This window comes from Macaca nemestrina, chromosome 20 (assembly GCF_043159975.1).
Source record: "Macaca nemestrina isolate mMacNem1 chromosome 20, mMacNem.hap1, whole genome shotgun sequence".
Classification (NCBI taxonomy): Eukaryota; Metazoa; Chordata; class Mammalia; order Primates; family Cercopithecidae; genus Macaca; species Macaca nemestrina.
Genome location: NC_092144.1, coordinates 5,266,999 through 5,398,668, shown reverse-complemented (window position 1 = coordinate 5,398,668; position 131,670 = coordinate 5,266,999). Strand labels below are relative to the sequence as shown.

General features: G+C 54.0%; 7 protein-coding genes across 32 annotated transcripts; 4 read left to right on the top strand and 3 right to left on the bottom strand.

Moving 5' to 3' along the window:
* Positions 1–13,186: 13,186 nt before the first annotated feature.
* On the top strand, positions 13,187–20,633 carry LOC105487110 (dihydrouridine synthase 3 like). Of its 4 annotated transcripts, none has more exons than XM_071088216.1 (13): positions 13,187–13,474; positions 14,186–14,261; positions 14,784–15,308; positions 16,124–16,165; positions 17,070–17,222; positions 17,548–17,664; positions 17,893–17,958; positions 18,590–18,700; positions 18,916–19,012; positions 19,209–19,284; positions 19,979–20,167; positions 20,263–20,391; positions 20,498–20,633. In XM_071088216.1, exons 1-13 carry the CDS (start codon positions 13,377–13,379, stop codon positions 20,568–20,570), a joined length of 1,752 nt encoding a protein of 583 aa, XP_070944317.1. In that variant the 5' UTR covers positions 13,187–13,376; the 3' UTR covers positions 20,571–20,633. The 4 variants fall into 4 exon arrangements, with proteins under 4 accessions (XP_070944317.1, XP_070944315.1, XP_070944318.1 ...); XM_071088214.1 differs by having other exon boundaries at positions 13,189–13,474; positions 14,186–14,474; XM_071088217.1 differs by lacking the exon at positions 13,187–13,474 and adding an exon at positions 13,502–13,811.
* Positions 20,634–20,755: 122 nt separating this feature from the next.
* On the top strand, positions 20,756–22,812 carry LOC105484903 (proline rich 22). The gene is made up of 3 exons (XM_011747000.2): positions 20,756–21,243; positions 21,335–21,397; positions 21,718–22,812. The coding sequence occupies exons 1-3, from the start codon at positions 20,910–20,912 to the stop codon at positions 22,794–22,796; spliced, it is 1,476 nt and encodes a 491-aa protein (XP_011745302.2). The 5' UTR covers positions 20,756–20,909; the 3' UTR covers positions 22,797–22,812.
* A 3,109-nt stretch (positions 22,813–25,921) lies between these two features.
* Positions 25,922–85,575, bottom strand: LOC105487112 (cation channel sperm associated auxiliary subunit delta). Of its 9 annotated transcripts, none has more exons than XM_071086740.1 (22): positions 85,402–85,575; positions 82,975–83,029; positions 79,759–79,835; positions 78,455–78,527; positions 74,790–74,904; positions 72,209–72,276; positions 69,222–69,335; positions 64,264–64,347; positions 62,359–62,509; positions 60,709–60,804; positions 59,442–59,524; positions 56,502–56,678; positions 54,294–54,407; positions 50,704–50,793; positions 49,495–49,553; positions 45,701–45,779; positions 41,739–41,791; positions 39,700–39,774; positions 36,774–36,902; positions 33,579–33,756; positions 28,309–28,466; positions 25,922–26,279 (listed from the first exon to the last, which is right to left on the bottom strand). In XM_071086740.1, the coding sequence occupies exons 1-22, from the start codon at positions 85,563–85,565 to the stop codon at positions 26,000–26,002; spliced, it is 2,472 nt and encodes an 823-aa protein (XP_070942841.1). In that variant the 5' UTR covers positions 85,566–85,575; the 3' UTR covers positions 25,922–25,999. The 9 variants fall into 9 exon arrangements, with proteins under 9 accessions (XP_070942841.1, XP_070942842.1, XP_070942844.1 ...); XM_071086741.1 differs by having other exon boundaries at positions 49,495–49,586; positions 85,402–85,555; XM_071086746.1 differs by lacking the exon at positions 25,922–26,279 and adding an exon at positions 27,906–28,132 and having other exon boundaries at positions 49,495–49,586; positions 85,402–85,555.
* Positions 85,576–86,062: 487 nt separating this feature from the next.
* On the top strand, positions 86,063–108,443 carry LOC105484910 (lon peptidase 1, mitochondrial). Its single transcript, XM_011747015.2, has 18 exons — positions 86,063–86,506; positions 90,326–90,414; positions 91,347–91,466; positions 92,672–92,903; positions 94,853–94,914; positions 95,438–95,567; positions 96,120–96,203; positions 97,269–97,489; positions 99,016–99,154; positions 100,741–100,919; positions 103,200–103,287; positions 103,609–103,731; positions 103,810–103,926; positions 105,122–105,262; positions 105,826–105,991; positions 106,621–106,838; positions 106,918–107,082; positions 108,067–108,443. Exons 1-18 carry the CDS (start codon positions 86,078–86,080, stop codon positions 108,247–108,249), a joined length of 2,886 nt encoding a protein of 961 aa, XP_011745317.1. The 5' UTR covers positions 86,063–86,077; the 3' UTR covers positions 108,250–108,443.
* A 157-nt stretch (positions 108,444–108,600) lies between these two features.
* LOC105484913 (ribosomal protein L36) lies at positions 108,601–109,867 on the bottom strand. The gene is made up of 4 exons (XM_011747025.3): positions 109,730–109,867; positions 109,457–109,551; positions 108,816–108,950; positions 108,601–108,737 (listed from the first exon to the last, which is right to left on the bottom strand). The coding sequence occupies exons 2-4, from the start codon at positions 109,547–109,549 to the stop codon at positions 108,648–108,650; spliced, it is 318 nt and encodes a 105-aa protein (XP_011745327.1). The 5' UTR covers positions 109,550–109,551; positions 109,730–109,867; the 3' UTR covers positions 108,601–108,647.
* A 164-nt stretch (positions 109,868–110,031) lies between these two features.
* Positions 110,032–119,256, bottom strand: LOC105484933 (hydroxysteroid 11-beta dehydrogenase 1 like). Of its 13 annotated transcripts, none has more exons than XM_071086749.1 (8): positions 116,669–119,256; positions 115,209–116,367; positions 114,995–115,125; positions 113,568–113,679; positions 113,104–113,195; positions 112,666–112,813; positions 112,427–112,556; positions 110,032–110,224 (listed from the first exon to the last, which is right to left on the bottom strand). In XM_071086749.1, the coding sequence occupies exons 2-8, from the start codon at positions 115,489–115,491 to the stop codon at positions 110,203–110,205; spliced, it is 918 nt and encodes a 305-aa protein (XP_070942850.1). In that variant the 5' UTR covers positions 115,492–116,367; positions 116,669–119,256; the 3' UTR covers positions 110,032–110,202. The 13 variants fall into 13 exon arrangements, with proteins under 13 accessions (XP_070942850.1, XP_024649486.1, XP_011745370.1 ...); XM_024793718.2 differs by lacking the exon at positions 110,032–110,224 and adding an exon at positions 111,562–112,335 and having other exon boundaries at positions 115,209–115,333; positions 118,838–119,256; XM_011747068.3 differs by lacking the exon at positions 110,032–110,224 and adding an exon at positions 111,562–112,335 and having other exon boundaries at positions 115,209–115,295; positions 118,838–119,256.
* Positions 119,257–119,325: 69 nt separating this feature from the next.
* MICOS13 (mitochondrial contact site and cristae organizing system subunit 13) lies at positions 119,326–122,729 on the top strand. 3 transcript variants are annotated; one of them, XM_011747045.3, is made up of 4 exons: positions 119,326–119,746; positions 120,435–120,612; positions 120,802–120,853; positions 122,503–122,729. In XM_011747045.3, exons 1-4 carry the CDS (start codon positions 119,718–119,720, stop codon positions 122,598–122,600), a joined length of 357 nt encoding a protein of 118 aa, XP_011745347.1. In that variant the 5' UTR covers positions 119,326–119,717; the 3' UTR covers positions 122,601–122,729. The 3 variants fall into 3 exon arrangements, with proteins under 3 accessions (XP_011745347.1, XP_024649501.1, XP_011745342.1); XM_024793733.2 differs by lacking the exon at positions 119,326–119,746 and adding an exon at positions 119,908–120,061; XM_011747040.3 differs by lacking the exon at positions 119,326–119,746 and adding an exon at positions 120,178–120,333.
* The last annotated feature ends 8,941 nt before the right edge of the window (positions 122,730–131,670 follow it).

Genomic DNA, 131,670 nt, shown 5'->3' with positions numbered 1-131,670 from the left:
AAGACGGCCCCCCGATCCCTTCTGGCGAACTAAGACCCATGGCCCCCACCCCAACAGCTGTGGCCCCCGCATACAGCTCTCCCCACCCCACTGAGGATCGGGGTGTCCCCCTCCAATCTTGTCCCACGTCCTCCTTCCCCAGAAGCTGAAGAAGCCCCCTCCCAATAAAGCTCTTCCAGGGAACTGAGACGCAGTCTTCCCCTCAGACGGATGACAACACGCGCTGTCCTCAGCGCCCCCCATCAAGCAGCAAGTCCCCCCAGTGTGGCCTCAGAGCCCTGCAGGGGATTTCTCGCTCCTAGCTCCCGCCGGCGCCCCCTCCTGGCACTAAAGCTCGCGGGCCGGGGAACCCAAACCCACCCGGGCTCCTCCCCGACGGCTCCGCGCTCCCACAGCGCCCCCTGGCGGCACCGGGCTAACTCGGGGGGTGGGACTGGGATGGATGGGCGGGGCTGGGACTGCTGCGGCCGGGTTCCCGCCCCGCAGGGTGACCGAGAAACTCCCGCCCTGCAGACTCCTCCCCGCGCCGCCTGCGTTCTTGGGGCCCCGGTGCTCTGGTTTCTCGCTCCCGCCGCCTGGGTTCTTGGGGTCTCCTTCTCACTCCCGCCCTGGCTGCCTGCATTTTTCTGATTCCAGCAGCCTGGGGGTTCGCATGCAGATTAGGCCTTCCTAGAAGATCCCTAACGCCAACACATGCGCGTCCCCCCAAAGGGCCTGTACAACTTGCGGGGCTGCGCAGTGCGCGCGGTGATGGGGACACTCACGCAGCCTCGCCTCCTGCTGCACGCGGGCTGATGCACGCGGTGCTGCGCACGTGCGCGGGATGCGTGCTGGAATGTGAGTTTGTGGGTGGGGGGACGAGAGAACGGGCCTGTGTCAGAGAAGTGGCAGCCTGTTCCCAGATCTAGGACGGAAGATAACAGGGATCTGTGTTCTGTGTGGCCTTGGGCCTGCCCCCCTGTGCCTCAGTTTCCCCACTTGTAACAGGGTATTACTAGTAGCTCTTCGCTGCGTTCTAGTAAGGATTGAATGAGTGTGAATAAGCTTGTATAAGTAATGAGTAAATGTGAATAAGTGAGTAAGCCTGGCAAGTGGGGAATGATGTCCCAATGTCTGGGATTACAGGTGTTCCCAAATGTTCACTCCCAGGAACCCATTCACAGTGACACACAGACACCCTGACCTCAAAAACACACCCTCAAACCTTTGTTCCTGGTGGGGTCACACCCCCTGCCATCTCTCTCTTTTTTTTTTTTTTTTGAGGCAGAGTCTTGCTCTGTCGCCCAGGCTGGAGTGCAATGGCATAATCTTGGCTCACTGCAACCTTCGCCTCCCGGGTTCAAGCATTATCCTGCCTCAGCCTCCCAAGTAGCTGGGATTGCAGGCGCGCACCACCACGCCCAGGTAATTTTTGTATTTTTAGTAGACAGGTTTCACCATGTTGGTCAGGATGGTCTCGATCTCTCGACCTCGTGATCCGCCCGCCTCGGCCTCCCAAAGTGCTGGGATTAGAGGCGTGAGCCACCATGCCCGGCCTCTCTCTCCTTCTCACACAAACCTAGACGCCCTAGTGAGCACAGACATTCCCGCACAGTCACACCCTGCCCCACCCTCGGGTCCTCACACGCAGACACACGCTGACACAACCCCTCCACGGGTATCTCACAAGGACACGCGTACACTCTTCTGCGGGCGTCCTTCCTTACCCCACGCCCTTCTGAATGCACTCATGCCCACAGACCTGGGATTCACTCAGCCCCTGACACACACACACAGACACGCACTCTCTTAGCAGATCCTTACACACCCCCATGCTGCCTGGCACTGGTTAGCGCACACACACACACCCCGGGCCCCGTCTGGGAGGCACAGCTACCCCTGCACACACACAACCGGGCCAGGAGCCCACCCCCACCCCAGCCCTCCATCATTAAGCTGTCACCAGCTGCCCCTCGGCTGCCTCCCGCTCACCCCACACCGCCTGTGCCCCCCTCCCCGCCGCGGCTAGGGGCCATGGGGGCGGGGGTCGAGCAGACACATGGAGAGCAGCACACACACACATGTGCCCACCATGTGGACGCTTGTAAAACGGTTGCTCCGGCAACAGCAACTTGAAAGACTTGGTTCTTCCTCTGGGATTGGGGGGAGACGCTAGGGGCGGGGTCAAGGTGGGGGCGGGGCCAAGGTGGGGGGCGGGGCGGGACACAGGAGGTGGGGACGCCAGGACCCACGCCCAGCTACAGCCATTGCAGTCAGGGACACAGACGCTGAAACACCTACACACGTGGACAGAGACCCCGTCGTACCTGGGGACACGGAGACCCTGCCTTGCTCAGGGCCAGCCCCGTGTGGTGACACCAGAAACACAGTTCCTTTCATCCTAACACCCTCCCAAATCACCCGCACACTCTCTGTCACCGACCCACACACTATCTCACCCCTTGTGACAGGCGGTGACAGACACCCTATCACACTCGCTGACCCACACGGAAGCCGGGAACTGAGGTGCACAGGGACACACGGGGCCCTCCAGGATTCCTCCACCCCCTATCCCAGAAAGGAACCCCAGGGACCAGGACTCTGCATTAAGAACACCCGTCTGTGAGCTAGGCATGGTGGCTCATGCCTGAAATCCCAGGGCTTTGGGAGGCTGAGGCAGGAGGATCAATGGAGGCCAGGAGTTCAAGACCAACCTGGGCAACATCCGGAGACCCCCATCTTTACAAAATAATTTTTTTTTCATATTAGCCAGGCGTGGTGGTACACGCCTATATTTCCAGCTATTTGGGAGGCTGGGGCAGGAGGACCCCAACCCAGGAGGTCAAGGCTGCAGTGAGCTATGATGGTACCACTGCACTCCAGCATGGGTGACAGAGCGAGACCCTGTCCCCCCACAAGAAACTAAAAAACCAGTCCTCTGAATTCCATCCCTTTCCAAGAAATTGTCTGGGCTTGGCTGCCCGGGAGGCCAGGGAATTCAGAGGCTGGCTCTATGTGCAGGAAACACGGGTATTTACAATGCTTTATTTTTAAATCTTTTTTGTCCCAGGCTTGGGCTGCGGCAGGGCGGGCCGGATGTCGCCAAGTACTGAGCCTTTCTCTCTTCAAGTGCAGCCCATGGGCAGGATCTGTGGTCTTCCCAGAGCACAGATATGGGGAAACTGAGGCTCAGAGAGGAGCAGGAAGGCACCAACAGGCACTTGACCTTTTTCTTTCTTTCTTTCTGGAGACAGGGTCTCACTTTGTCACCCAGGCTGGAGTGCAGTGGCACCATCATAGCTCACTGCAGCCTCGACCTCCTGGGCTTAAGCGATCCTCCCACCTCAGCCTCCGTGTAGCTGGGACTACAGATGTGCACCACTGCACCCAGTTAATTTCTTAGTTTTTTAGAGAGATGGAGTCTTGTTGTGTTGCCCAGGTTGGTCTCCAACTCCTGGGCTGAAGCGATCCTCCCATCTCGGCCTCCCAAAGTGCCGGGATTACAGGCATGGGCCACCGTGTCTGGCCCAGGCACCTGACCTCTTTGACTGATTCAAGCCTGCTGGCATCAGGGTCAAGGCCGAGGCAGGGGTGGGACCATGCAGGGGTGGCTGAAAACCACACCCCAAAGCCTGCCTGCCCTTTCTGGTGTTTGCTTGGAAATTAGTTCCACTCGTTCGCTGTCTCCTCAAACATCTCCCCCAGGTAACTCCTGGCGACACTCACCCCCACCTCCGCCTGCTCTGTGCCCACTTGGTGGTTGTGACACTCAGGGATCAGAGAGGTCAAGCCGCTAACCTAAGGTCACAAGTAAGGAAAAAGCTGCAAAGTGGGGTTGGATGACTGTACCATGCTCCACCCCGTCCTCCCGGGGGCTGGCCCCCTGCCCTCCCCGGGAGGCCACTGCTCCCAAAGGGAGTGATCTGTTCTCGGGTGGAGACTCCAGGGCAGAGGTTCTGGGAGGCCGGGGGCCGCTGGCCAAGACTCAGACTTGGCTGCTGCAGAAGTTTCCATCTTAGCGCCAGGAGTTGGGCCAGGTTCCGGGGGTTTGGGCTGCATCTCGAGACCCCCAGGGACCAGTCCTGTGGGGGTGGAGGTGGCTGGAGGCCCACTGTGTCCCCTGGCTGGAGCACTGGCCATCCTTGCACACTGAGCACCACCCCAGCCCCCATTGTGTTGGTGACTGAGCTCATGGGGCCTCAGTTTCCCCATCTGCCAAATGGCTCCCATGTTTGTTCTGTGTCCAGCACTGGGCACGCAATATGTCATCAGAGCCTTGGAGGTGGGTGCTGTCATTCTCCCGTGGAGAGGGAAAGGGACTTACCCAGGACAGTGGGGCAGCTCAGGACTCCCCCAAAACGATGCTTTGGGGCTACTGATTCAACAAAGTCACTCTCGCCCCAGCCCAGACCATGCTGAGCCCACACAGAGGCCTCAGCTCAGGCAGGACACAGAGCTGGAGACACACTCCTGGGCGGGGGTCAGGCTGGCCCGGAGCAAGGTCCCCAGCAGCTGGGGGAGGAGCCTACCAGGCAGGGATGGGACCCTGAAGGCCTGTGGGCGGCAGGAAGGGGCCGGCCGGTTCCAGGCGAGGATGGTAAAAACAGGGCCAGCAGCTGTCCCCACAGGGCCGTTTACAGCCACAGGTCAAGGGTCCAGTCCCTGGGGGACTTAGGTCAGCAAGGTGGGAAAACCATCAGGCCAACCAAGGAGGCCAAGGCAGGGGAATGGGGACTGGGGAGCAAGCAAGGAGCTGGACTGGGGTTGGGCGGTCTTGTGTGGTACACAGCAGCGGCTGAGCGGCTCTTCTCACAGTGGCACCAACATTCATGCACAACCACACACACACACACACACACACACACACAGTCCTACACAAGCCACAGCCACCAAGGTATGTACACAATCCCTCATGCACCTTCATAACACAACAGACACACAGTCATGCAGACACACAATGGCACACACAGGCCTCCCCCAAGTCACGCATCCACCGCAGTCTGGCTCCCACACGCACACACACTCAGGGACACGCGCTCGCACCCGGCTCCCCCGCTCTCTACCACCTCCCACCCGCCCGCCCGCCTTGCCATCTCGCGTCCTTGGCCTGGGCTGCCCTAATCCCGGGCTCCTGTCCTGAAGCCAGGAGATAAGGAGCAGCTGCAGCCACAGATAAAGGAGTCGCAGCCACAAATCCGGGGCGGCCGCGGCAGCATCGGGCACTGAGCCCGGGGCCGCACCTGCCCTGCCGCTGCCACCCCCATCCGGCCTGGGCGAGAGGGCTGCAGAGAGGGCAAGAGGCGAACTCAGAGTGGGGGAGAGACTGAGGAGCATGGAGGGAGGGGGAGCTAGAGAGAGGCAGAGATGGAGAGAAAAATTCGAGAGCGATTCGAGAAGGTCAGAGAAAGAAATACAGAAAGAACAAGAAATGTTTTCTGAGTTAGAAACAGGAAGAATAGGTTGGGCACAGTGGCTCATGTCTGTAATCCCAGCACTTTGAGAGACTGAGGTGGGAGGATTGCTTGAACCCAAGAGTTTGAGACCAGCCAGGACAGCATGATGAGACCCTATCTCTACAAAAAATACAGAAATTAGCCAGGCATGGTGGTGGGTGCCTGCGGTCCCAGCGACTCAGGAGGCTGAGGCAGGAGGATTACTTGAGCCCTGGAAGTTGAGACTGCATTGAGCCGAGATCATGCCACTGCACTCCAGCCTGGGTGGAAGAACAAGATCCTGTCTCTAAAAAGAAAGAGAGAAACAGTGGCCGGGCACGGTGGCTCACGCCTGTAATCCTAGCACTTTAGGAGGCCGAGGTGGGTGGATCACTTGAGGTCAGGAGTTTGCGACCAGCCTGGCCAATTTGGTGAAACGTTGTCTCTACTAAAACTACAAAAAAGTAGCTGGGCATGGTGGCGGGCACCTGTAAGCCCGGCTACTTAGAAGGCTGAGGCAGGAGAATCGCTTAAACTTGGGAGGAGGAGGTTGCAGTGAGCCAAGATCGCGCTACTGCACTCCAGCCTGGGTGACAGAGCAAGACTCTGTCTCGAAAAATAGTAAAAGGAAGGAAGGAAGAAAGGAAGGAAGGAAGGGAGGGAGGGAGGGGGGGGGGAGGATAAGGGGGAGAGAGAGAGAAAAAGAGAGAGAGAGAAAGAACCAGCTGGTGACTGAACAAAAAACCACCAGTTGAGTCCGCAGGTCCTACTCCACCGCTACCTGGGTGCCTCAGTCTCCCTACCTGCTCAGGGGCCCCAAGACCACTGACCTCCATTCTCCTTCCTCCAGGTTAGTCAAGGACGGTCCAGGCCTGGTGCGGGATTGGGGTGCATATTCCTCAATGTCCCCACACACTGTACAGTGACACCAATAGCTTGAGCCAGGGCCCTTGGGAAGCCCTCAGCCCCCTCCCCCAGCCTCAGAGAAGGTGGGATTCTCTAAAGCAGGCTCTGTCGCTTTGTGCCTCAGTTTCCCCCATCATGGTAAGATGCATTCACTCAGCAAGTGTCCACGGAACACCGCTTGTGTACCAGACCCTGTGTTGGGCGCTGGGGACACAAAGTGACTAAGCTAAGCCCGTTTCCCACAGTCTCTGGGCTCATCATCCAGTGGGAAAGACGGGCACGTGGCCAGGCATCCCCAGTCCTGCCCGGCCCTGATCGGGGGCCATTCAGAAAGCTGCAGAGCCCAAGCCAGGTGTGGTGGCTCACGCCTGTAATCCCAGCACTTTGGGAGCCCGAGGCGGGTGGATCACTTAAGGCCAGGAGTTCGAGACCAGCCTGGCCAACATGGTGAAACCCCGTCTCTACTAAAAATACAAAAATTAGCTGGGTGTTGTGGCGCATGCCTGTAATTCCAGCTACTAGGGAAGCTGAGACAGGAGAATCACTTGAACCCAGTCGGCAGAGGTTGCAGTGAGCTGAGACTGCACCACTGCACTCCAGCCTGGGCAACAGAGTGAGACTCTGTCTAAAAAAAAAAAAAGAAAGAAAGCCGCAGAGCCCAAAGTGGGCACTGAACCCACTCTGAGCAGGCGACAGTCAGGGAGGTGTTTTTTTTTGAGACAGAGTCTATCTCTGTCATTCAGACTGGAGTGCGGTGGCCCGATCTCAGCTCACTGCGGCCTCCACCTCCCAGGTTCAAGCGATCCTCATGCCTCAGCCTCCCAAGCAGCTGGGATTACAGGGGTGTGCCACCATGCTCGGCTAATTTTGGTCGTGTGTGTGTGTGTGTGTGTGTGTGTGTGTGTGTGTGTCTTTGAGATGGAGTCTTGCTCTGTTGCCCAGGCTGGAGGGCAGTGGCATGATCTTGGCTCACCACAACCTCTGCCTCCCAGGTTCTAGCGATTCTCCTGCCTCAGCCTCCCAAGTAGCTAGGACTACAGGTGCTCACCAACATGCCTGGCTAATTTTTGTATTTTTAGTAGAGACAGGGTTTCACTATGTTGGCCAGGCTGGTCTCGAACTCCTGATCTCGTGATCTGCCGGCCTTGGCCTCCCAAAGTGCTGGGATTACAGGTTGAGCCACCACACCCAGCCTCCAACCCTTTTTTTTTTTTTTTTTGAGAGGGAGTCTTGCTCTGTCACCCAGGCTGGAGTGCAATGGCGCAATCTCAACTCGCTGCAACCTCTGCCTCCTGGGTTCAAGCCATTCTCCTGCCTCAGCCTCCCGAGTAGCTAGGATTATAGGCACCCACCACCACGCCCAGCTAATTTTTTAATTTTTAGTAGAGACAGGGTTTTGCCATGTTGGCCAGGCTGGTCTCGAACTCCTGACCTCATGATCCGCTCACCTTGACCTCCCAAAGTGCTGGGATGACAGGCATGAACCACCGTGCCTGGCTCCAGCCTCCAACTCTTTCTGCTTGATTGCATGAGGCCAGAAGTTCAAGACCACCCCGGGCAACACAGCAAGATCCCATCTATAGGAAATATAGAAAATTTAGCCAGGCAAGGTGGCATGAGCCTGTAGTCCGAGTTACTTGGGAGGCTAAGACAGGAAGATCACTTAACCCTACGAGATCGAAGCTGCAGTGAGCTATGATCCTGCCACTGCACTCCAGCCGGGGCCCTGTCTCTGAAGAAAAAAAAAAAAGAAGAAGAAAAAGAAGGCTTAGAATGGGGCCTAGTACACAAAGTGTTCAATAATTGTTCAGCTACTGGTAAACAATATTATACCACTATAATAATATAATAATGGCCAGGCGCAGTGGCTCACGCCTGTAATCCCAGCACTTTGGGAGGCTGAAGCGGGCAGGTCACGAGGTCAGGAGTTTGAGACAAGCCTGGCCAGCATGGTGAAACCCTGTCTCTACTAAAAATACAAAAAATTAGCCAAGCATGGTGGCACGTGCCTGTAGTCTCAGCTATTCGGGAGGCTGAGGCAGGAGAATTGCTTGAACCCAGCAGGCAGAGGTTGCAGTGAGCCGAGATCGGGCCACTGCACACCAGCCTAGGTGACAGAGTGAGACTCTGTCTCAAAAATAATGACAATAATATAATAATAATAATAAATGATAATATATAATAGTAAACAGTTGATGTTATTTTATTCATATTAATATCATACTTGGCAATGGCCAATCCACAGCCCTCCTCCTACAGGAAGCCTTCTGGGATTGCCTTACACTGAGGAGGTGGAGTTATCACAGGGGACAGCCAGGCAGCCCTGGGTGATCTCTTCTTCAAGGCTGAGGCCCAGAGAGAAGAGGCCACATTCCTGAGGTTGCCTTTTGTGGGCCTCAGTTTCTGCCATCTGACAATTGTCTCCTCAAAGCTATCTGGGGGAGTGGTGACATGATGAGAAAGAAAAGTGGGAGAACCTCAGAGGGGAATGGATGGGCACCCCTGGAGGGAGGAGTACCCATCCCTGGATGGTGGACAAGCCCAGATAGACAAGAAGTCTCACCCCAGTCAGGCGTGGTGACTCACATCTGTAATCCCAGCACTTTGGGAGGTCAGGGTAGGCGGATCGCCTGAGGTCAGGAGTTCGAGATCAGCCTGGCCAACATGGTGAAACCCTGTCTCTACTAAAAATACAAAAATTAGCTGGGCGTGGTGGTGGGTGCCTATAATCCTAGCTACTCGGGAGGCTGAGGCAGGAGAATTGCTTGAACCCAGGAGGCAGAGGTTGCAGCGAGTTGAGATTGCGCCATTGCACTCCAGCCTGGGTGACAAGAGCGAGACTTAATGTAAAAAAAAAAAAAAAAAAAGTCTCACCCTGACTACTTTGGTTTCTTCTGGTTTTATTGATTTATTTTTAATTTTTATTTTATATATACTTTTTTTTTTTTGAGACAGGATCTCACTTTGTTGTCCAAGCTGGAGTGCAGTGGCACGATCTCAGCTCACTGCAACCTCCGCCTCTGGGGTTCAAGTGATTCTCATGCCTCAGCCACTCCAGTAGCTGGGATTACAGGCACCCACCACCATACCTGGCTAATTTTTGTGTAGTTTTAGTAGAGACAGGGTTTCAACATGTTGCCCAGGCTGGTCTTGAACTTCTGGCCTCAAATGACTCAACCGCCTCGGTTTCCCAAAGTACTGGGACTACATGAGCCACCGCACCTAGCCATTTATTTATTTTTAGAGATGGGGTCTCACTCTGTTGACCAGGCTGGAGTGCAGTGGCACGATCATAGCTCACTGCAGCATTGACCTCCCAGTCTCAAGCAATCCTCCTGCCTCAGCCTCCCGAGTAGATGGATCCACAGATGCGTGCCACGATGCCCAGCTAGTTTTTCAATTTTTTTCCGAGAAGAGGTCTCCTCTCTAAGTGGCCAAGGCTGCTGGTCTGGAACGCCTGGCCTCAAGCGATCCTCCTGTCTCCAGAGGGCTAGGATTACAGCATTAAGCCAAGGTGCCCGGCCTTTTCCAGTTTTAGATTCCCAGGTTCCACCGTTTTGTTCCCAGATTGTCCTACAGAGGGCAGCCAAGGCCAGAGATGGAAGACAAAATGCCCGCTCTCCCCTCCACTTTCTCCCAGGTCTTAGAAAAGCAAGTTCCAAGCCAGTTGTGGCCTCGGGCAAATCCCTTCCCTCTTTGGGCCTCAGTTTCCCCATCTTTTTTTTTTTTTTTTGAGACAGAGTCTCTCTGTGTCACCAGGCTGGAGTGTAGTCGCGCGATCTTGGCTCACTGCAAGTTCCACCTCCCGTGTTCAAGTGATTCTCCTGCCTCAGCCTCGCAAGTAGCTGGGATTACAGGCGTGTGCCACCAAGCCCGGCTAATTTTTGTATTTTTAGTAGAGAGGGGGTTTCACCATATTGGCCAGGATGGTCTTGATCTCTTGACCTCATGATCCGCCCGCCTTGCCCTCCCAAAGTGCTGGGATTACAGGCGTGAGCCACCACGCCCGGCCTAAGGGAGATACTTTTATCTGCCCCATTTTATTGATGAGGTGTCTGGGGTGTGAGAGAGGCTAAATGAGATGCCCAATGGTTCCAGCTGGTAAGTGGAGGGGCAGGGATTCAACCTGGTTGAGTCCAGAGCCCTGAATTTCCTGTGCACACCAAACCTTCTCCAGGAATAGGGAGTTTAGGGGGTACAACAGGGCTTGGTGGGGACTCTGGCAAATGCTGAGTAGATCCAGCTTTCCTTGGCGCACAGCCTTCTGTGGCTCTCATTTCACTCACATATGATGAAAGCCCAAGTCCTTCTCGAAGCTCACTGAGTCCGGCAAAACCCTCACCTTTTCACCTCACTTCCCTGGCTTCCTCCTTCTCTCCCCCTTGGACTGTCTGCTCCAACCACATGGGCCTCCTCAATGTTCCTCCAACATGCCAGGACTTTTCCTCCTGCCTCAGGGCCTTTGCACTGGCTGTTCCCTCCACCTGGGACACTTTCCCTCTGATATCCCTACAACTCTCTCCCGCAGCTCTTCCAAATACTCTCAAACATGACCTTCCCCAGGAAGCCTTCCCTGGCCGGCCTATTAACAACTGCAACTGCAGCAGTGACCTATAATTGCACCACTGTACTCCAGCCTGGGCAACAGAGCAAGATTCTGTCTCAAAAAATAAATAAATCTATTTTTTAAATAAGTAAATAAATAAATTTAAATAAATAAACTCTGTCTCTCAAAAACAATTAAAATTTAGCTGGGGAGAGTGACTCACGCCTGTAATCCCTGCATTTTGGGAGGCCAAGGCAGGTGCATCACTTGAGGCCAGGAGTTTAAGACCAGCCTGCCCAACATGATGAAACCCCATCTGTACTAAAAATACAAAACTTAGCCAGGCATGGTAGTGGGTGTCTGTAATCCCAGCTACCTGGGAGGCTGAGGCAGGAGAATCGCTTGAACCGGAAAGGCGGAGGTTGCAAACAGCCGAGATCGCGCCACTGCACTCCAGCCTGGGCGACAGAGCCAGACTTCCTCTTACAAAAAAAAAAAAAGAAAGGCCGGGCACAGTGGCTCATGCCTGTAATCCCAGCACTTTGGGAGGCCGAGGCGGGCGGATCACGAGGTCAGGAGCTCAAGAACATCCTGGCTAACACGGTGAAACCCCGTCTCTACTAAAAATACAAAAAAATTAGCCGGGCGTGGTGGCGGGCGCCTGTAGTCCCACCTACTTGGGAGGCTGAGGCAGGAGAATGGCGTGAACCCGGGAGGCGGAGCTTGCAGTGAGCCGAGATTGCGCCACTGCACTCCACCCCGGGCGACACAGCCAGACTCCGTCTCAAAAAAAAAAAACAAAACAAAACAAAAAAAAAAAACCCAACAGCCAAGGGTAGAATTCCAAATCCACCTTACTGCTTTATTACCTCCTCTTTTACGGTTTAATTTACTTATGTACAGTTGGCTCTCGAACAACTCGGGTTTGAACTGCATCCAACCACTTATAAGTAGTCTTTAAAAAATGAAATACAGTTGGCCATCCGTATCCGCGGGTTCTTTAACCCCTACCAAATGCGGAGGCGGGATGGGAAACCTGCGGATACAAAGGGCGAATTTTTCCTATACAGGGATTCCGTTGGGCGACTGGGGAACTTGAGTATACGCGGATTTTGGTATGAGCGGTCTTGGAACCAATCCCCCAAATTCTGAGGAGTATTATGTTTTTTGTCTGTGTTTCCGACTCCCAAGTGAGCTCTTAAAAGCAATGATTTCTCCGTTTTGTTTACTACCACACCCCCAGCATCTACCACAGCATCTGGCATACAGACGCTCAACTAATTATTTGTTGAAACTAATGTCCTGCATAAAAGTAGTGTAATTTACTTTTTTTTGTTTTTGTTTTTTTGAGATGGAGTCTTGCTTTGTCGCCCAGGCTGGAGTGAAGTGGCCCGATCTTGGCTCACCGTAACCTCCTCCTCCCGGGTTCAAGCAATTCTCCTGCCTCAGCCTCCTGAGTAGCTGGGATTACAGGCGCCCACTACCACGCCTGGCTAATTTTTGTATTTTTAGTAGAGATGGGGTTTTGCCACGTTGTCCAGGCTGGTCTCGAACTCCTGACCTCAGGTGATCTGCCTGCCTCCGCCTCCCAAATTGCTGGGATTACAGGCGTGAACCACCGCATCCGGTTTTATTTATTTATTTGGAGGCAGAGTCTCGCTCTGTCACTCAAGCTGGAGTGCAATGGTGTGATTTCAGCTCACTGCAACCTCCACCTCCCTGGTTCAAGCGATTTTCCTGCCTCAGCCTCCCAAGTAGCTGGGATGACAGGCATGTGCCACCATGACCAGATAATTTTTTATATTTTTAGTAGAGATGGGGTTTCACCACTTGTCTAGGCTGGTCTCAAACTCCTGACCTCAGGTGATTCGCCCGCCTCGGCCTCCCAAAGTGCTGGGATTACAGGTGTGAGCCACCGCGCCCGACCCCTAATTTACATTTTTAAAAACCCTAGTAGGGGCTGGGAACCATGGCTCACGCCTGTAATCCCAATGCTTGGGAGGCCAAAGTGGGAGAATCGCTTGAGCCCAAGAGTTCGAGATCAGCCTGGGCAACCTGGTGAAACGTCGTCTCTACAGAAAATTTAAAAATTAGCCAGGCCTATTGGTGCATGTCTGTAGACGCAGCTACTCGGGAGGCTGAAGTGGGAGGATCGCTTGAGCCCAGGAAGAGGCTGCAGTGAGTCGTGATCGTACCACTGCACTCCAGCCTGGGCGACAGAACGAGACCGTTTCAAACAGAATAAAGACAAAACCCCCAAAACACCCTAACAAGTAGGCTCCATGAGTCCAGAAGCTGATTGCAGCTCAGTTTGCAAGCTGCCAGGCTCTAGTTTATATAGGATCTGAGGCTCAACCCATGTACAGGCACCCCGCCCCCGAGTTGCGTCACGGGCGCGCAATGGCGCCATTGGAACGACACGAGCATGCGCACTTCCCCAGCACAAGCAGGGAAGACACGCGTGACCCGGAAGGCCTTCCCGCCACACTCCAGAACGGGCGTGAGGGGCGCCGATGGCGGAGGGAACGGCGGAGGCCCCTCTAGAGAACGGTGGTGGCGGCGACTCAGGAGCCGGAGCGTTGGAACGGGGAGTGGCGCCCATTAAGCCTCAGTGAGTCGCCGGGGCAGGAGGGAAGTTCAAGGGCCCTTTCCGGCACCCATAGCGTGGCCCAAGCTGTGCATGCCGGGAAATTAGGCAGCGGCTAAGGGCGAGAAGCCATCGGTTCTTCATTCCGGACTGTTCTTCCGCCTGCAGTGTGGTCAGCAGAGGTATCTGAGATTGTGCACGTTGGTGACCGTCACATGCGCGAAGGACACCACGTGCATGCTAGGGCAGGTGGGATTTGAGGCCAGGCCCGCGGTGCATACTGGGGATTGTAGTCCCTGCATATGGACATACGGCGCATGTGCCCCGCCAGCGGCGGTTACTGGCGGGTCCTGGGTTTGGAGTGAGTGCCGTGGGGCGTGCTGGGGCTTGCGGTGTTTGAAGGGCCGAAAGGCGTGCAGGGAAATGTGGCGGCTTAGACTCCGCTTCAAGGCATGCTGGGAATTGTAGTTTTTCTTAGCCTAACATGCGCAGGGACGTTCTTGACTGAACCTGATAATAGTTTTCGCGCAACACTTTGGACAGTGAGGACCCAGGGACGAAATAGATCTTTTTCGAGGCCCTGAGGGGCTCCCAGGCTGGGAGCTGGCTAGTTCTTAAGTAGTGAGCTCCCCATCAGCAGAAGGATTTAAGCACGGGCAAGTGTTTCTAGCCTCCTTTCGCTAGTGTTTATTGACTCTACGTTTAGAGGGTTTTCCTTTCCCTGTCTGTCGGCAGATACCTCACCACCAAGGAGCAGTTTCACCAATTCCTGGAAGCCAAAGGGCAGGAGAAGCCTTGCCGGGAAACCGAGGTAGGAGACTCAGCTGGCAATGACCTGGCTGAGCCTGAGGCTAAGCGGATCCGACTGGAGGATGGACAGACGGAGGACGGGCAGACGGAGGAGGCAGCAGAGCCCAGGGAGCAGCCGCAGACTCAGAAGAGGGCCCGGGGACAAAACAAGGGCCGGCCTCATGTGAAGCCCACACACTACGACAAGAACAGGCTGTGCCCCTCCCTGATCCAGGCGAGTGCGGCCACGTGAGCATTCCTGCCGGGTGTTTCCTGGCGGTGGGGAATTGTTAGAAAGCTCCTGGGCCTTCAGCAGTGAGCAGTGAGCTTGCTCTGATGCCATTCCGTCTTCATCCTCCTCCGGATATATTGTGGGGCTTGTCATTGTTCTTACTGTACCAATGGAGAGGCAGAGGCACAGTGAGGTGCCTGACTTGCTCAGGGACACAGAGCCAGGAGGGGTGACCTAGAGTTTGAATCCCTGACTGCTGGGCTGCCCCGGGGTCTCCCTGTCCTCCCTCACTCGTTCCCTGTTTCCCCGCAGGAGTCGGCTGCTAAGTGTTTCTTCGGCGATCGCTGCCGCTTCCTGCACGACGTGCGGCGCTACCTGGAGACTAAGCCGGCAGACCTGGGCCCCCGCTGTGTGCTCTTCCAGACCTTCGGCCGGTGCCCCTACGGCGTGACCTGCCGCTTCGCTGGGGCCCATTTGGGGCCCGAGGGACAGAACCTGGTGCAGGAGGAGTTGGCGGCCCGCGGGGCCCAGCCCCCACCCGTGCGCAACGGCCTGGACAAAGCCCTGCAGCAGCAGCTACGGAAGCGCGAGGTCCGCTTCGAGCGAGCTGAGCAGGCCCTGCGCCGGTTCAGCCAGGGCCAGCCGCCGGGCCCCACACCTGCTGCTGCTGTACCCGAGGGCACGGCAGCCGAGGGTGCTCCCAGGCAGGGCAACTGTGGCGCCCAGCAGGTCCCCACAGGGCTGGGCACTAGCACCCCTCCTAGCAGCCCCGTGCGGACCTGCGGGCCCCTGACGGATGAAGACGTGGTCAGGCTGCGGCCCTGTGAGAAGAAGCGGGTACGTGTTGAGAGCAATGTCAGTAGCAGACCTGTCCATCAGGTGTGCATCTATTAGGCACCAGCTGTGACCACGTTCCTGTTCTAGCTCCCTGGGAGTCAGAGGCTGTGCCTTGAAGGAGCTCCCAGCTGAGTCTCCCTCTCTGTGCTCTGTCCTGGGCCCAGCCTTCAGGAGGTCCCACTCTGGTGGTGACAGAAAGAGCTGGACAGGGCCGGGCGCGGTGGCTCACGCTTGTAATCCCAACACTTTGGGAGGCTGAGGCAGGCAGATTATTTGAGATCGGGAGTTCAAGACCAGCCTAGCCATCATGGTGAAACCGTGTCTCTACTAAAAATACAAAAATTAGCCGGGCATAGTGGCGGGAGCCTGTAATTCAAGCTACTCAGGAGGCTGAAGCAGGAGAATCGCTTGAACCCGGGAGGCGGATGTTGCATTGAGCCAAGATTGTGCCACTGCACTCCAGCCTGGGCGACAGAGCAAGACTGCATCTGGGGGAAAAAAAAAAAAGCTGGGCACACTCTCAGTCCCACAGGGTCACGGTTGGGCAGCAGGGGACAATATGGAAGGCTTCCTGGAGGAGGGGGCATTGCAGCTGGGTTTGGATGGTTAAGTAGAAGCTTTCCAGTGGAGGAGACGATGAGGAAAAGAACATTCCTGATCAAGGGATTGATTGGCACATGCAGAGGCCCAGAAAAGGAGCCAGGCCATTGGGGCCAGGGCCAAGTGTGTCCTAGACTGTGGGGAGAAGGGAGGTCCAGGGCCTCAGCAGCTGGGGTGGAGGCCCAAGCTTCACTTGTATTTTTTTTTCCCTCTAGCTGGACATCCGTGGCAAACTTTACCTGGCCCCCCTCACCACGGTAGGACCTGGGTCAGGTGGCTGCTGGGGTGGCAGGGTGGCAATGTGGCCATTCCAGCAGGGCTTAGTGTCTCCGCACCTGCTGGATTGTGGGGCTGGGGCGCATATTCAGGATCTGGCTGTGTGTGGGTCTGTGTGTCTGTGTGCGTGGTGTGTGTGTGTGTGTGTATGCATGTGTGTATGTATGCATGTGTATGTGTGTGTCTGTGTGCATAGTGTGTGTGTATGTGTGTGTGTGTATGCGTGTGTATGTGTGTCTGTGTGTGTGTGTCTGTGTGCATTGTGTGTGTATGTATGCATATGTGTGTCTGTGCATAGTGTGTATGTGTGTGTGTTTGTATGTATGCGTGTGTGTGTGCATAGTGTGTGTGTGCAGTGTGTGTGTATGTGTGTGTGTGTCTGTGTGCATAGTGTGTGTATGCGTGTTTGTATGCATGTGTATGCGTGTGTGTGTCTGTGCATAGTGTGTGTATGCGTGTGTGTTTGTATGCGTGTGTGTGTCTGTGTGTCTGCATAGTGTGTGTGTATGCGTGTGTGTTTGTGTATGTGTGTGTCTGTGTGTGTGTGTGCATAGTGTGTGTGTGTTTGTATGTATGCGTGTGTATGTGTCTGTGTGTCTGTGTGCAGTGTGTGTATGCGTGTGTGTTTGTATGCATGTGTATGTGTGTCTGTGTGTGTGCATTGTGTGTGTGTATGCGTGTGTCTGTGTGTGTGTGCATAGTGTGTGTGCGTGTGTGTTTGTATGTATGTGTGTGTGTGTATGTGTGTCTGTGTGCATAGTGTGTGTGTGTGGGGTCTGTGTGTATGCATGTGTGCGTGTGTCTGTGTATGTGTGTGTGTGTGTGTGGTGTGTGTGGGTGTGTGCGTGTGTGCATGAGCATATGTGTCTCCTGCTCCCCCCTCAGTGTGGGAACCTGCCCTTCCGACGGATCTGCAAGCGCTTCGGGGCGGACGTGACATGCGGAGAGATGGCCGTGTGCACCAACCTGCTGCAGGGCCAGATGTCCGAGTGGGCGCTGCTCAAACGCCACCAGTGTGAAGACGTCTTTGGCGTCCAGGTCACTGCCCGCCCCGAGGGAGGGAGAGCGGAGGGGCCCTCGGCTGCGCTGTCTCAGAGCCAGGTTCCAGGTCTGCCCTGGTTGCCTCCTCGACCCCCTGGCCTCAGCTGTGGAATGGGGGAATGGGGGTGGTTCCCTGATCCACCTCTGGGGACCGATGACCGTGGCCGGGGACCAGTGCCTTACAGACAGACCTTGGCTCCTTCCAGGGAGGGCCCGAGAGAGGAGGCTGCTGGCTCAGGGCCCCCCAGTGGGGAGGGAACAGCCAAGTGGGGACAGTTGAGACTCTCCCCTCACCCCCCGTTCTGCCGCTGCCTACCTACAGTTGGAGGGCGCCTTCCCCGACACCATGACCAAGTGCGCCGAGCTGCTGAGCCGCACCGTGGAGGTGGACTTTGTGGACATCAACGTCGGCTGCCCCATCGACCTCGTGTACAAGAAGGTAGTGGCCCCGGACGTGTGCCTTGGTTTCCCCATCTGGGCAGGGAGGCACTGGGCCAGCCGACGATGTCGTGGGTAGAGGGTCAAGGGTTCAGGCCCAAGTGTGGCCCTGGAGCCCCTGCCTTTCCTGCGGGTTGACATCTCCTGGTGGGGGCCTCCAGGCAGCAGGGGTGAGGGGTCTTGGGGTGGCCCGGGTCCTGCCCTCCCTCCACCTGCCTGTCTCTTCCAGGGCGGGGGCTGTGCCCTCATGAATCGCTCCACCAAGTTCCAGCAGATCGTTCGTGGCATGAACCAGGTATGGCCAGCCACATCCCCACATTGGCTCCAAAACAACTCCCCCAGGCCCTGCCTCCCACCACCTCCCACCACCTCCCACCACCTCCCACCATCTCCCACCATCTCCCACCACCTCCCACCATCTCCCACCATCTCCCGCCACCTCCCACCATCTCCCACCACCTCCTACCACATTCCACCGTCTCCCAGTGTCTCCCACCACCTCCCACCATCTCTCACCACCTCCCACGATCTCCCGCCACCTCCCACCATCTCCCACCACCTCCTACCACATTCCACCGTCTCCCAGTGTCTCCCACCGCCTCCCACCATCTCTCACCACCTCCCACCATCTCTCACCACCTCCCACCATCTCTCACCACCTCCCACCATCTCTCACCACCTCCCACCATCTCCCACCACCTCCTACCACATTCCACTGTCTCCCACCACCTCCCACCATCTCCCATCACCTCCCACCGCCTCCCACCATCTCCCACTATCTCCCACCACCTCCCACCACATTCTACCGTCTCCCACTATCTCCCACCACCTCCCACCATCTCCTACCACCTCCCACCACCTCCCAGTGTCTCCCACAACCTCCCACCACATCCCACCGTCTCCCACCACCTCCCACCATCCTATAGGTGTTGGACGTGCCACTGACTGTGAAGATCCGCACAGGCGTCCAGGAGCGTGTGAACCTGGCGCACCGCCTGCTGCCCGAGCTGCGGGACTGGGGCGTGGCACTCGTCACGGTGGGTCTTGGGACGCCTCGGGCATCAGGGTCTCGGGGTCGACCCCACGTCCCTTCCTAACGGCTCCTCTCCTCCCATCCCTCCCTCTTCACCTCCGCACCTCCCTCTGTCTCCACCTCTGTCTCTCTCTGTCCCTCTCAGCCTGGCTCTCTCGGTCTCTTTCTCTCTGCGTCTCACTCTCTGCCTCCTACCCTGCGTGGCGGCTTCTCCCCCAGCTCCACGGCCGCTCTCGGGAGCAGCGCTACACCAAGCTAGCCGACTGGCAGTACATCGAGGAGTGCGTGAAGGCCGCCAGCCCCATGCCCCTGTTCGGTGGGTGCTCCGGGAAGCCACCTCCCTCTCCCCTGCCACCCTCGGTCACTCTGGGCTGTTCACCTTCCCACCTGGGACCCCCTCCTACCACCCTGATGGGGGCCACTGGGTCAGCCAAAACTGAAGGGCTGGTAGGGAGACCCCCAGGGTCCCACCTGCCCGTGTCTCCCTGAGACCCCAACCTCTGTCTTCTCAGGAAATGGGGACATCTTGTCATTTGAGGATGCCAACCGCGCCATGCAGACTGGTGTTGCCGGGATCATGATTGCCCGGTGAGTGCCCAGAGATGTTACAGAGATGCAGCTCCAGCTTAATGCACAGCAGCAGTGCCCCGAACCCGACACGCCGTCACCCACCCCTGCTCTGTGGCGGGCTGTTGGTCCCAAGTTGGGAGGGGCAGAGAGCGCTGTTAGGAGCTGCAGCTGTGTTGCGGCAGAGAGGACTGAAAATTGCTGCTGCCATGGGATCTGATTATGGTGGGTTGAAAGTCCTGGGCTTTGGCCAGGTGGACTGGCTCACCCCTGTAATCCCAGCACTTTGGGAGGCCAAGGCAGGCCGATCATTTGAGGTCAGAAGTTCAAGACCAGCCTGGCCAACGTGGTGAAACCCCATCTCTACTAAAAATACAAAAATTAGCCAGGTGTGGTAGTACACGCCTGTAATCCCAACTACTAGGGAGACTGAGGCAGAATTGCTTAAATCTGGGAGATGGAGGTTGTACAGTGAGCCGAGATCTTATCACTGCACTCCAGCCTGGGCAACAGAGCCAGACTCTGCCTAAAAAAAAAAGAAAAGAAGAAAAGAAAGTCCTGGGCTTTGAAGGTTGTGTGCACACAGCCGAGAGGCTTCCTAGGCTTAGTAGGTTTCGTGGTCTGGGCTCCAGCTCAGGCCAGGCCATGGAAGCAGGGGCCACACGATCCCAGGCAGGCTGGTGGCTGGGCCCACTGATCGTCGCCTGTCCCACAGTGGCGCCCTGCTCAAGCCGTGGCTGTTCACGGAGATCAAGGAGCAGAGGCACTGGGACATCTCGTCGTCCGAGCGCCTGGACATCCTGCGGGACTTTACCAACTACGGCCTGGAGCACTGGGGCTCGGACACGCAGGGTGTGGAGAAGACCCGACGCTTCCTGCTCGAGTGGCTGTCCTTCCTGTGCCGGTGGGCACCGGGGCTGGCTGGGGTGGGCGGCGCATGGGCCACGGCTGGCTAGGGCTGACTCAAGCCTGTTCTGCTGCCTGCCCGCCTGCCTGCAGGTACGTGCCCGTGGGGCTGCTGGAACGGCTCCCACAGAGGATCAACGAGCGGCCGCCCTACTACCTGGGCCGCGACTACCTGGAGACGCTGATGGCCAGCCAGAAGGCCGCCGACTGGATCCGCATCAGGTGCCTGGGTGGGCTGGAGGTGCAGGGCTGGAGTCGGGGCCCTGGGTCATGGAGGGTGCTTTGCAGGCCCTGGGCCTGACCTTGCTTTCCACCTGCCCTCCCACAGTGAGATGCTCCTTGGACCAGTGCCCCCCAACTTCGTCTTCTTGCCGAAGCACAAGGCCAACGCGTATAAGTAGCCTCAGGCTTTCCCAGGGGCACCGTGGGGCGAGGAGAGTACAATAAATTTTATTCTTTTAAAATCCAGGCCTTTCTGTGACCCTGAAGCAGCCCCTCCTTGGCCCCCATCTTCCCCAAACCTCTTGGCCGCCTCCATGGGCCCTGCCCCAAGCTGGGTGCTGCTCGTGCCCAGAGAGGCCTTGACCCCCAAGAAGGTAGCAGATGCAGGACCCGGGGAGCCTCAGCCTGCATGCCCGTGGAGATCAGGGCAGCCTGTCTGGAGGAGGCAGCCTCGAAGCTGTTAGGGGGTGTTGCTGGAAGAGGCAAAGGCCTGGCCCAGAGTCCTCCCTCCCCTGGTGATGACCGTCTCTGCCACCGTCTGCCCCTGCCCGCCCCTAACACCCAGAACCCCAACCAGTGGGCGGGCTGCAGGCTGGAACCCGCTGCCCCGAGTAACCAGGCAAACAGAACCTCACCGGGTTCTCAGCCTCTTCTCTGGTTGGGCCACCTGTGCTCCTACTGCCGCCCTCCCGGCCTGTCTGGGCTGGGCCCCCCATTGCCCCATGCAGCACCCCAAACCCTTCTATGCCCCTGCAGCTCCCCAGGAGGGTTTCAGCCCCCAGAGTCTGGAGGGGGCCGAGGCACTGGGCAGCCAGCCCGCTCCCACCTGCACCGAGCCACCTCCCGCCGTGGGTACGATCGGGTGGGCAGGGGCACCTGTTAGGGAGGGCTCAGGGTCCCACCCGCCTAAGGGCCCCACCCACCCGGGCACCTTTGTCCACAGGCTCCTTGAACCTCTACCATCCCCCAGACCCAGAGAAAGAGGTGTTTCCGGCCCCTCCAGCAGGTACCGGCCTCCCCTGAACCCTTGATGAGGCTGGGAGTGGGTTTGAGGGCAGGCCCATCTTGCCCCTGCCCTGTCCCTAGGTGGGGGCCTGAAGGCATGGCCTCTGCTCCCCTGCTTCACACAGGTCCCCCAGATGAGCCCCAAAGACGAGCTCTGTGTTATCCATCACCCAGCCAGGGCCCCAAAGCAATACCTATGTCGTCCCCCAAAGGGGCCCCCCAATGGCAAGGTTCTCGTGGCATCCCCCAGACAGGCCCCCAGGCTTGAGCTGGGCCCATCAGGCAGCGGCTGCTCTCAGGCCACCTGCCTGCTGCCCACAGGTTTCCAGATGGCCCCATGCGGGTGCTTCTTCGATCCCCGCATCTATCGGATTGAGTGGACCACCCCTGACCTGGGCCAGTCGGCCCTGTACAAGCTGGCGGCAAGCAGCGGGGGGCCAGTGGGGGGCCCCTCTGCCCCAGGCAGCTACCTCCTGGAGCCGCAGCCCTACCTCAAGGTCCCGGGGCTGCCCCCATACCCCCACTACCAACCAGCACCGGGGGGGCCCCAGTTCCTCTTGCCCTACTTCCCGCCTGAGGGCCCCGGGCCAGAGGCTCTGGGCTTTGTGGGGGACGCGGGACCCGCCGCCGCCTTCATGGAGCTGCCCCTACCGCCACTCGAGGAAGGCCCGGCCCCGCCACCCCCTCCACCTCCCAAGGAGAACAAGCCACCCCCTGTACTCATCACGCTGCCTGCAGAGCCCACACTGCCCCCGGACGCCTACAGCCACCTCCAGGGCCACCTCGGCCACTTCCCTGGGCCCGAACCCCTGGCCTTCCCCGCCAAGGAGCTACAGGGCGGCGGGGCCCGACCTGGGCTGCCCACGTACCCACCAGGCCTCAGCGAGCTCAAGGTGGCTGAGGCCAAGGACGGGGCCCTCCTGGGAGCAGGCGAGGCCAAGGCCCCCGAGACGGCCAGAGCTTTGGCACTGCCTGACAAGGTGCTGCTCGAGGACGCCATGAAGCTCTTCGACTGCCTGCCAGGCGCCACTGAGCCTGAGGGTGCCCTGTGCGAGGTCCCCGGGCCGGCCCTGCCTGACAGCAGTGGTGGGAACCCAGCCGATGACATCCGGTCGCTGCGCCTGCCCGAGGAGCTGCTGTCCTTCGACTACAGCGTGCCTGAGATCCTGGACACCGTGTCCAACGTCGACTACTTCTTCAACTTCAAGGCGCTCGACGAGGAGCAGCCGCCCCACCCGGGGCCCCCTGCCGCCAACACCCCAGCCCCCAGTCTGCCCGGCAAGAGAAAGGCCTCGACGGCCAAGAAGGGAAAGCTGGGAGGGAAGGCCAAGCAGCCGGCAGGCCCAGCCAGCGCCACTTCCCCGGGGCCCAGGCAGGACCTGGGAGCCACCCCCCATTAAAGCACATTTGACCTTTCAGCTCCATGTCCATGTGGTGGCCTTGGGGATGGGGAGGGGGCTGGAGGTGCATACCTGGCCCCTCACCCTGTCATCCCGCAGACTGGCAAGGCAGTGCCCCCGGCCTCACAGTGAGGCCTCCAGAGCCTAGCAGGGGAACCCCGGAATGACAGGACACCCTAAACCCCTTGAGTCCCAGCCCTGGAAGATCAGACTCCACTGGCAGAGGCAGGGGCCTCCTGGGGCATGGGGTAGCTGACCTCCAGACTCGACGTGTTCTAAGGATTTTCACCCCTTTGGTGGGGAAAAGCAAGGCTGCCCAGAGAGAGGCAGGAACTTCCCCGGAGACACACAGCTATCAGGGCAGGGCTTGAGGAGCAGCTTCCAGATCTCCACCCAGCCGCCTCCTGTCCCCAGGAAGCCACAGTCACTGCAGGGAGGGCGGGAAGGGCCACACTCTTGTTCAGACAGACAGGTGGGTGCAGGGGCTTGACCTGATGGTGTGAGGGTGGGGGCTGGGGCAGGGATGGGGAGACTGCCCACTCGTGAAGGAGTGGGGAGCACACAGCACCCAGGGGACCTGGCATGTGCACCCGAGATGGAGACAGGAGACAGCACCTGGAGCCCAGGAGAGGGTCAGGGGCCCCAGCGGTCCACACTTTTGGGTCCCGGGTGGCAGGGACAGCCCCGCTACTGGTTACAAAACGGGATGGGCCCAGCCTCGGAAGAACCACCTCCGGGAGCTGGTTCCTGTCACCGCTCACCCACATCAGGGTCTAGAGAGCCCTCTTGCGGGTCCAGGCAGTGGCCACCTGTACCCTCCTCGCCTGAAACGTTCGTGGTGGTCCTGGGAGAGGCTGACCCCGTTGCCCTAGGGACACGTAAGGAAACAGGAGGCCGAGTGCCGTCCAGCACCTCCTGGGATGAGTACACCCCTCTGGGATGGGAACCTTCAGCCTACCCCTTCCCCAGGCTATGGGCTGGATCTCCTGGGCCTCCGGAGTCTGCTGGGGGAGCCCCTGGGAGGCTCACCTAGAGTCCAGGAGGCTGGTGGGTGTTTGGAGGCAGAGCAGAGACCATGGTCCCCGCTCTGTGCAGGGCACTGGGCCTCCTGCTCTCTGGAGCTACTCTCCCAGAAACCCTTATTCAAAAAACTCAGGAGGAGGCCAGGTGCAGTGGCAAACGCCTGTAATCTCAGCACTTTGGGAAGCCAAGGCGGGCAGATCACTTGAGGTCAGGAGTTCGAGAGCAGCTTGGCCAAAATGATGAAACCCCATCTCTACTGAAAATACAAAAATTGGCCGGGCGCGGTGGTTCACATCTGTAATCCCAGTACTTTGGGAGGCCGAGGCAGGAGGATCACAAGGTCAGGAGATCAAGACCATCCTGGTGAACACGGTGAAACCCCGTCTACTAAAAACACAAAAAAATTAGCCGGGTGTGGTGGCGGGTGCCTGTAGTCCCAGCTATTCCGGAGGCTGAGGCAGGAAAACAGCGTGAACCTGGGAGGCGGAGGTTGCAGTGAGCCGAGATCACACCACTGCACTCCAGCCTGGGTGACAGAGTGAGATTCCGTCTCAAAAAAAAAAAAAAGAAAGAAAAGAAAATACAAAAATTACCTGGGTATGGTGGTGGGCACCTGTAATCCCAGCTACTCAGGAGACTGTGGCACGACAATTGCTTGAGCCGGGGAGGCAAAGGTTGCAGTGAGCCGAGATGGTGCCACTGCTCCACCCTGGGTGACAGAGCAAGACTCCATCTCAAAAAACAAAAACAACTCAGGATAGTGTCTTGGGGCTGTGCAGCTGCGGCTTTCAAGGCAGGGTCTCACTGTCCCAGGGACTGTGCCATGTGCCCTCCTGGCATCTGCAGTGATCCCCATTCGTCCCTGTTTCTCCCTTGGGACACAGGCTGGGAGAGACTCCAAACCCACTTTGTTTTTTTGAGACAGAGTTTCACTCTTGTCCACGCTGGAGTGCAATGGCACGATCTTGGCTCACTGTAACCTCCGCCTCCCGAGTTCAAGTGACTCCTGCCTCAGCCTCCCGAGTAGCTGTTTTTAGCTGTATTTTTAGTAGAGATGGGATTTCACCATGTTGGTCAGGCTGGTCTCGATCTTCTAACCTCAAGGGATCTGCCTGCCTCAGCCTCCCAAAGTGCTGGGATGACAGGCGTGAACCATTGCACCTGGCCCCAAGCCCACTTTTCTCAGCTGCCTTCCAGCTCCTCCCCGAAGCCTCACTGGGGTATCTCTGAAACTAAAACCAGGTGTCCCAAGTGTAGGGGAGGTCTTGGCTGATGAGGAAGTGGGGCAAGGACCTGGGATCACTTTTCTTGAAGATTAATGTGGAGTGAGAGTCACACAGTGGATGTCTGCAAGGACCCAAGTAGCAGCTTTTTTTTTTTTGGTCTGAGACAGGGTCTCACTCCATCACCCAGGCTGGAGTATAGCGCTGTGATCATGGCTTACTGCAGCCTCGACGTCCTGGGCTCAATCGATCCTCCCACCTCAGCCTCCCGAGTAGCTGGGACTACAGGAGTGCACCACCACACTCAGCTAATGTCTTCAAAAATGTTTTTTGTAGAGATGGGGGTCTTGTTACGGTGTCCAGGCTGATCTTGAACTCCTGGCCTCAAGTGATCCCCCTGCCCCAGCCTCTTGTAGCTATGTTGGGCAATTTAAAATGATCACAGAATGAATATATATACATATATATATATACACACACCAAAGAGTAATCAGAAGTCATGAGACTGACCAAATTTTCCCTTAAAATGAGATGGCTGACCCCGGTGCAGTGGCTCACCGAGAGTCCCAGCACTTTGGGAGGCTGAGACAGGAGGATCGCTTGAGCCCAGGAGTTCGAGACCAGCCTGGGCAATATGTCAAAACCCCATCTCTACAAAAAAAAAAGTTAAAAAAAATTATCCAGGCGTGCTGGCATGGACTTGTAGTCCCAGCTACTTGGGAGGCTGAGGCAGGAGAATGGCGTGAACCCAGGAGGCGGAGGTTGCAGTGAGCCGAGATCATGCCACCGCACTCCAGCCTGGGTAACAGAGCAAGACTCCATTTCAAAAACAAAGAAAGAACAAAAAACAAAAAAATGGTGAATAAATACCACTTCCTGCTATGTTACACTATACTTTATTTGAAGACAAGGGGTCGGGACCCTGTGGACCGGCCTCAGTGGTCAGACCTGCCTCCGTTAAGAACTGCGGTGGCGTCCCATGGGCTTTGAGCCTGTCCTGGCTGTGGCCGAGGCCCTGAACTGGCAGACTGTCTTGCATCTCCCATACAGCTGTGCCACAAAGCTCGTCATCCTGCGGCCACGTGCTGTGCGTAGCAGCCTGGGGATCATGTAGGCCAGCCACACGGACCCCAGCATGCTGGAGATGAGCAGTACCATGACAACCCCGGCAGAGACCAGCTGCACAGGGAACGCTCCATACACGTAGATGCTAAAGACGGTCTCCAGTTGACAGTAGCTGCAGGGGGGTAGGAGATACAGGGAGAGGCCATTGGGCATTGCCTTTGGGGGACTTTGCCTTGTCTCTGGCAAAGGTGTTTAGACCCACAGGAGGGAAAGCCAGGCCCACAGCAGTGACCGGGTATACCCACTTCTGTTTCCATCCACTATGACTTTTTTTTTTTTTTTTTTTTGAGTCTGAGTCTCACTCTGTCACTCAGGCTGGAGTGCAGTGGCATGATCTCGGCTCACTGCAACCCCTGCCTCCTGAATTCAAGCAATTCTCCTGCCTCAGCCTCCCAAGTAGCTGGAATTGCAGGCACCTGCCACCATGCTTGGCTAATTTTTGTGTTTTTAGTAGAGATGGGGTTTCACCATGTTGTTGGCTGGTCTTAAACTCCTGACCTCTAGTGATCCGCCTGCCTCCGCCTCCCAAAATGCTGGGATTACAGGTGTGAGCCACTGCACTCAGCCCACTTTGACTTTTATGGGGTTTTGTTTTGTTTTGTTTTTTGAGACGGTGGAATCTGGCTCTATTACCCAGGCTGGAGGGCAGTGGTGCAATCTCAGCCCACTACAACCTCTGCCTCCCGGGTTCAAGCGATTCTCCTGCCTCAGCCTCCCGAGTAGCTGGGATTACAGGCGCCCACAATCACACGTGGCTAATTTTTAGTAGAGACGGAGTTTCTCCATGTTGGCCAGGCTTGCTCGAACTCCTGACTTTAAGTGATCCACCTGTCCTGGCCTCCCAAAGTGCTAGGATTACTGGCATGAGCCATTGCGCCTGGCCAACTTTTATGGGTTCTGAGTCTGCCATCCTCTCTGTGCCCTCTGGCAGCTGTCACCAGGGTCCCCATTCTCCCCAAAAGCCCAGACTCTGGCTAGAAAGGGTGGAAGGGGCAAACTAAATGGTCCATCAACAGCGGGGAAGCGGTGGATAACAGTGGAGGCTAGGTCAGGGCAGGAAAGGTTCAGGGGTATCACAGAACCCACAACGGGGAGGGGGACAGTGCAGGCCGCGTGGTGCAGGGAGCAGATGTGGCAGGGGAGAGTCCCACACCTCTCTCCTCTCTCCTGTGGACATCTTCACCCTACCCAGTGCCTTCCACCTGCTGCCACCCCAGAGCTGATCCTCCTAGGCTGGGGCCTCTACGGAAGGCAGGACCTCCACGTGTTTTTTTTTTTTTTTCAGGGGGTGAACTTTCATCCTTCTGGAGAGGGCAGGTGATGGGTGACAATGACTTCTAGCAGGGGTGAGGATATGAGGAAGATGCCACCTGGTGTCCCCCTCCCCAAAGGGACACGCTGATCCACATGGCATGGCTTAGATGTGGCTTTATAATCTCCTGAGCACCTGTCAGTGCTAAATATTTAACAGCTGGCTCTCAGAGGGGAAAGCCCACCTGGGTAGTGTCTGCCAATTCCCGAGGTGTAAATATTTCCACTGTGGCTGATTCCAAGCCACTGACGTGAAACTGACCCGTGGAAGATTCCTGAATTTTTTTTTTTTGAGATGGAGTCTCGGTCTATTACCCAGGCTGGAGGGCAGTGAGTGGCGCAGTCTCGGCTCACTGCAACCTCTGCCTCCCAGGTTCAAACGATTCTCCTGCCTCAGCCTCCCGAGTAGCTGAGATTAAAGGCACCTGCCACCATGCCTGGCTAATTTTTGTATTTTTAGTAGAGACGGGGTTTCACCATGTTGGTCAGGCTGGAGATTCCTGAATACTTGAGAGTCTACTCCTGGCGAGCCAGTTTGACCCGCAGCCATCAGCACACCCTAGCCACAGGGAGTAGGAGAGGGTGACTTGGGTGTGCCAGGGCAGCGGTGCGGCCTCCGGTCACTGCTGTTCCCCCAGCACCCAGTGCAGGACTCTGAAATGAGTATTTATTTCACACAGGAACAAATGTCACCCAGAACTTAAAATATCACTTGTCCTGGGGACGGCCTGGGCCATTGGGGGAATTCAGGTTTGTCCCCCGAAACATGGGTGACCTGCCCCCAGGGGCATCAGGCGTCCCCCGTCGTCGGGGTAGATGGGCCCGCTCACCTGTAGTACGGATCCACAATGGAAATGTAGAAGACATAGAAGCCGTTGTTGTGGCTGAAAATGATCTGGTTTGCTGTCCGGCCGCCCAAGATCTGATACTGGACATCTGGCCACCTCAAAGGGGCATCATTGTTGGGGTCGTGGCAGCTCACGTAGTTCTGTGGGGGACAGAGGCGTGCCCACTGGCCCTGGGGGCTGGGGAGGGGGCCCTGAGCCTCCCTCCTCCCTGCCGAGGCCCTGCGCCCACCCCAGTCCTCATTAGGCATGCATGGGTGGGACTCTGGGGCCAAGTGCCCATGGTGGGGGCAGGTTCATGCTCCCTGCAGCAGAGACTGGACGGAGGCTGCTCAGCCTCCATCTCACCTGCCTCTGTTGGAGGCCAAAAGATTGAGGGTCATGATCATCTCAGTATACCACTGGAAGCTATATGAGTAAATAGCACACTGTTCTCATAAAAGCAGAATGTTGGCAAACTGACAAACTGCGTCTGCCGCCTGGAAGGGATGCTGAGGGCAGTCACGATCCAGGCACAAGTGTTTCTTGTGATTAGGTACATCTGAAGCCTGGTAGTAATAATATGAACCTGTGATCAGCTAAGCAGCTGACCAATCGTTACCTCCTCCTCCCTGCTCTTTGTTTTGTTTGTTTTGTTTTGTTTTGAGATGGAGTCTCCCTCTGTCGCCCAGGCTGGAGTACAGTGGCGCGATCTCGGCTCACTGCAAGCTCCCCCTCCCGGGTTCACGCCATTCTCCTGCCTCAGCCTCCCGAGTAACTGGGACTACAGGCGCCCGCCACCACGCCCGGCTATTTTTTTGTATTTTTAGTGGAGACGGGGTTTCACCGTGTTAGCCAGGATGATCTCGATCTCCTGACCTTGTGATCCGCCTGCCTCGGCCTCCCCAAGTGCTGGGATTACAGGTGTGAGCCACCGTACCCGGCTCCTCTTTGCTCTTTCTACCCAATAAATAGGAAGGGCTATGGAAGCTTGGGGGGCTGACTGCCTTTGCTCACTAGAAGCAGGGAGCTCTCTTCTTCCCCATGCCTCTTCCTTAAAACAGCTTCTTTTAGCCGGGCGCGGTGGCTCAAGCCTGTAATCCCAGCACTTTGGGAGGCCGAGACGGGCGGATCACGAGGTCAGGAGATCGAGACCATCCTGGCGAACACGGTGAAACCCCGTCTCTACTAAAAAATACAAAAAATTAGCCGGGCGAGGTGGCAGGCGCCTGTAGTCCCAGCTACTCGGGAGGCTGAGGCAGGAGAATGGCGTAAACCCGGGAGGCAGAGCTTGCAGTGAGCTGAGATCCGGCCACTGCACTCCAGCCTGGGCGACAGAGCGAGACTCCGTCTCAAAAAAAAAAAAAAAAAAAAAAAACAGCTTCTTTTGTCTTAAATTTTCATTTCTATGTTCGTTCTCCCTTATTCATTCCCCCTTCATTCAGTCTTGTAATGACGGTCTCAAGTAGTAACAGTAGTAACTTTTGTAGTGAGCATCTCAAGTAATAACCGTGGCAGTCTGCCCCATGCCTCCTTTCGGGCCGTCCTGGGCTGTGGAGGCTGCAGGCTTAATAACTCAGCCTGGGTGAGAGTCAGGTGCTGCCAATGACTTTTTTATTTTGGGACATTGTCTTCCGCTGTCCCCCAGACAGTGGAGTGCAGTGGCATGATCTGGGCTCACTGCAACCTCTACCTCCCAGGTTCAAGCAATTCTCCTGCCTCAGCCTTCCAAGTAGCTGGGACTACAGGTGGGTGGCACCACGGCCTGCTAATTTTTTTTTTTTTTTTGAGAAGGAGTCTCGCTCTGTTGCCCAGGCTGGAGTGCAGTGGTGTGATCTCGGCTCACTGCAAGCTCTGCCTCTCAGGTTCACACCACTCTCCTGCCTCAGCCTCCCAAGTAGCTGGGACTACAAGCGCCCGCCACCACGCCCGGCTAATTTTTTTGTATTTTCAGTAGAGACAGGATTTCACTGTGTTAGCCAGGATGGTCTCGATCTCCTGACCTCGTGATCCGCCCAAAGTGCTGGGATTACAGGTGTGAGCCACCACACCCAGCTAATTTTTGTATTTTTCATAGAGACGGGTTTTCACCATGTTGGCCAGGCTGAGCTCTAACTCCTGACCTCAAGTGATCCACCCACCTCAACCTTCCAAAATGCTGGGATTACGGGCGTGAGCCACAGTGCCTGGCCACTCTTTATTTGTTTGTTTGTTTATTTACTTATTTGTTGAGAAACAGCCTCGCTCTGTTACCCAGGTTGGAGTGCAATGGTGCAGTTTTGGCTCACTGCAACCTTCACCTCCCGGGTTCAAGCGATTCTCCCACCTCAAGCTCCGCAGTAGCTGGGATTACAGGTGTGCACCACTATGCCCAGGTAATTTTTGTATTTTTAGTAGAGACAGGGTTTTGCCATGTTAAGCTGGTCTTGAACTCCTGTCCTCAAGTGATCTGCCCACCTCGGCCTCCCAAAGTGCTGGGATTATAGGTGTGAGCTACTGCACCTGGCCAGAGAAACTTCGTGTTCTACAAAAGCACCCACTCACCACAGCTGATGGAAAAAAAAAAAAAAAATAGTGATGGGGCCATCTCTTAAATGCACTCATGCAATTTGCAATGAGACAGCCCATACGAAGAATGCATATAGAAATACCAACAGAGCCAGCCGGGCACGGTGGCTCATGCTTATAATCCCAGCACTTTGGGAGGCAGAGGAGGGCAGATCACGAGGTCAGGAGTTCGAGACCAGCCTGGCCAACGTGGCAAAACCCCATCTCTACTAAAAATACAAAAACTAGCCAGGCGTGGTGGCAGGTGCTTGCAAGTCCAGCTACACAGGAGGCTGAGGCAGGAGAATTGCTTGGACCCGGGAGGTGGAGGTTGCAGTGAGCTGAGATCGCGCCACTGCACTACAGTCTGAGGGACACAGTGAGGCTCCTTCTCTTTTTTTTTTTTTTTTTTTTTTTTTTGAGACGGAGTCTCGCTCTGTCGCCCAGGCTGGAGTGCAGTGGCCGCATCTCAGCTCACTGCAAGCTCCGCCTCCCGGGTCTACGCCATTCTCCTGCCTCAGCCTCCCGAGTAGCTGGGACTACAGGCGCCCGCCACCTCGCCCGGCTAGTTTTTTGTATTTTTTAGTAGAGACGGGGTTTCACCGTATTAGCCAGGCTGGTCTTGATCTCCTGACCTTGTGATCCGCCCGTCTCCGCCTCCCAAAGTGCTGGGATTACAGGCTTGAGCCACCGCGCCCGGCGAGGCTCCTTCTCAAAAAAAAAAAAAAAAAAAAAAAAAAAAGGCAAATGCAAAAAAAGAGCTATGACACCATCTGCTGGTGGCTTTGCTGCATTCCTGATACAAAACACGTGTCCCAGGAAGACACAGGTGGACTGATGCAGTCTCTTCCTTGTAGGGACAGGACATCACACTCTCATTTGTCAGTCATGCATGAACCAACTCGCATTATAGAAATACACACTGAGGGCCGGGCGCGGTGGCTCACACCTGTAATCCCAGCACTTTGGGAGGCCAAGGTGGGCAGATCACGAGGTCAGGAGATTGAGGCCATCCTGGCTAACATGGTGAAACCCCATCTCTACTAAAAATACAAAAAAATTAGGCAAGCGTGGTGGCGGGCGCCTGTAGTCCCAGCTACTCAGGAGGCTGAGGCAGGAGAATGGCATGAACCCGGGAGGTGGAGCTTGCAGTGAGCCAAGATCGCGCCACTGCACTCCAGCCTGGACAACAGCGCGAGACTCCGTCTCAAAAAAAAAAAAAAGACACACTGAGGCCGAGTGTGGTGGCTCAGGCCTATAATCCAGCGCACTGGGGAGCTGAGGTGGGAGGATCGCTTGAGCCCAGGAGTTCAAAGCCAGCCTGTGTAACATACTGAAACCCTGTCTCTACAAAAAAAAAAGATACAAAAATTAGCCAGGCATGGTGGCGCACACCTGTAGTCCCAGCTAATTGGGAGACTGAGGTGGGAGGATCACTTGAGCCTTGAGTCTTCAGTGAGCTGAGATTGTGCCACTGCACTCCAGCCTGGGTGACAGAGCGAGACCCTGCCTAAAAGAAATAAAAGTAAGGCCGGGCACGGTGGCTCAAGCCTGTAATCCCAGCACTTTGGGAGGCCGAGACGGGCGGATCACGAGGTCAGGAGATCGAGATCATCCTGGCGAACACGGTGAAACCCCATCTCTACTAAAAAATACAAAAAAACTAGCTGGGCAAGGTGGTGGGCGCCTGTAGTCCCAGCTACTCGGGAGGCTGAGGCAGGAGAATGGCATAAACCCAGGAGGCAGAGCTTGCAGTGAGCTGAGATCCAGCCACTGCACTCCAGCCTGGGCGACAGAGTCAGACTCCATCTCAAAAAAAAAAAAAAAAAAGAAATAAAAATAAGGCTGGGCGCGGTGGCTCAAGCCTGTAATCCCAGCACTTTGGGAGGCTGAGGCAGGTGGATCATGAGGTCAGGAGATCAAGACCATCCTGGCTAACACGGTGAAACCCCATCTCTACTAAAAAATACAAAAAACTAGACAGGTGAGGTGGCGGGCGCCTGTAGTCCCAGCTACTCGGGAGGCTGAGGCAGGAGAATAGTGTAAACCCAGGAGGCAGAGCTTGCAGTGAGCTGGGATCCAGCCACTGCACTCCAGCCTGGGCGACAGAGCGAGACTCCATCTCGAAAAAAAAAAAAAAAGAAAGAAAAATAAAACAGATGTACACTGAGTAGGACAGCCTGGGAATTCCATCCATCCCGCAGTAGCAACCATTGGGATGGTCCCAGGCATTTCTCATCATCAGCAAAGTCCCCGAACACCTTGGTGCCTGCATTTCCCGTCTTTTGGGCAGTTCCTTAAATCCTCAAAGGCCTTGTACACCCCTAAAAGGAACTGGAGTTCCCACTAGATCCCCTAAGGGACCTTCGAGTCTTTTGCAGTCATGATCTCTGCTCACTGCACTCTCTGCCTCCCGGGCTCAAGCGATTCTCCTGCCTCAGTCTCCTGAGTAGCTGAGAGTACAGGTGTGCGCCACTATGCCTGGCTGACTTTTGCATTTTTAGTAGAGACGGGGTTTGGCCATGATGGCCAGGCTGGTCTCAAACTCCTGACCTCGTGATCCACCCGCCTCGGCCTCCCAGAGTGCTGGAACTACAGGCGTAAGTCACCGCGCCCGGCCGAGTCTTTCATTCCATAGTCAGTTCCATGGCTGCACGGTGTCCTCACACACTCTCCCACCCCTTGGTGGCCTGCTGATTCTTCTGGAAAGAATCCTAGGGTCCTGTTACCTCTCTGTTCCAGAAGAAAGGCCCCCCAGATTCCTTTATCATGGTGGTCCAGTTCTGCGGCTGGGAGGTGCACATTGCCGACTTGGCCGTCAGGGAATAGGAGTACGAAAACTGCCCGTTCACCTCCAGTAACACATACTCGGCATCGACGACCTCCTGGAAACGGTCTTTTTTCCACCTAGGACACAGGCACGGGGCAGGGCTGTGCGGGGAGCAAGGACAACCCAGAAAGACCTGGGCCACAGCCACCTGGACGGCTGCAAAACCGCTTGGGGGGTGGGAGGTGACAGAGAGCAAAGCGAAGGATGCCTGCCGCTCCCAGGTGAGGATGTCATGTGTAGGCTGCAGGGAGGCCAGGAGACAGAGCTGGGTGGATGGGGAGATGGGTAGCAGCCAGCACTGAGTATTGATAACAGGGAGGAAAGAAAAGTCTGCTTGGGGGCCAGACGCGGCGGCTCACGCCTGTAATCCCAGCACTTTGGGAGGCCAAGGCAGGCGGATCCCCTGAGCTCAAGAGTTCAAGACCAGCCTGGGCAACATGGCAAAACCCCGTCTCTACTGAAAATACAAAAATTAGCCTGGCACAGTGGTGCGCGCCTATAATCCCAGATACTCGGGAGGCTGACGCAGGAGAATCGCTTGAGCCAAGGAGGTGGAGGTTGCAGTGAGCCGAGATCGCGCCACTGCACTCCAGCCTGGGCGGCAGAGCAAGACTCTGTCTCAAAAAATACATACATTCACACAATCTTCAATCTAGTTCTTGGGCACCACATGTCGAGTACTCGGTAGCCACATATAGTTCATGGCTGCCGGATTGGAAGGAACAAATTGTGGAGCATTTCCATGGCAAAATGTTCTACTGGGCAGTACTGGTGTGAGGTTACAGCAGCGTCAAGTTGGCTGTAGTTATCACCCCCAGGTAGGGGCAGAGCCACCCACATGACCAGGTAAATGCAGACATTATACCCAGCAGGAGTGGGCAGGGAGAATAAGATGAAGGAAGACAGGGCCGGGCATGGTGGCTCATGCCTGTAATCCCAGCACTCTGGGAGGCCAACGTGGGTAGATCACCCAAGGTCAGGAGTTTGAGACCAGCCTGACCAACACAGTGAAACCCCATCTCTACCAAAAATACAAAAATTAGCTGGGTGTGGTGGCAGGCACCTGTTATCCCAGCTACCCAGGGGCTGAGGCATGAGAATCACTTCAACCTGGGAGACGGAGGCTGCAGTGAGTCAAAATCACGCCACTACACTACAGCCTGGGCGACAGAGTGAGACTCCCCCTCAAAAAAAAAAAAAAAGGCCGGGCGCGGTGGCTCACACCTGTAATCCCAGCACTTTGGGAGGCCGAGGAGGGTGGATCACGAGGACAGGAGATTGCAACCATCCTGGCTAACACGGTGAAACCTCGTCTCTACTAAAAATACAAAAACTTAACTGGGCGTGGTGTCGGGCACCTGTAGTCCCAGCTACTCGGGAGGCTGAGGCAGGAGAATGGCGTGAACCCGAGAGGCGGAGCTTGCAGTGAGCCGAGATTGTGCCATTGCACTCTAGCCTGGGCCACAGAGCAAGACTCCGTCTCAAAAAAAAAAAAAAAAAAAAAAAAAGATGAAGACAGCAGGACCCACGGATGGGGCAATGGGAGTGTTATGGACTGAGCTGTGCTCCTCCCAAATTCCTATATGGGAGCCACAACCCCCACCCATGTGATTATATTTGGAGATGGGGGCCTTTGGAACGGTAATGAAGGTTATGTGAGGTGATAAGGTAGAGGATGATCTGATAGCACTGGGTCCTCAGAAGAAGAGGAACAGGTTGGGTGTGGTGGCTCTTACCTGTAATCTCAGTGCTTTGGGAGGCCAAGGCAGGAGGATCTCCAGAGCCCAGGAGTTTTAGACCAGCCTGGGCAACACAGGGAGACCCCCCCTCTCTACAAAACATTAAAAAATTAACCGGGCATGGCGGTGTGTGCCTGCAGTCCCTGCTACTTGGGAGGCTGAGGCAGGAGGACCGCTTGAGCCTGGGAGGTTGAGGCTGCAGTGAACTGCGTTCATGCCACTGCACTCCAGCCTGGGCAACAGAGCAGGACCTCAACACAAAAAAAAAAGAAAAAAGGAAAGAGAGAGAGAGAGAAAGAAAGAGAGGAGAGAGAGAGAAAAGGAAGGAAAGAAGAGAGGAAAGAGGGAAGGAAGGAAGGAAGGGAGGGAGGGAAAAAAGAGGGAAGGAAGGAAGGAAGGGAGGGAGAAAAGAGGGAAGGAAGGAAGAAAAGAAAAGAAAAGAAAAGGAGAAAAAGAAAAGCTATATGAGGTCATAGGGTGTAGGGTGGACCCTGATCTGATACGACTGGTGTCCTTATAAGAACAGGAAGATGGCCGGGCGCAGTGGCTCACACCTGTAATCCCAGCACTTTGGGAAGCCAAGGCAGGTGGATCACAAGGTCAGGGATTCGAGACCAGCCTGACCAACATGGTGAAACCCTGTCTCTACTAAAAACACAAAAATTAGCCAGTCGTGGTGGCATGCGCCTGTCATCCCAGCTACTTGGGAGGCTGAGGCAGGATAATCACTTAAACCCAGGAGGCGGAGGTTGCAGTAAGCCGAGATCATGCCATTGCACTCTAGCCTGGGTGACAGAGCAGAAAAAAAAAAAAAAGTACAGGAAGACAGCAGGAGTGCATAGGCATAAAGAAAAGACCATCGGCTGGGTGCAGTGGCTCACGCCTGTAATCCCAACACTTTGGGAGGCCAAGGCGGGCAGATCATCTGAGGTCAGGAGTTCAAGACCAGCCTGATCAACACGGTGATGGTGAAACTCCATCTCTGCTAATTAGCTGGGTGTGGTGGTGGGCACCTGTGGTCCCAGCTACCCGGGAGGCTGAGGTGGGAGGATCACTTGAGCCCAGGGGACAGAGGCTGCAGTGAGCTGAGATCATGCCACTGCACTCCAGCCTAGGCAACAGAGCAAGACCCTGTCTCAAAAAAAGAAAAGGTGTTCCAAGGAGAGGGCCCTGGGGGCCAGTGGGGTTGGGGCAGGAGAACGGTGGGAAACAGTGACCACCATCAATCATTTTGAGGGATAGAGGGGAGCCTGGAGGGCCAGGCTGGTACCTGAGGGCCAGGCTGATACACCAGGGCCAGGGAGCATGAGGCCCTGCCACCGTCACCACCCTGCAGCACCCCCCTGGGGTCTTACAGCTCTACCACGGGCTTCCATGGGGTATCATAGTAGACGAGGAGAGGACAGCCCAGCTGCTGGTAGGAGTAAAACACGTGCAGGTCCTTGGAGGACTGCCGCCCCTGGAAGCCGGGGTCGTAGAATTCCCTTCAAGACACCAAGAAGCAGAGATGGGGAATCTGTGAGTTCTTGCCCAGTCTGCGAACCCTTCACAGCCGCAGTTTCTTGTATGCAAATGGGGATTGTCCATGAGAGTGGGTGGAGGGGGCATCTGAGGTGGGCGAATGAGAGCCATGGACCAGAAGATGCTGAAACTTCCCATTCTAGTTAATTTTTTGGCTGGAGCACAGTAATGCAATCATGACTCACTGCAGCTTCCACCTCCTGGGCCCAAGCAGTCCTCCCACCTCAGCCTCCCGAATGGCTGGGATTACAGGCACACGCCACCGCACATGGTTAATATTTTAAATTTTTGTATAGATAAGGTCTTGCTGTGTTGCCCAGGCCGGTCTCAAACCCCTGGCCTCAAGTGATTCTCTCACCTCAGCCTCCCAAAGTGCTGGGATTACAAGTGTAAGCCACCAAGCCCAGCAAAATTTCTGCTTCTTAAATTAGATCAGTGCAGGCCGGGCGCGGTGGCTCAAGCCTGTAATCCCAGCACTTTGGGAGGCCGAGACGGGCGGATCACGAGGTCAGGAGATCGAGACCATCCTGGCTAACACAATGAAACCCCGTCTCCACTAAAAATACAAAAAAATTAGCCGGGCGTGGTGGCAGCGCCTGTAGTCCCAGCTACTCGGGAGGCTGAGGCAGGAGAATGGCGGGAACCCGGGAGGTGGAGCTTGCAGTGAGACGAGATCGTGCCACTGCACTCCAGCCTGGGCGACAGAGCGAGACTCCGCCTCAAAAAAAAAAAAAAAAAAAAAGAAAAATTAGATCAGTGCAAAAGTAATCGAGGTTTTTTTCTTTTTCTTTTTTTTTCTTTTTTTTTTTTTTGAGATGGAGTTTCATTCTTGTTGCTCAGGCTGGAGCACAGTGGCATGATCTCAGCTCACTGCAACCTCTGCCTCCCGGGTTTAAGCGATTCTCCTGTCTCAGCCTCCTGAGAAGCTGGGATTACAGGTGCCTGCCTCCATGCCCGGCTAATTTTTTGTATTTTTAGTAGAGACGGAGTTTCATCATGTTGGCCAGGCTGGTCTTGAACTCCTGACTTCAGGTGATCCACCTGCCTCAGTCTCCCAAAGTGCAGGGATTACAGGTGTGAGCCACTGCAACTAGCCAGTGTTTGCCATTACTTTCAACAGCAAAAAACGTAATTACTTTTTTTTTTTTTTTGTGAGACGGAGTCTCACTCTGTTGCCCAGGCTGGAGGACAGTGGCGTGATCTCGGCTCACTGAAACCTCCGCCTCCCGAGTTGAAGCAATTCTCCCACCTCAGCCTCCCGAGTAGCTGCGACTACAGGCATGTGCCACTACACCTGCCTAATTTTTGTATTTTTAGTAGAGATGGGGTTTCACCACGTTGGCCAGACTGCTCTCAAACTCCTGACCTCAAGTGATCTGCCCCTCTCAGCCTCCCAAAGTGCTAGGATTACAGGCATGAGCCACCGCGCCCGGCCAAAACCATAATTACCTTTGCACCAACTAACAAATCACCCAGTTTAAAGTATTTTGCAATGCAGCCCACATAGACTAAGATGGCACTCCCCTCTGTGTCCTCTGCAGGTTCCAAAGTCACTGCCCCTTAGCAGCCCAGAAGCACCAGTTTAGGCCTCAGCTCTAAATGGGTAACTGACTTTTGACTTGCATTTGAGGGGTCAGGTGTTACAAATCACACAGAAGTGTGCACTCGCGTGGTAAGGAGCTCCCCCGTGCTGGGTGCAATGAGGGGCCTTGATATGATCGAATATTTGTCACTTCCAAAAGCTCCTGCTCAAACTGGATCCCCAATGTTGGAGGGGGCGCCTAATCAGAGGTGTTTAGACCACAAGGGCAGGGCTATGAATGGCTTAGAGCCATCTTCATGGTACTGAGTGGATTTTCCATCTCAGCTTCCATGATAACTGGTTGTTTAAGAACCTGGCACCTTCTCCCACCATCCCCCCACTTTTTTTTTTTTTTTTTTCTCTAGGTTGCCCAGGCTGGTCTCAAACTCCTGGCCTCAAGCAATTCTCCTGCCTCAGCCTCCCAAAATGCTGGGATTACAGGTGTGAGCCACTGCACCTAGCCTCCTCCCCACTGCCCCCCTCCTTTTTTTTTTTTTTTTTTTTTTTTTTATGAGACAGAGTCTCCCTCTGTCGCCCAGGCTGGAGTGCAGTGGTGCGATCTCTGCTCACTGCAACCTCTGCCTCCCGGTTTCAAGCAACTCTCCTGCCTCAGCCTCCCGAGTAGCTGGCATTACAGGCGCCCACCACCATGCCTGGCTAATTTTTGTATTTTTAGTAGAGATGAGGTTTTGCCATGTTGGCCAGGCTGGTCTTGAACTCCTGAGCTCAAGGGATCTGCCCATCTCGGCCTCCCAGAGTGCTGGAATTACAGGTGTGAGCCACCGCACCTGGCCATAACTCTTTTCTTTATAAATCACCCAGCCTGGGGTAGTCTTTCAAAGCAGCACAAATTGACTAAGGCCCAGACTCGCGTATCGGCGTGGCAGCACACACTCACTGAGCAGGACAGCATGTGGGACCAGACAGCTGAGGCAAGAGGATCGGTTGAGCCCAGGAGGTCGAGGCTGCAGTGAGCTATCATCGCCCCGCTGCACTCCAGCCTGGGCCACAGGGCCAGACCCTATCTCTTAAAATAAATGAATGAATGAATGAATGAATGAATGAATGAATGAATGAATGAATAAATAAATAAAATTCCTAATTTGCTCTTGGCTTTTGCAGGCCTGATTGTTGCCTTGGGTTTTCAGGTGTTGCGGCGGCGGGGGACACTGGCTTACTTGTCGATGATGAAGCTATAATTGTCTTGCAGGGCCAAGGCATCCAGGACGCCCTTGGAACAGGCAGAAACTGTGCTGCAAGCAAAAGACGACATTGAGCAAGTGTGCGACCTCACAAGGAACCAGATCATTATGGATGGGACAGAAAGGGAGAGGCTGGGCGTGGTGGCTCAGGCCCAGCACTTTGGGAGGCTGAGGCAGGCGGATCACCTGAGGTTAGGAGTTTTGAGACCAGCCTGGCCAATATGGAGAAACCCTGTCTCTATTAAAAAAATACAAAAAGTTAGCCAGGCGTGGCATCATATGCCTCTCATCGCAGCTTCTTGGAAGGCTGAGGCAGGAGAATCGCTTGAACCTGGGCGGTGGAGGTTGCAGTGAGCTGAGATCGCGCCACTGAACTTCCAGCCTGGGTGACAGAGCAAGACTCTGTCTCAAAAATAAATTGATAAAAATAAAAACAAAATAATAAAATAAATTAAAAAGGGAGGGCACACCTTTCTGTCCAATGCATGAGCAGTTGCCAAATGAGCAGATATGGAAAACAAACAAACAAAAAACGAGAGACCCCAACTCTGGGAGGGGCATGGCAGGAAATGGCTCTGCACTTTGCCATTAGAGGTGTAGCTGGTCTGGCTTTTTTTTTTTTTTTTTTTTTGAGACGGAGTCTCGCTGTGTCTCCCAGGCTCACTGCAAGCTCCGCCTCCCGGGTTCACGCCATTCTCCCGCCTCAGCCTCCCAAGTAGCTGAGACTACAGGCGCCCGCCACCACGCCCGGCTAGTTTTTTGTATTTTTAGTAGAGACGGGGTTTCACCATGTTAGCCAGGATAGTGGTCTGGCTTTTTAAAAAATTTATTTTAAAAATTGTGTTAGGCCAGGCGCGGTGGCTCATGCCTGTAATCCCAGCACTTTGGGAGGCTGAGGCGGGCAAATCCCTTGAGGTCAGGACTTTGAGACCAGCCTGGCCAACATGGTGAAACCCCGTTTCTACTAAAAATACAAAAATTAGCCAGGTGTGATAACGGCTGCCTGTAATCCCAGCTACTAGGGAGGCTGAGCAGGAGAATCGCTTGAACCTGGGAGGCAGAGGTTGCAGTGAGCTGAGATCGTGCCACTGTACTCCAGCCTGGGCGACAGGGCGAGACTTGGTCTCAAAAAAAAAAAAACAAAAAAAGTGGATATCACCAACAGGTGAAAGAGGGGAGTCCAATGTGCTGGAAACAAAGTTAACCTATTAGGGTGAATCATTTAACTTTTTATTATGGAAATAGTAAATACATACAAAACTAAACAGAATAATCGAAAGTCATCCACCTCAGCAATTGTTACCATGTGGCTAATGGTGCCCCAACAACTCCCCTCCTCCCCTCTCCCCACTGCACTCCAATAGCAACATACTTACTTCTTTTGTTTGTTTGTTTGTTTGTTTGTTTGTTTGTTTTTGAGACGGAGTCTTGCTCTGTAGCCCGGGCTGGAGTGCAGTGGCCGGATCTCAGCTCACTGCAAGCTCCGCCTCCCGGGTTTACGCCATTCTCCTGCCTCAGCCTCCCGAGTAGCTGGGACTACAGGCGCCCGCCACCTCGCCCGGCTAGTTTTTTGTATTTTTAGTAGAGACGGGGTTTCACGGTGTTAGCCAGGATGGTCTCGATCTCCTGACCTCGTGATCCGCCCGTCTCGGCCTCCCAAAGTGCTGGGATTACAGGCTTGAGCCACCGCGCCCGGCCTGTTTGTTTGTTTTGCGAGACAAGAGTCTTACTGTGTTACCCAGGCTGGAGTGCAGAGTGCAGTGGCTCAATCTCAGCTCACTGCAGCCTCCACCTCCCAGGTTCAAGTGATCCTCCAGCCTCAGCCTCCCAAGTAGGTGAGATTGCAGGCCTGCCACCACGCATAATTTTTTTTTTTTTTTTCAGTAGAGACGGGGTTTCGCCATGTTGGCCAGGCTGGTCTTGAACTCCTGACCTCAAGTGATCTGCCCACCTTGGCCTCCCAAAGTGCTGGGATCACAGCCGTGAGACACGGCACCTGGCCTCAGCATACTTACTTCTGGATGACGATCTTTTTATCCAGATCACAGCCAACTGAAATCAGTGTCGACTGCAGAGGAGACAGAAATGTGGACCCAGGTCAGTGAGGGTCACCCAGACGCAGTGAATCCTATACAGGGACACACTCCCGTGGGAACGGTTTGGAAACCATGTGGCCTGGATTCCAATAGCGTGTCCTTGGATGCCTGGGATGCACTGTAACTGCAGCTGGCCCCGCAGAGCTTAAGCTCTGAGAGCCTGGGGTAGGGCTAACTAAACTCCCGGTGTCACCTGACGAGCTGTTAGTGGCTTCACAGAGAACAGAATTAACTTTTTCTTTTTCTTCTTTTATTTTTATTTTTTTTGAGACAGAGTCTCACTCTGTCGCCCAGGCTGGAGTACAGTGGTGCGATCTCAGCTCACTGCAAGCTCCGCCTCCTGGGTTCGTGCCATTCTCTTGCCTCAGCCTCCCAAGCATCTGGGACTACAGGTGCCCACCACCACACCCGGCTATTTTTTAAATTTTTTTTTAGTAGAGACGGGGTTTCACCGTGTTAGCCAGAATGGTCTCGATCTCCTGACCTCATGATCTCCCCGTCTCGGCCTCCCAATGTGCTGGTTTTACAGGTATGAGCCACTGAGCCTGGCCACCTTTTTCTTTTAATTAATTGTTTTTTTTTTGAGACGGAGTTTTTGCTCTGTCACCCAGGCTGGAGTGCAGTGGCCCAATCTCAGCTCACTGCAACATCCTCCCCCTGCATTCAAGCGATTCTCCTGCCTCAGCTTCCCAAGTAGCTGGGATTACAGGTGCCTGCCACCATGCCCGGCTAATTGTTGTATTTTTAGTAGAGACGGGGTTTCATCATGTTGGCCAGGCTGGTCTCCAACTCTTGACCTCAGGTGATCCACCTGCCTGGGCCTCCCAGAGTGCTAGGAATACAGATGTGAGCCACTGTGCCAGGCCCAGAACTAATTTATGAGCCCAGCACAATCCTTGGTACACAGAGAGCATGGGGAAAAAAAAAATGCATGCATGCATGTATGAATGAATGAATGAATGAATGAATGAATGAATGAATGAATCAATGGCCTGGAATGAATAAACAAAAAGGAGAAAGAAGATAGAAAGAGCGATTGGGGGTTACTTTACAGCCTTAGGGACATGCTTCTCAAACTGCAGTGCTGCATGGCACCCTCAGAGTTATACAATGGAGTCTAAAAGCCACAGGACCAAAGGACTTCTGGTATTTGAAAGCTGTTTTGTACTAAGACAAACACGGGCCAGGCGCAGTGGCTCACGCCTGTAATCCCAGCACTTTGAGAGGCTGAGGCAGTAGGATTGCTTGAGGCCAGGAGTTAGAGACCAGTCTGGGCAACATAGTGACACCTTGTCTCTATGAAAAATAAAACTTAGCCGGGCATGGTGGTGCACGCCTGTAATCCCAGCTACTTGGGAGGCTGAGGCAGGAACATCGCTTGAGCCCAGAAGGTTGAGGCTGCAGTAAGCCTTGATTGTGCTACTGTGCTTCAGCCTGGGAGACAGTGAGACCCTGTATCTAAAAATAAAAAACAGGCAGGGCGCGGTGGCTCAAGCCTGTAATCCCAGCACTTTGGGAGGCCGAGACGGGCGGATCACAAGGTCGGGAGATCGAGACCATCCTGGTTAACACGGTGAAACCCCGTCTCTACTAAAAAATACAAAAAAAAACTAGCCGGGCGAGGTGGCGGGCGCCTGTAGTCCCAGCTACTCGGGAGGCTGAGGCAGGAGAATGGCGTGAACCCGGGAGGCGGAGCTTGCAGTGAGCTGAGATCCGGCCACTGCACTCCAGCCTGGGTGACAGAGCGAGACTCCGTCTCAAAAAAAAAATAATAAATAAAATAAAATAAAAATAAAAATAAAAAACAGCCAGGCGCTGTGGCTCACACCTGTAATCCCAGCACTTTGGGAGGCCAAGGTGGGCAAATTGCCTGAGGTCAGGAGTTCAAGACCAGCCTGGCCAATGTGGTGAAATCCCAGCTCTATTAAAAATACAAAAAATTAGCCAGGCGTGGTGGGGCTTTCCTGTAATCCCAGCTACTTGGGAGGCTGAAGCAGAATTGCTTGAACCCAGGAGGTGGAGGTTACAGTGAGCCGAGATCATGCCACTGCACTCCAGCCTGGGCAACAAGAGTGAAACTCTGTCTCAGAAATAAATAAGTAAACAAAGCAAACCAAAAAGCAAGACAAACATGGATTTACCTTAGAACAGAATGCAAGATTCATTAAAAAAAAAAAAAAAAAAAAAAAAAAAAAAAAAACTGGTCAGGTGTAGGAGTTCAGACCTGTAATCCCAGCACTTTGGGAGGCTGAGGCAGGAGGATCACAAGACCAAGAGTTCAAGACCAGGTTGGGCACAGTGGCTCATGCCTGTCATCCCAGCAATTTGAGAGGCCAAGGCGGGCAGATCACTTAAGATTAGGAGTTCGAGACCAGCCTGGCTAACATGGTGAAACCCAGTTTCTTCTAAAAATACAAAAATTAGCTGGGCGTGGTGGCTCGGAGGCCAAGACGGGCACATCACCTGAGGTCAAGAGTTCAAGACCAGCCTGGCTACTATGGTGAAACCCCATTTCTACTAAAAATATCACAAAAACCTCCCCGCTACTCGGCAGGGTGAAGTTAGGAGAATTGCTTGAATCTGGGAGATGGAGGTTATAGTGAGCCGAGATTGTGCCACTGTACTCTAGTCTGGGTGACAGAGCAAGACTCCATGTCAAAAAAAAAAAAAAAAAAAAGCGAGTTCAAGACCAGCCTTGGCCAGGCGCGGTGGCTCAAGCCTGTAATCCCAGCACTTTGGGAGGCCGAGGCGGGCGGATCACGAGGTCAGGAGATCGAGACCATCCTGGCTAACATGGTGAAACCCCGTCTCTACTAAAAATACAAAAAACTAGCCGGGCGCGGTGGCGGGCGCCTGTAGTCCCAGCTACTCGGGAGGCTGAGGCAGGAGAATGGCGTAAACCCGGGAGGCGGAGCTTGCAGTGAGCTGAGATCCGGCCACTGCACTCCAGCCTGGGTGACAGAGCAAGACTCCGTCTCAAAAAAAAAAAAAAAAAAAAAAAGACCAGCCTGGCCAACATGGGTGAAACTCCATCTCTACTAAAAATAAACAAATTCGGCCGGGCGCGGTGGCTCAAGCCTGTAATCCCAGCACTTTGGGAGGCCGAGACGGGCGGATCACGAGGTCAGGAGATCGAGACCATCCTGGCTAACAAGGTAAAACCCCATCTCAACTAAAAAATACAAAAAATAACTAGCCGGGCGAGGTGGCGGGCGCCTGTAGTCCCAGCTACTCGGGAGGCTGAGGCAGGAGAATGGCGTAAACCCGGGAGGCGGAGCTTGCAGTGAGCTGAGATCCGGCCACTGCATCCCAGCCTGGGCGACAGAGCGAGACTCCCTCTCAAAAAAATAAATAAATAAATAAATAAATAAATAAAATAAACAAATTCACCAGGCGCAGTGGCTCACGCCTGTAATCCCAGCACTTTGGGAGACTGAGGCGGGCAGATCACCTGAGATCAAAAGTTCGAGACCAGCCTGGCCAACAGGGTGACTGCCTGCATTCAACTGCCTCAATCACCCCCTTCCCCAGCCCCTGACACCCCCAATCCTACTTTCTGTCTCTATGAATCTGATGACTCTAGGGACCTCCTAACAGTGGAATCACACAGGATTTGTCCTTTCGTGCCTGGCTTCTCTCACCGTGTGGGATCTCCTCGAGGTTCATCTGTGTGGAAGCATGCAGCCATACATTTTTTTATGCCATGAATGTTTATTATTATTTTAAAATTTTTTTAATTTTTTGAGGCAGAGTCTCACTCTGTTGCACCCAGGTTGGAGTGCAGTGGCACTATCTCTGCTCACTGCAACCTCAGGGCCAGCTTCCATGTGTCTTTAACACGTACGACACCAAATATGGGACAGCAAAGATTTGGCACCTACCAGTGGCTTGATATCCACACATGAAATTTCCTTGTTTGCTATGTCCACAGTTAAGGTAGACATGGTGGCTCTCTTTAAGCTGCAAGGCAATGGAACCTGTGTTATTAAAGAACAGCACCCTTGTAAACAACACAGCTGCATTTCATTCATCCTTTCATCCATTCAATCACCCATGCATCCATCAATCCATCTCATCCATCTTTCCATCCATTCATTCCACCCACCCATTCGTCCATCCATCCATACATACATCAATCCATCTCATCCATCCATTCATTCCACCCATACATCCATTCATCCATCCATCCATCCATCTCATCCATCCATTCATTCCACCCACCCATTCGTCCATCCATCAACCTATCCACCCTTCCATCTCTCTACCCATCCACTCATCCATCTACCCATTTATCCATCCATTCCATCCACCCACTCATCCATCCATCCACCCATCCATCTCTCTATCCATCCACCCACCCATCCATCTCTCTATCCATCCACTCATCCATCTACCCATTTATCCATCCATTCCATCCACCCACCCATCCATCCATCCATCCATCCATTCACTCATCTATCTATCCATTTATGCATCCATCCATCCACCCATCCATCCATCTCATCCATCCTTCCATCCATTCATTCCACCCACCCATCTATCCATCCATCCATCCACCCATCCATCTCTCTATCCAACCACTCATCTATCTACCCATTTATCTATCTATCCATTCCATCCACCCACCCATCCATTCATCCATTCACTCATCCATCTATCCATCCATCCATCCATCCATCCATTCATCCATCCATCCATCCATCCATCCATCCATCCATCCATCCACCCCTCCAGCCAACCATCCATCCATCTCTCTATCCATCTGTCCACTCATCTATCTACCCATTTATCCATCTGATATGGTTTGGTTCTATGTCCCCACCCAAATCTCATCTTAAATTGTAATCCTCACATGTCAGGGGAGGGACCTGATGGGAGGTGATTGGATCATGGAGATAGTTTCCCCCTTGGTGTTCTTGTGATAGTCAGTGAATTCTCACAATATCTGATAGTTTAAAAGTGTATGGGACTGGCCTCGGTGGCTCATGCCTGTAATATCAGAACTTTGGGAGGCCGAGGTAGGTGGATCACCTAAGGTAAGGAGTTCGAGACCAGCCTGGCCAACATGGCGAAACCCTGTCTCTACTACTAATACAAAAATTAGCCAGGCATGGTGGCATGTGTCTGTAACCCCAGCTACTTGGGAGGCCAAGGCAAAAGAATGGCTTGAACTCAGGAAGTGAAGGTTGCAGTGACCGGTGATCACACTGCTGCACTCTAGCCTAGGCGACAGAGTGAAACTGTGTCTCAAAAAAAAAAAAAAAAAAAAGGTATGGGCCGGGTGCGGTGGTTCACGCCTGTAATCCCAGCACTTTGGGAGGCCGAGGCGGGCAGATCACGAGGTCAGGAGATCGAGACCATCCTCACTAACATGGTGAAACCCCGTCTCTACTAAAAATACAAAACAAGCCGGGCGCGGTGGCTCAAGCCTGTAATCCCAGCACTTTGGGAGGCCGAGATGGGCGGATCACGAGGTCAGGAGATCGAGACCATCCTGGCTAACCCGGTGAAACCCCGTCTCTACTAAAAATACAAGAAAATTAGCCGGGTGAGGTGGCGGGCGCCTGTAGTCCCAGCTACTTGGGAGGCTGAGGCAGGAGAATGGCGTGAAACCGGCGGGGCGGAGCCTGCAGTGAGCAGAGATCGCGCGCCACTGCACTCCAGCCTGGGGCACAGCAAGACTCCGTCTCAAAAAAACAAAAAAAACAAAACAAAACAAAACAAAATTAGCCGGGCGTGGTGGTGCCTGTAGTCCCAGCTACTCGGGAGGCTGAGACAGGAGAATGGCGTGAACCCGGGAGGCGGAGCTTGCAGTGAGTCGAGATTGTGCCACTGCACTCCAGCCTGGGTGACAGAACAAGACTCGGTCTCAACAAAAAAAAAAAAAAAAAGAAAGAAAAATGTATGGCAGGCCAGGCGCAGTGGCCCTCGCCTGTAATCCCAGCACTTTGGGAGGCCGAGACGGGCACATCACTTGAGGTCAAGAGTTCAAGACTGGCCGGGCGCGGTGGCTCAAGCCTGTAATCCCAGCACTTTGGGAGGCTGAGACAGGCGGATCACGAGGTCAGGAGATCCAGACCATCTTGGCTAACATGGTGAAACCCCGTCTCTACTAAAAATACAAAAAACTAGCCGGGCGTGGTGGCGGGCGCCTGTAGTCCCAGCTACTCGGGAGGCTGAGGCAGAAGAATGGCGTAAACCCGGGAGGCGGAGCTTGCAGTGAGCTGAGATTACACCACTGCACTCCGGCCTGGGCGACAGAGCGAGACTCCATCTCAAAAAAAAAAAAAAAAAAAAAAAAGAGTTCAAGACCAGTCTGGCTACTATTGTGAAACTCTATTTCTATTAAAAATACAAAAAAAAAAAAAAAAAAAAAAAAAAAGCCAGGCGTGGTGGCACACACCTGTAGCCCCAGCTACAATCTCGGCTCACTGCAAGCTCTGCCTCCTGGGTTCAAGCAGTTCTGCCAAAGCCTCCTGAATAGCTGGGATTACAGGCACACACCACCTTGCCCAGCTAATTTTTGTATTTTTAGTAAAGATGGGTTTCACCATGTTGGCCAGGCTGGTCTCGAACTCCTGACCTCGTGATCTGCCTACCGTGGCCTCCCAAGGTGTTGGGATTACCGGTGTGAGCCACCGCGCCCGGCCCCTGCTTTCTATTCTTTTGGACGGATGGCAGTGGGTTTGTTGGAGCAAATGGTAATTCCATGTTTCAGTGTTTTGAGGGACCGCCATTCGTAAAGTGTTTTTGTTGTTGTTTTGTTGTTGTTTTTGAGATGGAGTCTCACTGTGTTGCCCGGGCTGGAGTGCAGTGGTACCATCTCGGCTCACTGCAACCTCCGCCTCCTGGGTTCAAGCCATTCTCATGCCTCAGCCTCCTGAGGAGCTAGGATTACAGATGCCCACCCCTACACTTGGCTCTTTTTTTTTTTTTTGAGACAGAGTTTCACTCTTGTCGCCTAGGCTAGAGTGCAACGGCGTGATCTCGGCTCACTGCAACCTCCGCCTCCTGGGTTCAAGCAGTTCTCCTGCCTCAGCCTCCCGAGTAGCTGAAATTAGAGGTGCCTGCCACTACACCTAGCTATTTTTTTTTTTTGTATTTTCTAGTAGAGATGGGGTTTCACCATGTTGGCTAGGCTGGTTTCCAACTCCTGACCTCAGGGGATCCACCCACCTTGGCCTCCCAAAGTGCCGGGATTCCAGGCGTGAGCCACCACGCCCGGCTCTTGTGAAGTGTTTTAATCACCTTGTTGTTTTTTTTTTTTTTTTTTTTTTTTTTTTTGAGACGGAGTCTCACGCTGTTGCCCAGGCTGGAGTGCAGTGGCGCGATCTCGGCTCACTGCAAGCTCCGCCTCCCGGGTTCCCGCCATTCTCCTGCCTCAGCCTCCTGAGTAGCTGGGACTACAGGCGCCCGCCACCGCGCCCGGCTAATTTTTTGTATTTTTAGTAGAGACGGGGTTTCACTGTGGTCTCGATCTCCTGACCTTGTGATCCGCCCGCCTCGGCCTCCCAAAGTGCTGGGATTACAGGCTTGAGCCACCGCGCCCGGCCTTAATCGCCTTGTTTTATTGTTCTAAAGCTGGGGGTCTGATCTCAGCCCTGCTTCTGTTCGCTCCTGCTAAGGGAACCCCTGTAGGCAGCCCGGTCCCCACCTCTGCCGGGAGACAACACACCTGGAAGTGAAGTTGAAGTCGGTCCTGCCCCAGTGCTGCTGCTGTTTTAAGTAAATATCCTGTGGGGTCAAGAGAGAAGATCCCAAGTACATCTGTGGAACACACGGGCATCCCCCAACTCAGGACACTGGCAGAGATGGGGTGTTGGAGGGGACGTGAGGAGACAAACCTGGAAGCCTCTTAGTCCCACTCTGTTCTTTTTTTTTTTTTTTTTTTTGAGATGGAGTCTCTCTCTGTTGCCCAGGCTGGAGTGCAGTAGCACCATCTTGGCTCACTGCGAGCTCCGCCTCCCAGGTTCAAGGGATTCTCCTGCCTCATCCTCCCAAGTAGCTGGGACTACAGGTGAGCGTTGCCATGCCTAGCTAATTTTTGCCTTTTTTTTTTTCCTGTTTCTTGAGATGGAGTCTCACTCTGTCGCCCAGGCTGGAGTGCAGTGGCGCGACCTCGGCTCACTGCAAGCTCCGCCTCCCGGGTTCACGCCATTCTCCTGCCTCAGCCTCCTGCATAGCTGGGACTACAGGCGCCCACCACCACGCCCAGCTATTTTTTTTTTTTTTTTTTTTTTGTATTTTTAGTAGACACAGGGTTTCACCACGTTGGCCAGGCTGGTCTCAAACTCCTGACCTCCAGTGATCCACCCGCTTTGGCCTCCCAAAGTGCTGGGATTCCAGGCGTGAGCCACTGCGCCCAGCCAAGCCGTGCTCTGTTCTAATCCCAGCGCCTGTGAAAGCCTTCTGGAAGTTCACAGAAACAACGGCCCCAATATGATGGCGCCCATTCCCGTGCTCCCTGAGTTCTGGGGACCCGTAGTGAGGAGCGATCGTTTTCCTCACTCACCTAGATGTGACGTGAAGAACCTGATCAAAGGAGTTTGCCGTCACCGACTTGCACCTGGTCAGGCCCCTGCCCTGTGGAAACTGCCCCGACTCAAGCCTCATGCCTCAGTTTACCCAGCTAACTCAGATCTCCGGCCACCCTCCTCGGGCTGGGTTAGGCTCCTCCCTGTCATGCCATCCGGGTCTCTCCGGTGTGACACTTTAATGAGGCCAAGCGCGTGGGTGACGGCTGCCTGATCATCTTCCCATCCCGGGGCACAGCCAGGGGCTATGTACCCTGGAAACTCCTCAGCTTTTTATGCTGATAAGGGAAGGAGGAAGAGGGGGGCCCCTCAAGGGACAGGCGACGGGGTTTGGTGGGGATGCGGCTCACCAGTTTGTACTTAGTGTTCCCGTCTGACGTGTAACCGCTCTCATAGAAGGTGGCCTGGAACCCCAGGGAGTGGGGGTTGCTCACCATCACCTGGGAGTGGGAGCAGAGAAGCTCAGGCTGTACGGAGCCAGCAAGCAAGATGGGGCAACAAATCCCCGCAGTGTCCCCAACACACCTTCAGATGAAAAACCAGGACCGGGCACAGTGGCTAATGCCTGTAATCCCAGCACTTTGGGAGACCAAGGTGGGAAGACCACTTGAGCCCAGGAGTTCAAGACCAGCCTGGGCAACACAGTGAGATCCCATCTCTACAAAAAAAAAAAAAAGTTGGCCAGGCATGGTTGCTCACGCCTGTACTTCCAGCACTTTGGGAGGCCGAGGCAGGTGGATCACCTGAGGTCGGGAGTTTGAGACCAGCCTGACCAACACGGAGAAACCCCATCTCTACTAAAAGTACAAAATTAGCCGGGCATAGTGGCACATGCCTGTAATCCCAGCTACTAGGGAGCCCGAGGCAAGAGAATCCCTTGAACCCAGGAGGCGGAGGTTGTGGTGAGCTGAGATCACGCCATTGTACTCCAGCCTGGGTAACAAGAGCGAAACTCTGTCTCAAAAAAAGAAGAAGAAGAAGAAGTTGAAAATGCATTTATTTATTTATTTATTATTTTATTTATTTATTTATTTATTTATTTTTGAGATGGAGTCACTCTGTCACCCAGGCTGGAGTGCAGTCGTGCAAACTCAGCTCACTGAAACCTCTGCCTCGCAGGTTCCAGTGATTCTTATACCTCAGCCTCCCAAGTAGTTGGGATCACAGGCATGCGCCAACACACCCAGCTAATTTTTGTATTTTTAGTACAGACGGGGTTTCACCATGTTGGCCAGGCTGGTCTCGAACTCCTGACCTCAGATGATATACTTGTGTCAGCCTCCTAAAGTGCTGGGATTACAGGCATGAGCCACTGCACCCGGCCTATTTATTTATTTTTATTTTTTTTCGGAGGCAGAGTCTCACTCTGTCACCCAGGCTGCAGTGCAGTGGTCTGATCTCAGCTCACGGCAACCTCTGCCTCCTGGGTTCGAGCGATTCTCATGGATTAGCCTCCCGAGTAGCTGGGATTACAAGCACGCTACCACACCCAGCTAATTTTTGTATTTTTAGTAGAGACGAGGTTTTACCATGTTGCACAGGCTGGTCTCAAACTCCTGAGCTTAGGCAATCTGCCCAACTTGGCCTCCCAAAGTGTTGGGATTACAGGTGTGAGCCACCATGCCCGGCTTGAAAATACATTTAATAGATCTAACCTACCAAGCATTGGAAGTTAACCCAGACTACTTTAAGTTGAGAACAAACCAAGCAATACCAAAAGGAGAACAAAACCCGCTCGCCCTTCCACCCCCTGGATCACGACGTTGACATTTCAGGGGTCCAGCCTTCCTGAATGTTTGTAGAAATAGATAACACATTTGGATGAATTTACCCACCTTTAACTGTACAATTCAATGGCATTGGGTAGAGTCACAATATTGTGCAACCATCACCACCATCTGTTTCCAAAACTTTCTCGTCACCCCAAACAGAAACTCTGTCCTCATGAAGCAATAATTTACCTCCTTTTAACTTTTTTAAATTTATATTTATTTATTTTTATTTATTTTTTTGAGACGGAGTCTCACTCTGTCGCCTAGGCTGGAGTGGAGAAGCGTGGTCTCAGCTCACTGCAACCTTCACCTCCCAGATTCAAGTGATTCTCCTGCCTTAGCCTCTTGAGTAGCTGGGACTACAGATGCCCGCCGTCACACCCGGCTGTTGGCCAGGCCGGTCTTGAACTCCTGGCCTCAGGCAATCTGCCCGCCTTGGCCTTCCAAAGTGCTGGGATTACAGGTGTGAGCCACCACACTTGGACAAATTTTTTATTTTTTAAGAGATGAGGTCTTGCCCTCTTACCCAGGCTGGAGTGCAATGGCATGATTATAGCTCACTGCAGCCTCAGCCTCCTGGGCTCAAGTGATCCTCCTGCCTCAGCCTCCCATGTAGGTGAGACTACAGGTGCATGCCACTACACCTGGCTAATTTTTATTTATTTATTTTTATTTATTTATTTATTTATTTATTTTGAGACAGAGTTTCACTCTTGTTGCTCAGGCTGGAGTGCAATGGCGTGACCTCAGCTCACCATAACTTCTGCCTCCAGGGTTCAAGTGATTCTCCTGCCTCAGCCTCCCGAGTAGCTGGGATTACAGGCATGCGCCACCACACCCAGCTCATAATTTTAATTTTTTTGTAGAGACAGGGTCTCACTATGTTGCCCAGGCTAGTCTTGAGCTCCTGGGTTCAAGCGATCCTCCCACCTCAGCTTCCTGCAGTACTGAAATTACTGGCGTGAGCTGCTGTGCCTGGTCCTCATGTAACTTACTGAATACTAACAGTGAAAAACAGAAAGTTTGTATCAGTACTGGAAGCACAGTTCCTACTGAATGTAATCAGTTTTGTGCCATTGTAAAGTCAAAAAATTGTAGGACCATCTGTACTTACAACTAATGTCTAGGCTTAGACACTTGGATTTTGGATCTAGAAACATCCAAGCACTTCCTGCTGGGTGGGGGAAGGCCATGGGGTCAGGGCTCTTAGCTGCTAGCAAGAGAAGCCTGAGCAACAGGCTGAGTTAAGAAAATGAGGCCGGCGTGATGGCTCATGCCTGTAATCCCAGCACTTTGGGAGTCCGAGGTGGGTGGATCATGAGGTCAGGAGTTCGAGACAAGTCTGACCAACATGGCAAAACCCCCTCTTACTAAAAATACAAAACTCAGTCAGTCATGGTGGCATGCACCTATAATCCCAGCTACTTGGGAGGCTGAGGCAGGAGAATCGCTTGAACCTGGGAGGCAGAGGTTGCAGTGAGCCGAGATCGTGCCACTGCACTCCAGCTTGGGCAACAGAGCAAAACTCTATCTCAAAAAAAAAAAAAAGAAAGAAAGAAAAAGAAAAGTCAAGAATAGAAAATGAATTTATGAGCAGCTGAGAAGGATGGAGGAGGCACAGAGACGGCACAAGAGAGGCCAGGCAGCCAGCCGCACAGCCACAACCTCATCATGCCCAGACATGCAGAGGCTGGTCAAGGGGGAAGACACATAGAAATGGCTGGACATGGTGGCTCATGCCTGTAATCCCAGCACTTTCGGAGTCTGAGGTGAGCAGATCACCTGAGACCAGGAGTTCAAGACCAGCCTGGCCAACATGGGGAAACCCCATCTCCACTAAAAATACAAAATTCACCAGGTGTGGTGGCACATGCCGGTAATCCCAGCTACTCGTGAGGCTGAGGCAGGAGTATTGCTTGAGCCTGAGAGGCAGAGGTTGCAGTGAGCCGAGATCACACTACTGCACTCCAGCTTAATGGACAAAATGAGGTCCTGTCTCAAAAAAAAAAAAAAAAAAAAGACACATAGAGACAATTTCTATGCAGAATCGTGAGTGCCTGAGTAGCGTCTCTCCTTGTGGGGGATGCCAAGGGATTTCCAGAATCTGGGAGTGGGCACCGGGCATGTGGCTGAGAATCCCGATAGCAGAAACATCGAGATGTACTTACCAGAGGAATCAGGGATGTGCCTGGCTGGGGTATCAACAAAGCAGTCAGTTCCAGCTGGCTGTGCATGTCAATGGTATACATCCTGTATGTAAATTCTCCTTTCAGAAACTCTATCTAGTTAGGAAGGCAAAGAAGAAAGACAATCATGCTCCCGTTCCCAGAAAGAAAGGGCAAGGAGGTGGGAAGGAGGAAAGGACCCTCCTGGTGCTGCCGCCTGAATCTCCACTTGTGCCTCTGGCTTCCCCACTAGACTCTTTATTTCCAGAAAGGGCCCAAGTTGGGCACAATGCCAGCCCTCCCTTCTCTTCAGAAGTATCCGCCAACCCTGACATTCGCAGTAATTGCTTTTTTTTTTTTTTTTTGCTTTTCTTTTTCTTTTTTTTTTTTTTTGCTTTTGCTTTTTTTCTTTTCTTTTTTTTTTTTTTGAGATAGGATCTCGCTCTGTCGCCCAGGCTGCAGTGCAGTGGTTTGATCATGGCTCACTGCAGCCTTGACCTCCCAGGATCAAGCAATCCTCTTCCCTCAGCCTCCCGAGTAGCCGGGACGACAGGTGTGTGCCACCATGCCTAGCTAATTTAATTTTTTTTTTTTTTTTGGTAGAGGCAAGGTCTTACTATGTTGCCAGGCTGGTCCCAAACTCCTGGGCACAAGCAATCCTCTCGTCTCGGCCTCCCAAAGTGCTTGGGGTTATAAGCGTGAGCCACTGTGCCCGGTTTCTTTCTGTTTCTTTAGAGTAGAGCCGCCCCAGTATGCATCTCCAGACCATAACAGTCTTGTCCATTTCCCAACACGGGTGTGTCTTTTAATCCTCTCTCAATCTACGGGTTCGTTGGCTGGGTTTAGTGGCTCACAGCTGTAATCCTGAGGTGCAGAGGATCACTTAAGTTCAGGGGTTTGAGACCAACCTGGACAACACAGGGAGACTCCTGTCTCTGCCAAAAAACTATATATATATATATATATATATATATATATATATATTTTTTTTTTTTTTTTTTTTTGACATGGAGTCTCACTCTATCACCCAGGCTGGAGTGCAGTGGTGCAGTTTCGGCTCACTGCAACCTCTGCCTCCCAGGTTCAAGTGATTCTCCTGCCTCAGCCTCCTGAGTAGCTGGGATTACAAGCATGTGCCACCACGCCCGTCTAATTTTTGTATTTTTAGTAGAGACGGGGTTTCACCATGTTGGCCAGGCTGGTCTCGAACCCCTGACCTCACGTGACCTGCCCGCCTCGGCCTCCCAAAGTGTTAGGATTACAGGCTTGAGCCACCATGCCCGGACCCCTTTTCCTTTCCACGGATTTTGGAAGCAAGCCCCCAAGCTGTTGGGCCTGTAGCATTTCTCAAAGTCTGGATTTCCCTGGTGCAGGTGAACCCTTTCCTCTGTCTTTTGTATTTCTGGCAAATTGGCAGCTGGAGTGATGCTCACCCCATCAGACTGGAGTTTGATCGCGTTGGCAAGGTTCAGTGGGTGATGTGATCTATCTCTTACTAGTGATGAATACTATCTTGTTGTCTCTCTTATTTTGTTAATTTCTCTTTTTTATATTAGTTTTTTAGAAATTGGGGGTCTCATTTTGTCACCCAGGCTGGAGTGCAGTGACTCCATCATAGCTCACTGCAGCCTCTAATTCCTGGGCTCAAGTGATCCTCACACCTCAGCCTCCCGAGTAGCTGAGAGTACACACTACCACGCCCAACTTTTTTTTTTTTTTTTTTTGAGACGGAGTCTTGCTCTGTCACCCAGGCTAGAGTGCAGTGGTGTGGTCTCGGCTCATTGCAACCTCTGCCTCCGAGGTTAACGAGATTCTCATGCCTCAGCATGCTGAGTAGGTGGAGTGACAGGCACCTGCCACCACACCCAGCTAATTTTTGTATTTTTAGTAGAGATGGGGTGTCACCATGTTGGCCAGGCTGGTCTGGAACTCCTGACCTCAAATGATCCGCCCGCCTCGGCCTCCCAAAGACTCAGTCTCCAAAGTCTCCCACCGTACCTGACCAACGCCCAGCTTTAAAAAAACATTTTTTTTGTTTTAGAAGTGGGTCTATGTTGCCCAGGCTGGTCTTGAACTCCTGGCCTCAAGCAACCCTCCAGCCTCAGCCTCCCGAGCAACTGGGGCTACAGGCATGCACCACCATGCCCAGGTTGAATTTGTCTTTTTTAAACAGTGCATCGAACATTGATCTAAACAGTTAGGATCACCTACATTGCATCTTCCAACGTGAAGATCAGGGTCCATGAGAATTGCCTGGATATTCAGGAGGCACTTCTGGAAATCAAAAGCTGCAAAAGCTGTGTCACGCAGTGGGGTCAGTATTTCCAGAATCCCTGAGCTCCTGAACATCAGGGCTGCGTCTTCTGACCAGATGTGTTGGTGTGCAAACTAAGAAGAAAATGATTCCTGAGATCCAATCATTCTCATTGTTTTTCTGCAGATTTAAATTTTTTGAGACGGAATCTTGCTCTGTCGCCTAGGCTGGAGTGCAATGGCGCCATCTCAGCCCACTGCAACCTCCGCCGCCCAGGTTCAAGAGATTCCCCTGAGTTGCTGGGATTATAGTCGCACGCCACCACGCCCAGCTAGTTTTTGTATTTTTAGTAGAAACAGGTTTCACCATGTTGGTAAGGCTGGTCTTGAATTCCTGACCTCGTGATCTACCCGCCTCGGCCTCCCAAAGTGCTGGGATTACAGGCGTAAGTCACCGCGCCCGGTCATGATGCAGATTTAAAGAAGGTAAATTCTTTTTTTGAGATGGAGTCTCACTCTGTCGCCCAGGCTGGAGTGCAGTGGTGCCATCTTGGCTCACTGTAACCTCCACCTCCCAGGTTCAAGCCATTCTCCTGCCTCACAAGTAGCTGGGACTACAGACATGCACCACCACGCCCAGCTAATTTTCATATTTTTAGTAAAGACAGAATCTCACTATGTTGCCCACGCTGGTCATGAACTCCTGGAACCAAAGTACCGGGATTGCAGGAAGGAGCCACTGTGCCTGGCCAAAATAATTCTTTTATTTTAAATTTTTGTTAGTTTTATTATTATTATTATTTTTAAGAAACAGAGTTGGGCCGGGCACGGTGGCTCAAGCCTGTAATCCTAGCACTTTGGGAGGCCGAGACGAGCAGATCATGAGGTCAGGAGATCGAGACCATCCTGGCTAACACGGTGAAACCCCATCTCTACTAAAAATTACGAAAAAAACTAGCCGGGCGAGGTGGCGGGCGCCTGTAGTCCCAGCTACTCGGGAGGCTGAGGCAGGAGAATGGCGTAAACCCGGGAGGCGGAGCTTGCAGTGAGCTGAGATCCGGCCACTGCACTCCAGCCTGGACGACAGACCAAGACTCCATCTCAAAAAAAGAATTTACCTTCTTTAAACTTCCAGGAATTATAGTGGCTGTAGGCTGTAGTCTAGCTGGAAAAACACTGAGGTAGAAGTCAGTAGACCTGGGAGACTCTTTCGGCTCAGTCACTAACAACTTATGTGGCCTTGGGAAAGAAAGAAGCTGCAGCAACCACGCCTGTAATCCCAGCACTTTGGGAGGCCGAGGTGGGAGGATTGCTTGAGCCCAGGAGTTCGAAGGAAGCCTGGACAACAAAGCAAGACCCCATCTCTACAAAAAAAAATTCCAAAAATGATCCAAGTCTGGTAGTCCTAGCTACTCGGGAGGCTGAAGTGGGAGGATCACCTGAGCCCTGGAGGTCAAGACTGCAGTGAGCCAGTATCACACCACTGCACTCCAGCCTGGGTTTCGAAGTGAGACACTGTCTCAAAAGAAAAAAAAAAAAAAAAAAAAAAAAAAGCTGGAGCTTTTGTTTTCTCATTTGTAAATGGGGGATGACATTATCTCCTTCACGGAGTTACTGTGAGGATGGAAATACAATTTTTTAATTTTTTTCTTTTCTTTTGGAAATACAATTAGATAGGCACAGTGGCCGGGCACAGTGGCTCACGACTGTAATCCCAGCACTTTGGGAGGCCTAGGCCGGTGGATCACCTGAGGTCAGGAGTTGAAGACCAGCCTGGACAACATGGTGAAGCCCTGACTCCACTAAAACTACAAAAGTTAGCCTGGTGTGGTGGCGTGAGCCTGTAATCCCAGCTACTGGGGAGGCTGAGGCAGAAGAATTGCTTGAATCTGAGAGGTGGAGGTTGTAGTGAGCCGAGATCGTGCCACGGCATTCCAGGCTAGGCGACAGAGTGAGACTTCATCTCAAAAAAAAACAAAAAATTAGATAGGCATAATGCACAAGAGGATGTCAGATGACACCTGTGCCACCACTTAGTACCACTTTGAGCCGGGACAGATGACTTAGGACTCTGTGCCTCAGTTTTTCCATCTGTCAAATAGGGACGACATGAGGAGCTACTCCTAAGATGATGGTCAAGGTTAAATAATGTAATACACGAAAGTGCCTAGACCAGCACCTGTCGTATTTTGGAAACTCTTCCCCTTTTAGCTGCTGTTGTTGGTATTATTATTTTGCTAACTAGAGTGATTTCTAGCCTTCGAAAAGAGGTTCAGAAGTTTGTGAACAAGACCATTATTCCTTACCAACTAATTTGTAACCCCACTTTCTTTTTTTTTTTTTTTTTGAGACGGAGTCTCACGCTGTTGCCCAGGCTGGAGTGCAGTGGCGCGATCTCGGCTCACTGCAAGCTCCGCCTCCCGGGTTCCCGCCATTCTCCTGCCTCAGCCTCCTGAGTAGCTGGGACTACAGGCGCCCGCCACCGCGCCCGGCTAATTTTTTGTATTTTTAGTAGAGACGGGGTTTCACTGTGGTCTCGATCTCCTGACCTTGTGATCCGCCCGCCTCGGCCTCCCAAAGTGCTGGGATTCCAGGCTTGAGCCACCGCGCCTGGCCCCCACTTTCTTTTTGATTGTTGTTAAGACAGAGTCTTACTCTGCCTTCCGGGCTCAAGCAATTCTCCTGCCTCAGCCTCCCGAGTAGCTAGGATTACGGGCACCCACCACCACTCCCAGCTAATTTTTGTATTTTTGGTAGAGACGGGGTTTCACCACGTTGGCCAGGCTGGTCTTGAACTCCTGACCTCAGATGATCCTCCCACCTCAACCTCCCAAAGTGCTGGGATTACAGGGGTGCACCACCGCGCCCAGCCCGTAACCCCACTTTCTTTTTACCTACTTTGATTATGGAACTTGGCACGATGCCCAGATTGCCATAATACAAATTATCCTCCCGAGTTATAACTGCCAGTTCGTTTTCATCTAGGAAAAACAAAACAAGACCAAATGAAAATTGAAATGCTGGTCATTTCTGTGGACCAAAAGATAAGTATGGCTGGGTGCAATGGCTCACGCCTATAATTCTAGCACTTTGCCAGGCCGAGGGGGTGGATCACTTGAGGCCCAAAGTTCGAGATCAGCCTGGCCAACAACATGGTGAATCCTCCTCTCTTTTTTTTTTTTTTTTTTTTTTGAGACGGAGTCTCACGCTGTTGCCCAGGCCGGAGTGCAGTGGCGCGATCTCGGCTCACTGCAAGCTCCGCCTCCTGGGTTCACGCCATTCTCCTGCCTCAGCCTCCTGAGTAGCTGGGACTACAGGCGCCCACCACGCGCCCGGCTAATTTTTTGTATTTTTAGTAGAGACGGGGTTTCACTGTGGTCTCGATCTCCTGACCTTGTGATCCGCCCACCTCGGCCTCCCAAAGTGCTGGGATTACAGGCTTGAGCCACCGCGCCCGGCCGTGAATCCTCCTCTCTACTAAAAATACAAAAATGAGCCGGGCACGGTGGTGTGTGCCTGTAGTCCCAGCTACTCAGGAGGCTGAGGCAGGAGAATCACTTAACGAGGGAGGCAGAGGTTACACTGAGCAGAGATCGTACCACTGTACTCCAGCCTCGGCAACAAGATTGAAACTCTGTCTCAAAAAAAAAAAAAAAAAAAAAGGAAAGGAAAAGAAAAAGAAAAAAGAAAAAAATAATATGACAGCTATTTTCTGGTTTATAATCACAAAGTTCATGTGGAAAAGCCAAGCAATATGAAAAAATAAAGAGTTGAAGCTTTTTTTTTTTTTTTTTTGGAGTCTCACTCTGTTGCCCAGGGTGGAGTGCAATGGTGCGATCTGCTCACTGCAACCTTCACCTCCCGGGTTCCAGCGATTCTTCCTTCCTCAGCCTCCTACGTAGCTGGGATTACAGTCCCCCGCCACCGCACCTGGCTTATTCTTGTATTTTTAGTAGAGGGGGGGGTTTCGCCATGTTGGCCAGGCTGGTCTCGAACTCCTGACCTCAGGTGATCTGCCCGCCTCAACCTCCCAAAGTGCTGGGATTACAGGCATGAGCCACCGCGCCCGGCTGATTTCATGTTTTGGCTGGGTTGCGTCTGGCAGGCCTATGGTTAATAAGCCAGGTCTAAATATCTCTAGGCTACCAGTGGGTCAAGTACGCACTGACAGCAATGTTGTGGATGGTGATCTGGGCTTCAAAAATGGAAGTAAACAAGGTCTGTTCTCCTTTTTTCACCCGGACGGTGTCGACGAGCTGACCTAGGAGGTAACAGGACAGGTGCATGAGGCCCCGTGTGCATCATGGGAAAGGGGATGTCTACTACTGCGACCCCAGCTACCCGTGCCACCACCCAGCCCACCCGGCCAGTGGCTCTTTGATGTTCCTTATAGCTTTTGAGAGGTTTGCTATTCAAAGGAGAATGAATCAAGGAAAACACAGCACTGCAACACAATTTTGTTAAGCATGACAAGGAATGTGCTTTGGTTTAAGAAAACCCAACCCTTCTGCCAGGCGTAGGGGTGCATGCCTGTAATCCCAGTACTTTGGGAGGCTGAGATGGGCAGATCACTTGACATCAGGAGTTCGAGATCAGCCTGGCCAACGTGGCAAAACCTTGTCTCTACTAAAAATACAAAAATTAACCGAGCATGGTTGCACGCACCTGTAATCCCAGCTACTTGGGAGACTGAGGCAGGAGAATCGCTTGAACCCAGAAGGTGGAGGTTGCAGTGAGCCGAGATCGCGCCACTGCACTCCAGCCTGGGTGACAGAGCCAGACTCCATCTCAAAAAAAAAAAAAAAAGAAAGAAGAGAAAAGAAAAGAAAAAAGAAAACCCGACCCCCATTAGTCTTCTCTATCAGCAAGCTCAGAGGGAGGGCCATTGAGTTTTTTGTCAACCAGTGGCTTGAACACAACGGAATGTCTTCTAATATAGGTGACCACTATAAGGAATAAAACAGATCGGGCTTGGTGGCTCTCATCTGTAATCCCAGCACTTTGGGAGGCTGAGGCTGGAGGATCGCTTGAGCCCAGGAGTTTGGGACCAGCCTGGGCAACAAGGTGAAACCCCATCTCTACAAAAAATAAGTTAGTTATGCATGGTGGTGCACCTGTAGTCCCGGGCGCGGTGGCTCACGCCTGTAATCCCAGCACTTTGGGAGGCCAAGGCGGGCAGATCACGAGGTCAGGAGATCGAGACCATCCTGGCTAACATGGTGAAACCCCATCTCTACTAAAAATACGAAAAATAAAAATACAAAAAAAAAAATTAGCCGGGCGAGGTGGCAGGCGCCTGTAGTCCCAGCTACTCGGGAGGCTGAGGCAGGAGAATGGCGTGAACCCAGGAGGCGGAGCTTGCAGTGAGCCGAGATTGCGCCACTGCACTCCAGCCTGGGCAACAGAGCGAGACTGTGTCTCAAAAAAAGAAAAAGAAAAAGAAAAAGAAATGTTAAATACAAAGCCTCCTGAAACTCTGTAAAAGCAGCCTCAGAGGTGTCTGACTGGCGTTTTTCTGGGATGCGCCCTAAAGCTGGCAGAATAAACCTCCATGATGGAGACTCTTGTCACCATCACTTATTTCAGTTGTCACTATCTACCCGGCCCTAAGTATCCCGCAAGCCAGGAAGCTGGTGAGGACGCAGAGAGATCCACTGAGTGATTATGGGCTTGTGGTCCACTTGGAACATGGAAGAGGAAAAAAAAAATCAAGTGGTGGAGGGGTCACTCCTTCCCCTCCCTTTATCCAGGCTGTACCCGGCCCCTCTGGAGGAGGCCACTGGGCAGCAGCCCCACCCTGGGCCCCTGGGCTCACCTGCATTACGGGAAAACAACAGGCTCTTCTCAAACCACAGGAGCAGGATGCCTTTCTGGCCAGGGGCGATGACGATGTCGAGAGTCCCGTTATAGTCAAAAGACAGCCCCAAACTCCGGTTGAGGGGGTGGTCTGAGTACTTGAACATGCCCTGGGAGAAAAAGACAGCTTTCAGCCTCTCCCCAGACCCTACTGTGGAGTCCCACTGAGTCCTAATGAGGGAAGAGGAGTCTGGCTAGCCGGTGCAGGGGACAGCAAAGAAAGCAAAGAAGCCACAGATCTGCCTTTCTTTTTTTATTTTTATTAAATACAACTTTATTGTTTTGATAAGGTTACATTTCAGTTTAACCATTGAAAATTTAGCACTGAATAGAGAATTACTCTAAGTGTCAAATGCTCAATGCATTTTGAAGATTTATTTTATTTTATTTTATTTTATTTTATTTTATTTTATTTTATTTTTGAGATGGAATTTGGCTCTGTTGCCCAGGCTGGAGTGCACTGGCACGATCTCGGCTCACTGCCACCTCCATCTCCCAGGTTCAAGTGATTCTTCTGCCTCAGCCTCCCAAGTAGCTGTGATTACAGGCACCCGCCACCATGCCAGGCTAATTTTTTTGTGTTTTTAGTAGAGATGGGGTTTCACCATGTTGGCCAGGCTGATTTCAAACTCCTGACCTCAAATGATCTGCCCGCCTCAGACTTCCAAAGTGCTAAGATTACAGGCATGAGCCACTGCACCTGGCCTCATTTTGAAGATTTAGTACAGAAAAATGTAAGCTATCTCATCCATTAGTTGTTTATATTGATAACATACTGAAATGGTACTATTGGGCCAGGTGCAGTGGCTCACACCTGTAATCCCAGCACTGTGGGAGGCCAAGGTGGGGCGGGGGGTGTGGGGGGGTCACTTGAAGTCAGGAATTCGAGACCAGCCTGGCCAACATGGTGAAACCCTGTCACTACTAAAAATACCAAAAATTGGCTGGGCGCGGTGGCTGACGCCTGTAATCCCAGCACTTTGGGAGGCCAAGGCAGGTGGATCACGAGGTCAGGAGATCGAGACCATCCTGGCTAACATGGTGAAACCCCGTCTCTATAAAAATATACAAAATTAGCCGGGCGTGGTGGTGGGCGCCTGTAGTCCCAGCTACTCGGGAGGCTGAGGCAGGAGAATGGCATGAACCCCGGAGGCGGAGCTTGCAGTGAGCCTAGATCGTGCCACTGCACTCCAGCCTGGGGGACAGAGCGAGACTCCATCTCAAAAAAAAAAAAAAAAATTACCTGGCCGTGGTGGCGGGCGCCTGTAATCCCAGCTATTTGGGAGGCTGAAACACAAGAATCACTTCAGCCTGGGAGGCGGAGGCTGCAGTGAGCCCAGATGACACCACTGCACTCCAGCCTGGGTGACATGGTGAGAATCAGTCTCACATAAATAAAAAAAAAGAAATGATACTATTTTAAAATGGTTAAACAAAAATATATTATTGGCCGGGCACGGTGGCTCACGCCTGTAATCCCAGCACTTTGGGAGGCCGAGGCAGGCAGATCACGAGGTCAGGAGATCGAGACCATCCTGGCTAACACGGTGAAACCCCGTCTCTACTAAAAATACAAAAAAAATTAGCCGGGCGTGGTGGCGGGCGCCTGTAGTCCCAGCTACTTGGGAGGCTGAGGCAGGAGAATGGCGTGAACCCGGGAGGCGGAGCTTGCAGTGAGCTGAGATCGTGCCACTGCACTCCAGCCTGGGCGACAGAGCCAGACTCCGTTTCAAAAAATAAATAAATAAATAAAATAAAATAAATAAATAAATAAATAAATGTTTAAGAATGTGTGAGTTGTAACGAAAACCTGCGCTTAGGCAAAGGTCCTCTGGGTAGTTCTTTGCCCTGCAAAGTTACTTACCTTCCCTTGATCCACTACAAGCATCCCCACCTGCGACAAAGAAAATAAGTGGAAGATTCCACCTAAAGACCCGACGATTTCTGCCTATGAAACAAACAGAAAATACTTCAGATGAATCCATCTCAATACCCACGTGTTTGTCAGTTTAACTTCAGATTATCTGATAAATTACAACGAAGGAAAGTCTTTTTAAAAAAAAAAATAGATAATGCCCTCTCTGGAAATACAACACTTGACCAGGCGGGGTGGCTCAGGCCTGTAATCCCAGCACTTTGGGAGGCCGAGGCAGTGGATCACCTGAGGTCAGGAGTTCGAGATCAGCCTGGTAACATGATGAAACCCCATCTCTACTAAAAACGCAAAATTAGCCGGGCGTGGTGGTGGGCGCCTATAATCCCAGCTACTCGGGAGGCTGAGGCAGGAGAATCACTTGAACCCGGGAGGCAGAGTTTGCAGTGAGCTACAATCGTGCCACTGCCCTCCAGCCTGGGTGACAGAGTGAGACCTTGTCTCAAAAAAAAAAAAAAGAAAAGAAAAGAAAAGAAATGTGACACTTGGGTCAAAAACTTGAAAGAAGACAGCTTTGGTGTGAGTGTTTGGAGAAAATGATATGACCCAGACTGTTAGAAGAATGCCTGAGTCTTTCATTCCTGCCTGGGAGTCCTCATTTCTGATTGTTGGCTGGACAGTAAAGTGTCTAGCTGCTGACTTGGAACATGAATCAAGGTCCCCACCTAGGAATAGTGAGACAGATTTCCATAGCAGCCCAGCTGGCTACCTCCCACATCTTGCAGAGACAGAGACAGATGGAGAGAGAAAGAGAGAGAGGGGAAGAGAGAGACAGAAAGAGAGAGAGACAGAGAGAGAGGAAGAGAGAGAGAGAGGAAGAGAGAGAGAGAGAGAGAGAGACTAAAACTGCTATCTTTTTTTTTTTTTTTGAGATGGAGTCTCACTCTGTTGCCCAGGCTGGAGTGCCTGGCACAGTCTCAGCTCACTGCAACCTCTGTCTGCCAGGTTCAAGCAATCCTCCCGGCCTCCCCCTCTCGAGTAGCTGGAACTACAGGCACCTGCCACCACATTTGGCTAATTTTTGTAGAAACAGGATTTTGCCATGGTGGCCAGGCTGGTCTCGAACTCCTCACCTCAGATGATCCACCCACCTTGGCCTCCCAAAGTGCTGGGATTACAGCCACCAGCCACAGCACGTGGCCTTGATTGTTTCTGAGACAGAGTTACATTCTTGTTGCCCAGGCTGGAGTGCAATGGCGTGACCTCGGCTCACTGCAACCTCTGCCTCCCAGGTTCAAGCCATTCTCCTGCCTCAGCCTCCCGAGTAGCTGGGATTACAGGTGCCCGTCACCACGCCCAGCTAATTTTCTGTATTTTTAGTAGAAATGAGGTTTCACCATCTTGGCCAGGCTGGTCTTGAACTCTTGACCTCGTGATCCACCTGCCTCAGCTTCCGAAAGTGCTGGGATTACCGGTGTGAGCCATTGAGCCTGGCCTCAAGATCTTAATTTAATCCCATCCGCAAAGTTCCTTTTGCTATGTCAGGAACCATATTCACAGGTTCCAGGAATTAGGATGTGGACAGCTTTGGAGATCTAATATTCTACCCGCCTTCGAGACCTTCCCTCCACCTATCCCATTAGGAATTATGAGATCCATCTGGCCCTGGAAGGGACTCTAGGTCTTGCTCCATCACTCCAGCCAGTTTCTTCTCTTTTTCTTTTTTTTTTTTTTCTTGCAACAGGGTCTCTCTCTGTCCCCCAGGCTAGAGTGCAGTGGCGTGATCATACCCCACTGTAGCCTCAGTCTCCCAGACTCAAGCAATCCTCCAGCCCCCTGAGTAGCTGGGATCACAGGTACCTGCCACCATGCCCAGCTAATTTCTTTTTCAATTTTTTGTAGAAATGGGGGAGGGTCTCACTATGTTCCCCACGGTGGTCTTGAACTCCTGAGCTCAAGTGATCCTCCTTCCTCAGCCTCCCAAAGTGCTGGGATTACAGGTGTGAGTCACTGTATCCAGCCATCAATATACATAATTGATAGCAATAGGGGTTGACTCTTGTCGTGGCTATAGCAATGCTGAGCTCAACTATTCTCTGAGGTAACCTCTCCTCTTGAAATGTCCATGATAAAAACAACTTCACCACCACACGCACAAGCATACATGCAGGCGCACACACCGATACACACAAACATACATGCATGCACACACACGTACACACATACACGCACGCACACACACGTACACACATGTACACACACACAAAGGCTATTTTAGTAATAATTGGGGATTTTAGTGATGCTAGGTGTTCTTTTTTGTGTTGTTTGTTCTTTTTTCTTTTTTTTCTTGAGACAGAGTTTCACTCTGTCACCCAGGCTGGAGTGCAGTGGCATGATCTGAGCTCACTGCAACCTTCACCTCCTAAGTTCAAGTGATTCTCCTGCCTTAGCCTCCCAAGTAGCTGGAGGATTTTTTTTTTTTTTTTGTATTTTCAGTAGAGATGGGGTTTCACCATGTTGGCCAGGCTGGTCTTGAACTCCTGACCTCAAGTGATCTGCCCCCCTCAGCTTCCCAAAGTGCTGGGATTACAGGCTGAGCCACCTCGCCTGGACAGCGGTCATTTGATTTGAAGGTCACCTGATTTCAATGTGACTGCATCCTAGCTTAACTGATTACATTTGCAAAGACCCGACCTCTAAGTCAGTTTACTGCGATGGTTGGAATGACGGTGTCCCCTCCAAAATTCATGCTGAAATCCCCAATGTATTATAAACAGGCGTGGTCTTTGGGATGAGCATCCTTATAAAAGAGCTCTGGGTTGAAGGCAGCATAGTTTGTTGGTTCTTCTGCCTTCTGCTGTGTGAGGATGTGGCTTTTGCCCCTCCAGAGGACCCCCCAGCATAGGCGCCATCTTGGGAGCAGAGTGCAGCCCTCACCAGACAGCAACCCTGCTGGCACCTTGATCTTGGACTTCCCAACCTCCACAACCATGACAAATAAACTTCTGTTCTTTATAAATTACTCGGTCTCAGACATTTTGTTACAGCAGCAAAAATGCCACAGACAGTTAAATTCTGCAGTTCCAGGTTGACATAAATTTTGGGGACACTGGTTCAACCCACTACAGTTTTCTCATCTGTAAAGTGAGCATGGTGAGGAACTTGATGGCACGAGTCTTCAGGTGGGCATGTGGATGTGTCATAAATTAATATGTTGCCTTTACTAGGGCACTAGCTTTTTTTTTTTTTTTTAAAGACAGGTCTCACTCTGTCATACAGGCTGGAGTGCAATGGCGCTATCTCGGGTCACTGCAACCTCCACATCCCAGGCTCAAACAATCCTCCTGCCTCAACCTCCCAAGTAACTGGGACTACAGGTATGCACCACCTTGCCCGGCTAATTTTTGTATTTTTGGTAGAGACAAGGTTTCACTATGTTGCCCAGGCTGGTATTTAACCTGGGCAACATAGTGCCCAACATAGTGTCCTGGACTCAAGCGATCCACCCTCTTCAGCCTCCCAAAGTGCTGGGATTATAGGTGTGAGCCACTGTACCCCTACCCAGCTGGGCACTAGAGTTTTGTTTTGTTTTGTTTGTTTTTTGGGGGTTTTTTGTTTTGTTTTGTTTTGTTTTGTTTTGAGACAGAGTCTCGCTCTGTTGCCCAGGTTGGAATGCAGTGGCATGATCTCGGCTCACTGCAACCTCTGCCTCCCAGGTTCAAGCAATTCTCCTGCCTCAGCCTCCTGAGTAGCTGGGATTACAGGTGCCCGCCACCAAGCCCAGCTAGATTTTATTTCATTTCATTTCATTTCATTTTATATTTTACTTTTTTGAGATAGTGTTTAGCTCTTGTTGCCCAGGCCGGAGTGCAATGGTGCAGTCTCAGCTCACTGCAGCCTCCGCCTCCCGGATTCAAGCAATTCTCGTGCCTCAGCCTCCTGAGTAGCGGGGATTATAGGCATGCACCGTCACACCTGGCCAATTTTGTATTTTTAGTATTTTTGTATTTTTAGTAGGAGGGGTTTCTCCATGTTGGTCAGGCGGGTCTTGAACTCCCAACCTCAAATGGTCCACCCACCTCGGCCTCCCGAAGTGCTCGGATTACATGTGTGAGGCACCGCACCTGGCCTGTCACTAGCTTTTTATAAGCACTACATAAACGGCATAAATGGTGCCATGATTTTGCCTGACCTAAAACTTTTTGTCTCCTTTCTAACTTCCTAGGCTCCTGAGCTGACTCCATTGACCTGGAATTTTCCCTAACCCAAGGCTGGAGAGCAGTGGTGTGATCATAGACACTGCAGCCTCAATCTCCCAGACTCCAGTGACCCTCCCACCTCAGCCTTCCAAGTAGCTAGGACTAAAACATGCCACCACACCTGGCTAATTTTTTTTTTTTTTTTTGAGACAGAGTCTCGCTCTGTCGCCCAGGCTGGAGTGCAGTGGCACGATCTCAGCTCACTGCAAGCTCCGCCTCCCAGGTTCACATCATTCTCCTGCCTCAGCCTCCCGAGTAGCTGGGACTACAGGTGCCCGCCACCACGCCTGGCTAATTTTTTATGCATTTTTAGTAGAGATGGGGTTTCACCGTGTTAGCCAGGATGGTCTTGATCTCCCGACCTCGTGATCCTCCCGCCTTGGCCTCCCAAAGTGCTGGGATTATAGACGTGAGCCACCGCGCCCAGCCTAATTTTTTAATATTTTTAATTTTTATTTTTGTAGAGATGGGGTCTTGCCATGTTGCCCAGGCTGGTCTCAGACTCCTGGGCTCAAGCTATCCTCCCGCCTCAGCCTTCCAAAGTGCTGGGATTACAGGCATGAGCCATCACCCCTGGCCCAGCTGGACTCTTAAAAGAGGAAAAAACCCTCGTGCACCCATTGACAGCAGTTACTACAATCACAAGGTACATATATTTTTATTTTCACATTCTTACCAAATTTAACATACCTGTCTGTCATAGTGATACTTCCAAAAACTGAATCCCCCAGTGTTAGAATAATATATATAAGTCTGGGATATCTGATCTCCACGGAAATATGCAAAAACCAAATTACTGACATCCTATTAAAAAAAAAAAGAATGAATGAATGAAAGAAAGATGCCAACAAGTAACGTTCCCGAACATTTATCCCAGAGAAATGAAAACTCACATCCGCACAAAAACCTGGATGTCTGGATGTGACTATTTGTTGGGGCTGTTTCTGAGAGCCAAAAAGTGGATACACAACAGGCACGGTGGCTCACGCCTGTCATCCCAGCCCTTCGGGAGGCCGAGGCAGGTAGATCACTTGAGGCCAGGAGTTCCAGACCAGCTTGGCCAACATAATGAAACCCCATCTCTCCTAAGAAATACCAAAGTTAGGCCGGGCATGGTGGTTCACACTTGTAATCCCAGCACTCTGGGAGGCCGAGGTGGGTGGATAACTTGACGCCAGGAGTTCAAGACCAACTTGACCAACATAATGCAATCCCATCTCTTTTTTTTTTTTTTTTTTTTGAGACGGAGTCTCGCTCTGTCACCCAGGCTGGAGTACAGTGGTGTGATCTCGGCTCACTGCAAACTCCGCCTCCCAGGTTCACGCCATTCTCCTGCCTCAGCCTCCTGAGTAGCTGGCACTACAGGTGCCTGCCACTGCACCAGGCTAATTTTTTGTATTTTTAGTAAAGACAGGGTTTCACCGTGGTCTCGATCTCCTGACCTCGTGATCCGCCCGTCTTGGCCCCCCAAAGTGCTGGGATTACAGGCGTGAGCCACCGTGCCTGGCCAACCCCATCTCTTGTAAAAAAAACAAAAAACAAAAAAACAAAGTTAGGCCAGGCATGGTAGCTCACGTCTGTAATCCCAGCACTTTGGGAGCCCAAGGTGGACCAGGAGCTCGAGAGTTCGAGACCAGACTGACCAATTAAAAATACAAAATTAGCGGGGCATGGTGGTGCATGCCTATAACCCCAGCTACTCAGGAGGCTGAGGCAGGAGAATCCCTTGAATCCAGGAGGTGGAGGTTACGGTAAGCCAAGATCGTGCCATTGCACTCCAGCCTGGGCAACAAGAGGGAAACTCTGTTTCAAAAGAAAAAAAAAATTAGCCAGGCCTAGTGGTGTGTGCCTGTAACTCCGGCTACTTGGGAGACTGAGGTGGGAGAATACCTTGAGCCCAGGAGTTCGAGACTGCAGTAAGCTATAATTGCAACACTGCACTCCAGCCTGGGGACAGAGCAAGACCTTTCTCAAAAAAAAAAAAAAAAAAAAAAAGTAGGGCCAGGAATGGTGGCTCAGGCTTGTAATCCCAGCACTTTGGGAGGCTGAGGCAGGTGGATCACTTGAGGCCAGGAGTTCGAGACCAGCCTGGCCAACATGGTGAAACTCCATCTCTACTAAAAATTAGCCGGGCGTGGTGGTGTGTACCTGTCTGTACTCCCAGCTACCCAGGAGGCTGAGCCAGGGGGATCACTGAAACCTGGGAGGCAGAGGTTGCAATGAGCTGAGATTGCACCACTGCACTCTACCCTGGGTGACAGTCATAGACTGTTTATGTTATTAGTAAGGCTTCCAGGCAACAGTAGGCTATTAGTAATTAAGTTTGTTTTTTGGTTTATTTTTGTTTTGAGACAAGTTCTGGCTCTATCGCCCCAGCTGAGTGCAGTGGCATGATCTCAGCTCACTATAACATGTGCCTCCTGGGCTCAAGCCATCCTCCCATCTCAGCTACCCGAGTAACTGGGACTATAGGTGCACATGACCACACCTAGCTATTTTTTTCTTTTTCTTTCTTTCTTTTTTTTTTTTATATTTTGAATAGAGACAAGGTCTCACCATGTTGCCCATGCTAGCCTCGAATTTGTGAGCTGGGATTACAGGTGCCTGCCACCACACCTGGCTAATTTTTTTGTATTTTTAGTAGAGATGGGGTTTCACTATGTTGGCCAGGCTGGTCTTGAACTACTGACCTTGTGATCTGCCTGCCTCAGCCTCCCAAAGTGCTGGGATTACAGGCGTGAGCCACCGAACCTGGCCAGGAATTAAGTTTTGGGGAAGTCGAAAGTTACCTGTGGATTTTCAACAGTGTGGGGTGGAGGGTGGTACCTCTGACCTCTACATTGTTCAAAGGTCAACTATAGATGGATGTATTTACTGTGTGTCAGCCAGTGGATCTGAAAACATCCCCAAAACCTTTTCCATCTCCCAGCCGTGCTTTGAGCCCATAAGAAATGACACTGACCAAGTTCTTGAGACCCAGTCTCAAGCCTTACACTGTCCTTATTTCTTTTTCTTTTTCTTTCTTTCTTTTTTTTGAGACAGAGTTTCACTCTTGTCACCCAGGCTGGAGTGCAATGGTGCGATCTCGGCTCACTGCAGCCTCCGCCTCCCAGGCTCAAGTGATTCTCCTGCCTCAGCCTCCCGAGTAGCTGGGATTATAGGCACACGCCACCCTGCCCGGCTAATTTTTTGTATTTTTAGTAGAGACGGGGTTTTGCCATGTTGGCCAGGCTGGTTTCAAACTCCTGGCCTCAGGTGATCCACCCACCTTGACCTCCCAAAGTGCTAGGATTACTACAGGCACGAGCCACCGTGCCCACGTCTTTTTTTTTTTTTTTCGACAGAGTCTCGCTTGTTGCCCAGGCTGAAGTGCAGTAGCGTAATCATGGCTCACTGCAGCCTCGATCTCCTGGGCTCAAGCAACCCTCCTGCTGTAGCTGGGACTGCAGGCACATGTCACCACACCAGGCTAATTATTTTATTTTTTGTAGAGATGGGGTTTCACTATGTTGCCCAGGCTGGTCTCAAACTCCTGGGCTTCAGCAATCCTCTTGCCCCGGCCTCCCAAAGTGCTGGGATTACAGGTGTGAGCCACCACGCCCAGCCTTTATTTCTACTCATGATTATTTGTGTTCAGAGGGGAGCAAAAAAATGAACAATTATACACTTATACTTACCACACAAAACAAACTTCCAGTATAACAACAATTATCACCAGAAACATGTGTAACTGGGTGTTTTATACCTGAAAAGAAAATATAATTTTGAAATGTTTATGATTTCCCTGAAGTTTGGAGAAAAGTTTATTTACTTATTTATTTGAGACAGAGTCTCCCTCTGTGGTCCAGGCTGTAGTGCAGTGGTGGCTCACTGCCACCTCCACCTCCCAGGTTCAAACAATTCTCCTGCCTCAACCTCCTGAGCTGGAATTACAGGTGCCCACCACCACGCCTGGCTAATTTTTGCATTTTTAGTAGAGACAGGGTTTCGCCATGTTGGCCAGGCTGGTCTCAAACTCCTGACTTTGAGTGATCCACCCGCCTCGGCCTCCCAAAGTACTGGGATTACAGGCATAAGACACCGCATCCAGCCTGGAGAAAAGTTCAGAACAGGGTTTCTCAACCTCAACACTACCGAAATTTGGGAACAGATGGTTCTCGCTTGTAAGGAGTTTCATATGCATTGTAGGATGCTTTTTAGCATCTATATATCTACCCACTTAATGCCAGTAGCACCTTCCTCTAGTCTTGACGCCAAAAACGTCATTGCCAAGTGTCCTCTGGGAGACAGAACTGTCCCCAGTTGGCCAGACTCGGTGGTTCACACGTATAATCCTAGCACTTTGGGAGGCAGAGGTAGGTGGATCTCCTGAGGTCGGGAGTTCAAGACCAGTCTGGCCAACATGGAGAAACCCCGTCTCTATTAAAAATACAAAATCAGGCCAGGTGCGGGGGCTCACGCCTGTAATCCCAGCACTTTGGGAGGCCGAGGCAGGCAGATCACGAGGTCAGGAGATCGAGACCATCCTGGCTAACACAGTGAAACTAAAATACAAAAATTAGCCGGGCGTGGTGGCGGGCGCCTATAGTCCTAGTTACTTGGGAGGCTGAGGCAGGAGAATGGCGTGAACCCGGGAGGCGGAGTTTGCAGTGAGCTGAGATCATGCCACTGCACTCCATCCAGTCTGGGCTACACAGCGAGACTTCATCTCAAAAAAAAAAAAAAAAAACAATAAAACACAAATTAGCCAGGCACAGTGGCTCACGCCAATTATCCTGGCACTTTGGGAGGCCAAGGCGAGGGGATCATGAGGTCAGTAGATCGAGATCATCCTGGCCAACATGGTGGAACCCGATCTCTACTAAAAACATACAAAAATTAGCTGACGTGGTGGCACGTGCCCGTAGTCCCATCTACTAGGGAGGCTGAGGCAGGAGGATCGCTTGAACCCGGAAGGTGAAAGTTGCAGTGAACTGAGATTGTGCCACTGCACTCCAGCCTAGCGACAGAGCGAGACTCTGTCAAAAAAAAAAAAAATTGGCCGGGCGTGATGGCACATGCCTGTAATCCCAGCTACTCGGGAGAGGGGGTGAGGCAGGAGAATCGCTTGAACCCGGGAGGCGGAGGTTGCGATGAGCCGAGATTGATCGATCGCACTCCAGCCTGGGCAACAACAGTGAAACTCTGTCTCAAAACAAACAAACAAACAAACAAAAAGTTAGCCAGGCATGGTGGTGGGTGCCTGTGATCTCAGCTACTCAGGAAGCTGAGGCAGGAGAATCACTTGAACTCAGGAGGCGGAGGTTTCAGTGAGCCGAGATTGGGTCACTGTACTCCAGCCCAGGGGACCGAGTGAGACTCTATCTCCAAAAAAAGAAAAAGAAAAAGAAATTTTTTTGTAAAGATGGCATTCCGCTCTGTTGCCTAGGGTGGACTTGAACTCCTGGGCTCAAGCGATCCTCTTCTTTTCTAAAGCTAATATTTGCCTCATCTTCACTTTTCACATCTTCTTTCCTCCCGCATTAGGGTCCTCGTCTTTCTCCCTCTTCACAAAGCTCACCTTCTCTACCGTCCCCTACCCCTCATGTGAAGGGTGTGCGAGGGACAATGCTCACACCCAGCTTGGTTACCAGACATCTACTGGTCATCCTCAGCTTTCCCTGGCCCTCCCACACCAATCCATCACCAAGAGCCGCTGATGTCTCTCGAATTTTTTTTTTTTTAGACAGAGTCTCACTCTGTCATCCAGGCTGGATGGAGTGCAGTGGCCCATTCTCAGCTCACTGCAACCTCCACCTCCTTGGCTCAAGGGATCTTCCTGCCTCGGCCTCCAGAGGAAGCTGGGATTACAGGCACACACCACCATGCCCAGCTAATTTTTGTATTTTTAGTAGAGACTGGGTTTCGCCATGTTGGTCGGGCTGGTCTTGAACTCCTGACCTCAACGATCCGCCTGCCGCAGACTCCCAAATTACTGGGATCACAGGCGTGAGCTACCACACCTGGCCAATGCCTCTTGTTGGTTTCAGTCAGTCCAAGCACCTTTTGTGGCTTATGACTACAATGCACGATGGGAACACTAGGTTCCCAGTCTATGGATGGGGCCCCAGGCCAATTTTTATTTTGATTGGAAAGGACAAAGTTATGTCCTGAGGCTGACATCCGAGTAGGGGCATCACTTATACTTCCAACACTAATACCCTCTTGTCTCATGTTGGCTACGCTCAAACAAAATTTAAAAATACAAAATGTACATACCTAAAGACAAGTTCCAAGAATTGCTTTCATAATCATAAGTATAGACTTTATGATTCACTACTAACAGCAACAATGAACCAGTAAAATGTGCTGATGTCACTTCTGGAACGCCGACCTGAAAGTTATCATATGAATGATATCAATGAGACCATCTTTTCAAACACTGATTCAGAAATCCAGACTTCTAGACATGCATTGAAAAAAAAAAAAAAAATTTATGGACAGGCGCGGTGGCTCTTGCGTGTAATCCCAGCACTTTGGGAGGCCAAGGCAGGTAGATCACCTGAGGTAAGGAGTTCGAGACCAGCCTAGCCAACAGAGTGAAACCCTGTCTCCACTAAAAATACAAAAATTAGCCAGGTGTGGCATCAGGTGCCTGTAATCCTAGCTACTCGAGAGGCTAAGGCAGGAGAATCGCTTGATCCCAAGAGGCAGAGGTTGCAGTAAGCCGAGATCGGCTCACTCTAGCCTGGTGACAAGAGCAAAACTCCGAGAAAGAAAGAAAGAGAGAAAGAGAGAAAGAGAGAAAGAGAGAGAGAGAGAGAGGGAGAGAGAGACAGAGAGACAGAGAGAAAGAGAGAAAGAGAGAAAGAGAGAGAGAGAGAGAAGAAAGAAGGAGGCGAGGTGCGGTGGCTCACCCCTGTAATCCCAGCATTTTGGGAGGCCAAAGCAGGTGAATCAGCAGAGGTCAGGATTTCAAGACCAGCCTGGCCAACATGGTAAAACCCTGTCTTCACTAAAAATACAAAAATTAGCTGAGTATGGTGGCAGGTGCCTGTAGTCCCAGCTACTCGGGAGGCTGAGGCAGGAGAATCGCTTGATCCCGGGAGGCGGAGGTTGCAGTGAGCCGAGATCACACCATTGCACTACAGCTTGGGCAACAAGAGCGAAACTCCATCTTGAAAACAAAAAGAAAAAGAAAGAAAAGAAAAAAACATTTATGGCCGGGCGTGGTAGTTCACGCCTGTAATCTCAACACTTTGGGAAGCCAAGGCAGGCGGATCACTCAAGGTTGAGTTCAATACCAGCCAGCCAACATAACAAAACCCCGTCTCTACTAAAAATACAAAAAAAATAGCCAGGTGTGGTGGTACATGCCTGTAATCCCAGCTACTCGGGAGGCTGAGGCATGAGAATCGCTTGAACCTAGGAGGCAGAGGTGGCAGTGAGCCGAGATCGCACCACTGCACTCCGGCCTGGGTGACAGAGGCTTGGTCTCAAAAAGCAAAAGCAAAACAAAACAAAACAAAACAAAAACAACACAAAAAAACCACACCATTTTCCATCCTGGCTGACATGGTGAAACCCCGTCTCTACTAAAAATACAAAAAGTTAGCCGGGTGAAACCCCGTCTCTACTGAAAATACAAAAAGTGGTGGCGGTACCTGTAGTCCCAGCTGCTCGGGAGGCTGAGGCAGGAGAATGGCGTGAACCCAGGAGGTGGAGGTTGCAGTGAGCTGAGATCGCGCCACTGCCCTCCAGACTGGGCCACAGAGCGAGACTCCATCTCAAACAAAACAAAACAAAAACACCACTTATGCCAGCAATAGTTGGTTGGTTCTCAGATACTGGGAACTGTGTATCTTGGGGCCAGCTAGAACCCAGTTGAAGCTGGTCTTGGATGCCCTCAGATGCCTCAATTCATTCCATCTCCTCTTCCTTTATAAAAATCTTCCCTGAAGCTGGGCGTGATGGCTCATGCCTGTAATCCTAGCACCCTGGGAGAACAAGGCAGATCACCTGAGGTCAGGAGTTTGAGACCAGCCTGGCCAACATAGTGAAACTCCGTCTCTACTAAAAAATACAAAAATTAGCCGGCCGTGGTGGCTAATTTTTGGGGTAATTCCAGCTACTCGGGAGGCTGAGGCAGGAGAATTGCTTGAACCCAGGAGACAGAGGTTGCAATGAGCTGAGATCGCGCCACTGCACTCCAGCTTGGGTGACAGAGGGAGACTCCATCTCAAAAAACAAAAACCACAAAATCAAACAAACACACAAACAAAACAAAACCTTCTTGGAGGACAAAGCCTAAAGTATAAATGATGAATGACTAGCGTTAACTGTTAAGTGTTGCTTTTAGGAGAAATATTGGTATGTCGATAATTGACAAACCTTTATTTTTATTTATTTATTTTGAGACAGAGTCTCGCTCTGCCACTCAAGCTGGAGTGCAGTGACACAATCATAGCTCACTGCAACCTCCAGCTCCTGGCTCAAGCAATCTTCCCAACTCAACCTCCTGAGTTGCAGGAACAGCAGACATGCACCACCACACCAGCATACCCGGCCAATTTTTAAAAATTTCTTACAGACTTGGAGTTTCGTCATGTTGCCCTGGCTAGTCTTAAACTCCTGGGCTCAAGCAATCTGCCCACCTCAGCCTCTCAAAGTGCTGGGGTTACAGGCTTGAACCACCACGTCCAGCCCAAAACTTTATTTAGCATAGGTGTCGATGGTATAATTTCTCAAACATTCACTAAGGGTGTGGTTTTCCTGCTTTGATTTAGGACAATTTGGGGGGCTCTTATTTTTTTTCCGTAGAGACACAGGTCTCCTTATGTTGCCCAAGCTGGTCTTGAACTCCTGGACTCAAATGATCCTCCTGTCTTGGCCAATCAATATATGGGGATTACAGGCATGAGCCACTGTGCCTGACTGAGGGAAGTCTTGAAATTACTGCATGTAAAGTAAGATACCATCCCACCTATCTATTTTTTATTTATTTATTTTATTATTGTTATTTTTTAAGACAGAGTCTCCCTCTGTCGCTCAGGCTGGAATGCAGTGTCTCAATCTCGGGCCACTACAACCTCCACCTCCTGGGTTTGAGCGATTCTCCTGCCTCAGCCTCCCAAGTAGCTGGGACTACAGGCCCGTGCCACCATGCCCAGCTAATTTTTGTATTTTTAGTAGAGACGGGGTTTCACCATGCTGGCCAGGATGGTCTCAATCTCTTGACCTCGTGATCTGCCCGCCTCAGCCTCTCAAAGTGCTGGGATTACGGGCATGAGCCACTGTACCTGACCAAGGGAAGTCTTGAAATTACTGCCTGTAAAGTAAGATACCATCCCACCTATCTATTTATAATATCACCAATGTAAGGAAGACCACCTACATCGACTCTTTTTTCTTTTCCAGGAATAAAAAGTCTATTTTGGTAGTAGAGGCAGAATAAAACCAGCCCTTCTTTTTTTTTTTTTTTTTTTTTTTTTTTTTGAGACAAGAATTTCACTGTTTTTGCCCAGGCTGGAGTGCAATGGCGCGATCTCGGCTCACCGCAACCTCCGCCTGCCCAGTTCAAGCGATTCTCCTGCCTCAGCCTCCCGAGTAGCTGGGATTACAGGCATGTGCCACCACCCCGGCTAATTTTGTATTTTTAGTAGAGACGGCGTTTCTCCATGTCGGTCAGGCTGGTCTTGAACTCCCGACCTCAGGTGATCCACCTGCCTCGGCCTCCCAAAGTGCTGGGATTACAGGCGTGAGCCACCGCGCCCGGCAACCAGCCCTCTTTAGGCTTAGAAATTGCCCTTAACGTCTTTAAGAGGAACATTGTAAAATAAACCTCTAAACTAACAAGAACAGACTACTCTGATATTTCTGATCTGTATTTTCCCCTGAGTATTACTTATACTAGCATCCTTCAGATCGTTCCGTAAAATAACTACCTGCATTGATGTAGGGATGGTAAATGGAAGGAGACTAGTCTCAAAGTTATCTGTTGTGAAAAAAACTTGTTTTCTGAAATAAATAATGAATGAGTTAAATTAGGATAATGTCACGCAAGGAAAGAAAAAAGACAATAGAAGTACTCTAAAATGTTTCCACTCAAACAAAATTTGTATTGTAACCAGGAGTCATTTAGATATAATTTGCTTATTTTGCATAAATAAACCTCTGTTGTCCAGGTATTTGACTTCCAGAAATAATAGAAATAATAGTTTAAATGTGTGAACACATCAAACATAAAACTATATAAAATGTACATTGAGTGACAGGATGGACTTCGGTTTTATAATTTATATGGCTCTAATTCCACTAAAGTAAATAGTTTTAGATCAGGAATGTATATATAAGAAAGAAACAATTTGTTCCTTCATATAGGAAATTTTAAATAGGAAAACATCCATGAACATGGTATATCATTTCATTATCCAGATCTCTTCCCCCAACTCCCCAGTAAATTTTATGGTTTTCAACAGATAAGAATTACTGAGTTGGCCAGGTGCGGTGGCTCATGCCTGTAATCCTAGCACTTTGGAAGCCAAGGCAGGCAGATCATCTGAGGTTAGAGGAGTTCAAGATCAGCCTGGCCAACATGCTGAAACCCCATCTCTACTAAAAACACACACAAAAATTAGCCAGGCGTGGTGGCGCACACCTGTAATCCCAGCTACTCAGGAGGCTGAGGCAGGAGAATTGCTTGAACCTGGGAGGCAGGGGTTGCAGTGAGCCAAGATCATGCCACTGCACTCTGGCCTGGGCGACAAGAGCAAAACCCTGTCTCAAAAAACAAAAAAGAAAAAGAATTACTGAGTTAATTCCTATTCCTTTTAAAGTCTTTGTTGCCCTCATGAATGGTATTTTTCATAATAGCCTTTAAAAAAAAAAAAAAGAGAGGCCAGGCCCGGTGGCTCAAGCCTGTAATCCCAGCACTTTGGGAGGCCGAGACGGGCGGATCACGAGGTCAGGAGATTGAGACCATCCTGGCTAACACGGTGAAACCCCGTCTCTACTAAAAAATACAGAAAACTAGCCGGGCGCGGTGGCGGGCGCCTGTAGTCCCAACTACTCGGGAGGCTGAGGCAGGAGAATGGCGTGAACCCGGGAGGCGGAGCTTGCAGTGAGCTGAGATCTGGCCACTGCACTCCAGCCTGGGCGACAGAGCGAGACTCCGTCTCAAAAAAAAAAAAAAAAAAAAAAAAAGATTTAATTTAAAAGGAAGGTAATGGTACATAAAATTGCCGCTTACCCTAGATACAGTGCTATATTTTTCTTGCAAGGATGTTTAATCAAGCGTGTTGTTGTAGATCGAAAATACAAGCGGTCCTAGAGAGATAATCACAAAATCTTAATAATATCAATAACCATAAATGGCTGGTAGAAATAATTTTTAATACACACCATTATCAACATAAAGGGTGAAATCTGAATTAGGTAGGTGGATTGTACCAATGTCATTTTCCTGCTTTGACCTTGTACTATGATCATGTCAGATGTGACTGCTGGGGGAAGCTGGCGGAAGGGTTTGGGACTTCCCTGTACTGTTTTTGCAACTTGCTGCAAATATGTAATTTTGTCCAAATAAACAGTTTTTTTAAATTCACAGGGTGGGCCAGGTGCGGTGGCTCATATCTGTAATCCCAATACTTTGGGAGGCTGAGGTAGGAGGATTCCTTGAGGCCAGGAGTTTGAGACCAGCCTGAGCAGCTTAACAAGACCACATCTCTGGCCGGGCGCGGTGGCTCAAGCCTGTAATCCCAGCACTTTGGGAGGCCGAGACGGGCGGATCACGAGGTCAGGAGATTGAGACCATCCTGGCTAACATGGTGAAACCCCGTCTCTACTAAAAAATACAAAAAACTAGCCAGGCGAGGTGGCGGGCGCCTGTAGTCCCAGTTACTTGGGAGGCTGAGGCAGGAGAATGGCGTAAACCCGGGAGGCGGAGTTTGCAGTGACCTGAGATCCGGCCACTGCACTCCAGCCTGGGCGACAGAGCTAGACTCCATCTCAAAAAAAAAAAAAAAAAAAAACAAGACCACATCTCTATAAAAAATATAAAAATTGGCCGGGCGCGGTGGCTCAAGCCTGTAATCCCAGCACTTTGGGAGGCCGAGACGGGTGGATCACGAGGTCAGGAGATCGAGACCATCCTGGCGAACACGGTGAAACCCCGTCTCTACTAAAAAATACAAAAAACTAGCCGGGCAAGGTGGCAGGCGCCTGTAGTCCCAGCTACTCGGGAGGCTGAGGCAGGAGAATGGCGTAAACCTGGGAGGCGGAGCTTGCAGTGAGCTGAGATCCAGCCACTGCACTCCAGCCCGGGCTACAGAGCGAGACTCCACCTCAAAAAAAAAAAAAAAAAAAAAAAAAAAAAAAAATATATATATATATATATATATATATATATATATATATATATATAAATTAGCTGGGCATGGTAGTGCATGCCTGTAGTCCCAACTACTGGGGAGCCTGAGGCAGGAGGATGGCTTGTGCCCAGTTGTAGGCTGCAGTGAGCTATGATCTCAGCACTGCACTACAGCCTAGGCAACAAAGAGAGACCTGTCTCTAAAAGAAATGATAATTTAAAAATTAAAAAATTTCAGGCCAACTGCAGGGGCTCACCCCTGTAATCCCAGCACTTTGGGGGACCGAGGCAGGTGGATCACGAGGTCAGAAGTTTGAGACCAGCAGGGCCAACAGGGTGAAACCCCATCTCTACTAAAAATACAAAAATTAGATGGATGTGGTGGTGCACGCCTGTAATCCCAGCTACTTGGGAGGCTGAAGCAGGAGAATCGCTTGAACCCGGAAGGTGAAGGTTGCAGTGAGCCGAGATTGCGCCACTGCACTCCAGCCTGGGCGACAGAGCAAAACTCCGTCTCAGAAAAAAATAAAAATAATTAATTAATTAACAGGATAATTATTCATATCACATCTCATACTTATACATGTTACTATTTGTTTACAGATGATTAGTTATTTGAAAGGCCAGAGAATGATAAATATTAACATGTTAGAAACCAGTCACTTGAAGATTGTTTCAAAATGCTGACACCATTTGTGAAATTATGCAGTTTTTTTTTTCTTTTTTGTTTTTTTTTTTCTGAGACAGAGTCTTGCTCTGTCACTCCAGGCTGAAGTGCAGTGGCGCGATCTTGGTTCACTGCAACCTCTGCCTTCTGGGTTCAAGCAACTGTCCTGACTCAGCCTCCCGAGTAGCTGGGATTACAGGCGCCCACCACCACGCCTGGCTAATTTCTGTATTTCTAGTAGACATGGGGTTTCACCATATTGGCCAGGCTGGTCCTGAACTCCTGACCTCAGGAATCCACCCGCCTCGGCCTCCTAAAGTGCTGGGATTACAGGCATAAGCCACCTCGCCTGGCCGAAATTATGCAATTTTGTCAATAGGAAACGAATTTGAACTGACAGAATATTTTTTCTTCATGCATTTTAAGCATGAAGTAAACTGACATTTCCTGTGACACTATATGAGGTAAACAACGTAACAGGGTTTGCTCCTACTGTTACTCTGCATTTTAAAATCTCCTATCAAGGCTGGGCACAGTGGCGAACGTCTGTAATCCCAGCACTTTGGGAGGCTGAGGCAGGTAGGTTACTGAAGTCCAGGAGCTCGAGATCAGCCTGGAAAACATGGCAAAACCTTGTCTACAAAAATACAAAAGTTAGCTGCGCGTGGTGGCACACACCTGTAATTCCAGCTACTAGGGAGGTTGAGGCATAAGAATCGCTTGAGCCAGGGAGGCAGAGGTCATGGTGAGCCGAGATGGCGCCACTGCACTCCAATCTGGGCAACAGAGCAAGACCCTGTCTCAAAACATGAAATCTCCTGAGAGAGAAGTAAACAGAACACTCGATAAAAACTCAAGACCATCTTAGTTCTATTCCCACTTCTTCCTCTTGGCGCTGTTCGGATGACTTGATCTCTCTAAACTTGTTTCTCAGTGAAATGGGGAAGATTAATGCCTACTTCAAAGGGGAATGAATTGTAAAGACTGAGTAATGAGGTCGGGCGCGGTGGCTCAAGCCTATAATCCCAGCACTTTGGGAGGCCGAGGCGGGTAGATCACGAGGTCAGGAGATCGAGACCACCCTGGCTAACATGGTGAAACCCCGTCTCTACTAAAAATACAAAAAAAAAAAAAAACTAGCCAGGCGTGGTGGCGGGCGCCTGTAATCCCAGCTACTCGGGAGGCTGAGGCAGGAGAATGGCGTGAACCCTGGAGGCGGAGCTTGCAGTGAGCCGAGATCACGCCACTGCACTCCAGCCTGGGCGACACAGTGAGACTCCGTCTCAAAAAACAAACAAACAAACAAACAAGACTGAGTAATGATCTTAAATGCCTGACAACACTGGCACCCAAGAAATACAAGGAAGTGTTACCTCTGATCTTGTAATTAGATAAAAGTGAAGGATGAATTTAAGTGTGGAACCACATACCCCTTGAACGTCCTGTATGACATTAAACACTTTTCCTGTCCTCACCGTGCGAGCACTAGAAGGTGACAAGAAAGACCATCTGTCAATTTTTATTGTATATTCAGCATGACTCCTCCTACTCAGCCACCTCAGGGTTAACCCTAAAGTATCTGTTCTTTTTTTTTTTTTGAGACGGAGTCTCACTCTGTCGTCCAGGCTGGAGTGCAGTGGCGCAATCTTGGCTCACTGCCACCTCCGCCTCCCGGATTCAAGTGATTCTCCTGCCTCAGCCTCCCGAGTAGCTGGGACTACAGGCATGCGCCACAACGCCCGGCTAATTTTTTGTATTTTTAGTAGAGTCGGGGTTTCACTGTATTAGCCAGCATGGTCTCGATCTCCTGACCTCATGATCTGCCCGCCTTAGCCTCCCGCAGTGCTGGGATTACAGGCGTGAGCCACCGCGGCCAGCCGAGAATTTCTAAAGGCTCCTTCACAGACCCCAGTTGAGGAAGATTATGAAGTACTGCAACAAAGTATTCAGGGCTCCTTAAGAGAGTGTGTGGTGACTGGAAGGATGGTATAGTTTACAGCAGAGGTGCTCAATCTTGAATATGCATCAGAATCACTGGGGTTGCAGGGGGCGGGGAGGTGGTCTTGAAAAACTGTGGGGAAAAGAAAGAAAGATCAGACTGTGACTGTGTCTATATAGAAAGAAGTAGACATAAGAGACTCCATTTTGTTCTGTATTTGAGATGCTGTTAATCTGTGACCCTACCTTGTCCTTGCAAGAGACATGTGCTGTGGTGACTCAAGGTCTAAAGGATTTTGGGCTGTGCAGGGTGTGCTTTGTTAAACAAGTGCCTGAAGGCAGCTTGCTGGTTAAAAGTCATCACCATTCTCTTAATCTCAAGTACCCAGGGACACATACACTGCCAAAGATTGCAGGGACCTCTGCCTAGGAAAGCTAGGTATTGTCCAAGGTTTCTCCCCATGTGATAGTCTGAAATATGGCCTCGTGGGAAGGGAAAGACCCGATCGTCCCCCAGCCTGATACCCGTGAAGGGTCTGTTCTGAGGAGGACCAGTACAAGAGGAAAGAAGGCCTCTTAGCGGTTGTTGGCGGTTGAGATAGAGAAAAGCATCTGTCTGGCCGGGCGCGGTGGCTCAAGCCTGTAATCCCAGCACTTTGGGAGGCCGAGACGGGCGGATCACGAGGTCAGGAGATCAAGACCATCCTGGCTAACACGGTGGAACCCCGTCTCTACTAAAAACTACAAAAAAAAACTAGCCGGGCAAGGTGGCGGGCGCCTGTAGTCCCAGCTACTCGGGAGGCTGAGGCAGGAGAATTGCTTGAACCTGGGAGGCGGAGGTTGCAGTGAACCTAGATCGTGCCACTGCACTCCAGCCTGGGCAACAAGAACAAGACTCCATCTCAAAAAAATAATAATAAAATAAGGGTATGGCTGGGCGTGGGTGACTCATACCTGTATCCCAACACTTTGGGAGGCTGAGGCAGGAGGATCAACGGAACCTAGGAGTTCAAGACCAGCCTGGGCAAAACAGTGAGACCCATCCCCCCCTTTTTTTCTTTGATTGAGTCTCCCTCTGTTACCCAGGCTGGAGTGAGATCTCGGCTCACTGCAACCACCACCTCCTGGATTCAAGCGATTTTTCTGCCTCAGCCTTCCAAGTAGTTGGGATTACAGGCACCTGCCACCAATCCCGCCTAATTTTTGTATTTTTAGTAGAGACAGGGGTTTCATCATGTTGGCCAGGCTGGTCTGGAACTCCTGACATCAAGTGAGCGATCTGCCCACCTCTGCCTCCCAAAGTGCTGGGATTACAGGCGTGAACCACTGTGCCCGGCCAGTGAGACCCCATCTGTACAAAATAATAATAATAATAAGTAAAATAAATAAGGTTAAGGAATCATTACTCTAGGAATCTTCCTGTAAACATCAAATGAGACCATACACCCTAAGAATACAGCTCACAGGTCCCTACTGAATGTGACAGTTTAGTCCAGGTGGTAGTTCCCTGAGGGCAGGAACGGAGTTTCAGCAACTGGTCCCCATGGCAGGTTGTAGTATCCACTAACCTAACATTTACTGAAATTTCAAAATGTGCAGGGTAAGGCTGGGCGCAGTGGCTCACGCCTGCAATCCCAGCACTTTGGGAGGCGGGGGTTGCAGTGAGCCGAGATCGCAGCACTGCACTCCACCCTGGGCAATAGAGCAAAAACTCCGTCTCCAAAAAGAAAAAGAAGTGGGAGGGCTTAATATCGGGCTGGGAGGGTGGGGTGGAATAGGGTGAGCGAGGCGTCAAGTTCGATTCCTAAAAAGAGTAAAAGGGGAGCCTCAGAGAGGTTGGGGAGCAGGCCTCGGCTCCAAGACGAACCAGCACCCTCCCGATCCCCGGGAGCACCCCAGCCCCAGGAGGGCAACCCCACCGGCAGAGCGGCTGAGCTGTGACCAGCGGTCGGAGCCACATGGTCACAGCCGCCACCAGCATCAACATCAGCATCGACTTGGCCCTCCGCCGCCACCACTGCCCCTCAACCGCCACCGGGAGTCGCTGCGTAGCCCGAGTATGTGCAGACTGAAGCCTGCGCATGCGCACCAATGAGTCCCGGGAGCAGGCCTAAGCCCACGGTAGCCTCGCGCTCCGCCTGAACCCTGAGCATGCGCAGACGAATCCCGGGAAGCCTGAATCCGCGCACAAACGCGCGCTCAGAGCCTGGGCATGCGCACCCGGCCACCCGTGGCCAGTCTAAAGTCTGAGCATGCGCATGTCGTCCACGCGCCTAAGCGTGTGCCCAGGCTGCTCATGAGTTCCTAAACTCTGCGTTTGCAACAATACGATGTTTTGTACGGGCGCTGGCGTGTGCCCACAGATATCCACGTGACCGGAAAACGCCTTGGGCGCGTAAAGTAGGAGACCGGAAGAGGCGGAGAAGATGCTGTCGCTCGAACTCCGCCTCCTCGTCTCCGTGTAGGCCCCGCCCCCTGAGGCAGCTGTTTTGGGCCTCGCCCCCATCGGGTCCCGAGGCACGCGCCGGGAGTCACGTGCGTTCCACGGCGAGCGGAAATGACGCGAGGTGTGTGCGCCGCCAGTATGGCCGGGCTATGGCGGCGAGCACAGGCTACGTGCGACTGTGGGGAGCGGCGCGGTGCTGGGCGCTGCGGCGGCCGATACTGGCCGCCGCCGGGGGGCGGGTCCCCACTGCAGCCGGAGCGTGGTTGTTCCGAGGCCGGCGGGCCTGTGACGCCTTTCCTCCTTGGGCACTGTGGGGCCGAGGCCCGGTAATTGGGGGCCAGTGGCGGGGGTTTTGGGAAGCGAACAGCCGCGGCGGAGGAGCATTCTCGGGGGGCCAGGACGCCTCCGAGGGCGGCGCAGAGGAAGGAGCCGGGGGCGCGGGGGGCAGCGCGGGCGGCGGGGAAGGCCCGGTCATAACGGCGCTCACGCCCATGACGATCCCCGATGTGTTCCCGCACTTGCCGCTCATCGCCATCACCCGCAACCCGGTGTTCCCGCGCTTTATCAAGATTATCGAGGTAATGGGAGTCCCCGCCTCGGCCTCAGGTTTCCCACCTCTGCAAGCAGCGGGCTGAACCGTGGGATCACTTTAGCGCCCTCGTGTTTCGCAACTTTTTCAGACATGAAGTTTCTCAAAGGGTGCAGTTCGAATCCTTGTCTGCTCACCACTAGCTTGGCAACCTTGAGCCAAAGTCCTCCCCTTTCGAATTTCTTAGGATCTGTTAGATGAGAGGAGTTGAACCCGAAGAGCCTAGGATTATCCACTTAGAACCCCGGTCGTAGAAATCCGGGGCCGGGAGGGACCAGAGTAGTGTTACGGCGCTATTAGTTTTCTGCTTACTTCGCACAAGTTTTATAATACCTCCTTGCCCCAGGCGCTCTGCCGTCTGGTTACGAGCCTCACTGGGATCAGAATTCATTCGTTTCTTAAACAAATACTTCTTGATTGATTGCTTATTATTTGCCAGAGACTGTTCTAGGTGCTGAGGATATGGCAGTGAACAAAACAGAAAAATTTATGCCTTTGAAGCTGGGCGTGGGCTCGCGGTCTAGTCCCAACTACTCCAGCGGCTCAGATGGGAGGATTGCTTGAACCCTGGAGTCCAGCCTGGTCAACATGGCGAGACCCTGACTCTTAAGAAAAAAAAATCTGTCTTGGAGCTTACGTTCTGGCAGGATGAGACAGGCAATAAAGATGATTAGTAACGATATTGTATTAGAAGGCAACAATTACGAGAAATAATAGAGCGTGGATGGGACAGGAGGCTTAGGAGGGTGGGAAGAGGACATTATTCAGTGTGTTCTTGACCTCCTACCACGTAGCAAGTGCTGAGAATACTGTAGTGAACAAGTCATGCAGTCCCTGGCCTTAACTTATGTTCCGGTGGTAGAAATTAGATCATTTCAGACTAAGAGCCTTGGGGGTGGGGAGGGAGCAGGATGATGTAATAGGGAGAAAGCAGAGTGTAAGGAACTTGAGCTTTTAGAGTAGGAAGGCCCCAAGAGCCTTCTCCCCTAGCTCCCCTTCCCTTAAAAAACAACTACTGATGTGGAAACTGGGATCTATGGGAAGGTTATCTCTTTAACTGGCGGGGAGCAAGGTCATGCAGTGAGTCAGCCTCTGCGCTCACCCTCCAGACTCTGATAAACAAATCTCAAGGATCTGTTGGGAACGGAAAGGCCATTTCAGAGGGGCAACAGACAGTGGAGAGGGGACAGAGGGAGCTTCTCCAACGCTGTCAGTTTGTGTGTCTGAGCTTGTTTTTGTTTTTGTTTTTGAGACAGAGTTGTACTCTGTCATCTAGGCTGGAGAGCAGTGGCGCGATCTCAGCTCACTGCAACCTCCGCCTCCCAGGTTCAAGTGATTCTCCTGCCTCAGCCCCCGGAGTAGCTGGGATTACAGGCGCCCACCACCATGCCTGGCTAATTTTTATATTTTTAGAAGAGACAGGGTTTCACCATGTTGCCTACGCTGGTCTCGAACTCCTGACCTCAAGTGATCCACCCGCCTCAGCCTCCCGAAGTGCTGGGATTGCAGGTGTGAGTCACCGCGCCCAGCCCCAAGGTCTTTCCTTGATGTTTAGTAGTAGTTACTGATGCAGGCCCCAGAACAAGACCCTGGGGGGTCCTATCCTGGCTCCATAACCTTCAAGTTATTCCTTTGGCTTCCACGTTCTCATCTGTGACATGGACGTATTAGTATCTTATTAGAGTTGTTGTGGGACTTAAATGAGACGATGTGGGCTGGGCACGACGTCTCACATGTGTAATCCCAGCACTTTGGGAGGCTGAGGCAGGAGGATAATTTGAGACCAGCATGGTCAACATAGACCCTGTCTCTACAAAAACAAAGAAAAGCTGGGCACAGTGACATGCATCTGTCATCCCAGCTACTTGGAAGGCTGAGGCAGGAGGATCACTTGAAACTGGGAAATCAAGGCTGCAGTGAGCCATGGTGTCACCACTGCACTGCAGCCTGGGCACCAAAATGAGGCCCTGCCTTAGTAATAACCTGATATTGTTTCCTCTTTGGTGTACTTCTGACATTTCAGGACTCTGCCCCGGAGGCCTTTTTCCCATCCTTGACTTCACCCCTGGCAGTTCTCTTTACCCTCCCAGGTTTCTGGAGCCACGATGGTGTTCATCAGGTCTGGTCCCCTCAGTTCTGCAGAGCGACAGATGCCCCTTGCTCCCAGGGCCTGAGCAGAGAGATGATTCTTCTAAAAGAGTGCAGACTGCCCACATGGAGCTAGGCAGGAGGGTTAAATGAGTGGCTGCGGATAGTATTTGGGAGACTGGCAGGTGGTTCTCGTTATATTTCTGGTTGATGATGCGTTGTAAATCATAAAAATGGATCCTGCCAAGGCCAGGAGGCAGATGCCAAGGATGCAGCTATCAGCTGTTGGCAGAGGGGAAATTGGGGGGCAACTTCTTTGGGACCCAAGAAATGTTTCTGAAATTGTTGGCAAAGCTTGATTTCCTCTTCAGTTTGTGCTTGACTATCTGGCCAACTTGCTCTAGAAGGTTCTGTCCTCATTAGCGACTTCTGAGTATAATGAGGACATGCTGTTACCCAGGCTGGTCTGAAACTCCAGGGCTCAAGTGATCCTCGTGCCTCAGCGCCCCAAAGTGCTGGGATTACAGGCATGAGCCACCACACCTGGCCAGGCCATTACCTTTAGTCAAGGTCTGTCCAGTGAATTAACGAAGACTTGAAAGAAATCAGGTGAGCTCCTTGCTCCTTCACATGCTTCCTAGAAGACATCATTAGCCCTGAACCTGCTGTTGAGAATATGCTGTGATCCTAGGGTTCTTGATCATTAATTAACAGCATATGATGTGATAAGGAAGTAACTTTCAATGAAAATTGGAGGGACCGGGCATGGTGGCTCATGGCGAAACTCCATCTCTACTAATAATACAAAAATTAGTGGGTGCAGTGGCATGCGCTTGTAATCCCAGCTACACAGTAGGATGAGTTGGGAGAATTGCTTGAACCCGGGAGGTCGAGGTTGCATTAAGCCGAGATTGCACCACTGCACTCCAGCCTGGGCGGCAGAGTTAAACTTTCAAAAAAAAAAAAAAAAAGGAAGTCATTAACCTCTGGAGTGGGCCACATTTGAATTACTTGTTTATTCTGACTTAATAAAAGCAGAATGGTTTTGATTTTCAAACCAAGACAGTTTGCCCTGGACATCCCTTTTGAAGCTGGATGTTAAATCAATTTCTGGGTTCTGACCATCCGTCTACTTTGAATTTCCTTTGGGAATGGAGGAAACCACTAAGAAAAATGCAGCTAGTTAATTCTGCCTCACTGTATTCGCCACCGCAGCTTCCTATCCTCCAGTCTTTTTTTTTTCTTTTTTTTCTTTTTTTGGGTTTCAGCGTTCCCGAACCCTGTTGATTAGTATCCCGGATCTGATTAGCGTGTCCCCAGAGAATAATCTAGACAATGTTAGAGCTGCTGTCAAAAAATGTCAACTAGAAAAGTTACCCTGGGCCGTGTGTGGTGGCTCACGCCTGTAATACCAGCACTTTGGGAGGCTGAGGCAGGTCGATCACCTGAGGTCAGGAGTTCGAGACCAGCCTGGCCAATATGGTGAAACCCTGTCGCTACTAAAAGTACAAAAATTAGCTAGGTGTGGTGGTGCATGCCTGTAATCCCAGCTACGCAGGAGGCTGAGGCAGGAGAATCCCTTGAACCCAGTGGGGGCGGAGGTTGCAGTGAGCTGAGATGACGCCATTACATTCCAGCCAGGGCAACAGAATGAGACTCTGTCTCAAAGGAAAAAAAAAAATCTACCCTGCATTTCACCTTGGGGTCATTGTCATGCTAGGTTAAAAATAAGAAGTTGGTTGAGCTGCTAAGAAGGAAAGTCCGTCTCGCCCAGCCTTATGTCGGTGTCTTTCTAAAGAGAGATGACAAGTAAGTGTGATTTTTTTTTTCCTTCGTTCCCTTGTTGACGTTGCCCTAGAGTCCAGCTCACCACAAGTCCTACTTTGTACTTTGCACTTTTGACTCTTGACCCCAAGGAAACCAGGGAAGACCTCCAGAGTAAAGACCAGGAGCCAGGCAGGCTGCCTTTTCAGCCCGGGCTAAGAACTCAGCTTGTAGCACTAAACTGCATGCATTGGTAAAATGTGGGGGAAATTAACTTCAGGGACCCTTGGTGATGAGATGCACCATGAGGCTGCCTGAAAGCCGAGCTAGCTGGTCGGAGATCATGGCTCCACGTAGAAATGAGTTCCATGGGCCAGGCGTGGTGTCGCACACCTGTAATCCCAGCACTTTGGGAGGCTGAGGCATGTGGATCACCTGAGGTCAGGAATTCCAAAGCAGTCTGACTGACATGGTGAAACCTCATCTCTACTAAAAATACAAAAAATTAGCCAGACGTGGCGGCAGGCGCCTGTAATCCCAGCTACTCGGGAGGCTGAGGAAGGAGAATCGCTTGAACCTGGTAGGTGGAGGTTGCAGTGAGCCCAGATCGCACCATTGCACTCCAGCCTGGGCAACAAGAGCGAAACTCCATCTGAAAAAAAAAGTTGCATGTATGCATTCCGTGCAGGCTCTGTGACAGGAGCATAGAAGAGACTTCAAATCCCATCTGGACCATGTCCGTGTGGCTGACTTAGTGAGGAGCCACCCACCCGGTCCTGTGACCACTGGGGGCAGCCCTGACCTGGCAGAAGCTTCCCTAGGCTCTGGAGCTCCTGTGGGAGCCAAGGAAGCCGCTCTTGGTTTTCAGTAGCATTTGGAGGGACGTTTCTTTTCTCTCCCTCCTTCCTCTCAGCCGGAGACATCCTGCCAAGCATGCAAGCCGTGTTCCAACGTTCCTCTGTGCTCCTCTTCCACAGCAACGAGTCGGATGTGGTGGAGAACCTGGATGAAATCTACCACACGGGGACATTTGCCCAGATCCACGAGATGCAGGACCTTGGGGACAAGCTGCGCATGATCGTCATGGGACACAGAAGGTGGGTGGCTAGTGGGGGTAGTGGGGGGTGGAGGGCAGGGTAGCACGCAGGAGACCAGCCCAGGATGCCCCAGGCCCCAGCCCCACAGCGTTCCTATTAGCACTGAGGCCAGACCTGGGGGTAAGAGTGAGACGTGTCACCTCTGGACCCCTCCTGTCTCAGAAAGGGGTGAGCTGCAGGGCCGGGCACAGTGACTCCTGCCTGGAATCCCAGTACTTTGGGATGTCAAGGCAGTTGGATCGCTTGAGCCCAGGAGTTTGAGTGCAGCCTGGGCAACATAGCGAGATCCCATCTCTGCAAAAAAAATAGAAAAATTAGCTGGATGTGGTGGCTCATGCCTGTGGTCCCAGCTACCCAGGAGGCTGAGGTGGGAGGATCGCTTGAGCCCAGGAGTTTGAGACCAGCCTGGGCAACACAGCAAGACCCTGTTTCTATAAAACATGTAAAAAAAGTTAGACATGATGGCATGTTCCTGTAGTCTCAGCTACTTGGCAGGCTGAGGCAGGAGGATTGCTTGAGCCCAGGAGGTCGAGGCTGCAGTGAGCTATGATCACACCACTGCACTGCAGCCTGGGCAGCAGAGTGAGACCCTGAGTTGAGGTGGTGCTAGGTGCTCTCAGGCAAGATGCAGACGGCATGAGAGGTGGAGGGCTCTCAGTGCTCTGAGGGGAGACGCAGACGGCGTGAGAGAGGTAGAGGGTGCTCGGTGCTCTGAGGGGAGGTGTAGACAGCCTGAGAGGTGGAGGTGGGTAGCTTCCGTGAAGTGCTTGGGGACATTCTTTGCGATGGTGTCCTTGAAATCGAGACCTGAACGACAGGAAGGAGCCACCTGAGCTGAGTCTAGGGTGCAGAGTCTCAGAGACCAGCCTGTGCCCGGCCAGGCTGACACTGTTTTCAGCAGGAGGCCCTGGGGCTTGTCGCTGCAGCTTATCCCCGATACTTAGGATGGGGACAGTGGTGCATTGGCGTGGGACACAGGGAATGCCTGAATCTGGCTGGAGTCTAAGGGGTGGAGGGGACACTGGTTGGGAGGCCCCGAGAAAGCAGCTCGAGTCTCCAGCCCGAGGACCTGTAGCCACCCTGTGGCTCCAGAGGTCTGGGTTCAGCGGGACCCTTGGACCACCTGTGCCACCAGGGAGGCCTCAGCCGGGGCCAGGGCAGCTCCCAGCCTCAGTGGCTTCACGCCTGCCTTGCTCCTGCGTCAGAGTCCATATCAGCAGACAGCTGGAGGTGGAGCCCGAGGAGCTGGAGGCGGAGAACAAGCACAAGCCCCGCAGGAAGTCGAAGCGGGGCAAGAAGGAGGCGGAGGACGAGCTGAGTGCCAGGCACCCGACGGAGCTGGCGATGGAGCCTGCCCCCGAGCTCCCGGCCGAGGTGCTCATGGTGGAAGTGGAGAATGTCGTCCACGAGGACTTCCAGGTCACAGAGGAGGTGAAAGTGAGTCCGTGTGTCATGCAGGGCGGTCGCAGCCGCCTCCCCAACGGGCTCCCTTGAGCCATTCCTACAGCCTCTCCTAGGAGTTGTCTCCCACCCTGAGCCCCTCAGCAAGGGTCTGGCCTGTCTGGAACTCAGTTCTAATGGAACAAAGAGGGTGCTTTTCCTCCCAGAGGTCTTTGGAAGACTCTGGGATGGGAGAGGCACAGGAAATTTACTGGAGCCGTAGCTACTCGAGAGGGAGGCAGGGTTGGAACCCAGGTCCAGCCCCAGCCCGTGTCCCCTGTGCCAAAGCCTCCAGCAGTTACCAAGACACCTTCCAGCCCCGGCTTCTTCCCACCAAGCCCAGGAGGTCAGGGAGGGGAAGCTGGGACCCATGGCTGTAGGACAGGAAACAGTGTGTTGGCCACCCTGATCCCCCAACCTAGGCCGTCCTGCCTTCCTGGTGGCACAAGGAGTCAGCTTCCGAGGTGGGCAGCCTCCTGGCGGTGCCACCTGCCCTCCTGCTGTAGGGGCAGTCAGCAAAGCTAACCAAAGGCCTGAAGCATGTCAGCTCCTTACTTGTGTGCCTGGTGTCATCGGCCTCCTCCCCAGGCTGTTGCAGAGCCTGGGGGGAAAGTGCCATGATCAACTGGTAATTCTGCTGTGGACGCTGGGAGGGGCGAAGCGTCCTGTCCACAGGCCCACCTGAGTTCTTGAGGTCAGCACTTCTATCCTGTACTGCTAGCCTCTATGAGTTGTTTTTGTTTTTGATTTTTTCTTTTTTGAGACAGAGTCTGGCTCTGTCACCCAGGCTGGAGTGCAGTGGCGCCATCTCCGCTCACTGCAGCCTCCGCCTCCCGGGTTCAAGTGACTCTCATGCCTTGGCCTCCCAAGTAACTGGCATTACAGGCATGCGCCACCACACCCGGCTAATTTTTGTATTTTTAGTAGAGACGAGGTTTTACCATGTTGGCCAGGCTGGTCTCAAACTCCTGACCCTGGGTGATCCTCCCACCTTGGCCTCCCAAAATGCTGGGATTACAGGCGTGAGCCACCGCGCCCGGCCTGAACTTGTTTTTCTTAAAGCAAGTGCCCTGGACCTCCAGTGGGCCAGTTCTGGTGCCTTCTACCAGGGTCAGCTCAGACAGTTCAGGGTCAAAGCCAAAGACTAGAGACCGGGTGATTACGGTTTTTTTGGAGACTGGGTCTTGCCCTGTCACTCAGACTGGAGTGCATTGGCGCAATCTTGGCTCATGGCAACCTCCGCCTCCTGAGTTCAAGTGATTCTCCTACCACAGCCTCCTGAGTAGCTGGGATTACAGGCATCCACCAAAGTGCCTGGCTAATTTTTTTTTTGTAGTTTTAGTGGAGACGGGGTTTCACCATGTTGGCCAGGTGGGTCTTGAGCTCCCGGCCTCAAGTGATCCACCTACCTCTGCCTCCCAAAGTGTTGGTGTTACAGGTGTGAGCCACCATGCCCAGCCGAGACCAGGTGATGAAAATTTGGTTGTAGGCAGGAACAGTTGCTCATGCCTGTGGTCCCAGCTACTCCGGAAAATGAGGGGGGGAGGATCGCTTGAGCCCAAGAATTCCAGGCTGCAGTGAGTCATGATCGCACCACTGCGCTCCAGCCTGGGTGACAGAGCAAGACTTGGTCTCTCAAAAAAAAATAATAAAAGGCAGTCTTTTCTTCCCGCAAGATAGCTTGTCCTAAGGACAAGGCTCTGAGGGGTAAGGAGACAGGGTTTGGTTTTAGTTTGGACTCTCTCGGTCCCATGTCCCTGGGACTGGTGAGTTTAGGCTGCACTCCTCCGTCTCCGAAGCCCTCTGTGGCCAGGGCCAGTTGGTGATGGGGGAGGGGAGGGGGGCAGCTGATGGAGCAACTGGTGGGTGGGGCTCCCAGGGCCACGCCTCCCACCCCCTGCTGAAGCACTGCTGGGCCTCAATGACCCTGCCCCCATACCTGGCAGGCCCTGACCGCAGAGATCGTGAAGACCATCCGGGACATCATTGCCCTGAACCCTCTCTACAGGTGGGCCTCTGTGGGGGCGGCTGCCAGGCGGGGGCATCTCTGTGTTTCTTTCTGCAGCTGGGTGGGTAGGGAGCTTCCTCAGCGTCCTCCTGGGAGGAAACCGCCTGGGGCAGGGATTCGTGGCTCAGGGAGCGGCCTGTGCAGAGGAGCCTGCTGCCCACTGGGGCATGGGGCAGGTGGGAGGCCCGGGGCCTCAGCAGGCCCAGGTTCCTTGTCCCCTTCTGCTGAGGCCGGAAGCTGTTGCTGGCATTGGCTGGGGGAGTGGGGAGCAGACTGCTGAGGTGAGGTCACTGCACGGCTCCCGTGGGGGCTGCACGTGGGGATGCCACATGCCTTTCAGCCCAGGACAGGTGGGCCCTGAACTCTGGGCACCCAGCAGCAGAGCTTGCTCCCAGCAAGCCGCCCTAGGCCCTGCCTGTAGCTACAGGGGACAAGGACCCTGAGGACTGGGTCCCCGTCAGGGGGCTGCAGTGCAGCAGAGCGCAAGGCCGTGGACACCGAGGCGGCTCCCTTTGTCCCCCAGGGAGTCGGTGCTGCAGATGATGCAGGCTGGCCAGCGGGTGGTGGACAACCCCATCTACCTGAGCGACATGGGCGCTGCGCTCACCGGGGCCGAGTCCCACGAGCTGCAGGACGTCCTGGAAGAGACCAACGTGAGTGCCGCCCACCTCCACAGCCCCCGACACCCGGCTGCACCCACCTCCACTATGCTCCGCCCATGCCCAGCTGCCCTCACTCCTCCTCGGCTCCCCCGTGCCTGCCTGCCCTCGCCCCTCCACCGTGCGCCATCCACCCCCAGCCATGTGTCCCTGGCTCTGTTTTTGAGATGATTTCCCGCCGTGTGCCTTGATGCACATCCGTCCGCCTTTGAGCGGCGTCATAGCCTTCAGCTGGGAGTTACCGTTGCGGGTTCAGTGGGATCCTCTGGGCCGCGTACCCGGGGCATCGCCAGTCTTTTGCTGTTGTGAGCGGCATTCCTGAGAGCGTCCCCATGCACGCAGCTGGAGGGCCTGCGGAGGTATCCATAGGATGAGTTTCCAGCACAGGATTTGTCAGGGCGGAGGGCGCGCACGCCTCTGTGCTGGGTGTGGCGTGGCCAGGCGCTCCTGGCAGCATCTCGCAGGGCGCGCCTTTTCCCCCACCTCGGCCCTGCATGCACAACCACCGACTTCTGCTCATCCTTTCCGCCCTCCCTGTCTCGGCAGATTCCCAAGCGGCTGTACAAGGCCCTCTCCCTGCTGAAGAAGGAATTTGAACTGAGCAAGCTGCAGCAGCGCCTGGGGCGGGAGGTGAGCCCGAGGCTGAGGCGCAGCCACTCTTGGGGGCCTTCCCGTCAGGCCACGTGACATCAGTCAGGCTCTGGAGCACACGGCGGGACCAGTGGCATCGACCAGGGCAAGCCCAGAAGGCCTGTCTGGGTTTTGAGGGCTTCGTGCCATCATCTGCTCTGTCGTCCTGGGCTGTGGAACTCTCTGCATTGAACAGGAAAGCTTAAAGCTGGTCCCAGTGTAATGAGCCCAGGGTGGAGCAGTCTCAGGACCGTCCCACATCAAGGGAAGAATTCCTCTGCCTTTGTAATCTTGAGGACAGTGTTGGAAATTGGGAAGTAGCCTGGGAAAAGTCAAGATGCTGTTTCTTAAGACCCAGCCATTGAGGCTCACTGTCCTGATACTTGGCAGATCACAGCCTGCCTGATGCTCAGTCACTTCACAGTTGTAGCATTATTTGGAATTTTTTATTTTAAGACAGGTCTCAGTCGGCCGCCTAGGCTGGAGTGCAGTGGCGCAATCTCAGCTCACTACAGCCTCCACCTTCAGGGCTCAAGCGGTCCTCCCACCTCAGCTTCCCGAGTAGCTGGGATTACAGGCGTGTGACACCACACCGGCTAATTTTTGTCTTTCAGTAGAGAAGGGTTTCACCATGTTGGCCAGGCTGGTCTTGAACTCCTGGCCTCAGGTGATCCGCCTGCTTTGGCCTCCCAAAGTGCTGAGATTACAGGCGTGAGCCCCGGTGCCTGGCCCTGTCTCTATAAACAATTTTAAAATTAGAGCCAGGCGTGGTGGCAGGTGCCTGTGGTCCCAGCTACCCAGGAGGCTAAGGCAGGAGGATCGCTGGAGTCCAGGAGGTGGAGGCTATGGTGAGCTATCATGGTGCCTTTGCACTCTAGCCTGGGCAACAGAGGAAGACCCTGTTTCAAAAAAAAAAAAAAAAGATGGAAGGAACCAAAGGCTTCCTGCCCTGGGTTTCGTTTCTTTTTTCTGAGTCCTGGGGGAGCAGAGGGTCTCCACTCGCGCGGGGACGCACACACTCACCTTCCCAGACCCAGGGCCTGATGGCAGCGCCTCACCCCACAGGTGGAGGAAAAGATCAAGCAGACCCATCGCAAGTACCTGCTGCAGGAGCAGCTGAAGATCATCAAGAAGGAGCTGGGCCTGGAGAAGGACGACAAGGACGCCATCGAGGAGAAGTTCCGGGAGCGCCTCAAGGAGCTCGTGGTCCCCAAGCATGTCATGGATGTTGTGGACGAGGAGCTGAGCAAGCTGGGCCTGCTGGACAACCACTCCTCGGAATTCAAGTGAGCGCCAGGCCCGGGACGGCCCAGCCCTCGGGCAACCCCTCCTCAGCCCCTGTCTTGGGCAGGCCAGGGGACCCAGCAGGAGAGCCCTGTGGCACTTTCTTGCTGTAGTAGGTGCTTGGTGGTGGGCTAGGAGGTACCCAGTGAGCATCAGTCCTGTTCCTGGGCAGGACACGTCATCACCATCTCCATTCTACAAGGAAATTGAGGCTCAGGGCTGTGGAATTAGTGGTCAAGGCCTATGAGCTGGTAGGTGGTGCCAGGGATTTGAACCCAGGGACACCTGGCTCTGCACCAGGGCTGCTTTTTTATTTTTTTATTTTTGAGATGGAGTCTCGCTCAGTTGTCCAGGCTGGAGTGCAGTGGTGCAATCTTGGCTCACTACTACTTGTACTTCCCAGGTTCAAGCAATTCTGCTTTGATCCCTCAGGTAGCTGGGACTACAGGCATGCACCCCATGCTCTACTCATTTTTTGTATTTTTAGGAACCATGCAGTTTCACCGTGTTGTTCAGGCTGGTCTTGAACTCCTGACCTCAAATGATCCGCCTGCGTTGACCTCCCAAAGCGCTGGGATTACAGGCATGAGCCACCGTGCCTGGCTTTTTTTTTTTTTTTTTTTTTTTTTTTTTTTTAAGAGTCTTGCTCTGTCGTCCAGGCTGAAGTACAGTGGTGCAGTTTTGGTTCACTGCAACCTCCACCTCCCAGGTTGAAACGATTCTACTACCTCAACTTCTGAGTAGCTGGGATTACAGGCATGCGCCACCACGTCCAGCTAATTTTTAGTATTCGTAGTAAAGATGAGGTTTTGCCGTGTTGGCCAGGTTGGTCTCAAAACTCCTGACCTCAAGTGATCGCCCACCTTGCCCTCCCAAACTGCTGGGATTACAGGCATGAGCCACCTCATGCTATCTCAGCTCTCCTGACAAGAGTCAGCAGTGGACCTCCAGCAGTCCCCTCCTTCCTGCGCTGGGTGCCTTGGACAGGGCAGTTTGTAAATTTTTTTGTTTGTTTGTTTGAGATGGAGTCTTGCTCTGTCGCCCAGGCAGGAGTGCAGTGTCTCGGCTCACTGCAAGCTCCACCTCCTGGGTTCATGCCATTCTCCTGCCTCAGCCTCCGGAGCAGCTGGCACTACAGGCGCCCACTGCCACTCCCAGCTAATTTTTTGTAGTTTTAGTAGAGACAGCTTTTCACTATGCTAGCCAGGATGGTCTCGATCTCCTGACCTTGTGATCCGCCTGGCTTGGCCTCCCAGAGTTCTGGGATTACAGGCGTGAGCCACTGTACCCAGCCCATAAACTGTTTTATAGAGACGGGGTCTCGCCGAGTTGCCCAGGCTGGTCTTGAACTCCTGGGCTCCAGCGATCCTCCCACCTGGGCCTCCCAAAGAGCTGGGATTACAAACATGAGCTGCCGTGCTTGGCCCCACACATGGTTTCAAGCCCCGGGCAACCACACAGCCAAGTCCAGCAGACACACGGGCAGCTGGTGAGCTCCGCTCAGCATCTCTCATCTTTCCCCTGGCAGTGTCACCCGCAACTACCTAGATTGGCTCACATCCATCCCTTGGGGCAAGTACAGCAACGAGAACCTGGACCTGGTGCGGGCACAGGCAGTGCTGGAGGAAGACCACTACGGCATGGAGGACGTCAAGAAACGCATCCTGGTGAGCCCAGTGTCTGGCCTGCTGTTGATTTGCATGTGGGCAGTGGGCCCAGGCCCAGGACTCTGTGCTGTGGGTTGAGATTTCAAAGGAGCCCCCTGGTGAATTCGTAGGCCTGGGGGTGCTGGTCGGGGAAATCCTGACGGAGGGAGCATCGGGCCCTGCCCCCGGGGGCTTGAGGATTTCCCAGATGGACTGAAGTCATGCCTGATAGGCCGAGCATGGTGGGGCTGCTTGTCCCAGCTACTCAGGAGGCTTAGGCAGGAGGATCACTTGAGCCCAGGAAGCTGAGGCTGTGGTGAGCTGTGATGGTACCACTGCACATCAGGTTGGGTGACAGAGGGAGACCCCCATCTCTACAAAAAATTTTAAAATTTGGGCCGGGTGTGGTGGCTCAAGCCTGTAATCCCAGCACTTTGGGAGGCCGAGGCAGGCAGATCACGAGGTCAGGAGATCGAGACCATCCTGGCGAACACAGTGAAACCCCGTCTCTACTAAAAATACCAAAACTTAGCTGGGCGCGGTGGCAGGTGCCTGTAGTCCCAGCTACTCGGGAGGCTGAGGCAGTAGAATGGCTTGAACCCGGGAGGCGGAGCTTGCAGTGAGCAGAGATTGCACCACTGCACTCCAGCCTGGGCGACAGAGCGAGACTCCGTCTCAAAAAAAAAATTAGTCTGGTGTGGTGGTGTGTGTCTGTAGTCCCAGCTACTTGGGAGGCTGAAGTGGGAGGATTGCTTGAACCCAGGAGGTGGAGGCTTCAGTGAGCTGTGATGGCGCCACTACCCTCCAGCCTGGGCGACAGAGCGAGACCTTGTCTGAAAATTAATTTTAAATTAATTTTTAAAACACCACTCCTGAGACATTAGAAACCAGGCAGGCAAGTGGGAGTCAGAGGCTAAAATCAGGAGTCAGAGCCTGGGCGCGGTGGCTCACGCCTTTAATCCCAGCACTTTGGGAGGCCGAGGTGGGCCGAGGCTTGCAAGGTCAGGAGTTCAAGACCAGCCTGACCAACATGGTGAAACCCCGCTTCTACTAAAAATACAAAAAAAGTAGCGGGGCATGGTAACTTGTGCCTGTAATCCCAGCTAGTAGAGAGACTTGAGGCAGGAGAATTGCTTGAACGCAGGAGACAGAGGTTGCAGTGAGCTGAGATCGCGCCAGTGGACTCCAGCCTGGGCCACAGAGCAAGACTCCATCTCAAAAAAAAAAAAAGGAGCCAGAGGCATTGGTGGAGGGGGAGAGTGGGCTGCCTCTCTGGGTTGGGCTGGAGAGAGTGGGGCATTGGTGGTGTTCGGAGTCCCGGGGAAGGGACCCGTTAGGAGGTGGGGAACTGCTGCACGGGCCTGGCACTGCCGGGTGGCCGCTGTCTCCTGGCATCTAGTTGTCCTGTTGGTGTTACTGGAGCTCTTGTCACGGGCTGCCCCTCCCTGTGGCCAGTGGCAGTACTGATCTGCTCAGCCTCCCGGACAATCCTGGTCCCTTTCCGCAGCCCTCAGGCGTCTGAAGGACAATGTGCAGGTGGCGAGAGTCACGCCCAGGCCCCCGGCTTACCCAGCCCACGCGCCCACTGAGCCTGCCTCTCTCCGTAGGAATTCATTGCCGTCAGCCAGCTCCGCGGCTCCACCCAGGGCAAGATCCTCTGCTTCTACGGCCCCCCTGGCGTGGGCAAGACCAGCATTGCCCGCTCCATCGCCCGCGCCCTGAACCGAGAGTACTTCCGCTTCAGCGTCGGGGGCATGACTGACGTGGCTGAGATCAAGGGCCACAGGTAGGCCCGGCTCCGGCAGCTCTCCCCACGGGCTCCCCTCAGCGGTGCCGCCGGGCCTCGTCTTCTGCAGTCACCGTTCACATTTGGTAGAGCAATCTGGGTCGTGGGCAGCCAGTTCCACTCACGCTAGAGTAACTGAAACGTCCAGCCATGTGGCGGACCTCAGGCCTGGCTGATTCCAGGCGCTCAAACAGCGCTGGCAGGAGTCTCCATGGCCTGACCCCTGGGAGACAGACATCTCGGCCGGCCCTCCGTAGACGCCCCCAGTAGTTCCAGCTCAGGTCCTGCAGTGCCCCGGCCAGAGCTGCAGGGCCAGCATTTGCCATGCATACGCTGGTTTATGTGGGCTGTGGCTGATGCCCCAGGACTCAGGGTGAGGTCGGCCCCACCCCCCACCCTGAAGTCTGTGGGCTGGAGTCAGGAGAGACGGTCTCCGGTGAGGACCGGGCTGCGCACACCAGAGAAACCTCGGCGCCTCGGTGGGCTCACTCCTCCCAGCTGGCCTCAGGCCCAGAGCAAGGGCCATGGCCCTCAGCGTTCAGCGCCTTCCCACCTGGCCCTTCGGGTGGGCAGCCAGGCGCGGCTTCTGCAGCTTCCCTCCTCGCCAACCTCTGTAGACCACGATTGTTTGGAAACCGTAGCCCTAGTGAAAGCCGAGCATGAGGCATCTGCTAAGTCCACCACCTATTTCCATTCTGCACGGCGTTCACTTGAGTCCGGGTTTGAAGTGAACATTTCTGGCTCCTCTAAAAACATGCCCAGCTCTGGAACCCCCAGGCTCAGGCCTTCTCAGCCTGCCCGCTGCAAGGGTGACAGCATGCTGGCCCGCGCCGTGTCCGGTCCCCAGGGCGTGGCCACTCTCACCAGCCTGGAGTTGGGAGGAGCTGGAGGAGGTGGGGCCAGTGCAGTTTTGGGGGTCCCAGATTGACCAGGGGGGTGGGGGTCTGAGTGGGAGGACAAGAGACCTGTTTTGCAGGCCCTTGGATGGGGTGGGGGTGTGAGCAGGAAGGAGCAGCTGGGTGAAGGTGGAGGGGCGGGTGTGGGGGCACCCACTCCTTCCTGGGCACGCGGTTTGAGGTGGTCCTGAAGCCTCTTGGGCCCTGGTTCAGGGATGGCTAGAGGTGCAGGCAAGACCCACTCACTGCCGGAGGAGAGACCCTGGCGGGGTCTGAACGAGCCTCAGCCGCCTCCGGCCTTGGGAGGGAGTCACCAGGGAGCCGGGCTGCAGGGAGGGCAGGCGTCTGTGCTGACGTCTCTCGGGGTTCCTGAGACAAGGACAAGGACAGGAGACTGGCTACGGGGAGATGGATCACTGTTGATAACAGCAGCAGAACCCTCCTGCCCACAGGACTCTGCATGACCTGCCCCACCCCTCCCTCTCCTCTCCTCTCCTCTCCCTCCCCCTCCTTCTACCCCCTTCTCTCTCCCCACTTCCCTCTCCATCTCCTCCCTTCCCCTCTCCCCCTCCTCCCTCTTCCCCCTCCTCCCTCTTCCCCCTCTCCTCCTCCCTCTGCCTCAGCCTTACGGCCTCCTCGCTGTTTTTCCAACACACCAGGCGTGGTCCTGTCTCAGGGCCTTTGTACGGGCTGTGTCCTGGGCCTGGAAGACCCCACGTGACTCCCTCCTCACCTGCGTTGCTCGGGCCTCTCCCTAAGACACTCCTTACCCCCGCACACTTACAGTGGCACACACAGCCCAGTGGCGCCTCAGTCCCTCTGTCCCTGCCCCCGTGTCTTCATCCCGCAGACAGAGCCTTCCTCACTGCCTCTCGTGGGGCCTGTGACTCTTCTGTCTGTCTGTGCCACGTGCCGGGCCCCTGTGCTGGGGCAGAGCTTGCAGGAAGCCCTCCTGAGAGCCAGTGCTGGCCATGACCGGTGTCGCCCGAGCCTGAGGGCTGCGGCGTGCCTGGCGTCCCTCAGTGAGGAGTGGGGGCCTTCTGCTGCCAGCACCTGGCTGGCTTCCACCGTGGGTAGGAGGGGCCAGCTGAGTGACGGAACTGAGGGAGATCTGGCTTTGAATCGGTGACCCCAGAATCTGAGCTGGGGGGATGTCCCTGTGCTCCCCAGCTCTCATGAGCACAGAGTGAATCGGGGCAAGTGACCAGCATGCCTGCAAGTGCCACATATCCGGTGGCTACCAGCAGGTCCCCCGTCCCCCCCATTGCGGCCACGTCTCCTGGGTGTCCAGGTAGCCTCTCCGCTGTGGCCCTGGAGGGTGCATGGCATCGTCGTGGCCAAGCCAGGCTACCGAGTGGCCTCTGACCCTGCTGTGCGCCCGCAGGCGGACCTACGTGGGCGCCATGCCCGGGAAAATCATCCAGTGTCTGAAGAAGACCAAGACGGAGAATCCCCTGATCCTCATCGACGAGGTGCGTGCCGAGAGGCCCTGAGCCTTCCTAACCCAGAGTCCCAGGCGGCCCTGACCAGGCAAGGCCGTGTGCAAGACGAAGCCCAGAGTCCTCCGGGCCCCAGGATCCCTAGGTCAACTGAGGTGCCGTCGCCATGATGCTAGACCTGATGGCACGAACGGCTCCCTCCCACCCACAGCCATGCCCAGCAGGCTGCCCGTCCAAGGCAGGGGGTGGGTGCTGCTCACGCAGGGCGTCCCCAGCCCCGATCCCGGGCTCTCCCCACTGGGCGGGCTGGCCAGGGACGTGGCGAGAGCCACCACCTGCTGTCTGCTGCCCCAGGTGGACAAGATCGGCCGGGGCTACCAGGGGGACCCCTCGTCGGCGCTGCTGGAGCTGCTGGACCCAGAGCAGAACGCCAACTTCCTGGACCACTACCTGGACGTGCCCGTGGACTTGTCCAAGGTGGGGGGCCCGTCCGGGGCCTGGGCTCGGGGGGGAGGGTGAGCGGCCAGTCCCCCAGCACCTTGCCGCTTCCCCCAGGTGCTGTTCATCTGCACGGCCAACGTCACGGACACCATCCCGGAGCCGCTCCGAGACCGCATGGAGATGATCAATGTGTCGGGCTACGTGGCCCAGGAGAAGCTGGCCATTGCAGAGGTAAGCCCAGGCCCTCCCCACCAGTCTTCGTCCCCAGAGCAGGGGGTGTCCCCCAGAGCCTGCAGAGGCCGTGCCGCTGGGAGTTCCCGGACCCGGGAGAGACAGGTGGGACCTGTAGCCCAGAGGAGCAGATGCGGCCGTGAGAGACACACCAGACGCTTGTGAGCAGCTGTGGGGTGGCGCGAGCGGGCACGGGGTTTAGGGCATGGGACTGTCCAAAACACCGCCCACCACCATCAGGCCACACGGCCATCAGCTGTCAGTGCACACACTCGTTTCCCGGGTGGGGCCTCCAGGCTCCCCCAGGGCCGGGCCCCCACCTGACCCAGAGTGTAGGGAAGGTTTCTAGCAGCCCGGAAGCAGCGGGGCCTGTGGTCCCCCCGGAATGAGGCTTGGAGGAAGAGTGCTTTCAGTGAGGAGCATGCGGGGTCTGTCTCTGCGGGGGAGGTGGGGGTCCCGTATTCCTGATGTGTTTTCTCTCTGGAAAGTGCATTTCTCCCCTAGGAGCCCTTTGACAGCCAATGGTGGGCACTGGTCCCTGCCCCTGAGGCCTTCCCAGCATCCTCGTGTCCCCTGGGGGCTTCAATGCCCACTGCTGGGTCCAGCTCCCAGCCTGACTTCCCCAAGGGGTGGGCCTGTAGTTCCTTGGGACAGGACGAGGGGGCATGGGGACCCCTCAGGGGATCAGGAATGCCCCCCAGTATCAGTGGCAAATGTAGAGTGACCTGCATGGCTCTGTCCGTCTCACAGATGCCCTCCCCGCATGCCATTAGAGCTCAGAACTATGGCAAGAATTGTGGGGGGCTGTTGCTGACCCTGGAGCCCACGACCCAGTCCCCCTTCTCATGTGCTGAGGGCAACAGCCACGTAACCAGTCAGCTACCCTACAGGCCCTGGGTCTGTGTATGGGGTCAGCCCAGAGACAACCAGGAGGCCTTCCTGGAGGAAGTGGTATCTAAGATGCCATTGGGGAATAGAAAGTGGATCCAAGCAGAGGACACAGCACAGGCAAAGGCCTCGGACCTCTGGGCATGGCGGGTGGCAGGGCTGTGTGTCCAGGTCTTGGTTTCACCATCAGGGACCTCGTTTCCAAGCCAGGATCTGGGGGCCATGGGAAAGGCACTGGCTCCCAGGTTCTGGACTGAGCTGGTGGGCAAGGTCCCTCCAGACCCAACCCTGACGGCCGCCCTTGCAGCGCTACCTGGTGCCCCAGGCCCGCGCCCTGTGTGGCCTGGATGAGAGCAAGGCCAAGCTGTCGTCAGACGTGCTGACGCTGCTCATCAAGCAGTACTGCCGCGAGAGCGGCGTCCGCAACCTGCAGAAGCAAGTGGAGAAGGTGAGCAGCCGCCCCGCCCTCCTGGCACCTGCCGCCCACCCCACCATCCCGCGCTCATCACCCCACCTTCCCCCGCTCATCACCCCACCATCCCGTGCTCATCACCCCACCATCCCGCGCTCATCACCCCGCCTTCCCGCGCTCATCACCCCGCCTTCCCGCGCTCATCACCCCGCCTTCCCGCGCTCATCACCCCGCCATCCCGCGCTCATCACCCCGCCTTCCCGCGCTCATCACCCCGCCTTCCCGCGCTCATCACCCCGCCTTCCCGCGCTCATCACCCCGCCATCCCGCGCTCATCACCCCGCCTTCCCGCGCTCATCACCCCGCCATCCCGCGCTCCTCACCCCGCCTTCCCGCGCTCCTCACCCCGCCATCCCGCGCTCCTCACCCCGCCATCCCGCGCTCGTCACCCCGCCATCCCGCGCTCGTCACCCCGCCTTCCCGCGCTCCTCACCCCGCCTTCCCGCGCTCGTCACCCCGCCATCCCGCGCTCGTCACCCCGCCATCCCGCGCTCATCACCCCACCTTCCCATCCCCATCGTGCTGCCTTGACTGCCCAGGTGTTGCGGAAATCGGCCTACAAGATAGTCAGCGGTGAGGCCGAGTCCGTGGAGGTGACGCCCGAGAACCTCCAGGACTTCGTGGGGAAGCCCGTGTTCACTGTGGAGCGCATGTACGACGTGACGCCGCCTGGCGTGGTCATGGGGCTGGCCTGGACCGCCATGGGTGAGTGTAGTGGTGGGAGGAGATCCCAAGCCATTCCCATTTCTACCCAAGAACAAGCAGGTCCCACCTTGCACACCTGTGCAGTTGGCCGCTGGTGGCTCTGGACCGCCTCTGGCTGGGGGCGGTGTGGGCAGCCCAGGGCGTCTGGGGCTGATGGAGGGGAAGGCTGTGAGCACACAGGGGTGGCAGCACACCATGGGCCTTACGGATTTGGGTGACACTTTGATAGGCTTACAGGTGGGGACAAGGGGTCCCTCAGCATGAGCTCATCCAGACAGGCCTTGGGGCCACCACACAGGAGGCGAGAGGGCAAAGGGGGCGGTGCGGGAGGGGCTGGAGAGGGGCTTGTGTCTCTGGGCAGGGCAGCAGTAGCTGGGGTCCTTGTAGCCCTGGGGGTATCCTCTGTGGCTGGCAGCTGCTGGGGGCTGCCTTGGGGGGCGTAGAGGGCCAGGAACCTGCGACGCAGCAAAGACGGAGGCCAGTGTTGGCTCCTGATGGGACACAGTCCCTGCCCGGGGCACCAAGATGCTGAGCTGGGGCAGGAGTGGTCAGGGTGGCCCCGAGGGGTGGAGTGAGCGCCAGCCCGGGCTCTGAGGCCTCCCGTGTTCACAGCTCCACACCCATTCCAGGAGGCTCCACACTGTTTGTGGAGACATCCCTGAGACGGCCACAGGACAAGGACGCCAAGGGTGACAAGGACGGCAGCCTGGAGGTGACAGGCCAGCTGGGGGAGGTGATGAAGGAGAGCGCCCGCATAGCCTACACCTTCGCCAGGGCCTTCCTCATGCAGCACGCCCCCGCCAACAACTACCTGGTGACCTCACACATCCACCTGCATGTGCCCGAGGTAACCGCGTCACCCGCTCCCGACCCGCCCCTGGGCCGCTGGCCACCTACTCACCCGCTTTCCCCACACCCCCCCACAGGGCGCCACCCCCAAGGATGGCCCGAGCGCAGGCTGCACCATCGTCACGGCGCTGCTGTCCCTGGCCATGGGCAGGCCCGTCCGGCAGAACCTGGCCATGACTGGCGAGGTCTCCCTCACGGGCAAGATCCTGCCTGTTGGCGGCATCAAGGAGAAGACCATTGCGGTGAGTGTCCTTGTGCCTGCCCCACAGCACTGGCAGGGCCCACACCACCACGGGACAGGCCCAGTTCCCACCACGCAGCCTCTGTGTGGGCCAGGAAAGAGGGAAGCCCTGGGCTTTGGACTCAAGTTTCTCTGGCCTAGAGCTGGCCTTAAGCTGACCGCCCTAGCTGCCTTCTCCACAGCGAGTCGTGTGGGTTACATTCTAGCGCCTCCACTGGCTGCCCCAGTAGAGGGCCGGGGGCGTGGTTCCTGCTTCCTTTCCCAGGCAGCCCAGCAGCAAGTGGGAGGCTGGAGATGGGGACAAGGTTTAGGCATTGCTGGTATAGGGAGTGTTTGGAGCTCCCAGCCAGGATGCTGAGCAGGTTGGAGTGCCACTGTCCCTGCTCTTCCCTCCTAGCCCTGCCTGTCCCCAGACTGGACCACACCTGTCGTGTGTGTAGGAAGCCTGGTGGAGTCAGCCAGGATATGCCACTGAGGGAGGCGTGGTCAAGTGGCCATGACCACCTCGACCTGGACACCAGGCACAAACTCCCTAGATCAATGGTGGGGCAAATTGGGAGGCTTACTGTCCCTGGAGGCAGTGTGCAGTGACAGTGCGAACTGCTGTCCTTTTAAGGGGCTGTGCCTGGCAGACCTGTGTAGCCTCCGGAGCTGGGGAGGGGTGCCGCAGGGCCTGGGGGCAGAGCAGGCTGGGCTCAGATGCAGATGCTCACAGGCCCGTGTTCAGGCCCCAGACACTGTGCCTGACCCCTGGAGGTGAGGCCGTGGGGGTGTGGCTCATCCAGAGCCCTAAGACTGCTCCCACGGGTGGGGAGGCCCTGGCTCCTGCTCTCAGGCTGTCAGAGCCAAGGCCAATGGTTTGCCTTGAGCCTGTTTCCCTGCCGGGGATGGGGATCCTGCTTAGAAGCCCTTTCCTTCCTGGAGGACAGCACACCTGCTGTCCTCCCGCAGGCCCAGGCAGGGCTGACCATGACTCTGCCCCCAGGCCAAGCGCGCAGGGGTGACGTGCATTGTCCTGCCAGCCGAGAACAAGAAGGACTTCTACGACCTGGCAGCCTTCATCACCGAGGGCCTGGAGGTGCACTTCGTGGAGCACTACCGGGAGATCTTTGACATCGCTTTCCCGGACGAGCAGGCAGAGGCAGAGGCGCTGGCTGTGGAGCGGTGACGGCTCCCCCTGGACTGTAGGAAGCGGATGTCAGGCCCTGTCTGGGCTGGAACTGAGCGCTGCGGGGATTGCACCCGGGCCTGGCAGCGGAGCCACCGAGCGAGCAGCTCGGTCCAGTGACCCAGATCCCAGGGACCTCAATCGGCTTAATCAGTGTCTGGCACAGAAACTAATGATTAAAGTCATTTCCAGTACGGTGGCGGCCTCATCTGCCCCAGGAAGGGTGGGTGGGCCAGGGCTTTTGATTCGCGGCCAGGCAGCACCCACAGAGGGTGTGGCTCAGAGCGGGCACCAGAGGGGACGGCGGACAACCCCCCCCCCCCCCCCCACGGACAGCAGCAGAGCCAGGGCTTCGGTCAAGCTGTTCTTTATTTCACGGAGAAGCCGGGGGAGGCGGCTCAGTCTTTCTTGGCAGCAGCTTTCCTCATAGCGGCCAATACGTTGCTCAGCTCCTCCCGCTTCCTCTTGGCGCGGATGTGCGTCCCCACCTGCCAGGGACGAGGCCGCAGTCAGCCCGGCCCCAACTCCCATCCCATCCCGCCCCTCGGCCGGCAGCGCCCACCTACCCTTTTCTTGATAAACTTGAGGGCCCGTTTGTCCTTGGAGACCTTCAGTAACTCCATGGCGCGCCGCTCGTACGGGGCAAAGCCACACACCTCCCGAATCATGTCCCGCACGAACTTGGTGTGTTTCGTCAGACGCTGGGGGGAAAGGGGCGGCCGTCAGGGTAGGGGGAACCCTGCTATTCTACTTAAGCAGCTTCTCGCGCTGCCACGATTTCCCTGGCTACTTCCTCCCCTCTGTAAGTAGCTGTGAGAACTAAGGCATTAACCCCTAGCGCTTTTCACCGCGCCCGGAGCAGCTCCCATCCTCCCCAAGTCCCAGTCTCCGCAACACTCGCAGGACGCGCCTGGAGTCCAGACTGAATAAAAGAGCCCAGTACACTGGCACACCTGAAATCCCCCAACCTCACACATCGCAACCTCGGGCCAGCTCCATCAGCGAACTCCTACTCATACGTCAGAACCCCAAACCCGCTGCCCCGCGCCGCTCTCAAGGTGCTCCCTCTGCCCCAGCGTGGATTGCCGCCGCCCCCTTTAGTTCCGCACCCCAACGCGCATTCTTTCAGGTCGAGAGCCTTTGCCCAAGCCGTGCCCTCCACCCTCCAAGAAACCCCCGACAACCTCCGCGTGGCCCCCGCACTCACCCCGCGGCGGCGGCTGTGCCTGGGCTTGCTCACGTTCTTGGTCACCTTGTGGCCCTTGTTGAGGCCCACGGCCATAGGGTAGCGTAGAGCCATGGCTGCGGACAGCGGAGGGGAGAAGGGGCGGAGGTGAGTACAGGCTCGGTTCCCGAGGCCCAGAGACCCGCGTCCCGGCTTCTTCAGCCTCGCTTGCCACAACCAACCATCCTCCAACCCGCACAGAGGACCCGGGAGTCTGGATGGCGGCGGATCCCGGCAGTGCGGGAAAGCACTTACCTACTGCTCTCCCGTGGCGGCCCTGGCGGAAGGGCTGGCGGCGAGCGGAACTCTGGGATATCTACTCGGCTCAGGAGGCGCATGCCAGAGAGGCAAGAACGGCGCGCGCTCCCCCTGGCGGCTGGAGTCTTCCCCCCGCGGTCTCACTGAGCATGCGCGACCGAGCTCCCTGAGCATGCGCGTTTACTCCTGCGAGCCCGAGAGCTGGAGTCGGAACCAGTGGAGGTGACTGTGGCTGCCTTCCTCCCTCTGCTTGTGACATGAGTTCGAAAGCCAACTCCGCCGATTTCTGGCCGACCCTGCATCGACGACGTCATCCCCCAGAATTTCTTCAATTGTAGAACGAGAATAATAATAAACTGTTTGAACTGTTAAAACGCCCATTAGGCCGGGTGCGGTGGCTCACGCCTGTAATCTCAACACTTTGGGAGGCCAAGGCTTGTGGATCACGAGGTCAGGAGCTCGAGACCAGCCTAACACGGTGAAACCCCGTCTCTACGAAAAATACAAAAAATTAGTCAGGCCTGGTGGCAGGCGCCTGTAGTCCCAGCTAGTCGGGAGGCTGAGGCAGGAGGATGGCGTGAACCCGGGAGGCGGAGCTTGCAGTGAGCCGAGATCGCGCCACTGCACTCCAGCCTGGGCGACAGAGCAAGACTCCGTCTCAAAAATATAATTAATAAATAGCCAGGCATGGTGGCATGCTTCTGTAATCCCAGCTACTCAGGAGGCTGAGGCAGGAGAATTGCTTGAGCACCAGAGGCAGAGGTTGCAGTGAGCCAAGATCGCGCCACTGCAGTCCAGCCTGGGCAACAGCGAAACTCTGTCAAAAAAAAAAAAAAAAAAAAAAAAAGTCCCATTAACGAGGGTATTGGTTTCATTATCTATCAATTGGTCAAGCTCTGGACTCGGTCCGAATACAGCAACGTGTAATAGTGCCCCTTGGGGACATCTGATGTAATTTTAGGTGGTGCAGGGACGGGAAGTAAATAACTGAATTACGTGGCGGAAACACACAAGTTTCCAATTTTTCTCCTTTAATGCTACTAATATACGAGACAGAGTCTCGATTTAGGGCTGCTCTAATTAGGGTTAGCGCTTTCATGTTTTTTCCAGACAGGGTCTTGCTCTGTCACGCAGGCTAGAGAGTGCAGTGCTGTAATCATAACTTATTGCAGCCTTGACTTCCAGGGCTCAAGTGATCCTCCTGCCTTAGCCTCCTTAGCTGGGACCACAGGCACATGCCACCACGCCTGGCTAATTTTTTAATTAAAATATTTGCAGCTGGGTACAGTGGCTGACACCTGTAATTCCAGCACTTGAGGGGCTGAGACTGGGGGATCACCTAAGGCTAGGAGTTCGAGACCAGCCTGGCCAACATGGTAAAACCCCATCTCTACTAAAAAAAAAACAAAACAAAAAGGTGTGGTGACCTGCACCTATAATCCCAAGTATTCGGGAGCCTGAGGCACAAGAATCGCTTGAACCCCGGAGGTGGAGGTTGCAGTGAGCCTAGATCGCACCACTGCACTCCAGCCTGGGCGACAGAGTGAGACTCCGTCTCAAAAATAAATACATTAATTAAAAAGTAAAGACAGGGTTTCATCATGTTGGCCAGGCTGGTCTCAAACTCCTGACCTCAAGTGATCTGCCCACCTTGGCCTCCCAAAGTGCTGGGATTATAGCCGTGAGCCACGGCTCCTGGCCCTCTCAGCCTCCATTTCTCCACCTGTGAAATGGGATTGAGAGTCAAGGATCCTGATACATACACCCCACTCCCTCTGCCCACCAGCTGCTAGCAAATTGGAATTACCAAGGAATTTGAACAACATATATGCAAGAGAAGAAGAGTTTTTATTCACAAACAGGAGGCTGGGTCCAGCCCAGAACACACTCTTTCCCTCCTCCTCCCCCTCAGACCCTGCCACCAGCTAGACGAACAGTGTAGACGTCCCTGCAGGTGTGAAGAGTACCAGAGACCCCAGCTGGGGGAAGCTGGCAGGGGTTGGGGGAGATAATCCCAGATGCAATGAGTGGAAAAAATAAATCAGGGACTTAGAAACACAGACAGGAGATGGAGAGGGGTCCATGGGTGGCTCAAGGGTGGCGTGACCTCTCTGAGCCTCAGTTTCCTCATCTGCAAAATGGAAGCAGTCATGTCATCAATAAAGGCCAAACAGGTGAGGCTTTGCAGGTCCCGGACAAAGGCACCTAACAAGGGGCACCTGCACCTCCAAAGCTGTAACTGGTTCCAGGTGCCCGTCGTTTTTCTCGGTTTTGCTTTTCTGTCTTGATGACTTCATTTTGGGCTATGGCCACCCTCTCAGGGGTGTCTCTGTGAGTGTTCTGGCTCCAGGGACAGTTGGAGAGAGGAGCGTTCCCGTCTGGGACGTTAAGGGGCACCCCCAGGTGCTCAGGCTGCAGCAGCGACCGTGACGTTGAGATCCTGGCGGATAAACCAGGCCCGCGGGCGCGGCAGCCAGCGCCGGAGCAAGCACAGCAGGTGGAAACGCCACGGGTAGAAGACGCCAGCTGCGCGCGTGGCGCCGCCGCGGATCACGGCCAGGGCTGCCTTGGGCCCCGGGGCCGCCTTGACCCTCGTGACTCCCCTGGGGACGGGAGGGCGCGGTGGGGACTGCGGCTGGGGCTGGGCGGCCGCCCATGGGCCCCAGCCCAACCCCAGGCTCGCCCGGGCCTCACCTGACTGCCTCAGCGGCGGAGGCGCGATCTCGGAGGCCCAGGACACACATGGTGATTGCCACGTTCACGTCCTGCACGTCCAGTTCCCGCCGCAGGGAGCCGAAGAAGCTGTCCAGCGCGAACTTGGCCGCTGAGTAGGGAGTGGAGAACGACGTGGGCACGCGGCCTGGGAGCGCGGACAGCAGCGGCTGAGTGGCTCCCCGTCGTCCGGGAAGCCTGCCCAGACCCTCCAGGCTCACCCGCATCGAGCTCCCCACTCCCCGTCCCGCAGGGCCGGGGCCAAGTGCACGCACCGAGCAGCGAGGACACCACCACCAGGGAGCCCTTGCTGTCCGTCAGGCTGGGCAGCGCCCGCGACGTCAGTTGCACGTAGCTCAGAAAGTTTACCTGCAGGTGGCACTCGCGAGTCACCGGCAGAGGCGGAGCCTACGGGCAGGGCGGGGCTACAAACCCGGAGGGCGGGGCCAGAACCGGGTCCGAGGCGGGGCCAGAAACCCGGAAGGCCGGCCCGGGGGCGGGGTCAAGGCCGGGGCGGGGCCTTGGGCTAGGAGGGGCGTGGCCGGGGCGGGAAAGGTGGAGAGCCGGCTCAGGAGTTGGCAGAGCCCCGGCCGCGAAGGAAGCGGACCACCGGTCCCTGAGATCGAGGGGCGGGCTGGGGCCACGGAGGAGTGGAGCACCTGCATGAGCCAGCGCGTCGCCTGGGGGGTGCGGGCTCGCGTGCCGGCCGGGACGCCGCCGATGTGGTTCAGCACGAGATAGTCCAGCCCTCCTGGCCCAGAAACGCCGGTCAGCCCCGAGGCCCCTCCCCAAGACAACGATCAAACCCCGCCCCCGATCTTAGCTCCACCCAGAGCGCTGATCCAGTGAACTCCGCCCCAGGTAACTCCCCCTACGATCAAAGACACCCAGCCCTGGCCTTACTCCCTGGATCTAGCAAGGTTTCGTCCCCATTCAGTGAGGCCCCGTTCAGAGCACTTTCCCCAAGATGCAATGAGACTCCGCCCCGACCACGGCCCCAGTCCGCATACGTCTCCGCCCTGACACACCTGTTACTGTAGCCACACCCACAGCCCAATTCCGGTCCTGTCCCTAAGGCCTAGGCCAAGGTCCTGGACTCCAGGCTTCAGGCCCAGCCCCTCACCCAGCTTGTCCAGCGCAAACTGCACCACACTCTCGGGCGCCTCAGGGGAGGCCATGTCCGCAGCGATGTAGAAGACCTTGGGGGCGCCCAGCTTCCGGCAGTTCCCTACCACCTGGGGGGGGCCAGAGCTGCCCGTGGGCCTCTCCTCTACAGCAGTGCCCCCCCCACCCCGCACCTGCCAGCCATAGGGAGGCCCCCGCCTGAAACCCCCCCCTCACTCTGAGCCTCGAGCCCCATTCGACACCATTCCCAAAAATGTACCACTGCTGGGGGCACAAAGTGGAGCCTGCGGGCCAGAATGCTGGCCAATTTGGTGGTTAGTCAATCACCAACATCTAAAACAGGACATTTCACCTACAATTTCCAGATTGCTAGCTTCTCTTGAAAAACTGAAAAGTTTGAGCCCAAGAGCTATACCCTTCCTTGAAGTAGCAATGGGCTGTTTGTTGCTAGGAAGTGGCCATCCTTCCCTTGGAGTTTGAGAGCCCTGGCTATCAGCACAGGCATGGACACTCAATACTTTCATTTGCTGAGAAACACTGCACTTCCCAGTCACCGCCTCACTGCACTGGCACAACATCCTAACCCATGAGAAGGTGGGGTTTTTGTTTGTTTGTTTGAGACGGAGTCTCACTTTGTTGCCCAGGCTGGAGTGCAGTAGTGCGATCTCGGCTCACTGCAACCTCCACCTCCAGGGTTCAAGTGATTCTCCTGACTCAGCCTCCCACGTAGCTGGGACTACATGCTCGTGCCACCATGCCCTGCTAATTTTGTTTTTCTTTGTTTTGAGACAGAGTCTCTCTCTGTCACCCAGGCTGGAGTGCAGTGGTGTGATCTCAGCTCATTGCAACTTCCACCTCCTGGGTTCCAGCAATTCTCCTGCCTCAGCCTCCTCAGTAGCTGGGATTACAGGTGCCTGCCACCATGCTGGTGGTTTTTTTTGTTTGTTTTGTTTTGTTTGTTTTTGTTTTGTTTTGTTTTGTTTTGTATTTTTAGTAGAGACGGGGTTTCACCATGTTGGCCAGGCTGGTTTTGAACTCCTGACCTCAAGTGATCTGCCCGCCTTGGCCTCCCAAAGTGCTAGGATTACAGGCGTGAGCCCACCGTGCCTGGCCTAATTTTTGTATTTTTAGTAGAGACGGGGTTTCACCATGTTGGCCAGGCTGGTCTTGAACTCTTGACCTCAGGTGATCCACTTGCCTCAGCCTCCCAAAGTGCTGGGACCACAGGCGTGAGCCACCGTGTCTGGCCAGAAAATGGTTTTATTGTCCCCGTTTTGCAAATGAGGAAACTGAGAGGCTCAGAGAGGTTAGGCGACTTGCCCAAGGTCACACAGGAAGCCTGGTCATTGCAGGGATTCAAACCTAGGCTCTCTTCCCTCCCGCCATGAGCACCCCCACCATTCATCTAGACATGGGGTGGCTCACCTTCTGCAGGAGGGCCTCAGTGCGGGCAGTGAGCACCAGGTGGGAGCCCAGACGTGCGTAGTGATAGGCCAGCTCCTCACCGACACCAGCGCTGGCCCCTGTCAGCAGTACTCGCGCTCCCTGGAGGCTGGCTGGCCATAGCCAGGGTGGTCACTCTGGGCGGAGGACAGGACAGCTGGCCCGGTTTCTCCCTCCCTCAACCCCAGGTGCTCACCTGGGTCGAAGTTGTCATCCCAATAATAGGCGAAGAACAGGGCCCCCAGCCCTGTGAGGAGAAGCACCTTCATGGTCCTCTGTGGGCCTGCAGAGGGACAGGGGACAGAGGTGGCCGGCACAGGCCTGGCCCACAGCCACCGCGTTTGGTGGGTGTTTGGTGATGCCACCGCCTTGGATCCACGCCCTCCTCTCCACAGCCACCACCTGTCCAGGCCACCACGGTGGCTCCATGAACCACCGCACCTGCTCCCTCTCCCTCCACCCTTCTCAGCCCTCTCCATCCACACACCTTGCCTCCCCTGGACTGAAAATCCTTCCTGTTCCAGTTAGAATAAAAACCAGACTCCTTGGTGGCCACAAGCACCCTGCGTGGACCTGTCCTCCTTGCTCACTCTGCTCCACTAAAACAGGCCCTTTGCTGTTCCTGGAAACCAGCTGGCCGGGCGCGGTGGCTCACGCCTGTAATCCCAGCACTTTGGGAGGCCCAGGCGGGTGGATCATGAGATCAGGAGATCGAGACCATCCTGGCTAATACGGTGAAACCCCATCTCTACTAAAAGTACAAAAAATTAGCCAGGAAGGCCGGGCGCGGTGGCTCAAGCCTGTAATCCCAGCACTTTGGGAGGCTGAGACGGGCGGATCACGAGGTCAGGAGATCGAGACCATCCTGGCTAACACAGTGAAACCCCGTCTCTACTAAAAAATACAAAAAAAAAAAAAAAAACTAGCCGGGTGAGGTGGCGGGCGCCTGTAGTCCCAGCTACTCGGGAGGCTGAGGCAGGAGAATGGCGTGAACCCGGGAGGCGGAGCTTGCAGTGAGCCGAGATCCGGCCACTGCGCTCCAGCCTGGGCGACAGAGCGAGACTCTGTCTAAAAAAAAAAAAAAAAAAAAAAAAAATTAGCCAGGCGTGGTGGCGGGCGCCTGTAGACCCAGCTACTCGGGAGGCTGAGGCAGGAGAATGGTGTGAACCCGGGAGATGGAGCTTGCAGTGAGTTGAGAAGATTGTGCCACTGCACTCCAGCCTGGGCAATACAGCGAGACTCCGTCTCAAAAAAACAAACAACAAAAAAAGCCAGTCACCACCCTGCCTCAGGGCCTTCGCATAGGCTATTTCTACTGCCTAGAATGCTGTTCCCAGATATAATCAAATGGCTTGCTCTCTCACTTCTTTTTTTTTTTTTTTTTTTTTGAGATGGAGTCTCGCTCTGTCACCCAGGCTGGAGTGCAGTGGCGCGATCTCGGCTCACTGCAAGCTCCGCCTCCCGGGTTCACGCCATTCTCCTGCCTCAGCCTCCCGAGTAGCTGGGACTACAGGAGCCCACAACCGCGCCCGGCTAATTTTTTGTATTTTTAGTAGAGACGGGGTTTCACCGTGGTCTCGATCTCCTGACCTTGTGAGCCGCCCGCCTCAGCCTCCCAAAGTGCTGGGATTACAGGCGTGAGCCACCGCACCCGGCCTCTCTCACTTCTTTCAAGTCTCAGTGCAAAAGTGACGTCCTTGGGCTGGGTGTGGTGGTTCACGCCTGGAATCCCAGCACATTGGGAGGCTGAGGCAGGCAGATCACTTGAGGTCAGGAGTTTGAGACCAGCCTGGCCAACATGGTGAAACCCCACCTCTACTAAAAAGACAAAAATTAGCCGGGCGTGGTGGCAGGTGCCTGTAATCCCAGCTACTCAGGGGGCTGAGGCACTCACATGCCTGTAATCCCAGATACTTGGGAGGCTGAGGCAGGAGAATTGCTTGAACCCGGGAGATGGAGGTTGCAGTGAACTGAGATTTGCCATTGCACTCCAGCCTGGGCAACAAGAGCAAAACTCCATACCAAAAAAAAAAAAAAAAAAATGCTGGGCGCGGCGGCTCACACTTGTAATCCCAGCACTTTGGGAGGCCAAGGCAGGCCAAGAGGTCAGGAGACCGAGACCATGGTGAAACCCCATCTCTACTAAAAAATACAAAAAAAACTAGCCGGGCGTGGTGGCGGGCGCCTGTAGTCCCAGCTACTCGGGAGGCTGAGGCAGGAGAATGGCGTAAACCTGGGAGGCGGAGCTTGCAGTGAGCTGAGATCCGGCCACTGCACTCTAGCCTGGGCGACAGAGCGAGACTCCGTCTCAAAAAAAAGAAAAAGTCAGTGGGACAAGGGGAAGAGGACTTCCAGAACCAGGAAGATGAGACAAACCAGACGGAGGGGATCACTGAGGAGTCCCGAAATCTCCCATCTGTAGGTCCAGCCCTAGGTTCTTTGCCTCTGCTGTCCTCTGGGTGTCTCCTCTTGACAACCTCCAGGCCCCTTAGAGCCAGCAGGACCCAATCTAGGCTCAGCATGTCACCCCACACCTGCTTCTCTTCCCAGCTCACCATCACAGTAATAGCCCCACTGTCCCCTGTCCCTAAATGGGAGACCCAGGCATTGTCCTCACCTCCTTCTATCCTTTCACCCCCAAGAGCTCATGGTTTTCAGATCTTATCCATTCTCCGTCTCCAATCTCTCCCCAACTGTCCCTTCCTCTCTCTCTCCAGGGCTCCCAGATTGTTACCTCCCTCCTAGACCCTACTCCTGGCCTGACCACCCCCATTTTTCCTCTGGCCTCCCTTCCATCTCCCACTTGGTCTGCCCACCTCCACACTGGCTTCCCCATGTCCACACTCACTCCCTCCCTGCCTCTCCTGTCCATGCAGCCAAAGGCATCTGTGTCAAAAGCAACGTGGCCACGGCCCTGCCTGCTCCAAACCCTCTCAGGGGTCCCCACTGCAACTGGTGGAAACCAGGCTCCTCACTGCACCCCATGAGGCCCTGCAGGTGTAGACCCTGACTACCTGTCTCTCCTCCTCTCCCACGGCCCCATCAGTGAATCGTTCAGTTCTCAAAATAGTGAACTCCTCGCCTTCCCCAAACACACCAGGCATGCCCACAGCAAGAAACGAGCTTCCACCTTTTCCCCTGCCAGGGACAGCCCATGAAGCCCCTCTGCTCATCCCTCTTTCCGCCCCCAGCTCCATACTGACTGCAGCAGCCCGGCAGGGGGAAGTGGGACCAGATGGACAGACGGGTGGACAGATGGGTGGATGGATGGATGGATGGACAAATGCATGTATGGATGCACAGATACAAGGATGGATGGGTGGATGGATGACCAGATGAATAGATGGATGGGTGGATGGATGGATGATGGACGGACAGATGCATGGATGGATAGATAGATGAGTGGATGGATGGATGGATGAATGGATAAACGGGGGGAACATATAAATGGATGGAAGGATGGACGTATGGACGGACAGATGCATGGATGTATTTATGGATGTATGGACGGATGGATGAGTGGATGGCCAAATAAATAGATGAATGGGTGGACAGATGGATGGGTGGAAGGATGGGGGAGCAGATGGATGAATTGATGGGTGGGTGGATGGGCGGACAGATGGATGAACGGATGGGTGGATGGATGGGGATTCAGATGGATGAGCGGAGGTGTGGATGGATAGATGGAAGGATGGATGGGTGGATGGACAGATGGATGGATGGAAGGATGGACGTATGGACAGAGGGATGGGCACATGAACGGTTAAAGCAGCCCGGCCGAAATGCGGGAGAAATGGGGGGAAGCCAAATCTCTGCAGAACTCACCGGCCCCTTGTTGACCTCGGCGGTCCTTAGCTTCCCCTCTGAACAAAGCGGGCGTGTGACCCGCTGCGTACCCCTAAACCGTGCACTCACCCACTCAGGCCTCAGTTTCCCCCACTGTACAGCAGGGCTGGGGTCCCAGCCTGGGAGCCACGCGAACGCCCCCACAGTCCTCTCTTCTCCGCAGCCTCCTGCCGGGTACCCGACCGCGCCCCCTCCCGTAGGGCCTGGGTCACGTGACTCGAAGCCCACCTTCTCCCGGCGAGGAGCCAGGCCGCGGGGACCCAGCGCCGGAGCGTCGCCGGGCAACAGTCCCCGCCTGGTCTCCACCTCCCACCAGGGGCCCGGCACCGCCCCCTGGGCGGACGCCCCGCCTCCGAATCGATCACGTGAGGGGGCCGCCGCTCTCGAACAATCCCGCCCTCGCGTTGCCGTGACAACCGCCTTCTAGGCACACTCTTCCTAGGTCCGGGCCCTTGGTTCCCCGCGCGGGCGCGGGTGGATCTCTCGGGTTCCGACTTCTTCTCGAGTCACTTTCAGGCTTCAGCCAGGAACCTAACGCCTCTTTCCCTTCACGCTGCCAGGACCCGGCCGGGCCGAACTACATTTCCCAGGAGGCTCCGCGGGCAGGTACAACTAGCGCCGTGCTGACTACATTTCCCAGACAGCCTTGCGGCGGCCCGGGACTTAAAGCGTCCATTTCCCAGCTGCCCCTCGCTGCGGGACCGCAGCCTTTCTTTGGAGTCTCAGAGCCGTAAGAGACTACGACTCCCAGAGGACCTTGCGTCGGGCAAGAAAAACTACACCTCCCAGAGGCCTCTGCAGGGCCGCGACAGGAAGCGGCGGGCGAGTCGAGTGTCCTTGCGCGTGGATCCGAGCGACCATGGTGGCCCGGGTGTGGTCGCTGATGAGGTGCGTGAGGGAGCCGGAGGGGACCCGAGTCCCCGAAAAAGTCCCTTTTTGTGGGCACCCCTGTCTCCAGTCTGGTCCCGATCTGCTCTTCGCTTTCCGTAGGGTCACCTCCCCTTCGTCCCCCGCCTATGGGCTAGATAGGGAAACTGAGGCTCCAGCGGGGTGGAGCTTCCCGAGGTCGCCAGTCTCCTCCCTCCTGCCTCCCAGCGAGCCCTTGGCGTTCCACTCGCGGTGTCAGCCTCCGCCTCCGAGCCTCAGTTGTTTTCTCTGTGAAGTGGGAATGCCGGTGAATCCTGCCGCTGGCGTGGATGGGAGGTGAATACGTGCTCGGAGTGACAGCGGGCAGGAGGCGCCCAGGGACCCTTGGTTTCTCCAGGGCTGGAAGGCTTCTAGAATGTCAAGGATCTTACGTCTTCACTGCCCTCGCTCACTGTGGGACCTTGAGTGACCCACTCTCCCCCTCCCGGTTTCAGTTTATCAGTTAAAGTGGCGTCCAGCCGCCCTGCCTTGCACATTGTAAATCGAGTGCTGTATATAATGGGAGTCTGGGTCGACGGTGCTACACTACAGAGTGTCACCTGTGGACGGTGAGCCCCCAGGAGGGTCTCACTGTCTCCGTGGGCCTTTACCTCCTGAGCGTGGCGGTCAGTGTCCGCTGAGCTTCTGCTCCTCCCGTCCCTGCCCGCAGGTTCCTCATCAAGGGAAGTGTGGCTGGGGGCGCCGTCTACCTGGTGTACGACCAGGAGCTGCTGGGGCCCAGCGACAAGAGCCAGGCAGCCCTACAGAAGGCTGGAGAGGTGGTCCCCCCCGCCGTGTACCAGTTCAGCCAGTACGTGTGTCAGCAGACGGGCCTGCAGATACCCCAGGTACTCCGGGCTGGGAGCGAGGCCAGGGCTTGGCGGGTGGTGAGCTCTTGGGGGGTTCCTCCAGCCCTGCATGATGTTGTTCTCCATATTTATGCTGGCCTGATTCTCAGGCCTGTCCTCCTCCCTCCGCTTCTGGGGATGGGCTGCTGAGCCTTTTCACCACTTCTTTCTGCTCATCTCTTTTCCCAGCTCCCAGCCCCTCCAAAGATTTACTTTCCCATCCGTGACTCCTGGAATGCAGGTAAGGCACCCAGTTTCTTTACTTGGGAGGTTGCTGCAGACACCCCAGTCTAGCCCCTCTCCCCACTTCCTGGCCATTCCTTTCTGTCCATCCCCCTTCCTGCCCAACATGTGTCTCTTAGGGATCTAAAAGGGAAAGGAGGCCTAGCCTGGTGGCTCACCCCTGTAATCCCAGCACTTTGGGAGGTCGAGGTGGGTGGATCATCTGAAGTCAGGAGTTCGAGACCATTCTGGCCAACATGGTGAAACTCCATCTCTACTAAAAATACAAAAATTAGCTGGGTGTGGTGGCGCATGCCTGTAGTCCCAACTGCTCGGGAGGCTGAGGCAGGAGAATCGCTTGAACCCAGGAGGTGGAGGTTGCAGTGAGCAGAGGTGGCGCCACTGCACTCCAGCCTCGGTGACAGAGCAAGACTCTGTCTCAAAAATCAATCAATAAATAAATACAAGGGAAAAGAGTGGAGATTCTAGCGAAGGGGATTGGGGGGAGCCTTTGAGGGCTGGGTTGTACAACGCCTGGTAGAATGAGAGGCAGGAGGCCTGGGCCCACATCGGAGCTTGTCCTATGAGCTTGGACAAGGCAAGGCCCTGCCCCACCTCTGCCTCAGTTTCTGCTGGAAGTTGTTCTAAAAAAATTTTGCTTGCTGGGTGTGGTGGCTCATGGCTACCAGCACTTTTGGAATCCAAGGCAGAAGGATTGCTTGAAGCCAGGAGTTTGAGAACAGCCTGGGCAATATAACGAGACCCTCTCTCTACAAAAAAAAAAAAAAAAAAAGTCTTTTTAAATTAGTTGGGCATGGTGGCGTGTGCCTGTAATCTCAGGTACTTGGGAGGTTTAGGCAGGAGGATGGCTTGAGCCCTGGAGTTCAAGGCTGCAGTGAACTATGATCACACCACCGTACTCCAGCGTGGGCAACAGAGGGAAACCCTCTCTCTAAAAAACAAAACAAAGCTGGGTGCGGTGACTCACGCCTGTAATCCTAGAACTTTGGGAGGCTGAGGCGGGCAGATCACAAGGTCAGAAGTTCAAGACCAGCCTGGCCAACATAGTGAAACCCCATCTCTACTAAAAATACAAAAATTAGGCTGGGTGCAGTGGCTCACGCCTGTAACCCCAGCACTTTGGGAGGCCGAGGCGGGCAGATCATCTGAAGTCAGGAGTTCAAGACCAGCCTGGGCAACATGGTGAAACCCCATCTCTACTAAAAATACAAAAATTAGCCGGGCTTGGTGGTGCGCGCCTGTAATCCCAGCTGCTACTTGGGAGGCTGAGGCAGGAGAATTGCTTGAACTCAGGAGGCGGAGGTTGCAGTGAGCCAAGGTTGCACTACTACACTCCAGCCTGGGTGACAGGGTAAGACTCCATCTCCAAAAAAAAAAAAAAAAAAAAAAATTAGCCCGGTATGGTGGTGCGCTTGTAGTCCCAGCTACTTGGGAGGCTGAGGCAGGAAAATCACTTGAACCCGGGAGGTGAAGGTTGCAGTGAGCCAAGATCGCACTACTGCACTCCAGCCTCGGCGACAGAGTGAGACTCTGTCCCCTGTCCCCCTGCCCACCACCCAAAAAAAAAACCTCTTAGAGTTTCCCAGGGGTTGGAGGCTGGGTGAGGCTGGGAGGGGAGCATCACCAGTGGCCGTCCCTTTCCCACAGGCATCATGACGGTGATGTCAGCTCTGTCGGTGGCCCCCTCCAAGGCCCGCGAGTACTCCAAGGAGGGCTGGGAGTATGTGAAGGCACGCACCAAGTAGCGAGTCAGCAGGGGCCGCCTGCCCGGGCCAGAATGGGCAGGGCTGCCACTGGCCTGAAGACTCCAGACTGGGACCCCACTGCGAGGGCAGCTCCCGGCCTTGCTGGCCCAATAAAGGACTTCAGAAGTGTTCCCTGACCCGTGTGCTGGCCCGAAGGGGCACAGTGTCGGCCTGGTGGTGCCTAGAGCACCAAAGCCTGGGCTTCTGGCTCCTGATGGCTTGTCAGGGCTTGATCTTGACCACAGGCCATAGCTCTCCCCTTTGCTGTCTGCTCTGGTGCGGGGAGTCAGAGGTCACAGTGGTTGCTCCCGGTGCTCCACAGGCCATGCTCTGGGGCCAGGAAAGTGCTTTGGCCAAGCCTGGGTTGTGGGGGGTCTTGGTTTTGGAGGGCTGAGACCACGGGAGGACAGTGGAAGAGCCAGAGTGGAGAAGTGGGGTCTGCTTCCCTGCAGGACACAGGGCAGGAGCCCCCGGGGCCACTGATTCCCGCCCTCCTCAGCTCCTATCCGCAGTCCTGTCCCGGCCCTTTGTTGGCTGGACTCCACCCTCATTCCACCCTCTCCTCGACAACCCTATAGGGATTCCTGGCCGTTGAAGGAAATCCAGGTGTTTGTTGCCATTCAGAGGGTCCCCCGGACATCCCCTCTCCCCTGGGACGCCTTCCCTGACACCCCTGCCACACGCTGGCTGAGCTACCTGGCAGCCTGCACAGGTCCCCCGCATCAGGCATGAGCCCTGAGAAGCTGGGCCTGTCGAGGGGCTCCCTGAGAGGCTCCCAGCATCCAGCCACAGAGGGCGGTCCACAGGGTTGGTGATGGCAAGAGGCCTGGGCCCAGAAACCAGTCTGGTGGCTCCAGGCAGATGGGGGTGTGGCGGTGGGGGGCTTGGGTGGGGCCGGAGGCCTCCAAAGGATGCTGCCCTGAGGGCAGGGAGCAGACAGGTGATGCTCACTAAGGTGGAACAGGGTCCCCGTTCCCACGAGTTCAGGGGTTTATGTTGCTTGGTGTAGGGGACTCAGCTCAGGAGGGGACAGCTGTTACAGAGGAGAGGAGCAGAGACTAGAGGCCGGGGCATCTCCCCCGCTGTCCCACTCAGAGAGGAGAAGCCCCTGGCCTGAGCAGGGCATAGGAGGGGTGTGGCTGGGATCAGCGGCCTAATCTGGTAGAAGGGGAGCCCACAGGGCCTACCCACCCCCTTCCCCTGAGGAGCATGGTCCCGGGGCAGGTCCGCCACATCCACTGTACCCCTGCCCTTACTGGGCCTTAGCAGTGGTCGGGGCAGGTCTAGGGTGAGGGAGGGATGAGCAGGGCAGGGGAGCATCCCTGACCCTCGGTGCTGCAGGAGGAAGCCGGTGCTCACCGTCCTGGCCAGCAGCACCCACGCACCCACCGCCTCCTGCCACCGTCCACCAAGCCCTTCGTGAAGCCCCAGGAAGGAGCAGGCTTCAGGCCCATTTTACAGATGAAGAAACTTGCCCCGACAGTTCTGTCTGCCCAGCCTGTCTGGAGCCCAGGCTGTTCACAAAGCCTCACCGGGGATGCAGAATTTCCAGTCGCCTCGCACCCAGGCACGCAGCCCCAGCCTGTGAGGACAGGAGGGTTTGCTGTCAGTGCTGTGATGCCATGGCTGGGCCGGGGGTGTCCGCCCGCTCCAGGAGGCCTCTGCAGCCTCACACCTGTTACCAGCACTGTTAGAGGGGAAGGACTGGACAAGGCCAGTGAGCAGCTGCCTTCTGGGCCGCTCACCTCCATCCAGGCGGCTGGGTCCTGCAGCTCCACGAATGTGACTTAGTTCTTCCCTGGGGTCACTCATGGGCTTTATCCCATGAGTCCGTCCTCGCCCATCCACTGGCACCTGTGTGCAAGAACATGTCTGGGGTCAGGGGAGTTGGGGGGCCATGGAAGAGGAGCTCCGGAGAGCAGAGGTCTGCGGGTGACTTTGGGAAAGTGGGAAGGGGCTGGGAAAACACCCGACCACACCCACAGCCAAGACCACAGAGCAAGGCAAGGCTGGGCTGTGGCACGTTGCCATTTGACAGCTGGGGTCACTTGATAGCTGGAAGCAGGATGGGCTAGGAACGGAGTCCAGGGAAAGCTAGCCTGTCGCCATGTGGGATGGGCAGAGCTAGAAGAGAGAGCGGGGGAGTCCATAGGCGGAGTTCAGCTGGGGCTGGGGCATGGGGGACACCGAGTGGCTGACATCAGTAACTGCCCTTCCTTTCACCTGTCACCACAGCTGCCCATGGTCCTGCTCCAACCTTGAGTGCACCTTGCCCGGCCCTGGCCTGGAGTGAGTGCTAACTGGGCATCCCAAGGGGTGGCGGGTGCAGCAGAAGTGGAGGTGATCAGCTGGGTGCGGTGGCACATGCCTGTGGCCCCGGCTGAGGCAGGAGGATCACTGGGACATTGAGGCTACGGTGAGCCATGACTCTACCACCACACTCCAGCCTGGGTGAAATACTGAGACCCTATCTCTTAAAAAAAAAAAAAGCCAAGGTAACCAGGAGCAACATGAGTCCTGAGGGTCCCCAATCCTGGCTGGGGGGATGCTGGGCTCAGGGTCTCCGTGGCACCAGCCCAGAGCACGTTCAGCCCACTTTTGGCCCCATCCATCCGGTGCCATATGGGCCAGCAGCAACCTGGGTTCTTCCCTTGTGGGCTGAGGGCTGAGCAGCCAGTTTTAATTAAATCCGAAAGGACAAGGTGACAACCGAAGCAGCTGACAGCCACGCGTCTTCCCATCTCACGTGGTCCTGGAAATGAGTTTGCTGTCAGTAGAGATGCAGGATGTTTCTTCTCAGTCATTTTGCAAGCCAGAGACCTCCAGCCGGCAACACCTAGCCTGGGCCTCGCTTGGCCATGCTGGCATGCCCCAGTCGCCTGTGTTATAGCTTGTACCTGCATTCTGTGGTTCCCAAGCTATTGTACTGCGCCCAAGAAGAACGAGGATACGCTGGACATTGAAGGCTGAGGAGGGAGGAGAAGAATTTTACTGAGCGACTGAACAGCTTTCAGCGGAGAGAGGATGCGGGGTCTGGTTTTTTCCTCCTCGTGTAGCTGGGTCCAGGACATTTTATAGGCTCAGAATTGCGGGGGCAGGGGGAGGCCATAGGTAGTATTGGAAAGGGCAACATTCGATTGGTTAAAAGGCATTGTTCAGAAAGAATCAACCAGGAAAGGGGGGACAAACGGGAACAGAAGTTCTCACTCTGGGTGGTGGGTTTCCTCCAGGACCAGCAGTCTGATCTTTCAGCTTTCGGGCTGTTTTTGGCTTGAAGGTGGGGTTTCCCTGGGACCTGCCCCTTTCTGCCTAGACACTTGGCTGCCTCCTGTCACTTTCAGTAGTGATCCCAGTGAACTTGGACTCGGGAGCTGCTCTATGCCTTGGTAGAATTCGGTTTTTGGAGCTGGAGAGGGAATGCAGTCCTGCGATGACACCCTTCACCCCGCAATCCTCAGAGCAGCTCAGTAGCCTCATTTTACAGGTCAGCAAACAGAAGCTCAGAAAACTGCAGCAACTTATCTAGAGGCAGGCGATGGCAGAGGCAACAGTGGAAGCCCCATGCTCCGACCCCTCTGCTGGCCTCTGGCAGCACTGAGGCCACGGGAGGGCTGGCATCCTTCATCCCCAGGGGTGGTCTCTGGAAGAAGGAAGAGGCAGGCCAAGAGGAGGGGTGGTTTCCTTGAGGCTGAGGCTGGGAGAGAACTTCCAGGCCTTAACCCCCACACCACGTCTGCATTCCAGGGGTGCCAGGTCCCTACACACCCTGCCTCATCTCACCTTGCAGGAGAGTAAGACCCCTCTGCCCCTCATCCTGGCAGACTCCTCTCCTACACGCAGGGTCACCATGCCCCTGTCCTGAGGCAGAGTTCAGCAACTTTTCTTCTCCTTGGGCACCGCAGTTTGCTTTTGTGTGACTTAGCTCAACAGGATGCAAGCTCCCTGAGGGAAGGGACCATGTGTTAATAGTAGGCGTGGCCCCAAACCCCAGTGTAGAGCCTGGGGTATAGAAGATGATTAGTAAGCATGGGCTGGGCGGGTGGCCCACGCCTGCAATCCCAGCACTTTGGGAGGCCGAGATGGGTGGATCACCTGAGGTCAGGAGTTCAAGACCAGCCTGCCCAACATGGCAGAACCCTGTCTCTACTAAAAAAAAAATACAAAAATTAGCCGGGCGTGGTGGCACATGCCTGCAGTCCCAGCTACTCGGGAGGCTGAAGCAGGAGAATCACTTGAACCCGGGAGGCGGAGGTTGCAGTGAGCCGAGATTGCGCCACTGCACTCCAGCCTGGGTGACAGAGCGAGACTTCATCTCAAAAATAAATAATATTAATAATTAAGAGGCCGGGCGCAGTGGCTCACACCTGTAATCCCAGCGCTTTGGAAGGCTGAAGCGGATGGATCACAAGGTCAGGAAATCGAGACCATCCTGGCTAACACGGTGAAACCCCGTCTCTACTATAAAAAAAAAAAATACGAAAAGTTAGCCGGGCATGGTGGCGGGTACCTGTAGTCCCAGCTACTCGGAAGGCTGAGGCAGGAGAATGGTGTGAACCCAGGAGGCGGGGGTTACAGTGAGCCAAGATCAGGCCACTGCACTCCAGCCTGGGCAACAGAATGAGACTGTGTCTCAAAAAAAAAAAAAAAAATATAAATAAATAAATAAATAAATAAATAGAAGATGATTAGTAAGCATGAATGAATTAATGGATGAGTACAGTCAATGGCTTGATGGATTAATGAGTGGATGGGATGAGTGGTTAGATGGGTAGATGCATGCATGGGTGAATGGGTAGATGGATGATGGGGTAGATGGGTGGGTGGATGATGAATGGATGGGTTGGATTGGGTGGATAGGTGGATGAATGGATGGGTGGATGGATGACTGGGTGGGTGGATGAATGGATGGATAGATAGGTGGATGAATGGGATAGATGGATGGGGTGGGTGAGTGGATGGATGATGAATGGATGGGTGTGTGGATGGATGAATGGATGGATGGATCGATAGGTAGGTAGATGGATGCATGGGTTAGATGGAGGATGGATGGGTGAATGGGTTAGTGGATGGATGTATGAGGACTCGTTAGTCTACTCCACTTACCCACAAAGCACTGGTCCATCTTGGTTCAGAGTCTTGCCAGTGAAGGCCTGCTGTTGGAGCCTGGCATTGTTGGGCTGGCTGCCACTAGAGGCATGGCCAACTCTGAAGACGTTTCCCTGGCTGAGGTGCAGGCCGAAGTGGACACTCATGTGCGTCGCCGTGCTGAAACCAAGGGCAGGGTCTGTCCCTCTGGGACCTGGGCTTCAGCTGCTTCCTGGAGACATGTGTAAGGATGGGGACCATGATTTGGAGGGAAAAGGCTCCTCTTACTCTATAGAACAACCTCAAGAGACCACCAAGTAGCCCATGGCCAGAGACTTCACTCCCAGAGTGTCAAAAATACATGGCGCTGTCCTGTGGCCATTCCCCTCTTCCCCCAAAGCCTTCTGGCAGTTTCTCCCACAAGCTTGCTCCTGTTGGCCTCGGAGCCTTCACAGTGTGCTCCCCCATCCAGGAAATGCCTCCATTCCTTCTGTGGCCAGGGCAACCTGTACCATCAAGCTGCATTTCTTTTTTTCTGAGATGGAGTCTTGCTCTTCTCCCCCAGGCTGGAGTGCAATGGCGTGATCTTGGCTCACTGCAACCTCCACCTCCTGGGTTCAAGCGATTCTCCTGCCTCAGCCTCCTGAGTATCTGGGATTACAGGCGTGCGTCAGCAATCCTGGCTAATTTTTGTATTTTTAGTAGAGACGGGGTTTTACCATGTTGGCCAGGCTGGTGTCAACCTCCTGACCTCAAGTGATCTGCCTGCCTCAGCCTCCCAAAGTGCTGGGATTACAGGCATGAGCCACTGCACCTGGCCTTTTTTATTTTTTCAAGATGGAGTTTTGCTCTGTTGCCCAGGCTGGAGTGCAGTGGCACAATCTCGGCTCACTGCAACTTCCACCTCCTGGGTACAAGCAATTCTCCTGCCTCAGCCTCCTGAGTAGCTGGGATTACAGGTGCACACCACCGCACCTGGCTAATTTTTTCTATTTTTAGTAGAAGCGGGGTTTCACCATATTGGCCAGGGTGGTCTCGAACTCCTGACCTTGTGATCCACCTGCCTCAGCCTCCCAAAGTGCTGGGATTACAGGCGTGAGCCACCGCACCTGGCCTAAGCTGCACTTCATAAGCTCACCATGTGCATGTGTGCCCACCTTGAGGGCAGGGACCGATTGGGTCTGTTGTGTGAACACATCTGGTCCGTGCCAGGGACCCTGCTTGAGAGGGGGGTCTCTGGAAATGGGAATTGAATGAATGGGTGGTTCGAAGCTTGGATCTTTTCCATTGCCGGGTTGTCCTCACTTGTCAGTTCTCCCTGCTAGGCCTCAGTTTTTCTGTCTGCAAAATGGGGTTGTATAGCCTCCTAGGGTTACATTGAGGACGGTGGGGAAGGGCAGGTACAGCTCAGTGCCTGGCTGACAGCAGGGCCGAATCCCTGTCCTTCCCTGTGTAGCAGAAGGACGACAAAGGGTGCTGCCTGGGTGTAAGAAGTAGAGCATCCCATGCAAATGACTCGACTGTGGCCAGGGAGAAGCACTCCGAGGCATCTCTCCTGCCTAGGAGACTGGGCTGCCTGCGTTGCCTCGTGCCTGGAATCCTAGCACTTTGGGAGGTCAAGGCGAGTGGATCGCTTGAGCCCAGGAATTCAAGACCAGCCTGAGCGTGATGAAACCCCATCTCTACAAAAGATACAAAAATTAGCCAGATGTGGTATCACCCATCTGTAGTCCCAGCCACTGGGCAGGCTGAGGTGGGAGGATCGCTTGAGCCCAGGAAATGGAGACTGCAGTGAGCTATGATTGCACCGCTGCACTCCAACCGGGGTGACAGGAGACTGTCACACACACAAAAAGCTTGTAGCAATTTGTTACCTTGGCCCTAGAGAACTGGCATAACGGCCATGGATTCTGACTTTGTAGATCCACGTAGGTTACACAATTGGGGTTTACAATTATTGCTGTGGGCATTTGGTTCTTACAGGTAGTGTCCAATCTGTGCCCTCAGTTTTCTCTTCTGTTAACTGGGGCTAATAATGACACCTGGGAGGAAGGTATAAGTCCACGTAAAGCAGAGTTAAAAGGGAGTCTGGGCCAGGCGCGGTGGCTCATGCCTGTAATCCCAGCACTTTGGGAGGCAGAGGTGGGCGGATCACGAGGTCAGGAGATCGAGACCATCCTGGCTAACAGTGAAACCCCGTCTCTACTAAAAATACAAAAAAACTTAGCCGGGTGTGGTGGCGGGCACCTGTAGTCCCAGCTACTCGGGAAGCTGAGGCAGAATGACGTGAACCTGGGAGACGGAGCTTGCAATGAGCCGAGATCGTGCCACTGAACTCCAGTCTGGGCGACAGAGCGAGACTCCATCTCAAAAAAAAAAAAAAAAAAAAAAAAAAAGAGTCTGTAGGGACATGCCCCAGATGTTCACAGACCTCATCTCTCTCAGCTAGTGGAATCTGTCCTTTCTTTCTTTCTTTCTTTTTTTTTTTTTTTGAGACTAAGTCTTGCTCTGTTGCCCAGGCTGGAGTGTGGTGGTGCAATCTTGGCTCACTGCAAACTCCACCTCCTGGGTTCAAGTGATTATTCTGCCTCAGCCTCCTGAGTAGCTGGGACTAGAGGCGTGCACCACCACACCCAGCTAATTTTTGTTTTTAGTAGAGTCAGTGTTTCGCCATGTTGGCCAGGTTGGTCTCAAAATCCTGACCTCAGATGATCCACCCACCTCGGCCTCCCAAAGTGCTGGGATTACAGGCGCCACCGCACATGGTCTGTCATTTATTTTAAAAAATACTCCCTAAAACCCATCAAAGAAATGGGGTCTTGCTCTACTGTCCAGGCTGGACGTGAACTCTTGGCCTTAAACAATCTTCCTGCCTTGACCTTCCAAGTAGCTGGGATTGATTACTGGCATGCACAACTGCATATGGCTCAAAAAAATGGAACCGAGTGCGGTGGCTCACACCTGTAATCCCAGCACCTTGGGAGGCCGAGGTGGGCAGATCACCTGAGGTCAGGAGTTTGAGACCAGCCTGCTCAATGTGGTGAAAACCTGTCTCTACTAAAAATGCAAAAATTAGCCGGGCATGGTGGCAGGCGCCTGTAGTCCCAGCTACTCAGGAGGCTGAGGTAGGAGAATTGCTTGAACCCAGGAGACAGGCTGCAGCGAGCCGAGATTGCACCACTGCACTCCAGCCTGGGAGAGAGAGGGAGACTCCATCTCAAAAAACAAAAACAAGCCGGGCGCGGTGGCTCAAGCCTGTAATCCCAGCACTTTGGGAGGCCGAGACGGGCGGATCACGAGGTCAGGAGATCGAGACCATCCTGGCTAACACGGTGAAACCCCGTCTCTATTAAGAAATACAAAAAAACTAGCCGGGCGAGGTGGCGGGCGCCTGTAGTCCCAGCTACTCGGGAGGCTGAGGCCGGAGAATGGCGTAAACCCGGGAGGCGGAGCTTGCAGTGAGCTGAGATCCGGCCACTGCACTCCAGCCTGGGTGACAGAGCGAGACTCCGTCTCAAAAAAAAAAAACAAAAAAAAAACAAAAAAAACAAAAACAAAAACAAAAACAAAACAAAACAAAAAAAGTACAAACAATGTGAACTGCTTGTGTTAAAAAAAAAAAAGGTATGAGGGGAAGGCTGAGAACATGGCTCCTGGGGGTTACCACTGGGTTCCTTCCTGGATGTCACTTTCCTTCTGAAAGGAAACATTCCGTCTTCGCCAGGGACAGGTCACAAGAAAGGCGAGCATGGGACCGAGTTCTGGCTGAGGAGCCTCAGGCGTGAGTTTGCCAAGAGGCCTGTGAGTGCAAGTCCCTGTTCCTGCCCTTCCTTGTCCTGCTGGATAGGCCCCGATGATACCCACACTGTGGGTGGATAGGATTGTTGGAGCTTTCAGCCATCCGTCATCCATGAGCCCCAAAATCCTCAGAGACACAGAGCCTGAGGTGGGCTGCAGTGAATCCCGGGAACTGACTACCTGCAGA

What these genes read in the sequence shown, in the direction of transcription:
- LOC105487110 (XM_071088214.1), top strand. Translation starts at nt 13,377, where the DNA reads ATGGCGGAGGGAACGGCGGAGGCCCCTCTAGAGAACGGTGGTGGCGGC. An exon ending in AAGACGTCTTTGGCGTCCAG is followed by an intron (nt 17,223 to 17,547) that starts GTCACTGCCCGC and finishes GCCTACCTACAG; the next exon opens with TTGGAGGGCGCCTTCCCCGA. An exon ending in GGGGCGTGGCACTCGTCACG is followed by an intron (nt 18,701 to 18,915) that starts GTGGGTCTTGGG and finishes CTTCTCCCCCAG; the next exon opens with CTCCACGGCCGCTCTCGGGA.
- LOC105484913 (XM_011747025.3), bottom strand. Translation starts at nt 109,549, where the DNA reads ATGGCTCTACGCTACCCTATGGCCGTGGGCCTCAACAAGGGCCACAAG. An exon ending in GGCACAGCCGCCGCCGCGGG is followed by an intron (nt 108,951 to 109,456) that starts GTGAGTGCGGGG and finishes CTTTCCCCCCAG; the next exon opens with CGTCTGACGAAACACACCAA. An exon ending in TCAAGTTTATCAAGAAAAGG is followed by an intron (nt 108,738 to 108,815) that starts GTAGGTGGGCGC and finishes CGTCCCTGGCAG; the next exon opens with GTGGGGACGCACATCCGCGC.
- MICOS13 (XM_011747040.3), top strand. Translation starts at nt 120,284, where the DNA reads ATGGGAGTCTGGGTCGACGGTGCTACACTACAGAGTGTCACCTGTGGA. An exon ending in CGGGCCTGCAGATACCCCAG is followed by an intron (nt 120,613 to 120,801) that starts GTACTCCGGGCT and finishes CTCTTTTCCCAG; the next exon opens with CTCCCAGCCCCTCCAAAGAT. An exon ending in CCGTGACTCCTGGAATGCAG is followed by an intron (nt 120,854 to 122,502) that starts GTAAGGCACCCA and finishes CCTTTCCCACAG; the next exon opens with GCATCATGACGGTGATGTCA.
- LOC105487112 (XM_071086740.1), bottom strand. Translation starts at nt 85,565, where the DNA reads ATGCGCAGGCTTCAGTCTGCACATACTCGGGCTACGCAGCGACTCCCG. An exon ending in CATCCACAACATTGCTGTCA is followed by an intron (nt 59,525 to 60,708) that starts GTGCGTACTTGA and finishes TGTTTTTCCTAG; the next exon opens with ATGAAAACGAACTGGCAGTT. An exon ending in AAAAAGATCGTCATCCAGAA is followed by an intron (nt 39,775 to 41,738) that starts GTAAGTATGCTG and finishes TTTTGCTTGCAG; the next exon opens with CACAGTTTCTGCCTGTTCCA.
- LOC105484933 (XM_011747052.3), bottom strand. Translation starts at nt 115,491, where the DNA reads ATGGAGAGGGCTGAGAAGGGTGGAGGGAGAGGGAGCAGGTGCGGTGGT. An exon ending in GGATGACAACTTCGACCCAG is followed by an intron (nt 115,126 to 115,208) that starts GTGAGCACCTGG and finishes GGCTATGGCCAG; the next exon opens with CCAGCCTCCAGGGAGCGCGA. An exon ending in GTTTGCGCTGGACAAGCTGG is followed by an intron (nt 113,196 to 113,567) that starts GTGAGGGGCTGG and finishes TTTCTGGGCCAG; the next exon opens with GAGGGCTGGACTATCTCGTG.
- LOC105484903 (XM_011747000.2), top strand. Translation starts at nt 20,910, where the DNA reads ATGACCGTCTCTGCCACCGTCTGCCCCTGCCCGCCCCTAACACCCAGA. An exon ending in CGAGCCACCTCCCGCCGTGG is followed by an intron (nt 21,244 to 21,334) that starts GTACGATCGGGT and finishes CTTTGTCCACAG; the next exon opens with GCTCCTTGAACCTCTACCAT. An exon ending in GTTTCCGGCCCCTCCAGCAG is followed by an intron (nt 21,398 to 21,717) that starts GTACCGGCCTCC and finishes TGCTGCCCACAG; the next exon opens with GTTTCCAGATGGCCCCATGC.
- LOC105484910 (XM_011747015.2), top strand. Translation starts at nt 86,078, where the DNA reads ATGGCGGCGAGCACAGGCTACGTGCGACTGTGGGGAGCGGCGCGGTGC. An exon ending in ACGTCCTGGAAGAGACCAAC is followed by an intron (nt 95,568 to 96,119) that starts GTGAGTGCCGCC and finishes CTGTCTCGGCAG; the next exon opens with ATTCCCAAGCGGCTGTACAA. An exon ending in GCTGAGATCAAGGGCCACAG is followed by an intron (nt 100,920 to 103,199) that starts GTAGGCCCGGCT and finishes GTGCGCCCGCAG; the next exon opens with GCGGACCTACGTGGGCGCCA.